The sequence below is a fragment of the Hyperolius riggenbachi genome, chromosome 11 (assembly GCF_040937935.1).
Source record: "Hyperolius riggenbachi isolate aHypRig1 chromosome 11, aHypRig1.pri, whole genome shotgun sequence".
In the NCBI taxonomy this organism is placed as follows: domain Eukaryota; kingdom Metazoa; phylum Chordata; class Amphibia; order Anura; family Hyperoliidae; genus Hyperolius; species Hyperolius riggenbachi.
Window position 1 is genome coordinate 193,155,376 of NC_090656.1, and position 144,179 is coordinate 193,299,554.

At 47.1% G+C, this 144,179-nt stretch overlaps 1 protein-coding gene across 1 annotated transcript in view; it reads left to right on the forward strand.

Moving 5' to 3' along the window:
- Positions 1–143,492: 143,492 nt before the first annotated feature.
- Positions 143,493–144,179, forward strand: part of SLC29A2 (solute carrier family 29 member 2) — a 107,915-nt gene continuing 107,228 nt past the window's right edge. The window contains exon 1 of the mRNA XM_068261237.1: positions 143,493–143,510. The gene's annotated coding sequence lies outside the window, so the exon portion shown is untranslated. The remainder of the gene's footprint in view (positions 143,511–144,179) is intronic.

Genomic DNA, 144,179 nt, shown 5'->3' on the forward strand with positions numbered 1-144,179 from the left:
CTAGAGGCTCTTCTGATCCTCATCCGCTGCTCACTGGGACCCTCTTCTTAGGAGCTGTGCTCCAGTCTGTGTACAAATGCAGTCATACTGCGCAGGGGCAAGGATGGCCAACCCCAGTGCAGTAGTACGGAGCATGGAGGTAAGAGCATTAGAGGCTTTGTGCCAAGTGTGGCCTCGGTCTTACATGTACGAGAGCATGACCGCGAGAACCTATATGTAAAGGCTTGTTGAATATGTTGAAAGGGTCCCAGTGATGGAACAATGAGGTCAAGGAGAAAGGGGGAAGCCTTTGGACTATCCAGAGGCTTCCTACTACTGGGGTAAGTATTCCATTCAATCAATTTTTTTCCCTTCAGGCACTCTTTAAAGAGGATCATTAAACCAAGATTGAACTTCATCACAATTAGTAGCTGATACCCCCTTTCCCATGAGAAATCTTTACCTTTTCTCAAATAGATCCTCAGGGAGGTCTGTATGGCTGATATTGTGGTGAAACCCCTCCCACAGTGTGATGTCATGACCATGGTCCTGGCAGTTTGCTGTCTGTGAACCTGGTTGCATTGTGTGAAATAATGTTTTTTTTTCAACTGCCCAGCAAGCAGTATCTCCCTATTTGCATAGAACTCTCAGTAATGAACATTCCATACAGATCACCTGGCAGAACTAAAGATGTCACCATCTACAACAGCCAATCAAATTTCACTAATTGATTTTCAAGGGAAATATTTAAATTTCTGCCATTCTTAAGCTGGCCACTAACGATACAATCTTTTTCATCCAATCTTACCATTTCTATGTAAAATAAGGTAACTGCCTAGATTATCCATTCAATATGTTCACGGTTTACCCTTATGCTACATAGATTTGGTAACATTGGATGAAAAAGATTGTATCGTTAGTGGCCACCTTTACACTGTTAATGTTAATAGAAAAAGTGAACAGAGCCAACAACCAAATACATACCCTGGCAATGCCGGGTCTTCAGCTAGTTGTAAAAAAAGCTATTTTATTAATTATGTTATTCTCACTACAGTTCCTCTTTAACCACTTAAGTACCAGCGGTCTCTGCCCCTTTAAGGTCCAGAGACCACTGGTACCCGCCGCAACAACCGTCAACGCCGCACGTCAGCAACTTGGGCCACCCACTCGGGAACCTGGGCCACCCACCCTGTGAGCCGGTCAGGAGCCGCTTTCATTGGCTCCTGACCCTGTCTTTCAATGTAAGCCAATGGGAGCTGGTTGCATTAAAAGACAGGGCCAGGAGCCAATGAAATCGCCTCCTGACCCGCTCACAGGGCTCTGTCGTCATAGAGACAGGCAGAGCAAGTGAGCTGCGGCAGGAGACGGCGGGTATTCAGCTGCAAGATCGGCAGGAGCGACGTATGGGATTGTTATCACTACAAATGTATCAATGACCTTTGAACAAGATGATCATTTGGGCCCTTTTAGCTGAATCTAGCATGTGTGTAGCTGAAATTAAAGTTAAAAAATTGTTCTGGCTGCTCAATATCTCATACAAAATCTTTATTGGAAAATTGGGAAAACCTCCACATTGGTTGATATCCCAGTCTTCCATGGTAACAAAGGGGTGGAAGATAGTGATCAGCTATGCATGCACATGGCAACCATCTCAAGCACATGAGTACCCTAATAAGCTAGTACGGTATTTAAATATCTGCCAAACATCCTCAACAACGCATATATATTCCCCCAGATATCAACGTGACCACTTCTTGGGTGACAAAATCCTATCCAATGACAATGGGCTGCAAAGATAGTCTTAAACAATAGGGGGGGGGGGGGGTAAATGCCAGGTATAGTCCTTCACAAGCCTCACTGGGATCAAACCACAATCTATACTGTAAGTGCACTTGTGTACTAAGTGCCCCAGTTGAAGGGGGTGGTGACAAGGCCTCAATTTAAAAGAAGATTGACCAATGTGAAGTGAGGCATGGCTTCCTTCTCCCTATGACAGACGACCCCCCTCCTTCCAAAGAGTAACAGACTCCCCATCACAGACTCCTGTAACACACAGCACACCATGAAAGAACCCAGCAACAGACACCATGCACAGTAACAGACACACCATGACAGAACCCAGTAATAGACTTAAGCTGGCCACTAACGGTCCGATTTCTAGCGAAAAATCGTTTGAGCGATCAGAAATTCTGATCGGATTGGTTGTAAATAATCTCAGTTGATGGGCACAATCGATAATGAACGATTATAAAAACAATCGTCCGATTGAATTTTCGTCGAACCAAAATTTGGATTTTCTTGTTGGTCGTGATAGATAGGAAGCAATGATTGGTTAGTTGATGGTGTAGTGAACGATTTTTCGCTACAAATTGGACCGTTAGTGGCCACCTTTACACCTTCAAAAAGAAATCCATGACTACAAAACTGAAGCTGCACACTGGTAACCAGTAAAAATCTATAACTTATTAAGGAGTTAAAGATTAAAATGAAAAACAATCACACTTCCAGAAAGCGCTGGATAAATAATCAACACATATATAATCTAATGCCAAATATACAACAGTGGGAGATAGTGAGAGTAACTGCAGCAAAAATAACAGAACCCGCCTGTATCATAAGACCAATCTCCAGTAATGCATTGTCCTTGGTCCAACCCAGAGCAATATGAGATGCAGCGGTGATGATGTGAACAATACTAGACATCACACCATGAAAGATTACAGGAAGCAAAGCCACTATGACAAATCCCAGCAACAGAGAGAACTCCACGACAGGTCCTAGTAACAATTCCCCCCCCCCCCCAGTAACCAGTAACCAACAGCACTCTATGAAAGATTACAGAAGCAGGAAGCAAAGCCACTATTACAAATCCTAGTAACAGGCAGCACTACATGACAGGTCCTAGTAACAACCTCCCAGTAACAGACACTCCATGACAGACTCCAGTAACAAACAACCCCCCAGACAGATACTCCATGACAGAACCCAGAAACAGACAGCATTCCCTGAAGGATTCCATAAGCATAAAGCAAAGCCACCATGACAAATCCCAGCAACAGATAGCACTCCATGACATAACACCCTAGTAACAGACAAGCTCTCAGACAGACACCAATAAAATATCCCAGGCCCCAGCAACATTCACTTTGCAGAATATGCAGGGTCTTGAACTGACTACACTGCACTGCTATGGGGTTACTCCTCACAAAAGTATTTGCTTCTCAACAGGGGTGTCACAAGTAGGCACCCCATGCCCCCGTGAAGGAGAGCAGCGCCCCAAGCGCTATTGCTGTCGAGAAGTGCCACAGCTGCACCCCAGGGGCTGGGGGAACAGAGGAGCAGTGATGCTCGGATACCCCTTTTTATTATTCGAGTTAGGTCGAATTCGAATAGTAAATTATTCGAGTTCGGTCGAATATTCGAGTCGAATATTTTTTACTATTCGATTCGACCTCGGAATTCGAGCTCACTATTCGAGTCGGTATTCGAGCTCATTATTCGAGCTGACTATTCGAATTGGCCTTAAATAGCTTCCAACACTTGTTTTGGGGGTGAATGATGCAAGAAACATCTTTTTTTCCAAGTAACAACAGCAAGTGATTATGTGCGGATGTTCCTTTAAAAAAAAAAAAGGTGGAAAAAGAAGTTGTGTCCAAAATTCTGTTCAGTACTGTATATACTTCTTCTTCTTCTTCTTCTTCATCATCATCTTCTTCTTCATCATCTTCTTCTTCTTCATCTTCATCTTCTTCTTCATCTTCTTTTTCTATATCTTCTTTTTCTATATCTTCTTCTTATTATTATTTTTCTATTTCTTCTTCTTCTTTTTCTATATCTTCTTCTTCTTATTATTTTTCTATTTCTTCTTCTTCTTTTTCTATATCTTCTTCTTATTATTATTTTTCTATTTCTTCTTCTTCTTCTTTTTCTTCTTCTTCTTCTTCTTCTTCTTCTTTTTCTATATCTTCTTCTTCTATATCATCTTCTTCTTCTTCACTTATTTCTCTTCTATATTTTTTTTTAAAGAAATGCAGCTATTTTTGAGCGTAATAAATAGCTGGTGGCGCATGATGGAAGCGCCATTGTATGTGCTCCCTGGCAGTGGAAACACACAGACAGCAGGAGGTAAATTCAGCAGCAGCAGCAGGAGGAGGATGATTGTGTGTCAGCAGGCAGTCAATGAGGCAGGCAGCGAGACATAATAGGCTGTGGTACCTAGCGGTGGTACCAGGCCGTAAATACACAGCATGATGTTCCAGACAGCGGTCGTGAAGCCCACATCATGTCCAATACACAACTGGGACAACACAGTTTTCAACCCGGACACCTCTAAAAATAATATCACAAAGTATTAAAAAGTATATATATTTTTTTTCGTTTTTTTAAAGAAATGCAGCTATTTTTGAGCGTAATAAATAGCTGGTGGCGCATGGTGGAAGCGCCATTGTATGTGCTCCCTGGCAGTGGAAACACACAGACAGCAGGAGGTAAATTCAGCAGCAGCAGCAGGAGGAGGATGATTGTGTGGCAGCAGGCAGTCAATGAGGCAGGCAGCGAGACATAATAGGCTGTGGTACCTAGCGGTGGTACCAGGCCGTAAATACACAGCATGAGGTTCCAGACAGCGGTTGTGAAGCCCACATCGTGTCCAATACACAACTGGGACAACACAGGTTTCAACCCGGACACCTCTAAAAATAATATCACAAAGTATTAAAAAGTATATATATTTTTTTTCTTTTTTTAACCACTTGCCGACCAGGGCTGTATTGGCTGATCTGTGCTGCGTGGGCTCTCCAGCCCGCAGCACAGATCAGTATTATGCCAGGGCGATCAGACTTCCCCCCTTTTTTCCCCACTAGGGGGATGTCCTGCCGGGGGGGTCTGATCGCCGCCGGCCATCTGCGTTTTGCGGGGGGGGGGCTCCTCAAAGCCCCCCTCCGCAGCCATTTCCGCCCTCTGCCTCCTTACCTCCCTTCCCTCCCTCTCTCCGTAATGCGCAGGACGGAGTTCCGTCCTGCGCATTGAAGGATAGGCTTCCGCCTATCAGATGCCGGCGATCCCCGGCCAATCAGAGGCCGGGGATCGCCGATCTGCCTTACGGCGTTGCTGCGCAGCAGCGCCGTATGATGTAAACAGCGGGGATTTCTTCCCTGCGTGTTTACATTTTGCTGGAGAGCCGCAAATGGCGGCTCTCCGGCTGTTCACGGAGACACCCTCCGTGAACTGACATGGAAAGGCCGCTCGATCGAGCGGCCGTTTCCATGGTAACCCGCAGACGACCAGTTTACGCCGATCGGCGTTAGCTGGTCATCAAGAGGTTAAAGAAATGCAGCTATTTTTGAGCGTAATAAATAGCTGATGGCGCATGGTGGAAGCGCCATTGTGTGTGCTCCCTGGCAGTGGAAACACACAGACAGCAGGAGGTAAATTCAGCAGCAGCAGCAGGAGGAGGATGGTTGTGTGGCAGCAGGCAGTCAGTGAGGCAGGCAGCGAGACATAATAGGCTGTGGTACCTAGCGGTGGTACCAGGCCGTAAGTACACAGCATGAGGTTCCAGACAGCGGTCGTGAAGCCCACATCGTGTCCAATACACAACTGGGACAACACAGTTTTCAACCCGGACACCTCTAAAAATAATATCACAAAGTATTAAAAAGTATATATATTTTTATCGTTTTTTTAAAGAAATGCAGCTATTTTTGAGCGTAATAAATAGCTGGTGGCGCATGGTGGAAGCGCCATTGTATGTGCTCCCGGGCAGTGGAAACACACAGACAGCAGGAGGTAAATTCAGCAGCAGCAGCAGGAGGAGGATGATTGTGTGGCAGCAGGCAGTCAATGAGGCAGGCAGCGAGACATAATAGGCTGTGGTACCTAGCGGTGGTACCAGGCCGTAAATACACAGCATGAGGTTCCAGACAGCGGTTGTGAAGCCCACATCGTGTCCAATACACAACTGGGACAACACAGGTTTCAACCCGGACACCTCTAAAAATAATATCACAAAGTATTAAAAAGTATATATATTTTTTTTCTTTTTTTAACCACTTGCCGACCAGGGCTGTATTGGCTGATCTGTGCTGCGTGGGCTCTCCAGCCCGCAGCACAGATCAGTATTATGCCAGGGCGATCAGACTTCCCCCCTTTTTTCCCCACTAGGGGGATGTCCTGCCGGGGGGGTCTGATCGCCGCCGGCCATCTGCGTTTTGCGGGGGGGGGGGGCTCCTCAAAGCCCCCCTCCGCAGCCATTTCCGCCCTCTGCCTCCTTACCTCCCTTCCCTCCCTCTCTCCGTAATGCGCAGGACGGAGTTCCGTCCTGCGCATTGAAGGATAGGCTTCCGCCTATCAGATGCCGGCGATCCCCGGCCAATCAGAGGCCGGGGATCGCCGATCTGCCTTACGGCGTTGCTGCGCAGCAGCGCCGTATGATGTAAACAGCGGGGATTTCTTCCCTGCGTGTTTACATTTTGCTGGAGAGCCGCAAATGGCGGCTCTCCGGCTGTTCACGGAGACACCCTCCGTGAACTGACATGGAAAGGCCGCTCGATCGAGCGGCCGTTTCCATGGTAACCCGCAGACGACCAGTTTACGCCGATCGGCGTTAGCTGGTCATCAAGAGGTTAAAGAAATGCAGCTATTTTTGAGCGTAATAAATAGCTGATGGCGCATGGTGGAAGCGCCATTGTGTGTGCTCCCTGGCAGTGGAAACACACAGACAGCAGGAGGTAAATTCAGCAGCAGCAGCAGGAGGAGGATGGTTGTGTGGCAGCAGGCAGTCAGTGAGGCAGGCAGCGAGACATAATAGGCTGTGGTACCTAGCGGTGGTACCAGGCCGTAAGTACACAGCATGAGGTTCCAGACAGCGGTCGTGAAGCCCACATCGTGTCCAATACACAACTGGGACAACACAGTTTTCAACCCGGACACCTCTAAAAATAATATCACAAAGTATTAAAAAGTATATATATTTTTATCGTTTTTTTAAAGAAATGCAGCTATTTTTGAGCGTAATAAATAGCTGGTGGCGCATGGTGGAAGCGCCATTGTATGTGCTCCCGGGCAGTGGAAACACACAGACAGCAGGAGGTAAATTCAGCAGCAGCAGCAGGAGGAGGATGATTGTGTGGCAGCAGGCAGTCAATGAGGCAGGCAGCGAGACATAATAGGCTGTGGTACCTAGCGGTGGTATCCAGGCCGTAAATACACAGCATGAGGTTCCAGACAGCGGTCGTGAAGCCCACATCGTGTCCAATACACAACTGGGACAACACAGTTTTCAACCCGGACACCTCTAAAAATAATATCACAAAGTATTAAAAAGTATATACCGTATTTGGCGCCGTATAAGACGCACTTTTTCTCCCCACAAAGTGGGGAGAAAAAGTCCCTGCGTCTTATACGGCAAAGGCAGGGAATCCCCGACTTACGAACGCCCGCCGATACGAACCGCCGACCCGCCGCCATCGGGGATTCCCTGCCTTTGTCCCCGCTGTGCCTGGCTTCCCCCCTGATGCGTCTCCCCCTTGTGTCTCTGTGGCCCCCCCAGTGCAGCGGCAGCAGCAGCAGCTTACCTCCTCCATCTTGCCCGCGCCGATTGAAGACATCCGGCTTCTCCGTGCGGCTTCCTCTAGTGTCGGGCATCTAATGACGCGTCATTGATGACGCGTCATTAGATGCCCGACACTAGAGGAAGCCGCACGGAGAAGCCGGATATCTTCATTCGCCGCGGGCAAGATGGAGGAGGTAAGCTGCTGCTGCCGCTGCACTGGGGGGCCACAGAGACACAAGGGGGAGGGAGGAGACGCGCAGGCAGGGACACGAGCCAGGCACAGCGGGGACACAGGGGGCTGCCAGGAGGACACAGGGGGCTGCCAGGAGGACACTGGGGGCTGCCAGGAGGACACTGGGGGCTGCCAGGAGGACACTGGGGGCTGCCAGGAGGACACTGGGGGCTGCTAGGAGGACACTGGGGACTGCTAGGAGGACACTGGGGGCTGCTAGGAGGACACTGGGGGCTGCTAGGAGGACACTGGGGGCTGCCAGGAGGACACTGGGGGCTGCCAGGAGGACACTGGGGGCTCCCACTGGGGGCTGCCAGGAGGACACAGGGGGCTGCCAGGACAGGGGGCTGCCAGGAGGACACAGGGGGCTGCCAGGAGGACACCAGGGGCTGCCAGGGGGACACAGGGGGCTGACAGGGGGACACAGGGGGCTGACAGGAACACACAGGGGTCTAACAGGAGGACACAGGGGGGAGTCCAGGACATGGAAGGACAAGGGGGTCACACCAGAGGACACAGGGAGGAGACATGGGGCATACAGGGGGAGACATGGGGCATACAGGAGGACGCATGGGGACACATGAGGAACATAGGAGGACACCATTTGGGGGAGGACATGTACAAGATGCTCCTGATATATAGACGCTCCAGACCAGGTTTCGATTATTTTTTTCCCTGATTTTTGCCCTCTAAACCTGGGTGCGTCTTATATGCCGGAGCGTCTTATACGGCGCGAAATACGGTATATTTTTTTCGTTTTTTTAAAGAAATGCAGCTATTTTTGAGCGTAATAAATAGCTGGTGGCGCATGGTGGAAGCGCCATTGTATGTGCTCCCTGGCAGTGAAAACACACAGACAGCAGGAGGTAAATTCAGCAGCAGCAGCAGGAGGAGGATGATTGTGTGGCAGCAGGCAGTCAATGAGGCAGGCAGCGTGACATAATAGGCTGTGGTACCTAGCGGTGGTACCAGGCCGTAAATACACAGCATGAGGTTCCAGACAGCGGTCGTGAAGCCCACATCATGTCCAATACACAACTGGGACAACACAGTTTTCAACCCGGACACCTCAGAAAAATTAAACCTTTTTTTTAATGTTTTTTTTTTTTTTTACAGCAAATTACACAGATATAGCTATTGTTGGACGTAATAGCTGGTGGCAGAGTGGCAGCAGAAGGTAAATCTGTGTACCCTGGCAGTGGGAAACACAGACCGACAGCAGCAGCAGCAATGGAAGAGTAGTGTGAGTGTGGCAGCAGGCAGGCAGCGTGACATAATAGCCCTGGTACCTAGCGGTGATACCAGGGCTGTAAATAAACACTACAGGAGGTCCCAGACAGCGGTCGTGCAGCCCACATCGTGTCCAATACACAACTGGGACAACACAGTTTTCAACCCAGGCACCTCAGAAAAATTAAACCTTTTTTTTTTTATTTTTTACAGCAAATTATACAGATATAGCTATTGTTGGACGTAATAGCTGGTGGCAGAGTGGCAGCAGAAGGTAAATCTGTGTACCCTGGCAGTGGGAAACACAGACTGACAGCAGCAGCAGCAGGAGGAATGGAGGAGTAGTGTGAGTGTGGCAGCAGGCAGGCAGCGTGACATAATAGCCCTGGTACCTAGCGGTGATACCAGGGCTGTAAATAAACACAACAGGAGGTCCCAGACAGCGGTCGTGCAGCCCACATCGTGTCCAATACACAACTGGGACAACACAGTTTTCAACCCGGGCACCTCAGAAAAATTAAACCTTTTTTTTTTTAATGTTTTTTTTTTTTTATTTTTTACAGCAAATTACACAGATATAGCTATTGTTGGACGTAATAGCTGGTGGCAGAGTGGCAGCAGAAGGTAAATCTGTGTACCTTGGCAGTGGGAAACACAGACTGACAGCAGCAGCAGCAGGAGGAATGGAGGAGTAGTGTGAGTGTGGCAGCAGGCAGGCAGCGTGACATAATAGCCCTGGTACCTAGCGGTGATACCAGGGCTGTAAATAAACACAACAGGAGGTCCCAGACAGCGGTCGTGCAGCCCACATCGTGTCCAATACACAACTGGGACAACACAGTTTTCAACCCGGGCACCTCAGAAAAATTAAACCTTTTTTTTTTTTTTTTTTTTTTTTTTTTTTAAGGCAAATTTAGCAGATAGCTATTGTTGGACGTAATAGCTGGTGGCAGAGTGGCAGCAGAAGGTAAATCTGTGTACCCTGGCAGTGGGAAACACAGACAGACAGCAGAAGGGCAGTACACAGCAGCCCACTGTAGGTGTAAAATGTGTGGCTACAGGCGACGTAATAGTCAAACTGAACCAGGCTGGCTTAGTAGTGAGCAGGAGCCAGGAGGTGGTAAAGGGTGGTAAGGCATATTAACAATGGTTCCGGCAGCCAGTTCATGTCCCCCTCTCGCCGACAACAGGGGTCAGGAACTCGCCTTCCACCCACGCCAGGTTCATCTTGAGAAACGTCAGTCTGTCCACAGACTTGTGAGACAGACGTGAGCGTTTCTCGGTGACCACGCCACCAGCTGCACTGAAGCAGCGCTCGGACAGCACGCTGGAAGGGGGACAGGACAGCACTTCCAGGGCGTACTGCGCCAGCTCGCTCCAGATCTCCAGGCGCTTGACCCAATACTCAATGGGATCAACAGGGGCATCGCAGTCAAGCCCGCTGTAGGACCCCATGTAGTCAGCCACCATGCGGGTCAGGCGCTGGCTGTGACCGGAGGAGGATGCTGCTGCATGCACCTCCTCTCTAGTCACTGCTGGAGCCTCTACAGTCCTGTAGAGCTCGTTGCTGAGAGACAGCAGGTCTGTGGGGCGCTTGCTGCTGGATGCAGGCACCTGCTGCTGCCTCTGTGCTGGCTGGACAGTGGGGGTGGAAGGCTGGGGGAAGGCTTCCTCCAAGCGCTCAACAAGGGCCTGCTGCAAGCTCCTTATTTGTTGCGCTGGGTCTCCTCCTGCAGGAGGCAGGAACTGGCTCAACTTCCACTTGAGGCGCGGGTCCAACATCATGCTGATCCAGATGTCCTCCCTCTGCTTCATCTGGATCACCCTGGGGTCCCTGCGCAGGCACGTCAGCATGTGCGCTGCCATTGGGAAGAGGCGGGCCACGTGTGCTGGCACATCGACGGCAGTGCTGTCCTCATCCTCCTCCTCTGCCGCCTCATCCTCTCTCCACCCCCGCACCAACTCAGCTGCACTGTGCAGATCCCCCTCATCAGCAGCAAGGTCAGGGACCTCCACCAAGTCCTCCTCCTCCTCCCCCTCAGAGGTGGACTGTGCAGCTGCATGCCGCTCCTGCTGGGCCAAGGCTGCCGCTCCCTGTTCCAGCAAAGCATCGAGGGCCCTGTTCAGCAGACAAACCAGGGGCACCCACTCGCACACCATAGCATGGTCCCTGCTCACCATGTTGGTGGCCTGCAGAAAGGGAGCCAGCACTAAGCACACCTGCTGCATGTGCCCCCAGTCATCATCGGGGATGATGGACGGGATGTTGCTGGTCTTGTCCCTTTTCTGAGCGGCGGACACAGTGGCCAGGGCAAGGTACTGGTTGACAGCGTGCTTCTGTTCAACCAGACGCTCCAACATTGCCAGGGTGGAGTTCCAGCGAGTTGGAACGTCAAGGATCAGCCGATGGCGTGGCAGCTCCAGCTCCTTTTGCACGTCTTCCAGGCTCGCAGAGGCTGCAGGCGAGCGCCGGAAGTGACGCACAACATTCCTTGCCGTTTCCAGCAGTTCGCCCATCCCCTGGTAGGTGCGCAAGAACTTCTGCACCACCAGGTTCAGCACGTGGGCAAGACAGGGGATGTGGGTCAGGTTTCCCCTGTCGATTGCGGCAACCAGATTGGCCCCATTTTCGGCCACCACCTCTCCGACTCTGAGGCCTCTGGGGGTCAGCCAAATCCTCTCCTGCTCCTGGAGTTTGGCCAACACATGGGTTGCCGTCAGTTTGGTCTTCTCAAGGCTGACCAACTGCAGCAGCGCTTGGCAGTGGCGTGGCTTCACGCTGCTGCTGAGGCGGGGGGTTTGGCCAGGTGTGCCGGAGGATGGCAGAGGATCGGAGGAACCTGCTGCAGTTCCCCTGACCCTGCGGGGTGGCACCACCCACTGTGTTGCTGCTGCTGCTGTGCCCTCTGCTGCTCTCCCATCCTCACCCCCTTCCACCAAGCTGACCCAGTGGACAGTGAAGGACAGGTAGCGGCCTGTCCCGAAGCGGCTGCTCCAGGAGTCCATGGTGACGTGGACCCTTTCACCAACCACGTGCTCCAGCCCTCGCTCCACATTGGCCATCACAAAGCGGTGCAGTGCAGGCATGACCTGGCGGGCAAAGAGGTGTCTGCTGGGGAGCTGCCAGTCTGGGGCTGCACAAGCAAGCAGCGCACGCATGTCGCTCCCCTCCTGCACGAGCGTGTATGGCAGGAGTTGGGAGCACATGGCCCATGCCAGCAAGCCGTTCAGCTGCCGCACGCGACGGCTGCTGGGAGGCAGAGCCCTAACCACCCCCTGGAAGGACTCGCTCAAAAGGCTCTGGCGTCGCCTTTTGCTAGCACGGGAATCAGCGGAGACAGCAGAGGAGGCCACTGAGGACTGGCTGCCAGAACAGGCCTCAGTGACGGTGGCAGGAGTTGCAGAGGGGGGAGGAGCAGTGCGTTTCCGCACTCCTGCTGGTGGTGCTGGAGGAGCAGGAGGGTGGGTGGCTGCTGTTGCTGCTGCTGCTGCAGGCTGTGCAGTGATGGGTGTGGTGCCACTGCCAGCACCAGATGCCTTCAGCCTCTGGAACTCCTCATGCTGGTGGTAATGTTTAGCAGCAAGATGGTTGATAAGAGAGCTGGTGCTGAACTTTAAGGGGTCTGCACCTCTGCTCAACTTCCGCTGACAGTGGTTGCAAGTGGCGTACTTGCTGTAAACTGTGGGCATGGTGAAAAATTGCCAGATTGGTGACATGAAAAACCCCCTATGGCCTGGAGCCACTGCTGCCTGTCTCCCTGTGGTGGTTGGGGGGGCTTGGGTGCGGCTGGTGGTGGTACTGGCAGATGCTGCTGCTGCTGCTGCTGGGCCTGAGACACCAGCAGGCTGTGGGACCTGCCTACTGCTGCCAATGCTTGCAATGATGCGCCTCCTTGCAAGGCCCACAAGCGCATCCTCCTCCTCCTCCTCAGAGCTGCTGATGATGACATCCCCAGGAGCTGGTGGCACCCAGTCTTTGTCTGTCACCCTGTCATCATCATCATCATCCTCCCCCTCCTGAAACATGTCCTGCTGGGATGATGACCCCCCAAACTCCTCTCCTGATGCATGGATGGGCTGCATGACTGTCGCCACAGTCTTGCTGTCCAATCCCTCCTCCCCCAAAGTGCCCATAAGCATCTCCTCCTCAAAATCGCCAACAACAGCAGACAATTGACTCATGATGCCTGGGGTCAAAAGACTGCTGAATGACAGGTCGCCAACTGACGGTGAACTGGCCTCCTCCCCAGGCCCTGCTGGGCGGCTGCTGCGAACAGGGGTGGTGGTGGTGGTGAGGGTGGAGGCCTCGGATGCAGAGCTGATGGCGGGCTGCTCATCCTCCGTCATCAGTTGCATCACAGTGGCTGCATCCTTTTCCTCAATGGGACGTTTCCGACCCGGCTGGAGGAAAATAGGAGCAGGTACTACAGGCTGCTGCTGCTGTGTCTCTGCAGCGTGAGTTGCAGATGCTCCTGCTGGGCGCCTAAGGCGTCCACGGCCAGTGGCTATAGGCGGAATGTTAGCCACTGACGCAGCTGCTGCTGCTGTGGAACTGTGCATGGTGGCGCGGCTTGCCACAATGCTGCTCCCTCTCCTCCTGATTCCCTTGCTGCCCTTCCCCTTGCCCAAACCACGCTGGCTGCCACTTCCAGACATCTTAGATGTTTTTGGCGTAAACAAAAAAGTTTTTTAAAAGGGCGGGTGAAAAAGTGGGGTACTTTAATGGAGTGGGTTGGTGGGTGAGGTGACACTAATCACTAAGTGATTAGATCGCTAAGTGATTACTAGTACAGTACAAATACAAAATACAATAATCAGTAATCAGTAAGTGTGAACAGTGAACAGTGAGTGTGTCCCCTAGTACACTAGTACAACTAGAAAATACAATAATCAGTAGTAATCAGATTCAGTAGAAGGAAATAGAGTGTGTGTACACTACAGACAGTGCACGCACACACACACGCAGGAGCTAGCCTATGAACAGTGACTGAGTGTCCCTAGTACAGTAAGTACAACTAGAAAATACAATAATCAGATTCAGTAGTAATCAGATGATTCAGTAGAAGGGAATACTGTGTAGTGTACTGTGTACACTACAGACAGTGCACGCACACACACACGCAGGAACTATGAACAGTAACAGTGAGTGTCCCTAGTACAGTAGTATAACTACAAAATACAATAATCACTCAGTAGTAAAGGACAAGACAGGGTAGAATACACAGCAGAAACACTGGTATAGATGAGAAATAAACTAACAGAGGACAGGAGGACAGCTTCCCACACAGGCAAGGCCCTGAGGCCTAAAGCTGTGTAAGCTTGCCTGCAGCAGCAGCTGTCTCTATGTAACACACAAGCTACTAACTAAAATACAATCTCTATCTAGCTAACAACAATATAGGTGTGTATAGCAGGTGTATGTGAGCAAAAACGCTAGGTGATTGACCACAATAGAGCACTTGCTAAGCCAAAGCACAAAGGAGCAGATCTCTCTCTGTACAAGTCAAGCAAGGACAGAAAAATTGAAACATGGCGGCCGCTATTTATAGGGTAGGGGCTGGCCAGGGTCCCCCTCTGTGATTGGCTGCTGTCAGAGGGCCTGGGAGCCCTCTGATCGGATCTAAGGACATCAATCTGGGCTATGACGCTATTCGAGCTCGGTATTCGAGCTCGAATAGCGCTGTTTGCTCGAATAGTGCGAATAGTGAGTGGGCTATTCGAGTTCACTTGAATAGCCCATTCGAATAGCTGCAGCTATTCGAGCTCGAATACCGAGCTCAAATAGCTGAAAAAGAGCTCGAATATTCGAGCTACTCGAATATTCGAGCTACTCGAATATTCGAGCTCTGCTGAGCATCCCTGCAGAGGAGTGCAGACAGTCCCCCTGAGCATGGCCATCACTTGGGAGAGCCACTCCTCCTTACCCCCCCCCCCCCCCCCAGTGAAAGTGTAAATCTATCATGGCGTCTTTTACATTGAGATTTACAGACCGGCTGACTGCTCAGAAACCCAGGCACAGCATAATAGAGATGTATCATACAGTAGCAGCAAACCACCCATAATACTACCTACAGTATATCAGAGTCAAAACTTGGTGCAGTACCTTGTGCCACAGGAATTTGCACGGAACTGTGGGACAGTTTTAGCTAAAATGGGGCCCTCTGCAAAAATGGATGTGGGGCCCCTTACATTTTACACTACCTGACTTGTGGAAGCCCTAAGCAGCTTGACACTCAAGGCAGTTGTCCAGTTTGACCCTAAGCTAGCAACCGACCCTGGTGGTACTTGGGCTTAGGTTTGTCCATACTGCCATGATCCAGTCATCTCCCTAATTATAATGAGCCATAATATTGCATTGCACACGCTAAACCCTGTCTTAGTAACTTTATTACTACCATGCGACTTATGACTTTGGACTAACCATAAGTTAAACCCTTGCAACCAGCTAACTACAGTGGAAAAAAATGTAATGCCAATATTAATTTGTATCAGAAAATAGAAGTCATCACAAGTGCATGTTTTAATGTGTTTTGTTGCTATGGCCTTCATCTATTCAATTTTCGTCATGCGTTCTCTTGCTTTATTTTGTCTCTGACCTTGTTCTTTCAGTTCCTAGGTAACAACAAGTGCTCAAAATAAAACGGCAACAATAACTTTATAGTAAATCAATTTATTCTGAGGACTGTCTGTGCTTGTCAAGTGCAGAAAAAGTATTCTTGTGCAGTGCCTTGGTCTTTGTCCCCAAGAGTTAGGCACTGCGTTTTTGGGCATAGAGGCTTTGAGCACATTTAGGCACTGTGTTTTTGGGCAGAGACTTTGGCACAGTTAGGTACTGTTTTGGGTCACAGAGGCTTTGGCACAGCTAGGTACTGCGTTTGTGGACACAGAGGCCTTGGTACAGTGAGACACTGTTTTTCTGGCCACAGCCAGACAAAGCACCATGTTTTTGGACACAGTTAGGCACTATATTTTTTGGGCATAGAGGCTTTGGCACAGTTAGGCCCTGTATTTTTTGGGCACAGAGGCTTTGGCTCAGTCAGGCACTGTTTTTTGGGCACAGAGGTTTTGGCATAATTAGGTACTGTGTTTTTTGGGCACGGAGGTTTTGGCACAGTTAGGCACTGTGTTTTTGGGCACAGAGGTTTTGGCACAGACAGGTACTGTGCTTTTGGACACTGAGGTTTTGGCACAGTTAGGCAATGTGTTTTGGGAAACAGAGGCTTTGGCACAGTTAGGCACTGCGTTTTTGGGCACAGAGGCTTTGGCACAGTTAAGCAATATGTATTGGGAAACAGAGGCTTTGGCACAGTTAGGCAATGTGTTTTGGGAAACAGAGGCTTTGGCACAGTGGGCACATATAGCCATGACTATATATACTGGGGACATATACCCCTACCTACATATACTGGGCACATATACCCCTGCCTACATATACTGGGCACATATACCCCTGGCTACATATACTGGGCACATATACCCTGCCTACATATATGGGGACATATACCCCTGGCTACATATACTGGGCACATATACCCCTGGCTACATATACTGGGCACATATACCCCTGGCTGCATATACTGGGCACATATACCCCTGGCTGCATATACTGGGCACATATAACCCTGCCTACATATACTGGGCACATATACCCCTGCCTAAATATACTGGGCACATATACCCCTGACTACATATACTGGGGACATATACCCCTGGCTACATATACTGGGCACATATACCCCTGACTACATATACTGGGGACATATACCCCTGGCTACATATACTGGGCACATATACCTCTGGCTACATATACTGGGCACATATACCACTGGCTACATATACTGGGCACATATACCCTGCCTACATATACAGGGACATATACCCCTGGCTACATATACTGGGCACATATACCCCTAGCTATATATACTGGGCACATATACCCCTGGCTGCATATACTGGGCACATATACCCCTGGCTGCATATACTGGGCACATATAACCCTGCCTACATATACTGGGCACATATACCCCTGCCTACATATACTGGGCACATATACCCCTGACTACATATACTGGGGACATATACCCCTGGCTACATATACTGGGGACATATACCCCTGACTACATATACTGGGGACATATACCCCTGACTACATATACTGGGCACATATACCTCTGGCTACATATACTGGGCACATATACCACTGGCTACATATACTGGGGACATATACCCCTGGCTACATTACCCCCTGGCTACACATATGTGCCCCGTATATGTAGCCAGAGGTATATGTCCCCAACATATACCTCTGGCTACATATACTGGGCACATATACACCTGGCTACATATACTGGGCACATATACCCCTGGCTACATATACTGGGAACATATACCCCTGGCTACATATACTGGGCACCTATACCCCTGGCTACATATACTGGGGACATATACCCCTGGCTACATATACTGGGGACATATACCCCTGGCTGCATATACTGGGGACATATACCCCTGGCTGCATATACTGGGCACATATACCCCTGGCTGCATATACTGGGCACATATACCCCTGGCTACATATATTGGGCACATATACCTCTGGCTACATATACTGGGCACATATACCCCTGCCTACATATACTAGGCACATATACCCCTGACTACATATACTGGGCACATATACCCCTGGCTACATATACTGGGCACATATACCTGTGGCTACATATACTGGGGACATATACCCCTGACTACATATACTGGACACATATACCCCTGGCTACCTGTTCTCGGGACATCTTTACCCTGGCTTCCTGTTCTGGGGACATCTATACCGCTGGCCACCTATTCTGGGGACACCTATAGACCTGGGGCTACCTATTTTTGGGGAACCACTGCTGTCAGATTGAGTGTATTTTGGGGAACTGCTGCCAGGTGAGAGGTGTCTACCATATTAAGGGGGCATTCTGCCTATTTATGTGAAATGCTGTCTATTTATGTGCCTCATGACTGCTGAATTTGTCTTGTTGGGGGCCTCATGGTTACTGAATTTGTCTTGTTGGGGGTCTCATGATTTGTTGGGGGCCTCAAGATCGCTGAATTTTTCTTGTTGGGGGCCTCATGATTGCTGAATTTGTCTTGTTGGGGGCCTCATGATTGCTGAGTTCGTCATGTTGGGGGCCTCATGATTGCTGAATTTGTCTTGTTGGGGGCCTCATGATTGCTGAATTTGTCTTGTTGGGGGCCTCATGATTGCTGAATTTGTCTTGTTGGGGGCCTCATGATTGCTGAATTGGCTGAATTTTGCAAGACAAACGTTACTACAACAATGTGAATTTTGTGAAACGTGAGCCTTAGAATTTCTAAATTAATTGAAGCATGAGCTCCCCCACCCCGCACTTAAAACCACCATGCAAATGTTTGTTTTTATATTGGTTGGCTTAGTGGCCTTTACCTGACATAATTGTTTTCAAACAATAATAAGGAATACTGCATTAAAGCCCATGAACGTGGTGATAAGGTATATGGCCTACACTTATGGCTCTAGGCCCCGCATGTGACACTCGCCCCAGGCCCCGCATACTCTAAGGCCGCCTCTGCAGTTAGGCACTGCGTTTTTGGGCACAGAGGCTTTGGCACAGTTAAAGGAGAACTGTAGTGAGAGGGATTCGGAGGCTGCCATATTTATTTCCTTTTAAGCAATACCAGTTGCCTGGCAGCCCTGATGGTCTATTTGCCTAAAGAAGTGTCTGAATCACACCAGAAACAAGCATGCAGCTAATCTTGTCATATCTGTCTAAATTTGTCAGAAACACCTGATCTGCTGCATGCTTGTTCAGGGCCTATGGCTGAAAGTATTAGAGGCAGAGGATTAGCTGAATAGCCAGGCAACTGGTATTGCTTAAAAGGAAATAAATATGGCAGCCTCCATATACCTCTCACTACAGTTCTCCTTTAAAGAGACACTGAAGCGAAAAAAAATGATGATATTATGATTTGTATGTGTAGCACAGCTAAGAAATAAAACATTAAGATCAGATACATCAGTGTAATTGTTTCCAGTACAGGAAGAGTTGAGAAACTCCAGTTGTTATCTCTATGCAAACAAGCCATTAAGCTCTCCGACTAAGTTAGTCGTGGAGAGGGCTGTTATCTGACTTTTATTATCTCAACTGTTGCTGGACTATTTACTTTTTCTCTGCTAGAGGAGAGGTCATTACTTCACAGACTGCTCTGAAAGACTCATTTTGAATGCTGAGTGTTGTGTAATGTGCACATATTATAGAATGATGCAATGTTAGAAAAAAACACTATATACCTGAAAATAAAAGTATGAGAATATTTTCTTTGCTGCTAATCTTCTAGTAATTATTCATAGTACACAACCAATTCACTATATCATATTTTTTTTTCCGCTTCAGTGTCACTTTAAGCAATATGTATTGGGAAACAGAGGCTTTGGCACAGTTAAGCACTGTGTTATAGGGACCAGTGGCTTTTGTACAGATAAGTACTGTGTTTTTGGGCACAGAGGCTTTGGTACAGATAGGCACTGTGTTTTGGGGTACAGAGGCTTTGGCATATTTAGGCAATGTTTTACGGGGCTTAGAGGCTTTGGCACAGTCAGGTTTTAGCACATATTAATTAGGTGTTGTGTTTTTTGCCGCAGATTGATTTGGCCACTTTTCATTTCAGTACTGTATTACTAAACAATACAATGAATACAATACAAATAGTACAGTACTAAACAATATAATTATCTGCTAACCCAATAAAATTGTAGATTCAAATAGTAGTTACATGGATAATTTTATGAATATTGTTCCTGCTCCTTTCTAGTGCTGTCCCTAACCTTCCAACCTACCCTAACATCAACTTTACTCATGGCCTAATCCTAGCCCTGCCTCTCTCTGCCCTCTCTAGAACTTGACACTAGCCCAACCACTGACTTTCCCCTAACCCTAGCCTTATCCTTCTCTCCTCTCTTGTTCTCAACAACTATCCTCTCTTGTTCTCAATAACTGTCCTACCCTTAGGCCTCGTTCACATCATTTAGCGCAGATGGCTGTGCGATTGGAACGCAACGCGTCCGATCGCACGCCATCTGCGCTCCTATGCGCTGCGCTGCAGATCCCATTCATTACAATGAATGGGATCTGCGCTGCGATTTCCAAAAATGCGTGCAGCACGCGATAGCGCAATCGCGCTGCCACGCAGCGCATATGATGGGAACGGTAGAAGGGCTGTCTATGCCCTTCTACCGTTCTTGCGTGTCGCACACTATATGCGCTGCCAAAATGCGGACGGCAGCGCGTATAGTCTGAACGAGGCCTTAACCTTCCTTCCTCTCATGCCCAAAACTAAACTAGTTAAAAAAATACACTAAACTAGTTGCTTGTTTACTAGTTACTTTTTCCAGGTTCTAACCTTACCCTTACTTCCCTTCCTCTGCTGATCACTAAACTATTTAGCCCTGTCCTAGTCCTATACTCTCCTTTGCTAACACAAAATGGGCACACTTGCCCTCCGATGTTGCAGGTCACAACTTAAGCCCTCTGCTATTGTTGTGAAATTACAGTCCCCAATAGCAGAATCCCCTATTTCTACACAGGACAGAACGAGTAGCCAAGCAGCATGTGTGTACAGAGATCACTCATGAACTGTCACCTTAAAGAGAATCTGTACTCTAAAATTCTTACAATAAAAAGCATACCATTCTATTCATTATGTTCTCCTGGGCCCCTCTGTGCTGTTTCCGCCTCTCCCTGCTGCAATCCTGGCTTGTAATTGCCATTTTTATCCAGTGTTTACAAACAAAAGACATAGCTGAGAGTAAATCAGTGTGCGAGTCATACAGAGCTTGGAGGGGGCATGGAGAGGGTGTGTATAGCTTCTAGTAAATCACAAGCAGCACAGCACATTCCAGCCTGACTGCCTCAGCCCGACAGAGGAGAGAAGATTAGATCATATAACAGAGATAATACAGCCACTGTGCAAATAGGAAAGGCTGCAGTTAGAGTACATTAGAACAGGTATAGGAACTTATAGGATAGAAGAAATAAGGATGAAAATTTTGTTACAGAGTCTCTTTAAACTATCACTAATGATCATTTTGGGTGACTGTCACTTCGAGTGTGCATGTAATTTTAGGCTCTCAAGTGGTGGCTGGATGGTGTAATGGTTATGGGCTCTGCCTCTGACACAGGAGACCAGGGTTCGAATCTTGGCTCTGCCTGTTCAGTAAGCCAGCACCTATTCAGTAGGAGACCTTAGGCAAGTCTCCCTAACACTGCTACTGCCTATAGAGCGCGCTCTAATGGCTGCTGCTCTGGCGCTTTGAGTCCGCCAGGATAAAAGCGCGATATAAATGTTATTTGTCTTGTCATGCCATTAATCCCAGTGTCTATCCCTTGCTCTGCGTTTGGCCAATCTCTTGCTCTTCCTGCTCTCTCAAGTCTCTCATTATCATTTCTTAAACATCAGCCACAGGTTACACTTGTGAAACAGCTTAGCGGGGTAACCTAAATATGTCCCAATTAAAGAGGATAGCTTTTTAGGACATGTAGCACTTGGCCTGTGAAGCAAGGACAAAAAAGCTTATTAATAATAATCATAATTGCCCCCCAAAAAGCGTTGACACAATCTTACATCTGATTTAAACAAGGCTTTGTGTTTTTGTGTGAAAACAAAAAAATGGTTCTGGTGAAAATATATCAGAATATATATATAATCTGTCTTTCATTCTTTCTTTTCTTTTACTTTCTTTCCTCTTTTAACATGGTTCTACTCCCACGCAGCCCTAGCAACAGGAACCTGTCTCCCAGCAACAGCATCTTACGTGAAAGCAGCGTAGTGAGGGAGGGAGGGAGAGGGGAGGGGGAGAGATGCGCCAGACGACAGCCATATAAGGACTTTTTCTCGCTCCAAAAATAAAACAATCAGGTTTTTTTTTTCCTCTCCTTCACCTCACCAGGGAAGGCAAAGTTTTCAGAACAGGGAAATCCCTTTAAACTTTTTTTTTAATGCTTGCAAGGAGCACGGTACTGAATCAGGCAGGCTTCCTGGTCTGTGGCAGAATTTGGAGCCATTTTTTCCCCATCTGCAGGATGATCTCCTGGTCACATTTTAGATGGATTTCCTTAGACCAAAACAATGATTAGGTACACAATCACCACTGTCTATAGGTCTATACAATATACAAAATATAATCTATGGGGTCTCCTGCATACAGTTTAATTTACCAGCTGGTGCAGTCTGTGCTCCATACATTAATAAAATAACAATTCATCATCTCTCCCTGGCTGTGCATTGTAAGTAGTGCACGGCAAATAGATGTTACCAAGAGAACGGCTATTGTGAAGGCGCGTTCATCTAATTCAGGGTTATTCTGCTGATGTGGACACCCAACAGTTAATAGTGCATTACTGAACACCAGTACTTAAACGAGGTAAAACAGTACATAAATAGAGAAGGTCAGGGATAGGAGAGAAGCAATCGCAGCTATTTTTATCACTGGAGAGCTTGGGCATGTATAAGAAATGCCGCATTATGGGTCAAATAATAATAATATTTTAATAATAGTTATAGCAATAGTAGCTATGTTATATTCTTTTTGCTCTATAGTTTTTACAGTCTCCATTCTTCAGCACTCTCGGCATGGAAGCTCCATTCCCTGTGTGACGTTTTATTTAGTAAAAAAAAAAAAAAAAACAGTTAAGAATAAGCAGTGGGTGCAAAGATCACAGCAGACAAAAGTTATTTGTGACACCAAAACCGAAAAAGGAGATTTGGAGAGATTCTGTCACAAATAGACATTTGGTAAGAAATGAAATCTCTAAATTTGTATATTTTTTTTAAAGCCAGGCTCCTATCACACTATGGGCTTGATTCACTAACCGGCACTAAGCTGGTTAGTGTGCCCTAAGTGTTAGTGTGCGCAAACCACTGCGTTAGGTGGTTTGCGCCCACACATTTGAAACAATCCCTCTCACTGCGCGTGCAGTGTGGGTAATAGTGCGCGCTGCTGGCCCTTAAAAGTCACACCCGGTGCGACGAAAATGACGCATCGGGTGCCCGTTAAGCTGCGCTATGATGCGCCATTTTCGTTGCACCGGGTGTGACTTTTAAGGGCCAGCGGGTGCAACGTTATCATCGCACCGCGCACTAATATCGGCGCACCCACGCTGCGCGCGCAGTGCACGGGGCTGCGCGCAAAGTAGATTTGCGCACACTAGCGGCCAAAAAGGGCTCAGCCGGTTAGTGAATCAAGACCCATATGCATTTATCATTGTTTTTTTGTGTGTGTTTCAAAAAACTTTTAGTGTTTTGTTTTACAACAATATAACATGACAAATGTCATAATTAAGTATCGTCATATACATTAATCACAGGTAATAACAATGTAACACGTATGAATATAAACAGTATTTGGAACAGTTCTGCCAATGTGAGCTTAAAGAGGAACTCCAGGGAAAATATGTAATGAACAAAAGTGCTTAATTTTTACAATAATTACGGTATGTAAAAATTATTTAGTCAGTGTTTGCTCACTGTAAAATCTTTCCTCTCCCTGATTTACATTCTGACATTTATCACATGGTGACATTTTTACTGCTGGTAGGAGATGTCAGAGGAAGAAGATGCTGCTTGCTTTTTTGGCAGTTGGAAACAGCTGTTATTTCCCACAATGCAACAAGGCTCCCACAGTGTGATGTCAGCACCATGGTCCTCACATCACACTGTGGGAGGGGTTTCACCACAATATCAGCCATACAGAGCCCCCTGATGATCCGTTTGCAAAAAGGAATATATTTCTCATGGGAAAGAGGGTATCAGCTACTGATTGGGATGAAGTTCAATCCTTGGTCACCGTTTTTCTTTAATTTGCGCTCCAGAGGATTACAGCCTACTTTCTGTTACAGAGTACCCAGCAAGCTCACGGTGAACCAGAACTCCTAGGAGTGTGTATGGACCAAAAATACTTTCTGTTTTACCAAAGCAAACTTTTGTTTTCCATAGCCTACTTTCTAGAGCATGAATAAGATTAGGTAGGGGAACTGCTCAAGCAGGAAAAGGGTTGCAAGACTTAGTTTTTTTTGTTTTCAACACATGCTTTTACTTGTGGCATATGCACGCATTTTTGTAATTTGACACTAAAGTATACCTGACCCGAGGCTAAGCTACCCAAGGGCCGGTTCAGATGGACAGCTGCCAGCGTCTGATCATGTCGTTTAGCGCCAGGATGCACCATGTCCCACATTGAGATGAATGGAAGCGTTCCTCTCAATGCCTTTACTGTTGATTGCGTGAGCGTCGCAGTCTGTCAAATTCCCTGAGATGCTACATGTAGCTTCTAGTGTCATTTGTTTGAGTGGTTCCGTATCCCTCTAGGGGCCCAAAACACGTTGTGATGGCGGAACGGCGGGACGGGAGCCAACCACAGAGGTATGTTCATGCGGGATCCACATACCACTGTGTGTTGTCCATTGTCTGTACCTCTCATTGTTACCCGTAATTAGGGATGGTCAATGAGATGGAAATACTTTTGTGTTGATGCAGGTTTATGCAAATTTATGCAGCTTGAAAATGGACCAATGGCATTTTACCTCATCATTTGATTGGTTAATTTTCAAGTTGCATAGATTTGCATACAAAATGTGCATAATGCTGCATAAACTCAAACTGATTTTCATCTCATTGACCATCCCTTCCTGTAACCACTCCTTGAAAATGTTGAATTTTCTGGAAGATGCAAGCTTGAGGCCGGCTTCAGACTGTGCATTGGCGGCAGAGGTGCGGGCGGCCCAGGGGCTGCACCGCCAAAAACAAGCCTTCGGGGATTACTGCGTTAGTACGTGGTAATCCCCATCTGGCTCAGATCCAAACAGGAAGTGCCACTCCCTTGTGGTCACTTCCTGTGTGGGAAATACAGAAATGCATGGAAGCGTATTATAAAAAATATGCTTCCACGCATGCACACCGAACCGCCATCCTTCTTAACCATTTTATCCACAAGTCAGTAGATATACATCCTCTGTGACTTCATCTAAGCCACAAGTCAGTAGATATACGTCTTGTAGCGGAAGCAGTGCTGTGCAGGTTTGGGCTTGCTCCTGTGCACATTTCTGGTACTATCTGATGCAGCACTAATTGGTGAATGGGAATATATGTTTCCTGAGCTAATGAGACTGATTTTTACTAGTTAAAATACTTTTATTTTCTTATTTCATAGTGAAAAATACACTCTGTAGCATTATTTCAGAATCAAATATCTTCACCATAAATTGTGACCGGAACATAATCTAAGTTTGTAATAAGCAGTAAGAATAAAATAACCTCAGAATTAAGTAGCACCGCATGTGTGCTGGCTGTCCCAGCTGTCACTTGTCCCATACTTTCCCTGCCTGTCATACAGTAAGTAGCTACATTTTCCCCTTAGTATTAGGTAGCCAGAGCTATCCTCAGTATCAAGTAGCTAGAGTACAGGTGCCCCTAAATATTTAGAACCTAAATTAAGTAGCTAGAGGTGCTCCGACTGAAGGGAGATTTAGTCAGTGGCATGCCGAGAGTTGGGTGAGGAGGGAGGGAGCTGCTTCATCATCAGGCGCCTGTAGGCTCGTGCCTACAGTGCCTTATGGTAAATCCGGCCCTGTTTGGTATAGTGTGATACAAAATTTATGTTTTTTATCTACAGTAGCACTTTTTATTTTTAAACTGGAATTGGTAAAACTGAGAAATAAATGTTTTTTTCTATTTATTTCTTTGTTTTCCCATTAAAATTCATAGAAAACAAAATGGTTCGAGAGAAAAAAATGGCAAACAATGAAAGCCTAGTTTGTCTTGAAAAAAAAAACCAATATATATTTCATTTCTGTGTCGTAAGTAGGGATAAAGTTATTTCTGATTAAATAAGGACATAGCTAAACTGCCAAAACTGCTCTGGTCCATAAGTGGGAAAAAAGGTTTGGATGCAAAGGGGTTAAAATCCCTGCATCGTCCATAGACGGCAAGCAATGTTCCTTCCTATCACCCTCCCATTCACTTGTCCTGTCTGAAAATTTGACTTACAAGGACCAGGAGGAATGAGAAGAAGAACAGACAACGCATGGAGGTACTTTAGGTGGATCCAACATGAACATACCTCTGTGCTTACCTTGGGTAGCTTCTCACTGTAGCATTAGCAGCATGTATTGCATTGTGCTTGTGCAGCGGTGCATTTCCAAACATATAAAATAAAACCCACTGCATACTGATGCATACAATTAGATACACTGCAAAGCTGTTTAAGTTGTGCACCATTGTAAACCATACTCAGTGCTGTGTTGGAATAAAAGCAGGCTTGTCAGCTGCCTGGGGTCATTAAAGCAGACCTCCCATCCCTTCTACCATTCCCTTAGTGTAAACGTACAAAAAAACAGAAAAAGATGGCCAAGAATATCGCACTATACCAAACAGTGCCGGATTTACCATAAGGCACTGTAGGCACGAGCCTACAGGCGCCTGATGATGGAGAAGCAGCTGCCACCCTCCTCACCCGACTATCGGCATTCCACTGACTAAATCTGCCTTCAGTCGGGGCACCTCTAGCTACTTAATTCTGAGGTTCTTCTAACCATTTAATACTGTACTCTAGCTACTTGATACTGAGGATAGCTCTGGCTACCTAATACTAAGGGGAAAATGTAGCTACCTATTGTATGACAGGCAGGGGGAAGTATGGGACAAGTGACAGCTGGGACAGCCAGCACACATGTGGCGCAGTTCGGTGGAGTTTGTAGGTTCATGCAGGGTGAAGTATAGGGTGCCAGGACATCTGTGCCTATAGGCTCCTGTCAGGTAAATACAAGCCTGATACCAAATAACGTATAATATGTCAATCAAAAAAGTTCCCTGGCTTTCTTTTTTTCTGTTTTTTGTTGGCCTTTCCAGGCCTTTTGTACACATTCCAAGTTGATCACATTAGCTGCTGATTTACTAATATATTTGATGGTGCTAGTCCAACAGTCCGTTGTTGCTTTACATAGTGTAAATGTACACTAAAGAAAAGATATCTTACTTCCTTGAAGGGCCGGTTCATACTGCACAGATCAAAATCTGATCCGTGTAAAAACTGATCAATTTTATTGAGCATCAGTTTTTGATCCTTGACCCTCTGTTCTGTGAATGTGACGCATCTGTTGATCCAAAAAGATTGCTCCCTGCCCAAACTTGCGGACCGTTCAGCGGAACAGGCCAAGCAGATCCATTCCAATGAAGCAATGTAAATTGATTAACATGGGATCCATTCCCATCTGCCACTATCCAATCCGTTACGGTCCGCTAAACGGACTATTTTTATGGCTAGTGTGAACCAGTTCTAATTAACCTTTATCTGTGGTTATGTGATGAATATTCAAACTGGGCTGTCCATAGTTCTCCACAAACCTAGCAGTCTGGGCCATACAGCCTCCCTTAACAATCTAGCAGTTTAGGACATTCCCCCTCACATAGAGCTCTTTGCTTAGAAAATGAGTGTTAATCTGAGCCATGCCCTCTTCCATAAGGCACTGCTGAGTGCTGCACCATTGACCTCGGACACAGGAACTCACATCCAAAAAGGGCCTATGTGCTCATATGAAAAAAAAATTCTACCATGAAGTAAGTACTTTTTTGTTTTCTCTCAGTAGTATTTCCTGCCCAGTAACACTCCAGTAATTACCATATCCCTGAATTTCTAGTTAGTTGCACAAAGCAGGAAGCATTGCAACTCTGAAGTAGTAACTCTGAAGTAATTAGGTGGGGGGATCGGAAACAGTATGCTTGCCATAACGTGACCAATGTGTAAATATTAAGTCGATTAAAATGAAAAGGGATATTTTTTAGCGGGTAGAACTATGTGAGGGGGAGAGACAGGATATTGATTGTGTATGACAGTTATCAGCAAGGGTATAAAGATGAGCACAAACATTAGGCAGTACTGTATAAATCCTATGTGGAGGCCCTTTCAGCCTCAAAGAACCCTGAAATCTACAGAGCTTTGGAAAGACCATGTAAATAAAATAGTGCAAAAACATCTGTTCCAGGAAGAACTTAACTCCTGCAGAATGGAACTATCCTACAGTGCAGACTATTTAAAAAAACGATATTTTCCCTATCCTTTAAATAAAAACATAAAAGAATAAGAGCAACAATATTAATAATGGTAATACCCATAGTGAAGAACATATCAAAAGGCTGGATGCCGTAGGTAACTAAATATAAATCTACTCAGTAAAAAGCTAAAAGTTTTGGCACTAATCTAATTGAGGGAACCCACAGCCACTTCCTGCTTACGGCAATTTAGTCACAACCACTAATTTGTAAGATATAGGGGACTTAGCAGGAAGCACTATCCACACCACCAATCAAAGGCCACGGGCGAGGGTTGTGGTATTCAATTTTAGCATTAGAGTTTCCCGCTGAGTCCCCTATTTCTTTGCACATTGCCGTAAGAAGGGAGAGGCTGTTGGTCTATGAGGTTTCCCGCTGGGTTCCCTTAACCAGACTAGCGCCAAATCATTAACCCTTTACGCATTCATACACATAGTGACTCAGTGCATAAATACAACCCATTCAGTATGCAGGGTCTGTCCCCACAGCTAGTCAAAGGTCAGAGGTATTACATTACAAAAATAGGCAATGTTTTGTGGAGGAACACATACATTCAAAGGCATCCTCTGAATCTGTTTGTGGTACTACCACTAGCCCTGTAACATGCAAAATACAGCAAACAAGCATCTCTCTATTGAAATCTCTTGGTAGTACGTCATGATAAAGATCTTATCCATGGGAATAGACAATGGGGGGAGATGAGCCTACAGAGTATAAACTGCCCTTAATAACAACTAGTTATAAATAGGCAGTTTTCTGACTTTGAACATTCTAATCAACAACAAGATTTGTGAACCCAGAAACAGATGGAAAGCATTTTATGTAGTACTGATTAACATAAATGTGTTAAAGTCACATTGCCAGGTACCATGCAAGAATTTGCAGGATTAGAAATGGTCGTTTCAAAGGCCGCTAATTTGCTGATCCCTTAGAGGACAACTGAACTGAGAGGTATGTGGAGGCTGCCACATTTATTTCCTTTTAAACAATGCCAGTTGCCTGGCTATTCTGCTGATCCTCTGCATCTAATAGTTTTAGCCATAGGCCCTGAACAAGCATGCAGCATATTAGGTGTTTCTGACATTATTGTCAGGACTCGCTGAAATGGCATGATAACAGGCAGGAGCAACAAACAGGGGACTGTCGCCACTAGGCCAGCAGAGCATATTTACATCTATGCTGATTAAATAAAAGATTGTATGACTACTACTGATGGTGCCAGCCTTCACTTTCCATTATTATCAGATCTGACAAGATTAGCGGCATGCTTTTTTCTGGTGTTATTCAGACACCATTGCAGCCAAATAGATCAGCAGGGCTGCCAGGCAACTGGTATTGTTTAAAAGGAAATAAATATGGCAGCCTCGATATTCTTCTCACTTCAGCTGTCCTTTAAATAAGGTTGTGCAGATATAGTTTCCACTAAGTTGTTGCTAAAGAGGTCAACTTTTTATTTTTTATTAAGTTTTATTGAGTTCCAGCACAAAGTCAATGGCAAATTCAACACAAATAGCCAATCATGGCAGAATATAGTGTATAGGGTTAACTTACCAGATGTTTAGTTAGACCATTGTCATGTGCAGGTACATCAAAGTCCTAGATGGAACCATTTTTCCATAACTAATCAGGAGTAAAGGTGGAAAAGATAAAAAGAGAAGATTGATAAAAAGGAAGATGCATTGCGCACATAGCGCAACTCGCGTTATGTGCACAACATGTGTGTTGCTTCTTTAATGCACATTTTCCTCAACATGCATTATAGTGGAAAGGCGCATGTTGTGTACATAATACATAATATTGGCATGCAATGCTTGCTATGTTACTTGAATGCCAGTAAAATTGCCATATGCTATCTGTGGACAATTTTATCCGGGTTTAGCAAATCAACTCCCTAGAGTCTTATAGGGAGTGAAATATCTCCCATAATGCAAGTCCTTGGTTGACACAAATATTGCTGTCTCTTCTTCTTCCCAATAGTCCTAGTCTATGCTTGTATACTGCCGACTCCCAGTGCAGGTCACGTGATCGGGAGGCGGGCAAGCAGCATAGAGTGAGTGGCTGCTGGGAAGAAGAGGAAGCCGGCGCAGCATTGGAGCAGGTAAATATTACACTGCTCGGCTTGTTCTGCAAGGTGGGGAGATGGTGCAAGGGGAAGGGGGTTGAAAAGTGTTTGTTACTGGCTACCTGTGAGGGGGGGGGGGGGGGGCAGTTGGCCCCATAACAAACTTGCTTCAGGTGTGGAGGACTGTTGTTACGCCCCGGCATCCATATATATTTATTAAGGGCCCACAGTTGTTCGAGTTGAGTTCATAATTATGATATTTGATGAAGTCTAATGCATGTTTACAGGATCTGTGGGGCCCCACTCCGGAATTATATTACAATTATGTGTTGCATTCATCCATGCAGCAGGAAAATTTAATCCTTAAAGCAGACCTGAAGTTAAAGGGATAGGGAGGCTGCCATGTTTATTTCCTTTTAAACATTACCAGTTACCTGGCAGTCCTGCCGATCTCCTTGTCTGTAGTAGTATCTGAATTAGACACCTGAAAGAAGCATGCAGCTAATCAAGTCAGACTTCAGTCAGAAACATCTAATCTGCATGCTTGTTCAGGGTCTGTGTCTATAAGTATTATAAACAGAGGATCAGCAGGTATCTTGCATTGTTTAAATGAAAAAAATATGGAAGCCTACATATCTCTCACACTTCAGGTGTGCTTTAAGATAACCATATATTATACAAAAAATTACACACACCTGAATTAAAAAAAAAACAATAACCTTGCATGCAAGGAATACGATGAAGGCTAAAACATAACTTTAAATTAATACTGTAGATTTAAATTCGAGAGGACGCTGACAAGTAGTGCTACTAACATACAAAAATGTAAATAGTGAAGCAGTATGGAGGAGAGAGCAGTTTGGACTAATCCACTATATTGTCAACTGGGATTAGGCTAACCTCTCACACTGCATAGTAAATACAAAACACCCCCCATATACAACCCAAAGACAAATTATGTGAAGTTATGTAAAATTATCAATTATAGCAGTGGTCCTCAAACTAAGGTCCACGGGCCGAATGTGGCCCCCTGAGGCTTTTTTACCGGCCCCCCCCACTCACAAAATGCATTACTTTTAGATGCAGTCAGCTACATTTAAATATTGGTGGTGTTATGTCAGGCTTGGCCAGTTATCAGTTCACAGCTCAGCTCCTATGCCCCAATCTATCCCCACCTTCTTCACCCTATGTGGCGCGTCCCCGCTTGAACGGGAGGTGAGGAAACAACACCTGCCCGACTTCGGTTACACCCAGGCCTTGTAGGTGCAAGGTATAGGAGCTGAACGTAGAGTGAACTATGTAACTCACCAGAACCTAACAGGAGATAAGCAGAGTCCAGTAACAATCCGAGGTCATACACGTACAATCAGAAGTATCGAGGTACACAAGGAGCAGGCGAAATCAAGGTCAGGTAATCCTAGGTCGGTCCAGGCAGAGATCAGAGAATAGTCAGGGATCAGGCAGAAGGTCGGTTCAGGCAGCAGGCAAAGCGTAGTCAGATTCCAGGCAGAGGTCGGTTCACACAGGTTATCAATAAGCAGAAAATCACACCCAGCAAAAGCACACAGCCAAAGCTATCACGGGCAATCACAGGAAGCACTCAGCAGGTTTAAATACTTCATGCAACCAATCAGTGGTCGACCACATGCACACAGCAGCCAATCACACGCAGGCAATAATCCTGTTTAAGTGTCAGCTGAAGAGATCAGCTGACACAGGTAGCAATACATGTCAGTTGGGTAACTACTCAGTTGACTAACAAAACCTCCTGGCTGTATATTAGCTATAGCATACTGGTCAAAGTCATCGCCTCTGGCGTGAGAGGCCAGGGTTCAAATCCAGCCAGGGACAGTATTCATATTTTATATATTATTTAAAACCCATGTCAGTTGACTAAACTGTCAGCTGACACTACCTCTGTCGCCGCCTCAGACCATACTGTCGCCGAGAGGAGCGAGAAAACCGCCCACCAGTATGCGCAGAGCGATCCCCAGTGCACGCATCACCAGCGGAGGATGGCCGTTGACATGCGGAAGTGGAGGTTCCGACGCAACTCTCATCATGAGCGGTCGCATTGCGGGAACCTCCAGGTGAATTCCTAACAGTACCCCCCCTCTGAGGAGTGGGCTCCGAACACTCAACACCTGGTTTATCTGGATTCTTAGAATGAAAATCTTTAACCAAATCATCAGCATGAACTTGACGAGCAGGTATCCAGCATCTCTCCTCTGGTCCATACCCTTTCCAGTCAATAAGGTATTGAAGGGAATTCCTAACTTTACGAGAATCCAGAATACGTTCTACTTCATATTCAGGACTACCATCTACCTCAATGGGTGGAGGTGGGGAAGAGGAGGAAATGGCATCACCGGCAGATTTCAACAACGACACATGAAAAGAGTTGACTATTCTCAGAGACTGCGGTAAACACACTTTGTAAGTCACTCTATTAATTTTTTCAAGGATAGGATATGGACCAATAAATCTGGGACCCAGCTTGGAAGAATGTTGACGTAAAGGAATATTCTTAGTGGAAATCCAAACTAGATCTCCCGGAATAAATTCAGGTTCAGGTGATCTATGCCGGTCAGCAAAATCTTTTTGTTTTTTACTAGCGATTTCCAAATTTTCTTTAACTTTATTCCATATGGATGACATATAATTCAACCATTCTTCCAAAACAGGGAAATTAGATGATGACCCAGACAATGATGCAAATTTAGGGTGACAACCAGTAACCACTTGAAATGGTGACAAACCGGTGGAGGAGCTAACCAGATTATTGAATGCAAATTCCGCAAATGAAATGTAATCAGCCCATTCCTCCTGGTTCTCAGAAACATAACAACGTAAATATTGCTCAAGGGTCTGGTTAGTCCTTTCAGTTTGGCCATTAGATTCTGGATGAAACCCAGAAGAGAAAGACAGAGAAATGCCCATCCTGGCACAGAAACAACGCCAGAACTGAGCCACAAATTGTACCCCCCTGTCAGAGACAATGGTTTCAGGTATACCATGTAAACGAAAGACATGTTTAATGAACAACTCAGCTAATTCTTTGGCCGAAGGCAATTTGACTAAGGGTACAAAGTGAGCCATCTTACTAAACCGGTCTATCACTACCCAGATTACCGTAAAACCTTGGGACGGAGGTAAATCTACTATGAAATCCAAAGATAAATCCGTCCAAGGTTTACTGGGGATGGGAAGCGGGAGTAAAGATCCACTAGGAGCCGATCTGGGAGCTTTACTGCGGGCACATACAGTACAAGCTTTTACAAATGCCTTAGCATCATTTATCATTGAGGGCCACCAGACAAGACGTGATAACAACTCCAGGGTCTTCTTTTGACCAGGATGACCAACACTTTTAGACTCATGGAATTGTTGTAAAACCTGCAGTCTAAATTGTGGTGGAACAAATAAGGTATGGGCTGGCTGCCCCGGTGGTGGGTCATCTTGAAAAGTTTTCAAGAGACTGGATAAATCCTCTGACAAGGTGGACCTAGACAAGGCTGCAACAATATATTGGGAAGGGAGGATTGGTTCAGGAGCTTCTACCTTGGAAGAATAGACTTCAAAATTACGAGATAAAGCATCAGCTTTGGTGTTCTTTGAGCCTGGCTTGTAAGTTATAATGAAATTAAACCGTGAGAAAAATAAAGCCCAACGTGCTTGACGAGGATTCAGTCTTTTGGCATTTTCTATATACTCCAAATTTTTATGGTCGGTGTATACAGTGACTGGGTGAGAAGCTCCTTCCAACCAATGTCTCCATTCTTCGAATGCCCATTTGACTGCCAGTAATTCTCTGTTGCCAATATCATAATTCTGTTCAGCAGAAGAGAATTTCTTGGAAAAGAAAGCACAAGGATGCAATCTTTCCGGTTTGCCTGCATACTGGGAAAGCACTGCCCCCACCCCTCGCTCAGAAGCATCAACTTCAACAACAAATGGGTATTGAATGTCAGGATGGATCAAAACAGGCGCAGTGCAGAAGGCCTGTTTTAAATCCTTAAAGGCTTTGATTGCTTGTAAAGACCACTGAGAAGGGTCAGCATCTTTTTTTGTAAGGTCAGTCAATGGTGCTACTTTAATAGAAAAATCTTTAATGAATTTTCTATAAAAATTAGCGAACCCCAGAAACCTTTGAAGTGCTTTGAGATCCTGAGGTTGTGGCCACTCTAGAACTGCAGATAACTTGGAGGGATCCATGGACAATCCAGAGTCAGAGATAACATAACCTAAAAAGGAAACCTGTCGAGTCTCAAAGATACACTTTTGCAATTTAGCATATAGACGATTTTCACGTAATTTTTGTAAAATTATTTTGACATGAGTACGATGTTCAGAAACAGAGGCTGAAAATATTAAAATGTCATCCAAATAAACAACAACAAATTTCCCTAGGAAATCTCGAAAGATGTCATTAACAAAATCTTGGAAGACCGCTGGGGCATTACAAAGACCGAATGGCATGACTAGGTATTCATAATGACCCTCGTGAGTGTTAAATGCAGTCTTCCATTCATCTCCCTGCCGGATGCGGATGAGGTTATAAGCTCCGCGCAAATCTAATTTAGTGAAAACTCGAGCTCCAGACACCTGAGTAAAGAGATCGTCAATGAGTGGGAGAGGGTAACGATTCTTCACTGTGATCTTGTTTAACCCCCTATAATCAATGCATGGTCTGAGTCCCCCATCTTTTTTCTCCACAAAGAAAAACCCCGCCCCGGCAGGAGAGGAAGAAGGTCTAATAAAACCCTTCTCAAGATTCTCTTTTATGTAATCCCTCATAGCCTCTTTCTCAGGACCTGAAAGGTGAAACAACCTACCCCGAGGAGGTATGGTACCAGGTAATAACTCAATAGGGCAATCATATGGTCTATGAGGGGGAAGTTTGTCAGCCTCCTGTGGAGAAAATACATCTGAAAATTCTTGGTAACATACAGGCAATTGATTGGCTTTAACCTCAGTACCACGTAAAGGAAGCAAACTAATACAGTTTTTAAAACAAGTATTAGACCATGATGTGAGTTGAGCCGACTGCCAATCAAATGTTGGATTATGCAAGCGTAACCAAGGAAGACCTAATACGACTGGGGTGGAAGGTAAATCAAGCAAGAAAAACTTAATCTTTTCACGGTGACAAACACCAATTTTTAACAGGACTTCAGGTGTGACAGTTATAGGTTGGCTCAACACCAAAGGAGAGTCATCAATAGCTGTGACACAAATTTCTTCAGACAATGGTAAAGCAGGAATACCTAGGCTTTGTGCGGTAGTGAGGTCCATGAAATTACCTGCTGCCCCACTATCCACAAAAGCCTGACCATCAAAAGAATTGTCACTCCAGATAATATTGCAAGGTAATAATAAACGATTCTTATGAGGAGATACCTGACCGCCTAGGTGAGTTTCCTCGATCTCACCTAGGCGCTGGAGTTTTCCGGCTGCTTTACAGGGCAGGAGCGAACCATTTGACCTGAAGCTCCACAGTACAGACAAAGACCCATAGAGCGTCTTCTAGTTTTTTCAGCAACAGATAACTTAGAAGCCCCCAACTGTATGGGTTCTGGATCATCTAACTCAGATGGTTTTGGAGGAGAACCAGGAGGTGGCAGTACTGGAACTGAAGTGGACCAGTTAGGACGGAAGGAAGAAGACTTCTCCTGACGTCTCTCCCTGAGGCGTCGATCTATCTGAATAGATAATTTGATGAGATCTTTAAGTGTGTCTGGAATCCCGACCCTGGCAAGCTCATCTTTCAGTTGTTCAGAAAGTCCACGTCTGAATTGGTGCTTCAGAGCTGCATCACACCATGCTGTATCCCCTGACCATTGTCGGAATTCCGTAACGTACTCCTCCACAGGGCGTCTACCCTGACGGAGTGACTGCAGGGCCATCTCTGCTGCGGTCCCTTTACTAGTATCCTCATACAGTTCAGCCAGTGCTTCAAAAAGACTCGCAGTACTAGAGAGGGCTGGATGCTGCTGATCCACCAATCGTAGTGCCCAAGCCTGTTATATCCTTGTAACAAGGATATAACAGCTCCAAAACGAATATTTTCACTAGCGTAAGTTCTGGGTAGAAGTGAGAAATGCAAATAACAAGCACTGCGAAACAGTCTAAACTTGGTTCTATCTCCCGCAAATCTTTCTGGCAAAGGAAGTTTAGGCTCAGGAGCAAGAGACACAGCTTGGTTCACTGGAACAGGAGCAGGAACTGAGTTTTCGATAGGAATAGATACTGGAGCAGCAGGCGGAGCAGAAGTTGAGGGAGCTGCTGGATTGCGTAACTGCTCCTGGATTTGTGAATAGCTCCTTTGAACGTCCTCGACTGAAATCCGAAGTTGAGAGACAAGTTCACATAGGATCTCAATCTGGGAACGTTCCCCGTTACCATCCATCTTGGTAAAATATTGGGGTAAGTGGGCCCGTGATAATGTTATGTCAGGCTTGGCCAGTTATCAGTTCACAGCTCAGCTCCTATGCCCCAATCTATCCCCACCTTCTTCACCCTATGTGGCGCGTCCCCGCTTGAACGGGAGGTGAGGAAACAACACCTGCCCGACTTCGGTTACACCCAGGCCTTGTAGGTGCAAGGTATAGGAGCTGAACGTAGAGTGAACTATGTAACTCACCAGAACCTAACAGGAGATAAGCAGAGTCCAGTAACAATCCGAGGTCATACACGTACAATCAGAAGTATCGAGGTACACAAGGAGCAGGCGAAATCAAGGTCAGGTAATCCTAGGTCGGTCCAGGCAGAGATCAGAGAATAGTCAGGGATCAGGCAGAAGGTCGGTTCAGGCAGCAGGCAAAGCGTAGTCAGATTCCAGGCAGAGGTCGGTTCACAGGTTATCAATAAGCAGAAAATCACACCCAGCAAAAGCACACAGCCAAAGCTATCACGGGCAATCACAGGAAGCACTCAGCAGGTTTAAATACTTCATGCAACCAGGGAGAAAAGAGAAGAACAATCGAGAGCCCCCGATAGTGTAATATTGTAAAAACAGTTAACTGTCAAATAAAAACAGTAGAAATATACTCACAAGTGTGGGTTGCCGCGTTCAGGCAACCACTTATAGCACAGACGGGGAGATTAGGCCTGTCCCCGCTCAGGCTAAAAAGTCGCTCTCTGTATAGAAGAAAAAAGGTGTCCACACCTATCCACCAGGTGGATGATCACGTAATGAAAGAAACAGAGGCGCCAACAGAATAAAAATGATGCCAATTAAGACCAAATAAAATGTAGGCGGCACTGGTGGATCTGCCTCCCCTACAAAAACAGTCAACCACTGTATATGGTAAAAATATAAATTTTTAATCAATTTCAAGCTCCCACAAAACAAATAATCTGCGCAACGCGTTTCTCGGGACACAAGCCCGCTTCATCAGGCAAAACACATAGACAACAGGAGCAACTGGAAACAAAAGAAATATAATACAAAACAAATATTAAAATAAAAACATAAGAATACAAAAAGATAAATAAAAAAATATACAGGGGGGGGGAGGGGGGGGGGGACAAGTACAAATGACAATGTGTAAAGGACAATGACTCATGATCAAACATAAAAACATACTCCAACCGTATCATATTGGCTTCATGATAACCAAAACTACATATATAAAACAAGTACAACTGGTTAGTCCTTTTAAAATTATAATATTAATAAATTAGTTAACGACAATCGCTGGTATGTTATCAAGGGAGTATTACTTTGCATTCTTGGAGAATCAAAAAAGAGAAAAAGTTGTTTTGGCTAGGTCAATTGTATATCCATACATGCATATACATAGAGATATATACACATATACATATGTATACACCCCCACACACAAAGATTAAAATCATAATGGTGACCACATAATATTCGTTAGACTGTATGCCATTTCACAACTAAATGGTAAATGTCAATTGGCTTATGAGGGAAATGTACATAAAATCAGAAAGCAAGGAGACCAAGAGGAGAAGGAAGGGGAGGGGGGGGAAGGATTAGCTCCTGGGAGAAAAGGAAGCAGCAAGAGATTGCACCAGAGAGGAGAGAGAGGTGTCCTGCACTGTAGGAAGGGCAAATTACTCGTGGCTGGGGAGTTGCCCTAAGTGTGGTAGATGTGAGCCATATTGTGAGCAGCAAGTAGGGAACAATAGTAGTAACAGTAGTTGGCTTACCCAGATAGTTGTCAGCACTAGCGTGGCGCCTCTGTTACGAACGGGCGGCATGCTAGCTTCTAAATACTCTCCATTACGGACAACAGCGGCAGCGGTAAGCCAACTACTTTTACTACTATTGTTCCCTACTTGCTGCTCACAATATGGCTCACATCTACCACACTTAGGGCAACTCCCCAGCCACGAGTAATTTGCCCTTCCTACAGTGCAGGACACCTCTCTCTCCTCTCTGGTGCAATCTCTTGCTGCTTCCTTTTCTCCCAGGAGCTAATCCTTCCCCCCCCTCCCCTTCCTTCTCCTCTTGGTCTCCTTGCTTTCTGATTTTATGTACATTTCCCTCATAAGCCAATTGACATTTACCATTTAGTTGTGAAATGGCATACAGTCTAACGAATATTATGTGGTCACCATTATGATTTTAATCTTTGTGTGTGGGGGTGTATACATATGTATATGTGTATATATCTCTATGTATATGCATGTATGGATATACAATTGACCTAGCCAAAACAACTTTTTCTCTTTTTTGATTCTCCAAGAATGCAAAGTAATACTCCCTTGATAACATACCAGCGATTGTCGTTAACTAATTTATTAATATTATAATTTTAAAAGGACTAACCAGTTGTACTTGTTTTATATATGTAGTTTTGGTTATCATGAAGCCAATATGATACGGTTGGAGTATGTTTTTATGTTTGATCATGAGTCATTGTCCTTTACACATTGTCATTTGTACTTGTCCCCCCCCCCCCTCCCCCCCTTTATATTTTTTTATTTATCTTTTTGTATTCTTATGTTTTTATTTTAATATTTGTTTTGTATTATATTTCTTTTGTTTCCAGTTGCTCCTGTTGTCTATGTGTTTTGCCTGATGAAGCGGGCTTGTGTCCCGAGAAACGCGTTGCGCAGATTATTTGTTTTGTGGGAGCTTGAAATTGATTAAAAATTTATATTTTTACCATATACAGTGGTTGACTGTTTTTGTAGGGGAGGCAGATCCACCAGTGCCGCCTACATTTTATTTGGTCTTAATTGGCATCATTTTTATTCTGTTGGCGCCTCTGTTTCTTTCATTACTTCATGCAACCAATCAGTGGTCGACCACATGCACACAGCAGCCAATCACACGCAGGCAATAATCCTGTTTAAGTGTCAGCTGAAGAGATCAGCTGACACAGGTAGCAATACATGTCAGCTGGGTAACTACTAAGTTGACTAACAAAACCTCCTGGCTGTATATTAGCTATAGCATACTGGTCAAAGTCATCGCCTCTGGCGTGAGAGGCCAGGGTTCAAATCCAGCCAGGGACAGTATTCATATTTTATATATTATTTAAAACCCATGTCAGTTGACTAAACTGTCAGCTGACACTACCTCTGTCGCCGCCTCAGACCATACTGTCGCCGAGAGGAGCGAGAAAACCGCCCACCAGTATGCGCAGAGCGATCCCCAGTGCACGCATCACCAGCGGAGGATGGCCGTTGACATGCGGAAGTGGAGGTTCCGACGCAACTCTCATCATGAGCGGTCGCATTGCGGTACCCTCCAGGTGAATTCCTAACAGGTGACCTGCATATTGAATAGCAGTGCTGGCACCACCCATCCACATGGAAGCCAGAAAGCAGTAATTCGCTGGTTTCCAAATTCCACATTAGGTGACACTGTTGTCCAATTGGACTGCAGGTTGTCACCTGGGTATGCTTCACTGTCTGGCCCACAAGACTTCTACATCATTTTATGTATACTATGCCCCCCCCCCCCCCCCAGCAATCTGAAGTTTGTTGGCCCGGCCCTTGACCCAAAACGTTTGGGGACTCCTGGATTAGAGAGATGCTTTGCATGAAACTTCTCCTTCGATCAATGATTGACAATTAATTTTGAGGAAAATTAAATTAAAGGAGTTCTGTGGACTGTTTAAATAAACCAAAACCGCCACTTACCTGGGGCTTCTATTGGCCCCCTGCAGCTGAAATGTCCCGCGCCGTCCTCCTCCGTGATTAAATTTTTTTTTATCCCACCCACCTACAAAAAATAGATGAATTTAAAGATGATTAAAAGAAAAATCAAGACCACATGAACCTTTTATACTAGAGGGTGGAGTTGTGAAGCTGTTTGATTGGCTCAAGCAGTGGGTGTGAACAGGGGAGTAACTAGATATCACTGGGCCCGCCTGCGAAACCTTGGATGAGGCCCCCCACCCCCCTTCTGCACAGGAAAACTGAGGACCAATGTGTTTTCCGCATGCAGATAAAAACACTTAGACTTAAAGGAAACATCAGGCGATCTATGCTACCCCCAGATCTACTTACCCGGGGCTTCCTGCAGCCCCTTGCAGCCGACAAGTCCCTCATCGCAGCTCTGCTCCCTATACATACACACAGTCATATTATTTTACTACATGAGAGCACATGCTATGTGGAGGAAGAATAATGTCGTGCTGAACATAAGATCTAGTATTCACTGTGACTTTGGGAAAATATTCAGAATGTCACTGATTGATACTGTTATTACAGGATCTTGGACTCAGTATGAGACAATAAGCTCTCAATGAGACAGCGACAGTCAGACATCAATCTTACCCACTCCACTGTGACCGTAATCAGACACCATGGCCTCGATTCATCATTCTCTTTGAGATAACTTTTTCCAGTTTGTTAAATTACCGAATTCGAAGTTTAGCGATTTCTAGTTGTATTCATCAAGGTTTTTCCTCATTCGGTGTGAATTCGATAACAATTCGGTAACCATTCGGTAACGTGTCGATATTTCCATTTTACAGTGATACTTTAACACAAGGCCATAAGATTCCCATGGAATTGTGGGTAAAAGGCAGTCCTTTGAGCACTACGTAGCAACATTCTGAATAGGGCTTTACACCTAGACCAGGATTCTGAAAGTGGTTGGGACAATCCCACAATTTGATAGGAGCCTTTTCTAAAAACTTATAGTGCAGCTAGCAAATTAGTTAACCCTTTACATTGCCTGTGTTTTCTTCCAAGATGATTCAAGAGAAATGCAGATGTCGTGTTATAGCAAATAAATCTATTCTCTTACAAATTTATATGGTTGCAGACCTTATTCTTGCCCTTCTGCGCCTTTGAATCACTCTCAGCCAGGGCCGTGCAGAGGATTCTCAAGGGGGGGTGCTCAAATTTGAAAAAGGGGCTCTTATCGATAAATCGTGCTAAATTGTGTATGTAATACCCCTTCTCCAGAAAGCACTAGGCAGTCTTAACCCCCCCCACACACACACACACCACCACACACACACACACACACACACACACACACACACACACACACACACACACACACACACACACACACACACACACACACACACACACACACACACACACACACACACACACACCTTTATAGAAGTATCAAGCAGACTTTGGCCTCGATTCATCATTCTCTTTGAGATAACTTTTTCCAGTTTGTTAAATTACCGAATTCGAAGTTTAGCGATTTCTAGCTGTATTCATCAAGGTTTTTCCTCATTCGGTGTGAATTCGATAACAATTCGGTAACCATTCGGTAACGTGTCGATATTTCCATTTTACAGCGGTAATTTAACACAAGGCCATAAGATTCCCATGGAATTGTGGGTAAAAGGCAGTCCTTTGAGCACTACGTAGCAACATTCTGAATAGGGCTTTACACCTGGACCACGATTCTGGAAGTGGTTGGGACAATCCCACAATTTGATAGGAGCCTTTTCTAAAAAATTATAGTGCAGCTAGCAAATTAGTTAACCCTGACACTGCCTGTGTTCTCTTACAAGATGATTCAAGAGAAATGCAGATGTCATGTTATAGCAAATAAATCTATTCTCTTACAAATTTATATGGTTGCAGACCTTATTCTTGCCCTTCTGCGCCTTTGAATCACTCTCAGCTGATACATAACCACTTCAAATGGCTCCATCTTCTCTGTCAGCAATGATCTGACAGGAATAACGACAGAGCAGTGAAGGAGATAACTAATCCTAAATGTAACGCTAAACCACGCCCACTTTCTTTTTCATGAATTGCACTTTCTTCCGTTTTAGCGAATCGTTACCGAATCGTTACCGAATGTTCGCTAACAGCTGTAGATAACTTTGATGAATCCTGAAATGAAGTTAACAAATTCGGTATTTTACCAAACTGTTGTTAACAAATTTGCTAAGTGTTGATGAATCGAGGCCTTTGTGTCTTCTTCCAACCAACTTCTTTGGTGCCACCACCCTCAAATCAGCAGTCATAGGTGCGCACTATTAGAGTGGGCACAGTGGAGCCTGATGTAGGCATGGACTCACCTTTCATTACTGGGACCTCTGTCCCTCTAGATCAGCACCCAAGCTTCTTTTCAGGCAAAGAAGCAGTGGTTGCCAATATGCAGTGGTTGCTAAGCATTAGTAGATGCAAAACTGCAGTAAGTGCCAAGGTGCAGTGGGTGCCCAGATGCAGTGGGTGGTAAGACGCAAAGGTCCAGTTTGTGCTAAGTTGCAGTGGGTGCCGATGAGCCAAAGTACAGTCCGTGTCAAGCTGCTGTGGGTACCAAGGTCCAGTGTTTGGGTGTTTATTTGCAGTGGGTGCTATGCAGTATTGAGTGCTGAATGAGTAGCAGATGGTGATAAACAATAGTGGGTGCCATGTGAGTGCTAATTGGTACAGGGAGCCATGTGAGTGTTGGACATGAGTGAGTAGGGAGTGCCATGTGTGGTCTGGATGTGTGCCATGGGAGAGTACTGAGTCTCATATGGGTTCGGACCAAGGATGGGTACTGGGTGCTATATGGGTGCTGGCCATGGATGGGTACTAGGTGCATATAATGGCTTTGGAACTTTGTGCTGTGTGAGTACTATGCCATGTGGGTGTTGATTATGGGGGTTATAGGGTGTCATGTGGGTCTTAGGTGCTAATACTGAGTGCCAAGTGGGTACTGGGAGCGAGTACATGGTAACATATGGGTGATGGGTGCTGGCTAGTGGGGTATTTGTTGTCATGTGAGTGCTAAAGGCAGATGCTGGGTGCCATGTGGGTTCTGGATGCTGGCACAGGGTGTCATGTGCATTCTGGCTGTATGGGTTGGTGTCAAGCATCATGTGTACTCAAGCCCTTGTGAGTTCTGGGTGCAAGTACTAGATGTCATATGTGAGTGTTTGGTGTTTGTGCTGGGCACCAAGTGGAGGCTTAGTGCAACTGGAAGTACTGCAGATGAAACATGTGGGTGTTGGGTGCAGGTACATTGGTGCGAATACTTGGTGCATTGCCTGCACTAGGTGCTAACTATGGGTGGGCATTGTGTGTCATGTGGATTCTGAGTGCAGGTACTTTTGGTGCTAGTACTGGTTTATGTGAGTTCAGATAATGTGCAAGAACTGTGCCAAGTGGGTGTGAGTACTGGGAGCCAGCTATAGGGTGAATGATGCAAGTACTAAGTGCCATATGGAGGTTGGATATAAGTATTAGGTGCAGGGTGCTTGGTGCAAGTACTGGGTGCTTGCTATAGTGGGGGTTACTGGTTGAGTGTAATGTGGGTGCTGAATATTGGTGGCATTGCGGTGGGTGCAGGGAGTGGGAGGTCACTGTGGGTACTGCTATGAGTGGCATAATTGCTGCTAGGGGAGGTAGAGGTCAGTGTGGTTGCTGGGGGAAGGGTAGGTTACTGTGGGTTCTGGGAGAGGTCATTGTAGTTATTGGAGGAGGGAGTAGTTGTGGATGCTGTGTGTTGGGAGAGATCAGTGTGGGCGCTGCTTTTGGGATGGGAGGTCCCTGTAAGTGCTGCAGGGGACAGGAGTGTAGCCTCTGGGGGAGGGAAAGATCACTGTAGGTGCTGGGGGAAGGATAGGTCAGTGTGGGTGCTGGAGTAGGCAGGATCACTGCTAGATTTGGGGAAGGAGAGGTGATTGTGGGTGGTAGGTGAAGGGAGAGGTCACTGTGGGAGGGAGAGGTCACTGTGGGTGCTGGGGAAGGAGATGTCACTGTGGGTGCTAGGTGGAGGGAGAGGTCACTGTGGGTGCTGGTGGAGGGAGAGGTCACTGTGGGTGGTAGGTGGAGGGAGAGGTCACTGTGGGAGGGAGAGGTCACTGTGGATGCTGGGGGAGGGAGAGGTCACTGTGGGTGCTAGGTGGAGGGAGAGGTCACTGTGGGTGCTAGGTGGAGGGAGAGGTCACTGTGGGTGCTAGGTGGAGGGAGAGGTCACTGTGGGTGCTAGGTGCAGGGAGAAGTCACTGTGGGTGCTAGGTGGAGGGAGAGGTCACTGTGGGAGGGAGAGGTCACTGTGGGTGCTGGGGGAGGGAGAGGTCACTGTGGGTGCTAGGTGCAGGGAGAGGTCACTGTGGGTGCTAGGTGGAGGGAGAGGTCACTGTGGGTGCTGGGTAAGGGAGAGGTCACTGTGGGTGCTAGGTGGAGGGAGAGGTCACTGTGGGTGCTGGGGGAGGGAGAGGTCACTGTGGGTGCTGGGGGAGGGAGAGGTCACTGTGGGTGCTAGGTGGAGGGAGAGGTCACTGTGGGTGCTAGGTGGAGGGAGAGGTCAATGTGGGAGGGAGAGGTCACTGTGGGTGCTGGGGGAGGGAGAGGTCACTGTGGGTGCTGGGGGAGGGAGAGGTTACTGTGGGTGCTAGGTGGAGGGAGAGGTCACTGTGGGTGCTGGGTGGAGGGAGAGGTCACTGTGGGTGCTGGGGGAGGGAGAGGTCACTGTGGGTGCTAGATGGAGGGAGAGGTCACTGCGGGTGCTAGGTGGAGAGAGAGGTCACTGTGGGTGCTAGGTGGAGGGAGAGGTCACTGTGGAAGGGAGAGGTCACTGTGGGTGCTGGGGGAGGGAGGGGTCACTGTGGGTGCTAGGTGGAGGGAGAATGTCACTGTGGGTGCTAGGTGGAGAGAGGTCACTGCGGGAGGGAGAGGTCACTGTGGGTGCTGGGGGAGGGAGAGGTCACTGTGGGTGCTAGGTGGAGGGAGAGGTCACTGTGGGTGCTAGGTGGAGGGAGAGGTCACTGTGGGTGCTGGGGGAGGGAGAGGTCACTGTGGGTGCTTGGTGGAGGGAGAGGTCACTGTGGGTGCTGGGAGGAGGGAGAGGTCACTGTGGGTGCTAGGTGGAGGGGAGAGGTCACTGTGGGTGCTAGGTGGATGGAGAGGTCACTGTGGGTGCTGGGGAGGGAGAAGTCACTGTGGGTGCTAGGTGGATGGAGAGGTCCCTGTGTGTGAGGGAGAAGTCACTATGGGTGCTTGGGGAGGTAGAGGTCAGTATGGGTCCTAGGTGGAGGGTGAGGTCAGTATGCCACACTAGGATTCCTATCCAGGCCTCTTCACCTGAAAGTTTCCCAGGCGGAGGCGGAGCTTCTCGCGGGTGGGCGGGGCTTACCGCGGTAGGGGGCGGTGCTTATTTTGCGCGATCAGAGGGGCCTTTTTTGCTGTTTTTAAAAAGGGGGGGGTGCCTGGGCACCCAGAGCACCCCCCTCTGCACGTGCCTGCTCTCAGCTGATACATAACCACTTCAAATGGCTCCATCTTCTCTGTCAGCAATGATCTGACAGGAATAACGACAGAGCAGTGAAGGAGATAACTAATCCTAAATGTAACGCTAAACCACGCCCACTTTCTTTTTCATGAATTGCACTTTATTCCGTTTTAGCGAATCGTTACCGAATCGTTACCGAATGTTCGCTAACAGCTATAGATAACTTTGATGAATCCTGAAATGAAGTTAACAAATTCGGTATTTTACCAAACTGTTGTTAACAAATTTGCTAAGTGTTGATGAATCGAGGCCCATAAGGTCACTAGCCTGTGTGTGATAAGAATCTAGAAATCTCTTCTGAGGGAAGGTCCACAACTTTGTTTCAACCTGTGACTCCTTTGTGTGTAACTGAAGTCATCAGAACTTTGCTGCAGTGTGAGACAGATGTTTTTTTACGAACCCTAGGGAGCAGGGACAGTGTACAAATTCCAAAGTGTGTATGATTCCTTATCTGTGTGGTGGGCACATGCAGTCAATATAACAATGGTACGAGAGCAAAATACATTTTCTCTCCATGCCCTTAGTTGTCAGTCTCTCAAACTTTTCCCCCTGCGGCTTCTGGGCCCCCCTGTGGAGGCATCACTTGCAGGGTCTATTGTTACGCCCCTGGGTGTGAATTTGCCCACTGGCAAAAACTCCAGTAGGTCAAAAATTGAATTTATAACAGTAAAATCTGATTTCACAGAAGGTAATTCTAGTCAAAATTGTACATCAATTTTCAAAGCTCATAACTTCTATCCATTCAGAGGATTCAGCAGCTTTTGACACAGTCGATCATTAAATCTTGCTCAACAGGCTACAAGAGTACTGTGGCATAGATGGCATTGTTCTCCGGTGGTTCAACTCCTTCCTGGCTGGCAGAACACAAAGGGTAGCCTTAGGGCCCTTCCTCTCCAACCCTGTATCACTAAAATACGGTGTACCTCAGGGCGCAATATTATCCCCTTTACTTTTCACCATATACATGCTGCCACTTGGAGAAATCATACAAAAACATGGCCTGACATATCATTGCTATGCTGATGACACCCAGCTATATTTGTCATTCAAACCTGACGTCACAGACCCTACTCCACAAATAAACGCATGCTTAGCTGAGCTTCAGGAGTGGATGAATAATAATTGGCTAAAACTTAATGCTGACAAAACTGAGGTTCTTGTTATCGAGGGCCAGGGCTCAACAGCAAAGCAGCCCCAGTCTCAACCAACACCGCTAGGGATAGGGAGCTCAGACCTGAACAACTCAGACTGTGTGCGTAGCCTGGGAGTACTGATTGATGGGAAATTAAGCTTCAGGAATCAAATCTCAGCTGTTGTGAAACATTCCTTCTTTCACCTAAGGAATATTGCAAGGATTAAACACCTAATTCCTTAAGAGGATCTTCCAACCCTAGTTCATGCCTTCGTCACATCAAGGTTAGACTACTGCAACGTCCTCTACACAGGCCTGCATAAGAAAGACTAACGCCGCCTGCAATTAGTACAGAATGCTGCCGCAAGGCTGTTAACGAGCCAACCCCGCCATTGCCACATAACACCAACCCTGTGCTCACTCCACTGGCTTCCGATAAAATGGAGAATTCTGTTTAAGATTGGCTTACTGACATTCAAATCCTTGCACAATCTGGGCCCTGGATACCTGAAGGACTTGTTGAAACTGCATCACACCCCCCACAATCTTAGATCAAAAGGACGTAACACCTTGGTCACCCCCAGAGTCCACCTCAAAACCTTTGGAGACAGAGCCTTTTGTCATGCTGCCCCTACACTTTGGAACTCCCTGCCACACCCAATCAGGAAAGCTCCAATACTGGAAGCATTTAAGTCTAAACTGAAAACCTACCTCTTCAGTTTGGCATTCATGAACATCTGACTATCTCCTCTGTAACACAACCCAGCCTGCAACCCTGTATTAATCTGAGACACAGCTATGCGCTTTGAGTCCTATGGGAGAAAAGCACTTTACAAATTTTATTGTATTATTGTATTGTATTAACATATAGAAAAATTGGAGACACTGACATATCTATGCTGTAACAAGCCACCCAGAAACTTCTATAGGAGCTTATTGCTGTTCCTCTTCTCCACTGTTCTTCTAGGTATGCGGCAGCACCCTCTGTTGTCCAATATAGGGCACTGCATGAAGTAATTATCCCTGCAAAGTTTTAACTGTACTCCACACAGTATATGGTGAATGTAGCAATACCTTACTATAGTCCAACCAACATCTAGCAGCATTCAAATGTGATGCAATGTTTTGTGAACACACAAGAAATCTGGTTGCCCTATAAGAGTATAGGTAAGCACGAGCAGGGCCGGCCCGCTCATGAGGCGGGGTGAAACTTTTGCCTCAGGCGGCAAAATTCCAGGGGCGGCACCCGCCCGTCCGTGGGTGCGGGGAGCCGGCCGCCGAGCTGGAGGGGTAGCTGGCAGGACGGGGGTATTGGGCCTAGCGGCGGGGAGGGGGGTCGGACCCCCCCCTCCCTCGCCTGGGTCCCCCGTGCTCCGCTCCCCTCCAGCCTTAAATACAAGCAGCCGCTATGTGTAAGAGGCACGGGCGGGTAGGACTCACCTCTTCCTCGTTCCAAGCGTGCGCTCCACTGACGTCACTTCCTGCAGCGTTGCAGGAAGTGACGTCAGTGGAACGCACGCTTGGAACGAGGAAGAGGTGAGTCCTACCCGCCCGTGCCTCTTACACATAGCGGCTGCTTGTATTTAAGGCTGGAGGGGAGCGAAGCACGGGGGACCCAGGCGAGGGAGGGGGGGGTACGACCCCCTCCCCGCCGCTAGGCCCAATACCCCCGTCCTGCCAGCTACCCCTCCAGCTCGGCGGCCCCCCAGAGCGCGCCCCCCAGGGGGGGGGGGGTGTAGGCGGAAATTTTTTTTTTGCCTCAGGCGGCAAATAGTCTAGGGCCGGCCCTGAGCACGAGCGTCCGCACGTCGGGCAAATTGGGGCATCTGCCCTGCCCTAGACGCCCGCTGCCCCCCCTCCCCCCCAGCTGCCACTGCCCTAGACGCCCGCTGCCCCCCCTCCCCCCAGCTGCCACTGCCGCTCCCGTCCCTGCTGCCAGCGTCAGACCTCGATCAGCCGGCGACCAATAGTGCGGGAGCTAGGACCTACCACACCGCACCGAGATGCGGAAGTGACATCACTTCCGCATATAGAGCGTGGTGCGTCCGTGCGTCCGCTCTAACTGGTTGGGTCGCCGGCTGATACTCAGGTCTGACGCTGGGCTGCTGGGAGGTGAGTGAGGGGCACCTGTCACTACCTAAACTGGGGTTCCCTGTCACTTCCTAACGTGGGGGTCACTTCCTAACCTGTAACCTGGGGGTCCCTGTCACTACGTAACTGGGGGTCCCTGCCACTGCCTAAACTGAGAGTCCCTGTCACTTCCTAACCTGGGGGTTCTTGTCACTGCCTAAACTGGGGGTCCCTGTCACTTCCTAACCTGGGGGTCCCTGTCACTACCTAACTGGACTTGGGTCCTTGTCACCACCTAACCTGGGGGGCGCCTGTCACTACCTAACTGGGGGTCCCTGTCATTTTCTAACCTGGGGGTCCCTGTCACTACCTAACCTGGGGGGCACCTGTCACTTCCTAACCTGGGGGGCGCCTGTCACTACCTAACCTGGGGGTCCCTGTCACTTCCTAAACTGGGGGTCCCTGTCACTACCTAAACTGGGGGTCCCTGTCACTTCCTAACCTGGGGGTCCCTGTCACTACCTGTAACTGGGGGTCCCTGTCACTTCCTAACCTGGAGGCGCCTGTCACTTCCTAACCTGGGGGTCCATGTCACTACCTAACTGGGGTCCCTGTCACTACCTAACTGGACTTGGGGTCCCTGTCACTACCTAACCTGGGGGGCGCCTGTCACTACCTAACTGGGGGTCCCTGTCACTTCCTAACCTGGGGGTCCCTGTCACTACCTAACCTGGGGGGCACCTGTCACTTCCTAACCTGGGGGAGAGCCTGTCACTACCTAACCTGGGGATCCCTGTCACTTCCTAACCGGGGGGGGGGGGCACCTGTCACTAAGTAACCTGGGGGTCCCTGTCACTACCTAAACTAGCGGTCCCTGCCACTACCTATGCTGGGGGTCCCTGTCACTACCTAACCTGGGGGGCTCCTGTCACTACCTACACTGGGGGTCCCTGTCACTACCTAACCTGGGGGGCTCCTTTCACTACCTAAACTGGGGGTCCCTGTCACTACCTAACCTGGGGGGCTCATGTCACTACCTAAACTGGGAGTCCCTGTCACTACCTAACCTGGGGGCACCTGTCACTACCTAACCTTGGGGGGGGGGGGCTGTCACTACCTAAACTGGGGGGCTCCTGTCTCTACCTAAACTGGAGGCTCCTGTCACTACATACACTGGGGGGCACCAGTCACTTCCTGAGCTGGGGGGCTGGTGTCACTAACCTGAGCTGGGGGGCTCCTGTCACTACCTGAGCTGGGGGTCTCCTGTCACTACCTAACTGGGGGGCTCCTGGCGCTACCTAAACTGGGGGGCTCCTGGCGCTACCTAAACTAGGGGGCACCTGTCACTACCTAAACTATCCAAGCCAGCCAGCCCAGCATCACCACCAGCCAACCAGCCCAGAATCACTGTCAAAAAGGCCACAGCATCACCCCCATTTAGGCCAGCATTTACTTCAACCAGCCAAGCACAGCCCAGCATCACCGCCAGCCAGGTCACAGCATCACCGCCAGCCAACCCAGCCACAGCATCACCGCCAGCCAACCTAGCCACAGCATCACCACCAGCCCGGCCACAGAATCACCGCAAGGCCTTTCAGCCCATGCATCATCCCCAATCCAGACAAAAACAGTATTGCCAGGCCAGCCAGGCAGAGCAGCGAGTAGAGGAGAATTCAGAAGCCAGGTGAGAGGTGTCTACCATATTAAGGGGGCATTCTGCCTATTTATGTGCCTCATGACTGCTGAATTTGTCTTGTTGGGGGCCTCATGATTGCTGAATTTGTCTTGTTGGGGCCTCATGATTTGTGGGGGGCCTCATGATTGCTGAATGTGTCTTGTTGGGGCCTCTTGATTTGTTGGGGGCTCATGATTGCTGAATTTATCTTGTTGGGGGCCTCATGATTGCTGAATTTGTCTTGTTGGGGGCCTCATGATTGCTGAATTTGTCTTGTTGGGGGTCACATGATTGCTGAATATGTCTTGTTGGGGGTCACGATTGCTAACTGCAAGACTATGGGAAAAGCTGAATCATCATCATATGAGACAATAGAATTAAACTTACTTTTTTAGCTTTTTAAAACAGAAAATAAAACTGGGAGGTTCTAAAAAAATGAATACATTTTTCAGGAGTAGGATGGATGAAATTGTTTATCTTCACAGTTTATTTTCAACTTGGATTTTCCATAATGTTCATGTATAAATTAAAACGTTTGTATTTAGTTTAAATTGTTGTTGCCACTTTGCGATAGATAAGGCCCGGTTCACATTAGCGGTGGCCGTCCGGAATCGCCGTGCCGGAGCCGGACCGCTTGCAGAACGGACGGAACGGACGCACGGCAATAGCAATGAAAGCCTATGCGTCCGTTCACATGCGTCCGTTCTGCCGGACCGGAGCCGGACCGGATCCGGACCGGATCCGGACTCCGGCGTCCGTTCCAACATGCGCTATTTTTTGGTCCGGCTCCTCCGGCAGCCGTATCCGGAGCGGAGCCGGGCTGCACCATCCGGCCAATACAAAGCAATGAGAGCCGGAGAGCGCACAACACACTGGCTACAAAAACCGGACGTTCTACCCCACTTCCTATGCATTTTGGATGGGGACCACATGGGCCAAGCGTTCAAAGAGTGGGGCAGCAGCGATTTCATGCTGGAGCTCGTTTTGGCAGCAACATGTCTGATGTCTGATAACGAGGAGGCGAACAACAGGAAGGAGAGAATTCCCAGGTTTACGAGTAAAAAATGCCTGGATCCATGGTCCCAACTGCAGTCTCTGTATCCACGGATGGTCTCCACACGTCCACCTGTCTCCAACAATGACCCCAGACCCTTCTGCTGACCTCCCAGACCCCAGGTATTAACAGGATGGTATCTCCTTAAGAAACCGGATCCGGACCGCAACCGTGTTCACACCGCACGGAAACCGGATGCAAACGGACCGGATCCGGACCGGATCCGGATAGGAACCGTACGGATCAGGTCCGGTCCGGCTCCGGTGCGGTCCGGACATCCGGTGCGGTTTTGACAAAACCGCAAGTGTGAACGGGGCCTAAGTGACTTTTGGGTTGCAGTTTGGGCACTCAGCCTCCAAAAGGTTCGCCACCACTGTCCTAATCTAATGCCCCACATTGCTAAGCTCATGCAAATTTGTCTCCACCCGTGACCACACCCACATTCTGGTTCATAGCTACACCCATTTTTTGGCGCGGCACACCACACAACTTAACCCTCATATTTTTCGGCACAACTTCACCGGTATCTTCGGTGCGCAAATTCTTCCCCGCCTTTTTGCCGACCCCCCCTACTGGATAATCTTCTGCGGACACCTATGTAGGTAAGGTGTAAAGTGGAGAACTTTATCTGCCCTGTTCACCGTGCCAAGATTACACTCTTGCTGTGCAGTATCAGCTTTGATCTTCTCGGCACAGATCTTTTTGGTAATGTTCTTGGATGCATTGTTGGAGTTTTAGTACTTTGCTGCATTTTTGGAGTTTTAGTACTTGGCTGCATTGTTGGTGTTTTAGTACTTGGCTGCATTGTTGGTGTTTTAGTACTTGGCTGCATTGTTGGTGTTTTAGCACTTGGCTGCATTGTTGGAATTTTAGAAGTGAGGCAGTATCTGTGGGGGAAGTTAGTGGTACATGGAGGCTTTCTTGAGAGGCAGTATTGTTTGGCACTGGAGAGATATGCTAAGTTTAAAAGGTAGGGGGTGCTAGTGTTTAGCACTGGTGCGTTAAGCACTCCTCGGGCCTACCGTTTGTACACTGGACCCTCTCCTTCTTGTGGCCATGCTCCCAGCTGTGTACAAGTCCATCTGGATTGGGCTTGCATGAGTAATGTCTCTGCATGTCTAGTAGAGCAAAGCAGCTTGTCTGCATGCCTAGTCTGGATGTGCTACTACATGGTGGGAATAACTCACTGCAGGGGAGAAGCCAATGCCACTGGGCGGGGGGGGGGCAAAGCTGTAATGGGAGCTCAACTGCTACTTCACTCTCTCCGATAAAGGGGTCCATCTTTTAGATCAGGTGTTTGTGTGGTTACACTTAATAATAATAATCCGAACATTTAAATAGCTCTTTTCTCCTGTTGGACTCAAAGCGTTCAAGAGCTGCAGCCACTGGGACGCGCTCAAGAGGCGACCCTGCAGTGTTAGTCAAGTCTTGCCTTGAACTCCATACTGAATAGGGATTGACACTAACCAGGATTCGAACCCTGGTCTCCCATGTCAAAGGCGGTGCCCTTAATCAGTACACTATCCAGCCACTTCTTATGGGTGTGAAGATTGTCCACACTTGTTTTGTGACCTTTACAAGATGGGCACCCAGGCTGCAAAAGGTCACTAGGGGTAGGCGAGGGAAAGGGTGTGGACATTGGCAGACCCCATCAAAGTTCTCCTGGGTGGCCCCATGATTTGTAGTTATGCGCCTGGTCACAAGTAGTAACCTATTCAATAAGCGCTTGGATTTAGAGGGACCCAGTGCTGCAATGGTTAGCTGTCAGGGGCTATCAGAGGGTTCCAGCTATCTCATTTATTGATTTTTCTGCTTCAGGTACACTTTAACGGTATATTTTTATCATTCATAAGTTTCAACATCACAGCATTTCAAATCAGATTTTTACATCGTAGGGAAATGAGAAAAAGTAGTAGATTAGTTGTGAAATAGAATAAAGCATGGCAAAAGAAATGCATTTACACTACACTGCCAAAAGTATTAAGACTCCCTCTACTCACACCTAATTTTAAGATGACCATTGCCTTGATAAAGAAACTGAGGGTAAAGGTGCTGGACTGACCAATCACATCTTCAGGCCTAAATTTTACTGAGCATCTGTGGGGCGTCCTCAAACAGAAGGTGGAGGAGATCATGGAGAAGAAGAGGAGAAATCCAGTGGCAGCCTGCGAAGCTCTGGTGAACTCCATGCCCAAGAGAGTTAAGGCCGCACTGGAAAACAATGGTGGACACACAAAATATTGACACTTTAGGCACAATTTTGACATTCTTCATTTAGGGGTATATTTCACTTTGGTTGCCAACGGTTTAGACGTTAATGGCTGTCTGTTGAGTTAAATACAGTGTGCCAAATAGGCATATCTTTAGTGTTGTACCGAGTAGAGAGGAATGGCAGTGCATCTAAACCGAGCTGCACCTGACTGACGGTACCTGCATAGGTAAGTGTTGCCCATGAAAAGATATAATAAAATATTTGTAAAATTGTGAGATATTGTAGAACAGCTTCACCTCAAGTTGGAAGGCTTTCCACAAGGTTTAGGAGTGTGTTCATGGGAATTTTTGACCATCCTTCCATAAGAATGTTTGTGCGCTCAGGCACTGATTTTGGACAAGAAGACCTGGTTCACGCTCTCCCCTCTAATCCACCCCAAAGGTGTTCCATCAGGTTAAGGTCAGGGCTCTATTTGGGCTAGTCAAGTTCCTACATACCAAAGTTGCTCCTAATTGTCTTTATGGATCTTGCTTTGTGTACTGGTGGACAGTTATGTTAAAACATGAAGGGGGTCACCCTCAATTTGTTCCCACAAACTTAAGAGCATAACATTGTCCAAAATGTCTTGATATCCAGAAGTTTTCAGAGTTCCTTTCACTGGAACTAAGAGGCCAAGCCCAAACCCTGAACACCATCCACCTTCCAACAAACTTTACACGTGGCAGAATGCAGTCAAGCAAATACTACTGACCTGACATCCACAGACTTGTCCATCAGAATGCCAGAGAAGCAGGGCCGGAGCTTCCATAGAGGCAAAAGTCCCCAGAGTCTGTGCCCCCCCCCCCCCCAAGTACCCCTCCTACCCTCAAGCTATGGTGACCCATGAGAGTGGGGGTGCTGTGTGTTTACTCTGTATAAGAAAAAAGAGGAAGTGAACCCCCCAAATGCATTTTAGGGGATATATGATTGACACCTAGTGTGATGGGGAGGGGAGGTAAATTTTTCAGGACTGGCAGCTGGCTCAGGGGTCCTGGGGGTGATTTGGCTTGAACGTCGGTGTCAGGGGACCCCAAGTTACTTTTGCCCCAGGGCCCCATTGTAGCTAGGACCTGCCGTGTGAAGTGTGATTCATCACTCCAAAGAACACATTTCCTATGCTCTTATGCTCTAGAGTCCAGTGGTATTGCATTGCACTTAGTTATGTAAAGGTTGGATGCAGCTACTCAGCCATGAAAACCCATTGCATGAAGGTCTGTACGAATTGTCCTTGAGGTAATCTGAAGACCATACGAAGTCTGGAGGTCTGCATCTATTTACTCTGCAGAAAGTTAGTGGCTTCTGCGCAGTGTGTATCTCAGTATTCACTGGCCTCCCTCTGTGATTGTACATAGCTTACCACTTCGAGGCTGAACTTCTTTTTGTTCTCAACTGCTTCTGCTTTGTTATAATACCATTATCAGTTAAGCATGAGATATTTAGTAGTGAGGAAACTTCACAAATGGATTTATTGCAGAGGTAGAATCCTAGGACGGTACCATGCTGGAACTTGCTGAGCTCCTTAGAGCGAGCTATTATTTTGCAAAGATTTGTAGTAGCCTGCATGCCTAGGTGCTTGATTTTATATGTCTGTGGCCATGTGGTCAATTATTTGTGGGAGCATCCCAATGCTTTTGGCAATATAGTTTACTTTTTTCAGTGAATTCTTTCATATGTACACTGTAGCAAAAAGTAAAGCATTCTTGTTCATAATTATCATTTGCGATAATAATTTTACCATCTGCTACCACCAAGTGGTCATCTGCTGTATGTACTCGCACTCCCATGCACCACTGCAGGACTTCACTAGAGCTGCCCCCATCCTGTGGAACTCTCTCCCACTGCCCATCAGGCTCGTTCCCACCTTCAACACCTTCAAAAAAGCACTAAAAACTCACTTCAAGGAGGCCTACATCAACTCAACACTGCCCTAATCCTTTCTGCCAATAACTTCTTGTTGCACCCTCTCCTTTCGTGTCACCAGCCCCTCCCTCTAGATTGTAAGCCTTTGGCAGGGCCCTCTCCCCTTGTGTATCATACTTGACTGTGTGCACTTTAACCAGAATTTGGAACTGGTAATTTTTACCACTACCACTCCAGTTTATGATCTGGCATTGTACTACTATCTGCATTGTGATGTGTATCTTATTGCTATTACCTGTATTGTTGTATCTATTGTTTATATTCTGTATTGTTCTGTCACCCCTGTTATCATTGTCTGTAATCCTATTTATTGTACAGCGCTGCGTAATATGTTGGCGCTATATAAATTAATAAATAATAATAATAATGTACCATGTGATTAAAATATTTTGGAACAAGAAAGAACTAATGAAACTTTGGGACTGATCAGCCTTAAGGGGGCTGGAGGAAGCGCCAGGTATGTAGAAAACCTTTACTTTTTACTCCTCTTTTTAAAGCCTGGTACACACTTTCAATAATGATTTTGATTGTCCAATTTTGCAGGCCTCTAGTGTGGCTGCAAGAACAATGTTTTAGTGAGATAATTGCCCAATTTTGCAGGCCTCTAGTGTGGCTGCAAGAGCAATGTTTTAGTGAGATAATTGCACAATTTTTCAGGCCTCTAGTGTGGCTGCAAGAACAATATTTTATTCAGGTAATTGCCCAATTTTTCAGGACTCACATACTGTGGCTGAAACGTAAAATGTTTAGGCAGGTAACTTCTCAATTTTTCAGGCATCTCAGACACTGGCTGCACATAACAATTTTTAGACAGACACACAGAGTCCATTGAAAAGACTTTTATTTGAAAAACCTTGAAACTACACGTGATTTTTGACATTTACACATGAAAAAAAAGCCTCTGCGTAAAATATGTATTTTGGGAGAAACATTTTGCCCTTGATCCTCTGCCATGCCACTGTCCAGGTTTTTGTACACTTTGTACGCCTTTTTAAAAGTAATTCTGTCTGCAGAGATGCCCTGAAGGTTTTTAATGTTAGCCTGCAATAAAGTCAGTGGGGTTTGCCATAAGTTTCTAGTTTGCAAATTTTCATGGTAAAATTCATGAACATAAATTTGCGATATTTAGCCACGCCTAAGGACATCTGAGGTGCAAAAAAAAATTATGAGATAAACAATTGTATCTATCCTCCTTCTCCTAAAAATAACTTTTTTTTAAGATATCCCACAGTTTTATTTTGTATTTAAATCTAATTTTTAAGTTTTTCCTGTTTCATGGCCTCTTCTCTATGACACATTCATTGAAGTATGACAGAGCTAAAATCTATGAGCTATTGCCCCTTTTTTTATTTCTTTTTGCTCTCAGAAGACATTTTCTGCCAGGAAAGTGTTTTTTAGCTGTAATTCCTTATCAGTGAGTGTTACACTATAGTCTGACCCAGACAGAAACGGTCACTTGCATACCTGATTTTTTACTCTTTCAGGCAGAGAAAGTAAAAAAGGAACATAGCCTAGCTATTTGTGTGCTTGGCACTCTACATACACATGTCTAACTCATCATGTCACATGTCCGGTGTCCTTTAAGGAATGGGGAAAGGGTATAAGTACTTCATTTGGGGTTTTACATCTGTCTGTGCCTTCATTGTGGCAGCTTTCAAGGAAACCTGAAATGAACATAAGGATTTCTACTTACCCTGAGCTTCCTCCAGCCCCCCTCCCTCCTTGTACTTTGTCTGCTCCCTTGTAGTCCTCCTGGGCCACTTTGTACTCCCACTGTAAGACTCAGGATTCGGGGACTACTACTCATGCCTCCTTCCTCATGCTCCCATCACCAGGAACATTCTGTGCTTGCGCAGTTAGTGAAGGCCTGCAACTGCGCAGGCACAGAACACTTCCAGCTATTGGAGTGCAACCAAGGAGGCGCAAGGCCAGGGTCGCATATGCACAACATTCTCCAAATAGCACAGTCAAAGAATTTACTGGGACTTCTTTGGAAACGATGGGACCAGACAGACACTGAGAGTGCCCACAGCCTACAGGGGGCTGGAGGAAGCACCACGTAAGTATAAATGCTTTTGTTTGAATTGTCTCAGGTACACTTTCAGTCCCTGCCCTCTCCATGACCAGGTGGATTTACAAGAGCAGTGTTTTCAGAGAGTTTTTCAACATCCTATACAAAACCTAACTGTCGCTGTGTCATCCACTTTCCCTGTCTGTCTGTCCATGGCTTTTTTGTACTGCGCATGTGCGCAGTACAGACAGCCGTTGGGACGGTAGGTCAGGCCGGGGAGCAGTGCGGGGGGATGCGGGTGCACGCGCTCGCGGCGGGAACGCAAGCGCGCACTGACTGGCGGTGGTGGCGCGGTAATATTACCTAGAGTCCATTTTTAAACGGGCTTAGGTAGACTATTCCTATAATAAACCCTAACTGTCCCTGTGTCATCCTCCTCCTGTCCGTGTGTCCGTGTTTTCGGCTACTGCGCATGTGTAGCCGACAGGTGGAGGACAGGGACAGGAGGTGGATGGGCGTTGGTGTGCACAGCGGGTAGAGCGGCCGGGCACGTGTACGGCCGGTAGCACGGCTGGGTGTGCATGGAGCGCAGCCGTGTGCGCGCGTGATGTAGGGCGTGGCCGTGCACACGTACCGTGGGGAGTGCGGCCGTGCACCCTGACGTCACAGCTCTAGCGCCCGTTATCTAAATAACTAGTATTAATGTAATACCCCTTGCCCGCCTTCTGACATTGTATAAGTAACCAGAAGCCAGATGTTCCCTCATATAGGTAACCAGAGCCCCCCTCCCTTCTGTATAGGTAGCCAGATGCCCCGCCTTTAGTATACTGTAGGTAGCCAGATGCCCCAACCTCCCTCCCCCCCCATTTTAGTATAGGGCGCCAGATGCCTCCCTGCACTTTCAGAATAGGTAGTCAGATGCCCCCCCCCCCCCTTCAGTATAGGTAGCCAGTTGCCTCCCTTTAGTATAGGTAGCCAGATGCCTCCCTGTGCTTTCAGTATAGGTAGTCAGATGCCCCCCTTCAGTATAGGTAGCCAGATGCCTCCCTTGAGTATAGATAGCTAGATGCCTCCCTTCAGTATAGGTAGCCAGAGCCCCCCCTCCCCCTTCAGTATAGGTAGTCAGATGCCTCCCTGCACTTTCAGTATAGGTAGTAAGATGCCCTCCCCCCCCCCCTTCAGTATAGGTAGCCAGATGCCTCCATTTAGTATAGGTAGCCAGATGCCTCCCTGTGCTTTTGGTATAGGTAGTCAGATGCTCCCCTTCAGTATAGGTAGCCAGATGCCCCCCCCCCTTCAGTATAGGTAGCCAGATGCCTCCCTTCAGTATAGGTAGCCAGATGCCTCCCTGCACTTTCAGTATAGGTAGTTAGTTCATAGCTCCCAACTGTCCCTCTTTCGGAGGGACAGTCCCTTTTTGGGAGCCCTGTCCCTCTTTCCCCCTCATTTGTCCCTTTTTCAGGACTTTGTCCCTCTTACTATATAAATATATATATTTCTATACTAAAAATGTGTTTGAGTGACTTTAAACTTTATTCACATCTTTTAAATTGATATATTACTAATTTAAAAATGTTACTATGAAGTAAAATTAACCAGGACAGAAAGGACCAGTGTGTTTAGAATTATAAAACAACATATTTCTCTTATGAAATCTTTATGGTATGTGTGACTAGGGGCGTGGTGGGGGTGTGACCAGGGGTGTGGCATGGGCGTGGCTTAAGTGTCCCTTTTTCTCATCTCAAAAAGTTGGGAGGTATGTTAGTTGCCCCCCCCCCCCCTTTCAGTATAGGTAGTCAGATGCCCCCCCCCCCCCTTCATTATAAGTAGCCAGATGCCTCCCTTCATATAGGTTGCCAGATGCCTCCCTTCAGTATAGGTAGTCAGATGCCCCCCCCCCCCCCCTTCATTGTAGGTAGTCAGATGCCCCCCCTTCAGTATAGGTAGTCAGATGCCCCCCCAGTATAGAGTGAATAACTTTTCTGCTCCACTCGCATCTGCTTCAGGGAGCTCATTGAAGCCAGCAGCTGGCCCCCGTTTGCGTGTGTATACGGATGCCCCATGACATAATTTATTGATCGGCCGTGGTGTATTACTAAATGACAAGCAACGGATGAGCCCATTCATCTGTCCCTCTTTGTTCCTCATTTGCCCCTCCTTTAGGACACGTACAGATCTATGTAAAATATGAATTTTCTACTGAAAATTGTGTTCAATTGACTCTAAACGTTATTCCCATGCTTTAAGTAATTGTGCCATTGGTGCTGCCATAGTGTTCGGTCTATGGCAGCGCCCAAATTACCGATCGAGCTATGCACCCAAATTCACATCTTTGCCTGGCAACACCACTGGAGAAGTTTGTTTTTCTAAAGAGACAGATTGACATCTCAATAGACTAAAGTTGAATTATAATTTTTTTTTATGATTCTTTGCTGCCATCTACTGGCAGAAAGCTGGTATACATAATACTTCTTTGGACAATGCTATGAATGAACTGGGATCTGCCAGTAAAGAAGTACAGTATATTGGATATCTGCAGACAGAACTGAGTATGCACACCAAAAAGCGCAAGCATAATTGCAAACGCTAGCATTTTTTGGAGCGATTTTTTAGAGCGATTTCAGGCATGTGCCTCAGGGGAGGACTGGGACCTTTTGGCCTGGAGGGAAAACACAAACTAGTGGCCCGTTTTCACGGCAGCCCCAGCCCAAATGACATCACACATGCGCCCCACGTGCTATATGCCGGTAGTCACGTGGGGCGCCAATGCAGAAATACAGCCAGGACACTTGAGGGACAGCGTGACAGGTTAATAATAAATGCACAGGCACTGGGGGGCACATAATACATTTTGAGGGGCAATGGCTGGGGTTACCCTCGCATTCATCATTCGTGATTATCGCACTTGATCAACCACATTGGCCCGAGATTTCCCAACATCTCAGATCAATACATTCAACAAATTTCCACCGGAAATCAGTTAAATCGTTGATTGGGCATGCTTGTGGCGGTACAGATTTTCATCCAATTCAATAATATTTATCAAAACGGTTGGTGGATCGGCCAGCCCAAAATCATTAAATGAGAGGCAGCCTGGGGGGAAACGTCCCCCCTTCCCCCCTGGCCAGTCCTCCCCTGATGTGCCTGGTGTAGCAATTTAAATTTTTTTTTAACAACTTAAAAAAAAAATAAACTCTTGGAAAATCGCTCTGTTCTAGCATTTTTTTAGAGCAATTTTCCACTTTACCTATACTTAACATTGAGGCTAAATCACCTCCAAAATGCTGCAGGACCCACGTTTGCGATTGGGAAAAAAAAAAATCGCATCGCTCTGGTATAATCCATCCCATACAAAGACATTAGCCAAGCGCTTTTAGTAGCATCAGAAGCGCTCTTGGTGTGCACCAGCCCTTACAGCGGGGTGGAAGGTTCTGCTTATATTTCTGCCAATGAGAGAGAGAGAGTCAGTGGTTCTTGTGAATAGAGAAATCTCCTTATGGGAGACACGTTCAGATTTCTCCTCAATGTTTCTTAAGATCACATTACTGAATTATTATTTTTTTCTGAGCTAGCCCTATTGGATATTTTGTCTTAAATCTTAAGAAGGAATAGTCACAGTGGTTGGTGACCACAAGATATATGCAATAAGCCGGAAGGCAACCTATTATTAAAGTACACAGGTAGGGTTTTATTGAAATGCTCTGTCTAGCAGTGGAGTGGTGAACGTCATGACATGAGAGCGCGCTCCTATGTCCCTTCTGCATAGATCGGGTTAGTCTGACTGGTGGTACCCAGAAGGCTGTTGGCAGAAGGCGTTGCTGCAGAGTACAGGCTGGCCTATACCGCCTGCTGCATAGATAAACCTGCAGGAGGTCTGTGTGAGAGACAGCAGGAAAATGTATGTGTGCTTTGCTAGTGCTACTATTGAATGACACTCAGAATCTATATTACACCAGCATTGCCCTACGAATTTGCAGCTCTGGTCAAGTGACTGATACTGCCTTCATGTGATTCACTTTGCTTCATGGTAGGGCCCCCCCGGTCGGGTCCCAGAATCCCTCGGGCCCCCTACACGTCTATTCCCTGTGATGCTCTAACGGAGACCCTGCTGCGCTGCCACAGTGTACGAGTGTATCTGGACTGGGCATGTGCAAGTAAGGTCCAAGCATTGGTCCAGTTAGTCCAGTCCACTCACTCCTATCCAGTCAGACCGGTCCAATCGATCCAGTCAGTCTGCCTGGTCCAGTCAGTCTGGTCTAATCAGTCCAGTACAGTCAGTCCAGTCCAGTCAGACCAGTCAGTCAGTCAGTCCTGTCATTCAGTCCGTCCTTCCCTTACTGCAGGGTCCCCCCCCCTTCTGTTCTCCTCATCAGCCTAGTGCCCTCAGGGTCGTGACCTGGTGGGCACTAGGCTGCAAAGTAGTCTGTCACATTCTTGGAGTGACGGCCCATCATCCCTTTCGGGGTGCGCTAGTGAAGACCTGTGCCCACTTAGACACCACGCACTAGGGGTGCCTGCACTAATGCTGGGATCAGTAAAACTCTGACACTTTTCCAAGGTAAGTATGAAAATTCTTAATTTGGAGACCTCACAGGTTTGCTTTAAACTCTAGTGAAGATCATTGTCTGACATATTGTCTTTACTTTGCTATGCAATGGATACATATGTAAAAATAGTTCGCTCAATCACAAGCCTGCCATTGTTGATTAATCTATTTTTACTGAATGCAGAAGAAATGTCCCAGTTCCTAATCAAGGACAATTACATGCTATTCATAAACCATAGCACAACTCGGGCAGAATTTACAATAATATTTATAAGATCTCAACGAAGAACCGTTCTGCAAGATGCAGACAATAAACAATTATTTATAGCAAGACTTTTATTACTGAAATAAAGGAATCTGTTGGGCCCATTAATAGATGTTTGTCCTACATCTACTCACGTCTTAAAAAGGAACTCCAAGCAACAACTATAATCCTTCAGCTGACAATACTTCTGTATATAAAGTAAAGTATACATGTGCTAGAGTTTGAACTTCAGCAGCAAAAGAGTTAGGGCTGGCGCTTTGAAAATCGGTTGGCTAATGTATTTGAATGGGATGGATCACACCAGAGTGATGTGATTTTCTCCCAAACGCAAACACGGGTCCTGGAGCATTTCAGCTGATTTCAGCCTCAATGTTAAATATAGGAAAGTGAAAAATCACTCTGAAAAGAGCTAGATCAGAGTGATTTTCCAAGTGTTTTTGTTACAGAAGCTGTTCGCGCGAACTTCAGTGGTTCGCTGTGAACCTCGAACTATACGCGAGTTCAACCCGCTTCCTATACTACATCATTAGGGTCAACTCTGACCCTCTACATCACAGTCAGCAGACACAGGGTACCCAATCAAGCTACACTCCCTCCTGGAGCCCCCCCTCCCCCTTATAAAACGCAGGCAGCGTCAGCCTTTTCACTCACTAGTGTGGCTGCAGTAATTAGAGAAGGGAGAGAACATGCTGACATAGGGAAACTTAGTTAGGCTCTTGTGTTAAGCTTGTCAGGTTGCTCCTTCTTGCTGATACTTATTGCTAAAAAGCACTCTTCATTCTCAACAGCTCTTTTGAGAGCTAATTTTGTTGTGATCATTTTTTTGTGTGTGTGTCACAGACACTTGTGTTGCATACACAGCCCTGTCAGTCAGTCGCAGCTGCTGGACCTTGGCCCCTTGGTAATTCCTACTGTGCCACTGCCAGGCCCAGCACATTCAGTGACTACCTGTGTGTGACAACTGCACATTTGTAATACTAATCACTGCATACCCACCTGTTCAGTGCACCTACCTACCTACGTGAGCGCACGCAGAGTTATATACCAGTCAGTCGCTGCACCTGTTCACGGTACCTGTGTGTGTGACAGCTGCACATCTGTAATACCAATCACTGCAAACCTACCTGTTCAGTGCACCTACCTACCTACGTGAGCGCACGCAGTGTTCTATACCAGTCAGTCGCTGCACCTGTTCATGGTACCTGTGTGTGTGACAGCTGCACATCTGTAATACCAATCACTGCATACCTACTTGTTCAGTGCACCTACTTACCTACGCGAGCGCACGCAGTGTTATATTCCAGAAGTCACTGCACCTGTTCACAGTACCTGTGTGTAAAAGCTGCACATTTGTTATACCAATCACTGCATACCTACCTGTTCAGTGCACCTACCTACGTGAGCGCAGGCAGTGTTATATACCAGTCACTGCACCTGTTCACGGTACCTGTGTATTTAACACAGAACACCTCATCTTCCTCAGCTTCTGCATGGAAGCGTGACATATCTTCCTCTTCCTGCTCTGATTCTGGCACCCCACTTAACACTCAGTCGGCCGCCACCACCAAAGTGCCATCACCACAGGGCTCAGCGGTGTGGACATTTTTTTGTGTGTCTGCCTCAGATGAGAGCAATGCCATCTGTACTCTCTGCCACCAAAAACTGAGCCGTGGAAAGACCAAGACCCACGTAGGGACAACTTCCTTACGAAGCCACATGTTGACAAAGCACAAACTGCAATGGGAGGACCACCTGAGGAAAAGCAGCACAAAAGCAAAGCCACACACCGTAGTGGAAGATACCAAGCCGCAATTATTTCTCATAAAAGGTGATACCCAAACTGTACCGTGATGTTGAAGGGCAAGTGATGTCATCTCTAGCACACAGCGTTGGGTCAAGGGTCCATCTGACCACGTGGTCTGCAAAGCACGGTCAGGCCTGCCCGAAGACTAAGTCAGTTCCCACACACAGCATCTCTGCCTGCACGCCGTGTGACTGCCTGCCCCAAGACTAAGTCGCTCCCCACACAACATCACTGCCTGCAGGCCGCTAGACTGCCTTCTCCGCCACCACCAACAGGGTCCAGGACTCCAGGCGGATTCCTGAATTTTTAAGGCCGCTGCAAGCAGCGGCCGCTATAATAATTTTTCTGGTGCGTGTAAATGCCTGCCTAATTTTTCTGGCTGCAGTGCAGCTGCAACAACAAAACAAAAGGCATGTACATGTGTCAATTCCCCTTCGGGATCGTTGTCTTGCCGCAGTGAAGGGGCTTGCGTATCACAATGAAGCAATGACCGATGGCTATGAGTGTCTCGGGGGCAAACCCAAGATAATAAGGTCGTTGCTTCATTGTGGACAGACCAAATTCGATCAGTTGGACAGTCACTGTTCTGTCATTGAGCTACCTCAGCCCAGGGACCATATGGGCTGCACTCTCGTCATGGTGCGCACCAGTCCAGCACGGCCGTCACTACACAAACAGCTGTGTATGGTGCGTTACACAGTGCGTTTGGTCTGTCAGTGTGAACCAGTACACTAATTACACTCCCTGATAGATATATACACATGCAAGATGTTTTAAAGCACTTTAGGCCTCCAATTTAGCATGCAATTTGATTTCTGCCCTTAAAACTCTGCTGTGCGTCAAATCCAGATTTTTCCCCGGGACTTTTGGAGTCTATCCCACTCTGCCATGCAAAAACTCAGATGTTAGATCCCTTGAAACATCTTTTCCATCACTTTTGTGGCCAGCATAAATGTTTCTAGTTTTAAAAGTTCGCCTCCCCTTTGAAGTCTATTGCGGTTCGAAAAGTTCGTGCAAACCGAACTTTTTGCGGAGGTTTGCGAACCTAAAATCGGAGGTTCGAGCCATCTCTACTGTTCAGTTACAGCTCTACTGTAACAAAAACGCTCCAAAAATCGAAAGGCATGATTAGAAAATTTCTAGGCATATGCCTAGAACCGCCTAGAAAAATCACTTCAAAAAGCGCTGTTTGCAATTTTGCTAGCGCTTTTTGGTGTGCACTGGCCCTTATATCCCGGCCTATTGTATCTAAGGGTTGGTCCACACTAGACCCAGTTGCAGAACGCAATCCGCAGTCCGGGCTGATCCGTTTGCGTTATTTTTTTTTCTCTCCCAAAAAACAGATGGCTGTGGGGGTAGCAGCCAGGACCCCAACAGGTGTCCCCCAGGTAGCCTGAGGGAGTAGCAGCCAGGATGGGGGGGTAGCGTGAACAGCAGCGTTGAGGGGGGTCACCACCCTCCCTCACCTGGATCCCCCCACCCCCGTTCCCCCTCCAGCTATGTTCGGCAAAAGTAAGAGTGAGTGAGCGGGGAAGCACCTTACTTCCTCTGCTTGCCGTGACTTCCTGCAATGCCGCCCTCTAGTGCGAGCAGAAGAAGACAGATAATTACTTACCCTCTCGCTCACTCTTACTTTTGCCTCACATAGCTGGAGGGGAAGTGGGGATAGGGTACCCAGGTGAGGGAGGGAGGGTGACCCCCTCCACGCTGCTGTGCCTGCCCCCCGTCCTGGCTGCTACCCCCTCAGGCTACCTGAGGGACACCATATCTATAGGAAATTTATCATTAGTGTAAGGCTTGGAGTTGTATTCTCCACAGTCAGCATGCAACGCATGGGCTGACGTGAAGGAGGTACACACACTAGCACGAGGAAACAGGCTATCCCTAGTATAGTGGAGGGGAGGACCAGGGCCGGCCTTTGACCTGAGCGACCGGTGCGATCGCTCAGGGCGCCGGCTTCCAGGGGGCGCTCCTGCCGCATGGAAGCTCCGCCCCCTGGTGCCGTGATAAGGGGCAAATGATGCCCGTGCAGCCACCGTGATGGAGGGGGAGCCGCGGGGAGGGCAGCCCGACCTCTCCCTCCCTTCCTCTCCGGGCCACCCTCCGTGCTCCCCCCTCCGATGCACACTGCAGCAGAGCCAGAGAGAACAACTCACCTCCCTGGTTCCGATCGCCGGCGCCTCTCACTTCCCGCTGGTCGCCTCTTCTACATTAGTTACTGATACACACTAAACTTCCTGTTAAGCAGGAAGTTTAGTGTGCATCAGTAACTAATGTAGAAGAGGCGACCAGCGGGAAGTGAGAGGCGCCGGCGATCGGAACCAGCGAGGGAGGTGAGTTGTTCTCTCTGGCTCTGCTGCAGTGTGCATCGGAGGGGGGAGCAGGGAGAGTGCCCGGAGAGGAAGGGAGGGAGAGGTCGGGCTGCCCTCCCCGCGGCTCCCCCTCCAGTATGAGGGGGCACCTACCTACCTATCTAATCTATACTGGGGGGCACATACCTATCTAACCAATACTGGGGGGGCAGCTACCTATCTAATCTATACTGGGGGCACCTACCTATCTAACCTATACTGGGGGGGCAGCTACCTATCTAATCTATACTGGGGGGCAGCTACCTATCTAATCTATACTGGGGGACAGCTACCTATTTAATCTATACTGGGGGACAGCTACCTATCTAATCTATACTGGGGGCAGCTACCTATCTAATCTATACTGGGGGGGCAGCTACCTATCTAATCTATACTGGGGGGCAGCTACCTATTTAACCTATACTGGGGGACAGCTACCTATCTAATCTATACTGGGGGCAGCTACCTATCTAATCTTTACTGGGGGGCAGCTACCTATCTAATCTATACTGGGGGCAGCTACCTATCTAATCAATACTGGGGGCAGCTACCTATCTAACCTATACTGGGGGCAGCTACCTATCTAACCTTTACTGGGGGCAGCTACCTATCTAATCTATACTGCGGGCCACCTACCTATCTAATCTATACTGAGGGCCACCTACCTATCTAATCTATACTGCGGGCCACCTACCTATCTAATCTATACTGCGGGCCACCTACCTATCTAATCTATACTGCGGGCCACCTACCTATCTAATCTATACTGGGGGCAGTTACCTATCTAATCTATACTGGTGGCAGCTACCTATCTAACCTATATTGCAGGTACCTACCTATCTAACCTATACACTGGGGGCAGCTACCTATCTAACCTATAGCTGGGACAAATGCCTATCTAACCTATACTGGGGAAAGTATACTGGCTATCTATACTGGGGACACCTACCTGGCTAACCTATACTGGGAAGCACCTACAGCTGGCTACTTTTACTGGATCACCTATGCCTGGCTACCTATACTGGGGTGGACTTATAGCTATATGTCAGGAATCAGGATGGACGGAGGCACGCCCCCCCCCCCCCCATTAGTGCATGTGTGTGGTGCGCTGAAACGTGAAGAGGATGAATTTGGGGGGGCACCAAAATCTGGTTATGCTCAGGGCGCTGTGAAACCTAAGGCCGGCCCTGGGGAGGACTGACTCCAATAGGAGATTGTGGCGCACAGAGCCAGTGCAGATCCGACAGCCACAAACAATACTTTCGCTATAACGTCTCGGCGCAAAGTAGCGCTGAGCGCATAAACCAGAACTGAGGAAATCAGGACAGGTAGTCAGAATGAACGCTTGCTTAATTAGCCACTACTTAGTGACAGCAAGCGTCCACAATAAAACAGACTGCAATGAGGCAGCCAATGCGTTGCGGCGATGGCGTGCCTCACAAAGACAGGACAGGATAGTCAGGAAATAGCAGGATCAAGATAGATGAACGTAACACAGATAAATATACAATAAGTATGTTTTCCTAGCGTATTACAATTACAGCTATCAATGAAACTATTTGTAACGTCTGACTAACATATGTATATATCGGCAATGAACCGATATGTGACATAAGCAGGAACACTGACTTAGACTGGAACAATACAGGGAACAGGACTCAAAAGGATTCGCTATCTCTTCGCAGAGATGAACGCAATCCACAAATGGTAACAGAACAGGATTCAGAAGGATTCGCTATCTCTTCGCAGAGATGAACGCAATCCACAAATGGTAACAGAACAGGATTCAGAAGGATTCGTTATCTCTTTGCAGAGATGAACGCAATCCACAAATGGTAACAGAACAGGATTCAGAAGGATTCGCTATCTCTTCGCAGAGATGAACGCAATCCACAAATGGTAACAGAACAGGATTCAGAAGGATTCGTTATCTCTTTGCAGAGATGAACGCAATCCACAAACGGTAACAGAACAGGATTCAGAAGGATTCGTTATCTCTTCGCAGAGATGAACGCAATCCACAAACAGAACCAGGAGCAGGGTAACTACCTCAGCACGGGTGATCACGGTACGCGCAACCTACCAAAACGTGCTGGAAAGCTGACTAACTGCACACAGGATATAAACAGTTCGTGTACGTATACATCAGCGACACTGATGTATCAACGTAACACGAATACAAGGAAAATAATAAACGTGCTGGTATGCATATATATGGGCAATGAACCAATATATGATGCAAAACCAGCAAAGTATCTTTTAGAACAAGAAACACGATCGGGGCTGAAGCGACAGTAAGACTAGCTTACACTGAAGCTATGAAAACCCAGCAGGAAGCAGATCTTTATACTGAGGTCATCCAATGGGAGCAGACATGCAGATTCCCACACAGGTGAATGATAATCAGTCACAAGCTGACAGCAGGGAAAGGCCGACAAAGCTATGCAGCTTGCATGAAAAGAGATCAGAACTACCTGAGCTGCAGCACTACTACTTCCAGCAATGCCTGCTGCAGCAGCGATCATTACAATTAGTTTCTCTACTAAAGTTGCTCCACTTACAGATCTTACAAAAAAGGGGCTGACCCGGTAAACTGGAGTCCTAAGGCTGTTGCGGCTTTTAATGACCTAAAAAAGGCCTTGTGTTCTGCTCCTATTTGGATTCATCCAGATGTAAAGAAATCTTTCATCGTGGAGGTTGATGGATCTGAGGTGAGAGTTGAAGCTGTATTGTCTCAGTTTTCTGGTAGTCCCGAGCGACTGCATCCATGTGCATTTTTTCTCGAAAGTTCTCTCCTGCAGAGGGAAATTATGACATTGGGAACAGAGAGTTGTTGGCTATAAAATTGGCTTTGGGAGAATGGAGTCATTGGTTGGAAGATGCAGAGAATCCTGTGACAATTTACACTGATCATAAGAATCTTGAGTATATTGAAAACGGCAAGCGATTGAATTCACAGCAAGCCTGTTGGGCATTGTTTTTCTCTCGATTTAATATCCGCATTACCTATAAACCTGGATCAAAAAACAACAAGGCCGATGCCTTGTCCAGATGTTTTTTGAAAGAAAGTAACAATATGGAGCCTGAGTCCATAATTCCCAAGAAGTGTATTATTTCTGCGTGTAAATTGTCTCCTGATCTTTCCAACCAGTTGCTCAGAGTTCAAGAACAGGCACCCAAGAATAAACTGAGAAACTGTTTATTCCTGATAATTTGCGTGAGAAGGTATTTAAACAGTTTCATGCAAACAAGTCAGTGGGTCATCCTGGGGTAAAGAAAACCATTGAGCTCATCAAGAGAGAATTTTGGTGGCCTTCTCTTAGTAAGGATGTAGAAATGTTTGTAAAGTCATGTTCTGTCTGTGCCCGAAGTAAAGTGGCATGTACAGCACCCCAGGATACACAACTAACTTTGTCTGTTCCAGAAAAGCCTTGGTCTCATATTTTCATGGATTTTGTGGTTGATCTCTCTGTTTCTCAGGGTAAAACTGTTATTTAGGTTGTAGTGGACAGATTTAGTAAAATGTCACTTTTTCTGCCTCTTCCTAAACTTAGAGATGGCATGAACAGTTCGCCGGCGAATGGTTCCCGGCGAACTTCCGGAGTTCGCAATCGCGGAGAACTGCAAACTTTTCAGGAAGTTCGGTTCGTCCGCATAGTGCATCATGAGGGTCAACTTTGACCCTCTACCTCACAGTCAGCAGGCACATTGTAGCCAATCAGGCTACACTCCCTCCTGGAGCCACTCCCCCTCCCCTTATAAAAGGTAGGCAGCGTCAGGCTTTTCACTCACTCATGTGCCTGCATTAATTAGAGAAGGGAGAGCTGTTGTGCAGAGACCTATAGGGAAAGCTTAGTTATGCTCTTGTAGGCTTGTTAGCTTGCTCCTTGCTGATTCCTATTGCTAAAAAGCACCCCTCAAAAGCTCTTTTGAGAGCTAATCTTAGTCTTGTGATCTATATTTGTGTGTGTGTGTGTGTGTGTGTGTGTGTGTGTGTGTGTGTGTGTGTGTGTGTGTGTGTGTGTGTGTGTGTGTGTGTGTGTGGCCCACTTGCATTACATACAGCCCTGTCAGTCAGTCACAGCTGGCCTTTGGCCCCTTGGTGGTATAATTACTGCTGTGCCAGGTGCACATTATAATACCCATCACTGCATATACCTACTACCTGTTGTTCACTTCAGTGCACCCACCTACCTACGTGAGCGCACGCAGTGTCACTGTGCCTGGCCGGTACCTGTGTGTGTTGACAGGTGCACATTGTAATACCCATCACTGCATATACCTGCCTGTTGTGTTCAGTGCACCCACCTACCTACATGAGTGCCTGCAGTGTGATATACCACCCTGTGCATACCTGTTAACTGCACCTGTGTGACTGCACATTGTATTAGTCAAGTCAGTGCATACCTTTCACTTCATCCCCCCCCCCGATATGGACAAAACGGATAAAACAGGTAGAGGCAGAGGCAGAGTCAGAGGAAGGCCACTCGGCAGGTCTGTGCGAGGTCGTGCTGATGTGATTTTGTGCGGCCCTGGACTAAAGTACAGTGCTCAGAAGAAGGCACGTCCCATAAACTCCCAAGATTGTCAGGACGTGGTTGACTATTTAACACAGAACACCTCATCTTCCGCAGCCACCAGCACTACCCAAGTATCACATCCACTACATTTGACAGTTCGCATGAGTGATTTGGTGGGGACAAGAAGGTTGAGGGTGAGTATGTGCACCCTATGGAAATAAACACTTACTCATGTGCTTGCATTAATTAGAGAAGGGAGAGCTGTTGTGCAGAGACCTATAGGGAAAGCTTAGTTAGGCTCTTGTAGGCTTGTTAGCTTGCTCCTTGCTGATTCCTATTGCTAAAAAAGCACACATCAAAAGCTCTTTTGAGAGCTAATCTTAGTCTTGTGATCTATATTTTTTTTGTGTGTGTGGCCCACTTGCATTATATACAGCCCTGTCAGTCAGTCACAGCTGGCCTTTGGCCCCTTGGTGGTATAATTACTGCTGTGCCAGGTGCACATTGTAATACCCATCACTGCATATACCTACTACCTGTTGTTCACTTCAGTGCACCCACCTATCTGCGTGAGCGCACGCAGTGTCACTGTGCCTGTCCGGTACCTGTCTGTGTGTGACAGGTGCACATTGCAATACCCATAACTGCATATACCTACCTGTTGTGTTCCTTGCACCCACCTACCTACGTGCGCGCACGCAGTGTCACTGTGCCTGTCCGGTACCTGTGTGTGCGTGACAGGTGCACATTTGTAATACCCATCACTGCATATACCTACTACCTGTTGTTCACTTCATTGCACCCACCTACCTACGTGAGCGCACACAGTGTCACTGTACCTGCTCAGTACCTGTGTGTGCGTTACAGGTGCACATTTGTAATACCCATCACTGCATATACCTACCTGTTGTGTTCAGTGCACCCACCTACCTACATGAGTGCCTGCAGTGTGATATACCACCCTGTGCATACCTGTTAACTGCACCTGTGTGACTGCACATTGTATTAGTCAAGTCAGTGCATACCTTTCACTTCATCCCCCCCCCCCGATATGGACAAAACGGATAAAACAGGTAGAGGCAGAGGCAGAGTCAGAGGAAGGCCACTCGGCAGGTCTGTGCGAGGTCGTGCTGATGTGATTTCATGCGGCCCTGGACCAAAGTACAGTGCTCAGAAGAAGGCACGTCCCATCAACTCCCAAGATTGTCAGGACGTGGTTGACTATTTAACACAGGACACCTCATCTTCCACAGCCACCAGCGCTACCCAAGTATCACATCCACTACATTTGACAGTTTGCATGAGTTATTTGGTGGGGACAAGAAGGTTGAGGGTGAGTATGTGCACCCTATGGAAAGAAACATAGAGACAACGGGAGCCCAGATGGTGCAGTACGTCACTGAGATTGATGAATACATTAAATGGTTTTGAAATGATACTCACAATGGCAGGTTGCAGAAGGGCAACCGACCACTGCAGGCAGGTGGAGATGCACAAACCCAACTCCATTCGGGGTACCAGGAGACCTGGCTAAGGCCGCTCTCTTGAAAAAAACTCTTACACACTGGCAAACTAGGTAGTGTCAGAGACCACCAGTGGTCAGGTGTAGGAGCACCCCACGGATGGGGTGAGACACAGTAAAAAAGGGGTAAAGAGGCGTCCAAGGTGAATAAAATACATTAAAAGCAACTAAAATATAAATAAATGAGGTGGCTTACCTCATGATGACACACCCATATAGGAATGGATACTTATTAGTAGAAAAAGCACAGGCAACGCATTTCGTGGGAACTCGCCCACTTCCTCAGGCCAAATAAAGTGCCACTAAATGCCGGTAGCCGGATTCGAGGCGCCTGGAAATTACTGATGCACAGCCATTATTGTTACAACCAGATGAAGGCGCTAAGCAAGTTACACCACCTCATATGTGTGAGTTAGGGGACACTATGGACGTAACGTGTGAGGAGGAGGATGATGAAGTACCTGCTGTTGGTGCAGTTTTGGAGGTGTCTGAGGCAAGCGAAGCTGGGCAGCATAATTATGATGATGACGATGATACGGATGCCACGTATGTTCCCAATAGAGGAGATAAACAGGGGGACAGTTCAGAGGGGGAGTCAGAGAGGAGTAGGAGGAGACGAGTTCCTGAAAGAAGCAGGGGGAGCCAACCCCAGCCAACATGTCCTTCAACGTCAGCTGCTGAGGCCACTAGTTGTTAACTTTTCCTGGTGGTCAGTTTGTTGTGCTGAGATACCAATGCAGGTATTCACAGGTGGTGGGCATAGTGTACCTGATATTCCTCCATAGACAAAAGAGCTGGATAGTGTACTGGTTAAGGGCTCTAACTCTGACACAGGAGACTGGGGTTTGAATCTTGGCTCTACCAGTTCAGTAAGCCAGCACCTATTCAGTACGGAGACATTGGGCAAGATACCCTAACACTGCTACTGCTTACTGAGTGCACCTTAGTGGCTGCAGCTCTGGTGCTTTGCGTTCACCAGGAGAAAAGCAGTATATAAATGTTCTGTGTCTTTTTCGACCATTAGTGCACAATACCGTGTAAACCATTAGTGCACAGGGATCTTCAATATATTTGTGAACATGATGTACTCTTTTTTTCTTAATGTCTATATAGATATCATGGAATGTATTACTACAGGTGTAATACTCATACTGGATGGCATTCATTTATAAAACCCAACCATCGCAACCATTTAAACCAAAACCCCTTAACTTAATTTAAATGAATGCAGGTTTCTTCTCTAGTACCTCTTAAATGTATTTAGTATTTTTAGAGATATTCTATAGATTAATAGCTCTGCAATGGGGTCATATTGATAAGTAGTTATGCATATACAACAGAAGTATCACAAGGTAATATAGGATTAATCTGTATAAATATAGGATTTGGCGTAGGCTTATAGTTCCACATTGTATCATCTCGATTCTCGAAGGCTGTAAATAAATTTGAAATGGAATTACGTTAATGCCTATTATTTTTATTAGATAACCACTGATTTAGAAGGAGTGAATACATTCTGCAGAAGCTCAGTGGGGAAAATATTATATAATGCAGATTGAACTCCCAGTAATCTGTCTTTTTTGAAATATTTCTTAATGATTAATATAGGTTACTGCACGCCAAGGCTCTTTGCACTGTTACAAACATGTCTGTGCTGTGTTTTATTTCATCCCCGGCAGGGGTGAGCCTGGGGTGCCTGGCACCTGGGTGCAAGATTTTCTCTGGCGCCTATGGGAGTGGTTAAATTAACCGCTCCCAACCACATAACCACACCCGTGTCCTGCCTAATCACACCCACACCTTACACCTCTTTACGCATGCATGTGATACCCCATTCCTACCCCTCTTCCATGGGCTTGCTCCTGGCTCGCTTTGGCTGCCTGCGAGTCTGCTAGTCTCTGGACTGACTCAGATTGAGAGGCTCTGCAAGTGCGACGCAGTCACACACTGCGTATTTATGGCTGCCTGCGGCCACCCTACTCTCGCTCGCTGTCGTCGGCTCCTCCCCCCCGCCAAGCCCAAGAGTGAGGTGGGCTGCCTATATCTTTCCCATTGCGCCGCGCAGCCTGCCAGTGTTGCCAACCTTTCACGTTATTTTTTACTGACAAATACCTAAAAATTTACTGACAAAAGTTTTTACTGACAAAATTTCCCCACTAAATGCACATAAGGGACAGCGTTTCCCTAGTAAATGCACGTAATGAGAGACAGCCTTTCACCAGTAAATGCACATAATAAGAGACAGCTTTTCACCAGTAAATGCACATAATAAGAGACCGCTTTTCACCAGTAAATGCACATGAGAAACCGCTTTTCACCAGTAAATGCACATAATAAGAGACAGCTTTTCACCAGTAAATGCACATAATAAGAAACCGCTTTTCACCAGTAAATGCACATAATAAGAAACCGCTTTTCACCAGTAAATGCACATAATAAGAAACCGCTTTTCACCAGTAAATGCACATAATAAGAGACAGCTTTTCACCAGTAAATGCACATAATGACAAACAGCCAGTGTCCCCAGTATATGTAGCCAGCTTGGACCCCCTTTAGGTAGTGAGCGACAGGGAGCCCCGTTTAGGTAGTGAGCGACAGGGATCCCCGTTTAAGTAGTGAGCGACAGGGACCCCTTTAGGTAGTGAGTGACAGGGACCCCTTTAGGCAGTGAGTGACAGGGACCCCCATTTAGGCAGTGAGTGACAGGGACCCCTTTAGGTAGTGAGTGACAGGGAGCCCTTTAGGTAGTGAGTGACAGGGACCCCCATTTAGGCAGTGACAGACAGGGACCCCCATATAGCTTGTGAGTGACAGGGACCCCCGTACAGCTAGTGAGTGACAGGGACCCCCGTACAGCTAGTGAGTGACAGGGACCCCCGTACAGCTAGTGAGTGACAGGGACCCCCGTACAGCTAGTGAGTGACAGGGACCCCCGTACAGATAGTGAGTGACAGGGACCCCCGTACAGATAGTGAGTGACAGGGACCCCCATACAGATAGTGAGTGACAGGGACCCCCGTACAGATAGTGAGTGACAGGGACCCCCGTACAGCTAGTGAGTGACAGGGACCCCCGTACAGCTAGTGAGTGACAGGGACCCCTGTACAGCTAGTGAGTGACAGGGACCCCCGTACAGCTAGTGAGTGACAGGGACCCCCGTATAGATAGTGAGTGACAGGGACCCCCGTACACATAGTGAGTGACAGGGACCCCCGTACAGCTAGTGAGTGACAGGGACCCCCGTACAGCTAGTGAGTGACAGGGACCCCTGTACAGCTAGTGAGTGACAGGGAGCCCCGTATAGCTAGTGAGTGACAGGGACCCCCGTATAGATAGTGAGTGACAGGGACCCCCGTATAGCTAGTGAGTGACAGGGACCCCCGTACAGCTAGTGAGTGACAGGGACCCCCGTACAGCTAGTGAGTGACAGGGACCCCCGTATAGCTAGTGAGTGACAGGGACCCCCGTATAGATAGTGAGTGACAGGGACCCCCATACAGCTAGTGAGTGACAGGGACCCCCGTACAGCTAGTGAGTGACAGGGACCCCCGTATAGATAGTGAGTGACAGGGACCCCCGTATAGCTAGTGAGTGACAGGGACCACCGTATAACTAGTAAGTGAGTGAGTGAAAAGGAGCCCCCCCCTCTAGCCACCGCTGCTGCTCCCTCCTTACCTTGCAGCCAGCAGCAGCCCAGCGTCAGACCTCAGGATCAGCAGCGACCCGACCAGTAAGAGCGGGTGCCGGACGCACCCGCTCTATATGCGGAAGTGATGTCACTTCCGCATATCAGTGCAGGCGCTGGGTCCTAGCGCCCGCACTATTAGTCGCTGCCTGATCGAGGTCTGACGTGGGGGCGGCGGTTGGAGGGAGAGAGAGGCGGCGGGTGAGCGATGGCCGGATGGCGCCTGTCGGAGACAGGCGCCTGGGTGCAATGCACCCGCAGCACCCGCCCAGGCTCGGCCCTGCCCAGAACTCCCCCCCTGTGTACTGTATACATCTATTTTCCCCTGTAATCACCTGTCAATCACCCATCAATCACCCCCTGTCACTGCCACCCATCTGATCAGACCCTAACCTGCTTCTTACGGCATCTGATCACCCACACCATCAGATCGCGCGCAAACCCACCCTCAGATCACCTCCAAAGTGCAATGTCTACATCTGTTCTGCCATCTAATCACCCACTGATCATCCATTAATCACCCAATCACCCATCAATCACCCTGTCACCACCTGTCACTGCTACCTATCAGATTAGACCCTAATCTGCCCCTTGCGGGCACCCAATCACCCGCCCACACCCTCAGAACGCCCTCAGACCCCAGCCCTGATCACCTCACCAGTGCATTGCTTACATCTATTCCCCCCTCTAATCACACCTTGAGACACCCATTAATCATCTCCTGTCACCACCTGTCACCCCCTAGCACACCTACCCATCAGATCAGGCCCTAATTTACCTCGTGTGGGCTCCTGATCACTCGGCCAAACCCTCACCCGCCCCACCGCAGTGACAGAATTTTTTTTTCTGAACAATGCTGGTCTCTACAACTTAATTGTGGCTGAGACCAACCGTTATGCCACACAATACGCAAACGCCAATCCAAGAAGCTACCATGCCCAGCCTTTTCGGTGGAAACCACTCCAAGTTTCCGAACGTAACATTTTTTTGGGGCCTTCTCCTTAACATGGGTCTACTCAAAAAGAATGTATTGCGGTCTTATTGGTCTACGCACCCAATACATCACATGCCCATGTTCTCTGCTGCCATGTCCAGGTCACGATTTGAGAACATCCTGCGCTTCCTGCACTTCAGTGACAATACAACCTGTCATCTAAGAGGCCACCCTGCTTATGACCGGTTCCACAAAATTCTGCTCCTCATAGACCACCTGTCATCAAAATTTGCAGATGCTTATACCCCTGAACAGTCATTTTGAGGCATTTGGTTTCCAGACTACTCCTCACAGTTTTGGGCCCCTAAAATGCCAAGGCAGTATAGGAACCCCACAAGTGACCCCATTTTAGAAAGAAGACACCCCAAGGTATTCCATTAGTAGTATGGTGAGTTTATAGAATATTTTAATTTTTTGTCACAAGTTAGCAGAAATTGATTTGTTTTTTTTTCACAAAGTGTCATTTTCCACTAACTTGTGACCAAAAAATAAAATCTTCTATGAACTCACCATACACCTAACAGAATACCTTGGGGTTTCTTCTTTATAAAATGGGGTCACTTGTGGGGTTCCTATACTGCCCTGGCATTTTAGGGGACCTAAAGCGTGAGGAGTAGTCTAGAAACCAAATGCCTCAAAATGACCTGTAAATAGGACGTTGTACCCCTTAGCGCACCTAGGCTGCAAAAAAGTGTCACACATGTGGTATCACCGTACTCAGGAAAAGTAGTATAATGTGTTTTGGGGTGTATTTTTACACATACCCATGCTGGGTGGGAGAAATATCTCTGTAAATGGACTAGTGTGTAAAAAAATAAATAAAAAAATTGTCATATACAGAGATATTTCTTCCACCCAGCATGGGTATATGTAAAAATACACCACAAAACACATTATACTACTTCTCCTGAGTGCGGCAGTACCACATGTGTGGCAGTTTTTTGCACCCTAACTGCGCTAAGGGGCCCAAAGTCCAATGAGTACCCCACAAGTGACCCCATTTTAGAAAGAAGGCATCCCAAGGTATTCCGTTAGGTGTATGACGAGTTCATAGAAGATTTTATTTTTTGTCACAAGTTAGCGGAAATTGATTTTTTTTTCACAAAGTGTCAATGTCTGCTAACTTGTGACAAAAAAATTCTTCTATGAACTCACCATACTCCTAACAGAATACCTTGGGGTGTCTTTTTTCTAAAATGGGGTCACTTGTGGGGTTCCAATACTGCCCTGGCATTTTAGGGGCCCTAAACCGTGAGGCGTAGTCTTGAAACCAAATGTCTCAAAATGAAGTGTGAAATCCTAAAGGTACTCATTGGACTTTGGACCCCTTAGCGCAGTTAGGGTGCAAAAAAAGTGCCACACATGTGGTATCGCTGTACTCAGGAGAAGTAGTATAATGTGTTGTGGGGTGTATTTTTACACATACCCCTGCTGGGTGGGAGAAATCTCTTTGTAAATGGACAATTGTGTGTAAAAAAAATCAAAACATTGTCATTTACAGAGATATTTCTCCCACCCAGCATGGGTATGTGTAAAAATACACCACAAAACACATTATACTACTTTTCCTGAGTACGGCAATACCACATGTGTGGCACTTTTTTGCACCCTAACTGCGCTAAAGGGCCCAAAGTCCAATGAGCACCTTTAGGCTTTACAGGGGTGCTTACAATTTAGCACCCCTCAAAATGCCAGGACAGTAAACACACCCCACAAATTACCCCATTTTGGAAAGTAGACACTTCAAGGTATTCAGAGAGGAGCATAGTGACTCCGTGGCAGATTTTTTATTTGTTTTTGTCAGAAGTTAGCAGAAATGGAAACCTTTTTTTTGTCTCAAAGTGTCATTTTCCGCTAACTCGTGACAAAAAATAAAATCTTCTATGAACTCACCATGCCTCTCAGTGAATACTTTGGGATGTCTTCTTTCCAAAATTGGGTCATTTGGGGGGTATTTATACTATTCTGGAATTTTAGCACCTCATGAAACCTGACAGGTGCTCAGAAAAGTCAGAAATGCTTAAAAATGGGAAAATTCACTTGTTGCACCATAAACCGTAAACGCTATAACTTTTACCCAAACCAATAAATATACACTGAATGGTTTTTTTTTATCAGACGTGTAGCACAATAAATCTGGACAAAAATGTATACAGAAATGTTACTTTATTTGAAAAATGTCAAGACATCGCAAGACAAGCCATCGAGAAACAAGACATCGCAAGAAAAGACATTGCAAGACCAAGCATAACAAGATATCGCAAGACAAGACATCGCAAGTCAAGACATCGCAAGACAAGATATTGCAAGACATGAGAAGACAACGCAAGACAAGACATCGAGAGACAAGAAATCGCAAGAAAAGACATCGCAAGACAAGACATCAAGAGACAAGACATCACAAGACATGACATCGCAAGATATGGCAAAACAAGACATCGCAGGACAAAATATCGCAAAACAAGACCCCAAAAGACAAGACATCGCAAGACAAGACATCGAGAGACAAGACATCGCAAGAAAAGACATCGCAAGACATGAGAAGACATCACAAAAAAAGACATCGCAAGACAAGACATCGCAAGATATCGCAAGACAAGACATCGCAAGACAAGCCATCGCAAGAAAAGACATTGTAAGACATGAGAAGACATCGCAAGACAAGACCTCTCAAGAAAAGACATCACAAGAAAAGAGATTGCAAGACAAGACATCAAATGAGAAGCCATCGCAAGACAAGACATCAAAAGACAAGACAAGACATCACAAGATATCACAAGACAAGACATTGAGAGACAAGACATCGCAAGACAAGACATCGCAAGACATGAGAGGACATCGCAAGACAAGACATCACAAGAAAAGACATCGCAAGAGAAGACATCGCAAGACATGAGAAGACATCGCAAGACAAGACATCGCAGGACAAGACATTGCAAGACTAGACATTGCAAGACTAGACATTGCAAGACAAGACATCGAGAGACAAGACATCGAGAAACAAGACATCGCAAGAAAAGCAAGACATGAGAAGACATCGAGAGACAAGATATCGCAAGAAAAGACATCACAAGACATGAGAAGACATCGCAAGGCAAGACATCGCAAGATATCGCAAGACAATTCATCGCAAGACAAGTCATCGAGAGACAAGACATGAGAAGACATCGTAAGACAAGACATCGCAAAACATCACAAGACAAGACAGCGCAAGACAAGATAGCTCAAGACATCGCAAGACAAGACATCACAAGACAAGACATCGAGAGACAAGACATCGAGAGACAAGACATCGCAAGACAAGACATCGCAAGATATCGCAAGACAAGTCCTAGCAAGACAAGACATCGAGAAACAAGACATCACAAGACATGACATCGCGAGAGAAGCCATCGCGAGACAAGCCATTGCAAGAAAAGACATCGCAAGACATGAGAAGACATCACAAGACAAGACATCGCAACACAAGACATCGAGAGACAAGACATCGAGAGACAAGACACCAAAAGACAAGACATCGAGACACAATACATAGAGAGACAAGACATCGCAAGACAAGCCATCGAGAGACAAGACATCGCAAGACATCGCAAGACAAGCCATTGCGAGACAAGAAATCGAGAGACAAGACATCACGAGAAAAGACATCGCAAGACATGAGAAAACATCACTGGACAAGACATCGCAACACAAGACATCGAGTGACAAGACAAAAAACAACAAGAGAGCCAAATATTATGCATAAATGCCATGGATATGTAGTATCAAACTAAATCTAAAGAGAAAGGCATCCATATAGCAATAAAGTAATATTCAATCAATCATACACAAAGCACCGTAAGGTATGAATGTTTTATTAGGGACTTGTCCCTTTAAAAGCAAATAAAACCATGTAGCTGGGGATACAGGTCAGGTGTCTTGGTAAGATGACACATGAAATAATGGTCAACAGCCAAATAAATATAATACACACCAATACATGTCTAATATGTCCACTGGAAACGGTGAGCAAGCTAAATAATTATAAACAAATAACAACACCAATCCTTCAAGATAACTACAACGTCCTGTAGAACATGAACTGCTAGAGAGATGTATAAATAACCCAAGTGGGTAAGCAGTATGAAATAGACAAGGAAGGAAAAACTTACCACCAAAACCAGTGCTAACACCTCGCCTGTGCCCCCGCTAGATCTAGCGGGGGCACAGGCGAGGTGTTAGCACTGGTTTTGGTGGTAAGTTTTTCCTTCCTTGTCTATTTCATACTGCTTACCCACTTGGGTTATTTATACATCTCTCTAGCAGTTCATGTTCTACAGGACGTTGTAGTTATCTTGAAGGATTGGTGTTGTTATTTGTTTATAATTATTTAGCTTGCTCACCGTTTCCAGTGGACATATTAGACATGTATTGGTGTGTATTATATTTATTTGGCTGTTGACCATTATTTCATGTGTCATCTTACCAAGACACCTGACCTGTATCCCCAGCTACATGGTTTTATTTGCTTTTAAAGGGACAAGTCCCTAATAAAACATTTATACCTTACGGTGCTTTGTGTATGATTGATTGAATATTACTTTATTGCTATATGGATGCCTTTCTCTTTAGATTTAGATCGAGTGACAAGACATCACAAGATATCGCAAGACAAGTCATCGCGAGACAACACATCGAGAGACAAAACATTGCAAGACAATTCATCGAGAGACAAGACATCGCAAGATATCGCAAGACAAGCCATCGTGAGACAAGACATCGAGAGACAAGACATCGAAAGACAAGTCATCGAGAGAAAAGACATCACAAGACATGAGAAAACATCGCAAGACAAGACATCGCAAGACAAGACACCAAAAGACAAGACATCGAGAGACAAGACATCGAGAGACAAGACATTGCAACACAAGACATCGAGAGACAAGACATCACAAGATATAGCAAGACAAGACACCACAAGACAAGCCATCACTAGACAAGACATGGAGAGACAAGACATGGAGAGACAAGACACCAAAAGACAAGACATCGAGAGACAAGACATCGAGGGAAAAGACATCGCAAGACATGAGAAGACATTGTAAGACAAGACATCGCAAGAAAAGACATCGCAAGACAAGACATCACAAGATATCGCAAGACAAGACACTGCAAAAAAAAAACATCGCAAGACAAGACATGGAGAGACAAGACATGGAGAGACAAGACACCAAAAGACAAGACATCGAGAGACAAGACACGAGAGAAAAGACATCGCAAGACACGAGAAGACATCAAAAGACAAGACATCGCAAGAAAAGACATCGCAAGACAAGACATCACAAGATATCGCAAGACAAGACACTGCAAGAAAAGACATCGCAAGACAAGACATCGAGAGACAAGACATCGAGAGACAAGACATTGCAAGAAATCGCAAGACAAGACATCGAGAGACAAGACATTGCAAGAAAAGACATCGCTAGACAAGACATCACAAGACATCGCAAGACAAGACACTGCAAGAAAAGACATCGCAAGACAAGACATCGAGAGACAAGATATCGCAAGAAAAGACATAGCAAGGCATGAGAAGACATCGCAAGACAAGACAGTGCAAGACCTCGCAAGACAAGACATCGCAAGGCAAGACATCGCAAGGCAAGACATCGCAAGACAAGACATCGCAAGGCAAGACATTGTAGGAAAAGACATCGCAAGATAAGACATTCCAAAATATCGCATGACAAGACATCGCAAGACAAGACATCGCGAGACAAGACATCGCAAGACAAGACATCGCAAGACAAGACATCGCAAGATATCACAAGACAAGATTTCGCAAGAAAAGACATCACAAGACAAGACATCGTGAGTCAAGACATCGCGAGAAAAGACATCACGAGACAAGACATCGCGAGACAAGACATCGAGAGACAAGACATCGCAAGACATGAGAAGACATCGCAAGACAAGACATCACAAGAAAAGACATCGCAAGCCATCGCAAGACAAGCCATTGAGAGACAAGACATCACAAGAAAAGACATCGCAAGAAAAGACATCGCAAGAAAAGACATCGCAAAACATCGCAAGGCAAGACATCGCAAGACAAGACACTGCAAGACAAGACATCGCAAGACAACACATTGCAAGACAAGACATCGCAAGATATCGCAAGACAAGACACAAAAAGACAAGACATCACAAGACAAGACATTCGTGAGACAAGACATCGCAAGAAAAGACATCGCAAGACATGAGAAGACATCACAAGACAAGACATCGCAAGACATGACATTGCAAGATATTGCAAGACAAGCCATCGCAAGACAAGACATCGAAAGACAAGACATCGCAAGACGACATCATAAGACATTGCAAGACAAGACATCGCAAGACATGAGAAGACATCACACGACAAGACATCGCAACACAAGATATCGAGAGACAAGACATTGCAAGACACAGCAAGACAAGACACCAAAAGACAAGACCTCACAAGACATCGAGAGACAAGATATCGCAAGACGAGACATCATAAGACATTGCAAGACAAAACATTGCAAGACAAGACATCACAAGACATGAGAAGACATCACACGACAAGACATCGCAACACAAGATATCGAGAGACAAGACATTGCAAGACACTGCAAGACAAGACACCGCAAGACAAGCCATCGCAAGACAAGACATTGAGAGACACAAGCCATCGAGAGACAAGACATCGCAAAAAAAGACATCGCAAGACAAGACACCAAAAGACAAGACACCGCAAGACAAGGCATCGCAAGACAAGACATCGAGAGACAAGACATCGCAAGACAAGCCATCGAGAGACAAGACATCGCAAGAAAAGACATCGCAAGACAAGACATCACAAGATATCGCAAGACAAGACACTGCAAGAAAAGACATCGCAAGACAAGACATCGAGAGACAAGATATTGCAAGACATGAGAAGACATCGCAAGACAAGATCACAACACAAGACAAGATATCGCAAGACAAGACAGTGCAAGACATCACAAGACAAAACATCGCAAGGCAAGACATTGTAGGAAAACACATCGCAAGACAAGACATCCCAAAATATCACAAGACAAGACACTGCAAGACAAGTCATCGCGAGACAACACATCGCAAGGCAAGACATCGCAAGACAAGAGATCGCAAAGTATCGCAATACAAGACACCAAAAGACAAGACATCGCGAGACAAGACATCGCGAGACAAGACATCGCGAGACAAGACATCGCGAGACAAGACATCCAGACAAGACATTGAGAGACAATACACCAAAAGACAAGACATCGCAAGACAAGACATCGCAAGATATCGCAAGACAAGACACCAAAAGACAAGACATCACAAGACAAGACACTGCAAGACAAGTCATCGCGAGACAACACATCGCAAGGCAAGACATCGCAAGACAAGACATCGCAAAGTATCGCAATACAAGACACCAAAAGACAAGACATCGCGAGACAAGACATCGCGAGACAAGACATCGCGAGACAAGACATCGCGAGACAAGACATCCAGACAAGACATTGAGAGACAATACACCAAAAGACAAGACATCGCAAGACAAGACATCGCAAGATATCGCAAGACAAGACACCAAAAGACAAGACATCACAAGACAAGACATTCGAGAGACAAGACATTGCAAGAAAAGACATCGCAAGACATGAGAAGACATCACAAGAAGAGACATCGCAAGACATGACATCGCAATATATCGCAAGACAAGCCATCGCAAGACAAGACATCGAGAGACAAGACATCGAAAGACATCGAGAGACAAGGTATCGCAAGACGAGACATCATAAGACATTGCAAGACAAAACATTGCAAAACAAGACATCGCAAGACATGAGAAGACATCACACGACAAGACATCGCAACACAAGATATCGAGAGACAAGACATTGCAAGACACCGCAGGACAAGACACCACAAGACAAGACACCGCAAGACAAGCCATCGCAAGACAAGACTTTGAGAGACACAAGCCATCGAGAGACAAGACATCGCAAGAAAAGACATCGCAAGACAAGACACCAAAAGACAAGACATCGAGAGACAAGGCATCGCAAGACAAGACATCGAGAGACAAGACATCGCAAGACAAGACATCGAGAGACAAGACATCGCAAGAAAAGGCATCGCAAAACAAGACATCACAAGATATCGCAAGACTAGACACTGCAAGAAAAGACATCGCAAGACAAGACATCGAGAGACAAGATATTGCAAGACATGAGAAGACATCGCAAGACAAGATCACAACACAAGACAAGATATCGCAAGACAAGACATCGAGAGACAAGACATCACAAGACAAGACATCGTAAGGCAAGACATTGTAGGAAAACACATCGCAAGACAAAACATCCCAAAATATCACAAGACAAGACACTGCAAGACAAGTCATCGCGAGACAGCACATCGCAAGGCAAGACATCGCAAGACAAGACATTGCAAGATATCGCAAGACAAGACACCAAAAGACAAGACATCGCGAGACAAGACATCGCGAGACAAGACATCCAGACAAGACATCGAGAGACAATACACCAAAAGACAAGACATCGCAAGACATGAGAAGACATCGCAAGACAAGACATTCAAGAGACAAGACATTGCAAGAAAAGACATCGCAAGACATGAGAAGACATCACAAGACAAGACATCGCAAGAAGAGACATCGAGAGACAAGACATTGAAAGACGACATTGCAAGATATCGCAAGACAAGACACCAAAAGACAAGACATCACAAGACATCGAGAGACAAGATATCGCAAGACGAGACATCATAAGACATTGCAAGACAAAACATTGCAAAACAAGACATCGCAAGACATGACATCACACACAAGACATCGCAACACAAGATATCGAGAGACAAGACACCGCAAGACAAGCCATCACAAACAAGACACCGCAAGACAAGCCATCGCAAGACAAGACATCGAGAGACAAGCCAAAGCAAGAAAAGACATGACATCGCAATATGTCGCAAGACAAGCCATCGCAAGACAAGCCATTGCAAGACAAGACATCGAGAGACAATACATCGAAAGACGACATCGCAAGATATCGCAAGACAAGACACCAAAAGACAAGACATCACAAGACATCGAGAGACAAGATATTGCAAGACGAGACATCATAAGACATTGCAAGACAACACATTGCAAGACAAGACATCGCAAGACATGACATCACAGACAAGACATCGCAGCACAAGATATCGAGAGACAAGACATCGCAAGATATCGCAAGACAAGACACCGCAAGACAAGCCATCACAAGACAAGACACCGCAAGACAAGCTATCGCAAGACAAGACATCGAGAGACAAGACATTGAGAGACAAACCATCGAGAGACAAGCCAAAGCAAGAAAAGACATCCTAAGACATGAGAAGACATCACAAGACAAGACATCGAGAGACAAGACATCGCAAGACAAGACACCGCGAGACAAGACATCGAGAGACAAGACACCAAAAGACAAGACATCGCGAGCCAAGACATCGAGAGACAAGACATCGAGAGACAAGACATCGCAAGATATCGCAGGACAAGCTATCGCAAGACAAGCCGTCGCGAGACAAGACATCGAGAGACAAGACATCGCAAGAAAAGACATCGCAAGACATGAGAAGACATCACAAGACAAGACATCGCAACACATGTCATCGAGAAACAAGACATCGCATGATATCGCAAGACAAGACACCGCAAGACAAGCCATCGCAAGACATGGGCGAGGCCTCAGGCGCGGCAGCAGCAGAGACACGATAGACTGTGGAGAGCCAGGACGTCCTTTCTTTTAAATGTGCATATATGCTGAAACTATTGTGAGTGTAAATCTATGTTACTTTTTATTGAATAAATACGGAGTTACGCTATGGAAGCTGTGTTTTAAGTTTAAAGATAACCTTAAGTCAAAAAAAAAAAATGAGATGCAGAGGGCCAAGCTGACCCAGGATAGACCAGCTAGAGCATTTGATTGCAATATGCACTCCTCTCTGTTGCACAAGTCACGGCACCTTTAAAGTGAACCTAAAGGCATAAAAAAAAATGAGATGAACTCACTTGGGGCTTCTCTCAGGCCCCTGCAGCCGATTGGTGCCCTCGCAGCTCCGCTCCGATGCCTCTGGACCCGCCGGCGACGACTTCCTGTTTCGCCGTCACCGGCCGACAGGCATGGGAACGCGAGTGATTGTTCGCGTTCCCAGCCTGTATATCGCCCCCTATGCTTTAGGCTGGGAACGCGATCAATCACTCGCGTTCCCATGCCTGTCGGCCGGTGACGGCGAAACCGGAAGTCGTCGCCGGCTGGTCCAGAGGCATCGGAGCGGAGCTGCGAGGGCACCAGTCGGCTGCAGGGGGCTGAGGGAAGCCCCAGGTGAGTTCATCTCATTTTTTTTGGGCCTTTAGGTTCACTTTAAAGGTGCCGTGACTTGTGCAACAGAGAGGAGTGCATATTGCAATCAAATGCTCTAGCTGGTCTATCCTGGGTCAGCTTGGCCCTCTGCTGGATGTAGGAAGAAGCACAGGCCTTGGGACATACCGCTGTTGCTGAACGCTGTTGCTGATATTTACACTATCAGCCATTCAACATTGGTGAGAGTATAACTTACTGCCATAACCTAGGAGCTATTACCTGTTAAATGCTTGACTGAGTCGATGTTGTAAATGTTGTAGCTAGTCTCTGTGGACTTTTTCTGCTTTATAAGCCTAAAGAATTGCATTCGGTCTGTCAAAAGTGTTTGGTTCACCGGTGAAGGTGTGAGCGCTGTACACATTTTTGTATATTAGAGTTAGGGAGGTGATACCCCCCAAGGTGTATAGCGATCCATCAGTTTGCCATATTAAAACCCTAATAGTCAGTGGGGAGCGCCTACACCACTCTTTGCAATATGGTATTAAAAACTAAGTCAATCAGAGCCACCCTGACCCACAATCATCCCCCTCCCTTCAAATGTAGCATTAGGTGACCCCTTTGTGTCATCGTCGCCCCCCCCAAAGATAGTATGGAGCCACAGAGCCAATTGACAGCCCCCTAGTCTCCCCGTAGGCCGGGTTGCTGCAGGGTACTTGGTGTGGAGTGCATTCATCTGTCTGGCCAGCACAATGCTTCCTGTGTCTTTCCATCCCACAGGCATGTAACTACTCACCTGACATGCCGCCAGGTCACAGAGAACAGGTGCCGGTGTTCGGGGATGTAGACAAGACACAGGAGGTAGCGCTATTAGCATGCATGAGTAGGGCCGTCATCCGGCTCTGGGGCAACTGTCCAGTTTTGTCTCTAGACAAGCACTGGCTCTGCAGTTGGTATTTTTATAGGCAGTGTTAGAGAGATCAGGCAGATGTACTCAGTCTATCAGGTACTCGATGCATGTAGAATAGTCACCTTGTGATTGGCCTGGAGAAAGGAGTGAGTACAGGAAGTCCTGTATAGTGGCCTTCTGCTTCTGGAACTGCTCCAGCGTCATCTTCACACTGATGTCTATGGGAATTGTCACCTGCAATATAGAAAGGCACCTCTCAGTGGCTTGTGCTGCTGCAGTTCCCTGCGAGTGGCAGAGGCTACAGCTTGTGCAGACAAACACCATACCTCCCAACTTTTTGAGATGAGAAAGAGGGACACTTAAGCCACGCCCCTGCCACACCCCTGATCACACCCCCATCACACCCCTAGTCACGCATACCATAAAGATTTCATAAGAAAAATATGTTGTTTTATCATTCAAATCACACTTGTCCTTTCTATCCCGGTTCATTTTCCTTCATATTAACATTTTCAAGTTAGTAATACCGGTATATCAAATTAAAGTATGGGAATAAAGTTTAGAGTCAATCAAACAAATTTTTTTGTAGATAAATATATATTTACATAGAAAGAGGGACAAAGTCCTGAAAGAGGGACAAATGAGAAGGAAAGAGGGACAGGCCTCACAAAGAGGGACTGTCCCTCCGAAAGAGGGACAGTTGGGAGGCTATGAAACATACATTTCATCATTGTGATCATTGTAGGTGACAGTGTGACAAGCCTTTTCTGTATAGGCAAGCACTCCCAGCTGAGCAGCATCTTGTGTGCAATAATGCTCTATGGAGAGGTCCTGGCTTTAGGCCTGGAACCCACTAAGAATTGCTGCAGCGCTGTGCGCAGCGATTCCTAGTGCGATTGGGATCATGCTTAGAAGCGAAGTACAGTAAAGAGTACAGCGCTTCTGATTAGCAAGTCACGTTTTTTTTAAAGTAAAACTTTATTATACTTACCAGGTATCTGACTTCTGTCCATTGCCCCGCCCCCAATGGTTATTGGAGTTTCTCTAGGACCAATCAGAGAAGCACCTGTGACCTCTCCATTTAGGGGGTGGGGCTACGGACAGAAGACACCTGGTGAGTATAATAACGTTTTTATTTTCAATCGTTGTCGGTCCCACAAAGCACTGCAAAATCACTTTGCAAAAGCGATTTTGCAGTACTTATATACTTAGCATTGAGTGCTAATGTGCTCAAAATGCTACAAGTCTTGCAATTGCCATACCTCCCAACTTTTTGAGATGAAAAAAAGGAACACTTAAGCCATGCCCCTGCCACACCCCTGGCCACACCCTCACCATGCCTCTAGTCAAGCATACCATAAAGATTTCATAAGAAACATATGTTGTTTTATAACACTTCCGGAAGTGATGTCAGACGCTAGAGCGAGGAGTATGCAGTGGAACGCACGGAAGGTATGTATCTGCCAGCCGCTGCCCGCTGCCCACACTGTAACTTAAGCTTGAGGGGAGCGCAGAGGGGAGAGCCCCGAGGTGAGGGAGAGGGGGGGAACTTCCCCTCTCCCCGCCGACTGTGGCCAAGGCTTTCCCCTCATGCTGCCACCCCTCCAGCCCCCACAAAACGGCCCCGAGCGGGCCCCAGGGCTGCAGGGCCTATTGTTACGCCAGTGGGAATAACGTTTAAAGTCAATCAAAAACATTTTTAGTATAGAAATATATATACAGTGGGTTGCAAAAGTATTCGGCCCCCTTGAGGTTTTCCACATTTTGTCATATTACTGCCACAAACATAAATCAATTTTATTGGAATTCCACATGAAAGACCAACACAAAGTGGTGTACACATGAGAAGTGGAACGGAAATCATACATGATTTCAAACATCTTTTACAAATAAATAACTGCAAAGTGGTGTGTGCATAATTATTCGGCCCCCTTTGATCTGAGTGCAGTCAGTTGCCTATAGACATTGCCTGATGAGTGCTAATGACTAAATAGAGTGCACCTGTGTGTAATCTAATGTCAGTACAAATACAGCTGCTCTGTGAGGGCCTCAGAGGTTGTCTAAGAGAATATTGGGAGCAACAACACCGTGAAGTCCAAAGAACACACAAGACAGGTCAGGGATCAAGTTATTGAGAAATTTAAAGCAGGCTTAGGCTACAAAAAGATTAGCCTTGAACATCCCAAGGAGCACTGTTCAAGCGATCATTCAGAAATGGAAGGAGTATGGCACAACTGTAAACCTACCAAGACAAGGCCATCCACCTAAACCAGGGGTCTGCAACCCGCGGCTCCGGAGCCGCATGCGGCTCTTTTTCACCTTCGTCGCGGCTCCTAGGCGGCTCCAGTGTCAGTGGCTGCGGCGCGCGTGTGACGTGTGCTGTCGCTGACCGGCAGCCTATCAGAGAGGCCGCCGGACCAGTGCAGTGCAGGGCTTCGGGCGGCCATTTTCCCGTAGCCCTGCAGTGTAATGCAGGCAGGACGTGACGTAGGAAGAGGATTGTGGGAGTTGCGCGCCACAAGGACGGGACAGGAGGAGATCGTGACAGGAGGTCTTCTGACTAGGTGAGTAAATGGGTTTTTCTTTTCAGATCTGCTGAAGGATTGTGCATATGGGGGTCAGATCTGCTGAAGGATTGTGCATATGGGGGTCATATCTGCTGAAGGATTGTGCATATGGGGGTCAGATCTGCTGAAGGATTGTGCATATGGGGGTCATATCTGCTAACGATTTGTGCATATGGGGGTCATTTCTGCTAACGATTTGTGCATATGGGGGTCATATCTGCTAACGATTTGTGCATATGGGGGTCATATCTGCTGAAGGATTGTGCATATGGGGGTCATATCTGCTAACGATTTGTGCATATGGGGGTCATATCTGCTAACGATTTGTGCATATGGGGGTCATATTTGCTGAAGGATTGTGCATATGGGGGTCATATCTGCTAACAATTTGTGCATATGGGGGTCATATCTGATAACGATTTGTGCATATGGGGGTCATATCTGATAACGATTTGTGCATATGGGGGTCATATCTAATAACGATTTGTGCATATGGGGGTCATATCTAATAACGATTTGTGCATATGGGGGTCATATCTAATAACGATTTGTGCATATGGGGGTCATATCTGATAATGATTTGTTTTATAATGGTTTTGCGGCTCCCAGTTTTTTTTCTCTTTTCGGAAACGGGTCCAAGTGGCTCTTTATGTCTTAAAGGTTGCAGACCCCTGACCTAAACTCACAGGCCGAACAAGGAGAGCGCTGATCAGAAATGCAGTCAAGAGGCCCATGGTGACTCTGGACGAGCTGCATAGATCTACAGCTCAGGTGGGAGACTCTGTCCATAGGACAACTATTAGTTATGCACTGTACAAAGTTGGCCTTTATGGAAGAGTGGCAAGAAGAAAGGCATTGTTAACAGAAAGCATAAGAAGTCCCGTTTGCAGTTTACCACAAGCCATGTGGGGGACATAGCAACCCTGTGGAAGAAGGTGCTCTGGTCAGATGAGACCAAAATGGAACTTTTTGGCCAAAATGCAAAACGCTATGTGTAGCGGAAAACACTGCACATCACTCTGAACACACCATCCCCACTGTCAAATATGGTGGTGGCAGCATCATGCTTGGGGGGTGCATCTCTTCAGCAGGGACAGGGAAGCTGGTCAGAGTTGATGGGAAGATGGATGGGGCCAAATACAGGGCAAACTTGGAAGAAAACCTCTTGGAGACTGCAAAAGACTTGAGACTGGGGCGGAGGTTCACCTTCCAGCAGGACAATGACCCTAAACATAAAGCCAGGGGAACAATGGAATGGTTTAAAACAAAACATATCTATGTGTTAGAATGGCCCAGTCAAAGTCCAGATCTAAATTCAATCGAGAATCTGTGGCAAGATCTGAAAACTGCTGTTCACAAACGCTGTCCATCTAATCTGACTGAGCTGGAGCTGTTTTGCAAAGAAGAATGGGCAAGGATTTCAGTCTCTAGATGTGCAAAGCTGGTAGAGACATACCCTAGGTCGGATCAGGAATCGCAGCTGAATGGACAATGGTCTATTGATGAAGTTGCACTTGGTGCTCTTCTTGACCTGCTGAAGATAAAGGTATCAGACGAGTTGTAGTATTATTAGGCCTAGAGGAATTGGACAATCAAATGCAGTATCACAGTTTCCACATAAGTTCAGTTCAAAGAGATTGGCCGATCTGGATTGTATGAATGTGGTTTAACTGTTGATGGGTGTGTGGTCAGGAGCGCTCCTGTTTAGATAGCCTACGCAGTTTTTATGGGGGGGAGGCTTTGGGTTGGGGGGATCCAGTTGGTGTTTGGAATTGTTAATTGATCCAATAAAGTTTTGTATTTTTATAGTTCATTGAGTGGCGGCCACTCATTTTTTGCGCTACTTACTCTGTTTTGGTGACCTGCCTTCCCCTTAATTGTGTGAACTAATCATAAAAGGACCTGTGCACCGGATTATGCAACTTTTTGCAGGGCTTGCAGAAGCCCCAGGTAAGTGAAACAATGGCCTCAATTCACTAACCTTAACTCCTGTCTTTAATAACTCTTCTGAGCTGTTTTACAGTTATCACCATGGTGATATAATTGTGATAACTGTCAAACAGCTCAGAAGAGTTATTAAAGACAGGAGTTAAGGTTAGTGAATTGAGGCCATTAATGTGTTTAATTTGAATCTACAGTTCCTAAGTGGAATCACACAAATAGCATTACATTAGCAAGACCTTTCAAATCACAAGCACTTATAAAAGGCTTAGAAAATCACTGCTACTGGGTTCCAGGCCTGATAAGGAATTACAGACAAGAAACTCTTGCCTGTTAAGGTGCGTACACACGCACTACAAAAGGCAGCGACGGGTCGGCCAGACCCTCCCGCTGGGCGGTCTTTTAGCCGACAGTAGCGCGTGTGTTTCAGAAACAGCCTTGTCAGTACGCGCTGTCCGCCGACAGCGCGTACACACGCGCTACTGTCGACTACAGGACCACCCAGCGGGAGGGTCCGGCGGACCCGTCGTTGCCTTTTGTAGTGCGTGTGTACACACCTTTAGAGAACAACTTCTGAGTGCAGAAGATAGATAAAAAAGGTCAACAGTTCATATATATTAGCTTTAAAAACCTAAAAGACTGGGGATCAGTGAATAATGGCGCACAGCGCCTATGCATAGAAATGGCGCCGCATTAAAAAGATACGCTTATCGCTATTTATCGTTAGTACTGCATAATAATGGCGCACAAGGAAAAAAGAAGAAAAACGGCACACACTAACGTTATTTATCAATAGTGGCACACACTAATGTTATTTATCAATAGTGGCACACACTAACGTTATTTATCAATAGTGGCACACACTAATGTTATTTATCAATAGTGGCACACACTAACGTTATTTATCAATAGTGGCCCACACTAACGTTATTTATCAATAGTGGCCCACACTAACGTTATTTATCAAAAGCGCCCTACATAAGCCAAACTGCAGAAGTTATTTAACTGCAAAACGATGAATGGATTTAATGTAACACTGTCAGGGTTAGGGTTAGGCACCACCAGGGGGGTGGTTAGGGTTAGGCACCACCAGGGAGGTGGTTAGGGTTAGGCACCACCAGGGGGGTGGTTAGGGTTAGGCACCACCAGGGGGGTGGTTAGGGTTAGGCACCACCAGGGGGGGTGGTTAGGGTTAGGCACCACCAGGGGGGTGGTTAGGGTTAGGCACCACCAGGGGGTGCTTAGGGTTAGGCACCTCCAGGGGTATGGTTAGGGTTAGGCACCACCAGGGGGGTGGTTAGGGTTAGGCACCACCAGGGGGTTGGTTAGGGTTAGGCACCACCGGGGGGGTGGTTAGGGTTAGGCACCACCAGGGGGGTGCTTAGGGTTAGGCACCTCCAGGGGTATGGTTAGGGTTAGGCACCACCAGGGGGGTGGTTAGGGTTAGGCACCACCAGGGGGGTGGTTAGGGTTAGGCACCACCAGGGGGGTGGTTAGGGTTAGGCACCACCAGGGGGGTGGTTAGGGTTAGGCACCACCAGGGGGGTGGTTAGGGTTAGGCACCACCAGGGGGTGGTTAGGGTTAGGCACCACCAGGGGGGTGGTTAGGGTTAGGCACCATCAGGGGGTGCTTAGGGTTAGGCACCTCCAGGGGTATGGTTAGGGTTAGGCACCACCAGGGGGGTGGTTAGGGTTAGGCACCACCAGGGGTATGGTTAGGGTTAGGCACCACCGGGGGGGTGGTTAGGGTTAGGCACCACCAGGGGGGTGCTTAGGGTTAGGCACCTCCAGAGGTATGGTTAGGGTTAGGCACCACCAGGGGGGTGGTTAGGGTTAGGCACCACCAGGGGGGTGGTTAGGGTTAGGCACCACCAGGGGGGTGGTTAGGGTTAGGCACCACCAGGGGGGTGGTTAGGGTTAGGCACCACCAGGGGGTGCTTAGGGTTAGGCACCTCCAGGGGTATGGTTAGGGTTAGGCACCACCAGGGGGGTGGTTAGGGTTAGGCACTACCAGGGGGGTGGTTAGGGTTAGGCACCACCGGGGGGGTTTAGGGTTTAGGGATAGGTACAGAGAGGGTTCTATGTGTTAACGCTAAATAACAATAAGGCTTTAACGCTAAATAACAATAAAGCTTTAACGCTAAATAACAATAAGGCTTTAACGTTAAATAGCGATAAGCGGCAAACGGATTAGCGGCAACACCGTGCGCCATTATTCACAGGCGCCATTTTCAGATAGATGCAAAAGACTGTGTCATGGAGCAGAGACAATATGTACTTTTTAAGTAGATTGAGGGCCCCCAAATTATTGACTGAGCGCCCCTTTAAACGTAATTCAGATTACGGCCTATGGCGGGCGGCGCCTGGTGTGCCCAAATTCCCGGAGCCGTTGTTGCCTGAACCATCCAGAGGCTTCCTGCTACTGAAGTAAGTATGCATTTTTTCTTTCCTTCAGGCACACAAACAATTTCCATGAAAAAATGACCATGGTGATAAAGGAGCACTGCCTGTGATTTGTTGGCAGTCGCTGCAGCCATTGCCTGGGGTGTGTGAACACACAGCAATTGGTTTATTTGTTGTCAGGTGAAGCCTGCAATGTCACGTGGGGGGGGGGGGGGGGGGGGGGGGCAGAGCATGTTCAGCCCCAGGCGTAGGTGTGCTGAAGACAGGCTTTGCAGCCAATGACGGGATCAGTCACCTGTCCTGTACACGTAAATCTCTGTGTGTGCACTTATCTCCAGACAGCAGCTACATATACCTGTCAGGTAACAAGAGAATGCTTTTTTTATGCCTCCATTATTCATTCAGGAAAAACTGAGTTTACTCCTGCAGCTGTCAGCTAGAACTACCAACCTCCCATGTGTTACATCTAGAGAGGGTAAAGGGAACAAAGCTAGTAATGACCCTGAAAAATGTCAAATTAGATGTCTAGCTGCATGTATTTAAAAAGCATTAAACTTTGTCCTAATCAGTAGCTGATACCCCTGTCCCACGAGAAATCTTTACTTTTTCTCTAATAGAGCACCGGAGACATCTATATGGCTGATATAGTAGTAAAACCCCTCCTACAGTGTGATGTCAGGACCATGGTCCTGACAGATTACTATGTTACCTACTGAAGAAAAAGGGGACCCTCCGTGGCCCTGAAACAATTGTCAAGCTTGTGCTGACTTACTGTATGCAATAAAACAAACACTGCATTGATAATACAGTGTGCTAACCTCACATAACTTCGCTTGCTACAGCCTTCCAGTATAGGTTGCCCCCCAAGTATAAGTAGCCAGATCAGCACCCCCCCCCCCCCCCCAAGTATAGGTGGCTTAATTAGCTCCCCAAGTATAAGTAGCTCCCCAACTATAGGTAGCTAGATTAGACCCAAGTTTGGATGGCCAGATCCCCCCCCCCCCCAAGTACCGGTAGTACCTCAACCCCCCCCCCCCCCAGCACTGGTGGCCAGATTAGTCCCCCGAAGTAAAAGGTAGCCAGATTAGCCCTTCTCAAGTATAGGTAACCAGATTAGCCCCCAGGTATGGGTAGGCCTACCAGTATAGGTAGCCAGATAATTAGACCCCACAAGTATCAGTACCCAGATTAACCCCCCCAGGTATATGTACGTCCCCCAGTATAGGTGGACAGATTATCCTCCCTAAAGTATTTGTAGCCAGATTAGGCCCCCATGTACAGAGTGGTATGAGAAGTGACATACATCTTCTACCTTCCCCATGCATCCGAGTCTCAATGATTACAACACCCTCTCTCGTCACAAGGGTGGGTTAATCATAGATATGAGAATGCTACAAGGAAAGTAGGTCATCGTTGAGCCTGGAGAGGTATGTTACTTCCCTCCAGTGATCGGCACACTACTCTGCAATTCAGGGGGTCTGCCATGGGCCCTCTTATTGCTGGCCAAGAGCGCCAGACCGTCCTTAGCTACAGGCCCCATAACAACCGCTAAAGTGTTCTGGCACCACTGACTGCCTATGCAGCGCAGATTGGTGGCAAAACTCCAGGAACAAGCCTTATATACGTTTTATACAGGAGGTCTAATAGCTTTTCATAAATGAAACCTGGTATTTGAAAGACTATCAGCATTTTCATGAAATAAAAGTTACATAATAACATACTGTAGGCTTTGTTGATGAATTCCTTGTGTGGGAATCTCACGTCTGAGATCAGCAGTTTCAGTACAGCAAGGTGAGCTGAATGAGTTCTGCTATGTGAGAATGTCCACTCACTCAAATAACCACTCTCATTCAGGAAGTAGTAGTGAGGCATCATGTGACTGAGATTTCCAATAATAATTTAGGTCCCATATGTCAGGATCTCTCCCGTAGCATGTTCTGTCGGTTGCAGTGGAACTGCAACCAGGCAGTTCTGACTTATCTGCTTGCATTCAGTTGCGCATTCGCAATAAGTCTCATTGTCATTTGCAATCACTCTGCAGTTTAGAGCAGCTCAGGATGCTGTCATAATTCCTCCTATTGCTTGCTGCAGTTGAACTGCAGCCAGATAGCTCTGGATTTCCTACATGCATGTTGTTGCATAATATTGCATGTATTTGTTATGAGAGTCCTTCAGCTAGCAGCTTGTAATCAAGCTGGCTCAGGATTGAGTAATTACCATTCAGCTGTGTGGGAATTTGCATGCCTGAATTCATTGGCTGATGTCGACATAAAAGTCTGCCTCCCATTTCAGACTCTGCTCCACAGTACAGCTCCCTGAGTTGTTGCTGGGTCATTCATGTGAATTGTATATTGCATTGTTTAACCTTGTTTCTTGCTTGGACGTTTGCTGTATCTGCGGGGATACAGTGAAGTCCTTCTAATCCTGATAGCTTGGATTCTGCCACGTTGGTGACTGGTAGTATTCCTTCTTGCCTTGTTCCTGAGGACGTAACTAAAGCAGCGGTTGCCATTAGTTATGCTCCTACCTGTTAGTCTTGTCTATGTCAGTGTGAATGTTTGCCGTCACTGGGGCAGCGACTAGATTGGCAAAGCATTCCGTCTGTCTGTCTGTTGTTTGTCTTGTTACTTAGTCTGAGGATTAGAGATGGCCCAAATGGTTCGCACGCAAATTTATTCGCGTGAACTTCGGTGGTTCACTACATGCGAGTTCGACCCGCCCCCTATACTACATCATTAGGGTCAACTTTGACCCTCTACATCACAGTCAGCAGACACAGGGTACTCAATCAGGCTACACTCCCTCCTGGAGCCCCTCCCCCCCCCCCCCCCCCCTATAAAAGGCAGCATCAGCCTTTTCACTCACTCGTGTGGCTGCAGTTATTAGAGAAGGGAGAGGAACCTGCTGTAGACATAGGGAAAGCTTAGTTAGGCTCTTGTTGGGCTTGTTAGCTTGCTCCTTGCTGATACATATTGCTAAAAAGCACCCCTCAACAGCTCTTTTGAGAGCTAATGTTGTTCTTGTGATCTATTTTTGTGTGTGTGTGTGTGTGTACTACAGACACTTGTGTTGCATATACAGCCCTGTCAGTCAGTCGCAGCTGGCCCTTGGTAATTCCTACTGTGCCACTGCCAGGCCCAGCACATTCAGTGACTACCTGTGTGTGTGTGACAGCTGCACATTTGTAATACCAATCACTGCATACCTACCTGTTCAGTGCACCTACCTGCGTGAGCGCACACAGTGTTATATACCAGTCACTGCACCTGTTCACGGTACCTGTGTGTGTGACAGCTGCACATTTGTAATATCACTGCATACCTACCTGTTCAGTGCACCTACCTACGTGAGCGCACGCAGTGTTATATAAGTCACTGTACCTGTTCACGGTACCTGTGTGTGTGACAGCTGCACATTTGTAATACCAATCACTGCATACCTACCTGTGACTATTGGGGAGGTTCTCGTCCCTTGGAGTCTCTTTGGAGCTTCGAGGTGTTCTGGGAGATCTCTGAGGATTCTTGCCTTAGTGCTTGGAACTGGTTCAACAATAAGTGTTGTTTCAGAAAGGACCGTTGTGGAGGGCATAGCTTTGAAAGCTTCTGGTTCTGTGGATATGACCTGAGGGACTGTGGGCATCATGCCAAGGGTTTCTGTGGCTTCTGTTATGATGGTTGCGATACTGATGGGTATCACTCTGGGGCTTGTAGTGCTGATGGGCATGATTTTTGGGGTTCTGAATTTTTCTCTGTTTCCCCTACTCCAGTCTCCATGAAACATCGATCTGATCATTCTACTGAAGGGATTAGTTCTGGTAGGCGTCTAGAATCCGCCTTTAAAGGGGGGGGGGGGGGTACTGTAATAATCTCCTCTGTGAGGTCTGTTTTGTCTTCAGACACTACTGCAGCCAGACTATGCTGGCTGCTGTCTGCAGAGATTTTCAGACATTTACAATGAATGAATTGTCCATTTGCATCTCATTCACATTCCATTATGGTGTGGTCTGCTATTCTGAATTCAAGTGCTATGCTGTTTGCATGGGGATGCATGAACTTATGAGATGCAGACTAAGTGAATGCAGATGGCTGCCTTGTCCTTTTGCATGCTTATCTTTGATTGGTTTGTTCATCCATAAAAGTCACTTCCTGAGTTTGCCTCCCCGCCCGACATATTGCTAGTCTATAGGACTGCAGTCCTGGGTCTTTGTTCATGCGAATACTTCGTGTTAGCACTCATACCTTTGATAGCTGTAATAAGAACTTTCATTATTGTATTGATATTCTGTGTCAGACCTTAGTCAGATCCTGGTGAGTTTGAACCGGCAGGACCCCGGGGATTCACACATAGCTTAGGTTCATTATTGTAATTATTATTGATATTCTGTGTATGACCTTTTGCTTGTACCTGTGACTCCTCTCTTTGCCTCCTGATTCTGTACTGTGCTTATCTGATATGTTGCCGATTCTCTGCCTGATTACTGACCCTGATTTCTGCCTAACGATTCTGTGCTGTATCTCCTAATCTGTTGCCGACTCCTGATTGTTTGACTACTCTGCTACCAGTGGGTTCCTCTCACTGGGGCTTACCGCCTTGGTGGCGTTCGCCACTTTACTGTGCACCAAACACGTGTACTTCTCATAACAATAAAGTATACTAATTTGTTATGTTCTGTACTTTTTGTATTGCTCATTGCTGCTCTGCATTGTGCAATCTCTGTCTGGCATGTATGGCTGCTCTGTGAATAATTGTCTGTTTCCTCAAAGCCTACTATCAGTTTGACAGACAATCATGTGATCTGTTTCAGATCTGTTCCTGTTCCTGTCTTGTTTTTCTATTGCTCATTGCTGCTTCCGCATTGTGCAATTTCTGTCTAGCATCTGTGGATGCTCTGTGAATGAAAGCCTGTTTCCTCAAAGTCTGTTATCAGTTTGACAGACATTCATCTGATCTATTGCAGATCTATTCCTGTTTCTGTCCAGTTAATATATTGCTCATTGCCACATTCGCTTTGTGCAATTTCTGTCTGTCGTCTGTGAACTGTTCAGAGGATCTGCCTCTCTGAGCCCCACCTGCTGGCTGGGTTTGTTCCTCCACAGGTGTGTTTCACCATTACTGGGCTCCTCTGTCTGAACGCTTGTGGAGATCTCCTCAGAGTCAGCGTACACGCTGTGCGCTGACCGTGGAGATCGTTCCCGCAATCGTTACAGTTATATTATATACCAGTCACTGCACCTGTTCACGGTACCTGTGTGTGTGACAGCTACACATTGTATTGATACCAGTCACTGCATACCTGTTCACTGCACCTGTGTGACTGCACATTGTATTAGTCAAGTCAGTGCATACCTTTCACTTCACCTCCCCCCTCCCCCCCTACCCCCAAATATGGGTAAAACAGGCAGGGGCAGGCCACCCGGCAGGTCTGTTCGAGGTCGTGCTGTCATGATTTCATGCGGCCCTGGACCAAAGTACAGTGTTCAGATGGCGCGTGCCATCGACCCCCTAGATTGTCATGTGTCCAGTATATATAGCCAGCGGTATATGCACCCAGTATATGTAGGCAGGGGTATATGTGCCCAGTATATGTAGCCATGGTGTATATTTCCCAGTATATGTAGTCAGGGGTATATGTCCCAGTATATGTAAGCAGGTATATATGTCCCCAGAATAGGTAGCCAGGTCCCCCCCGCCCCCAGGAGGGGAGTAGCGCAGTGAAGGAAGAGCGGTGGGCACAGCAGTAGAGAAGGGGGGCCATCTCCCCCCCTCCCCTCACCTTAGGGTGCTCTCCCTCCCTCGCTGTCCCCTCCGGAAGTAAGTGCGGTGGCTGGCAGAGGGGCGGATCTTACCTTCCGTGTCTCCGTCTGGTCTCGTCGCAGGCGCGGGATGATTTGCCACTACTATGGTCTGATCCAGAGCAGCGGCTGCGGCACCAGAACTTCTGGCGCTTGGAGCGACACAGAAGGTAAGTCCCGCCTGCTGCCAAACGCTGCCACACTTACTTTCGGAGGAGAGAGCGAGAGCACCCTAAGGTGAGGGAAGGGGGGGAGATGGCCCCCGCAGCTCACAGCTTACCCTCCACTGCGCTGCAGTCCTCCTGCTATGGGCGGCTGTCAACACTGACAGCCGCCCGGGACCTGGGTGGCTCATACCGGGAGAGCCCCCAAAAATCGGGGGAGAATCACGACGAAAATGGGACGGTTGGGGACTATGGCAGTGGAAGATACCAGGCCGCAATTATTTCTCAAAAAAGGTGATACCCAAACTGTACCGTGATGTTGAAAGGCAAGTGGTGTCATCTCTGGCACACAGCATTGGGTCAAGGGTCCATCTGACCACGTGGTCTGCAAAGCACGGTCAGGCCTGCCAGAAGACTAAGTCAGTCCCCACACACAGCATCTCTGCCTGCACGCCGTGTGGCTGCCTGCCCCAAGACTACCTCGCTCCCCACACAGCATTTCTGCCTGCAGGCCGCTTGCCTTCTCCACCACCACCAACACGGTCCAGGACTCCAGGCGGATTCCTGAATTTTTTTTAGGCCGCTGCTAGCAGCGGCCGCTATAATAATTTTTCTGGTGCGTGTACATGCCTGCCTAATTTTTCTGGCTGCACTGCAGCTGCAACAACAAAACAAAAGGCATGTACATGTGTCAATTCCCCTTCGTGATCGTTACCTTGCCGCCGGCTATATGAGTGTCTCAGGGGGGAGGGGGCACACCCAAGATAATAAGGTCGTTGCTTCATTGTGGACAGACCAAATCGATCAGCTGGACAGTTAGGGCCCGTTCTCACCTGAGCGGGAATCGCACGATTCCCGCTCACGGCAAACCGCTAGCGGTTCTGCAAAAACCACTACACAATGTAGCGAGTGGCAGTGTTCTCTCTGCCGCGGTTGCGGTTAGCGATAACCGCAACCGCGCTGCATGCAGCGGTTTGCCGGCGACGAGCGTTCCGCGATTAGCGATCGTGATTAGCGTGCACAGCACGCTAATCGCGATCACTCCAAAACCGCCGCAGTGTCCAGTGATTTTTCCGCACTAATCGCGGGAAAATCACTCCCGCAAAACGCCGGTGGTAATCGCCGGCGTTCTGCGATTGCAAGTGTGAACGGGCCCTTACTGTTGTTCTGTCATTGAGCTACCTAAGCCCGGCGACCATATGGGCTTGAAAACCGCTATTGCCTGCACTCTGACCATGGTGCGCACCAGTCCAGCACGGTCGTCACTACACAAACAGCTGTTTGTGGTGTGTTACACAGTGAGTTTGGTCTGTCAGTGTGAAGCAGTACACTAATTACACTACCTGATTGATGTATACACATGCAAGATGTTTTAGAGCACTTTAGGCCTCCAATTTCGCATGCAAGGTGATTTCTGCCCTTAAAACGCTGCTGTGCATCAAATCCAGATTTTTCCCCGGTACTTTTGTATCCCACTCCGCCATGCAAAAACTCAGGTGTTAGACCCCTTGAAACATCTTTTCCATCACTTTTGTGGCCAGTATAAATGTTTGTAGTTTTCAAAGTTCGCCTCCCCATTGAAGTCTATTGCGGTTTGCGAAAGTTTGCGCGGACCAAACTTTTGCGGAAGTTCGCGCTTGAGGTTCGCAAACCAAAAATCAGAGGTTCGAGCCATCTCTACTGAGGATTAGTGCGGCGTCGCACTAAGCAGCCATTGTATATTAATGCGACTTTCATTACTCAATTAATGTATTTCAATGCAACTGCCAGACTGACTTAGAAACGTGTATGACCATAGCATATTACTGACTCTGATTCTGTCTAGTCCGCTGTACCACTGCCATCTGATCTAACGTGTATGACCCTAGCCTGTTACTGATTACGTCTGTTGTGTATTGTATCCAGTGGCGTAGCTACAAACCTCTGGGCCCGATGCGGATCTGGATGTGGGCCCCCCCCCCCCCCTCGGCAACAACACCCTCCCAGCAACACCCGAGGTAAAAGCCAACTCAGTACTCACTAAAAAACAGACTGTCCACTCCACCAGACAGTCCACAGATCTGGAGGTGACAGGCGAGCCAAAGACCACCTAGCAGCCAGGCACATGGCAGTACTAGTATGACGGATCTGGAGGTGACAGGTGAGCCAGAGACCCCTTAGCAGCCAGGAAAATGGGTTGCAGTACGTATATTCTCCAGTTGACAAGCACGTGGACGGCATGCACCCTGGCTGACTGGTTCTATCTCTGCAGCTCACTCCAGGAAGATTGTGAGGAGCCAGGCCAGACAGATATCAGTGAAGAGCCAACTGCCGCAGAGGAGATGGGTTGGAAAGAAAGACGGCACCAGAGGGAAAAAGGGAGAGTGACGTGAACTGAAGTGGCTGCTGCGGTCTGCGGAGCAGCAGACATGTGCAGAGGCGTATCTGGGTAGTACGGCGCCTATGGCAAACACTGAAATTGTGCTCCTCCCCCCAACACACACACACATCACAGTCACATGCCGTCAGATAATTCATCAAGTAATCACATGCCGCCAGATAATTCATCAAGTAGTCACATGCTGCCCAAATAAAGTTGTAACAGTCAACCACGCCAGATAAAATAATTAAGTAGCCAGGTGCCTCACAATAAACAAATTACATAGACAGATGCCTCAAGATAAAACAATTTAGAAGCCAAGTTCATCCTGGATACATATATTAAACAGCCATGTTTACCAAATAAAAGAATTAGGTAGCTATGTGCCCATAGATATCAGTATTAGGTAACAACGTGCCCCTAGATATTTGGTAGCCATAGCGGTCCCGCAATTGCTGCCTGGGTGCTTGCTGGGGCAGGGTGCAGATTGGGGCAGATTGCTGCAGGGTGAAGCAAGGTACAGGTTAGAGCAGGCTGCAGCAGAGTGCAGGGTGCTGGTTGGGGCAGGGTGAAGGTTAGGGCAGGCTGCAGATTGCTGGTTGGGGTATATTGCATTGGGGAAGATTGCAGCAGGGTGCAGGATGTGGCAGATTGCAACAAGGTGCTGTTTGGAGCAGGGTGCTGGCTAGGGCAGTGTGCAGGCTGATGGCTGGGGCAGGGTGCTGGTTTTATGGCAGTGTGCAGGCTGGTAGATGGGTGCAGGGACAGGGTGCAGGCTAGTGGCTGGTTGTAGGGACAGGGTGCAGGCTGGTGGCTGGGTGCAGGGACAGGGTGCATGCTAGTGGCTGGGTGCTGGCTGGTAGCTGGGTGCAGGCTGGTGGCTGGGTGCAGGTTGGGGGCTGGGTGTAGGCTGGGTGCAGGCTGGTAGCTGGGTGCAGGCTGGTGGCTGGGTGCTGGGTGCAGGCTGGTGGCTGGGTGCAGGCTGGTGGCTGGATGCAGGCTGGTGGCTGGATGCAGGCTAGGGGCTGGGTGCAGGCTGGTGGCTGGGTGCAGGCTGGGTGCTTAGTGCAGGCTGGTGGCTGGGTGCAGGCTGGGTGCTGGGTGCAGGCTGGGTGCTGGCTGGCGGCTGGGTGCAGGCTGGTGGCTGGGTGCAGGCTGGTGGCTGGGTGGTGGCTGGGTGCTTAGTGCAGGCTGGGTGCTGGGTGCAGGCTGGTGGCTGGGTGCAGGCTGGTGGTTGGGTGCAGGCTGGGTGCTTGGTGCAGGCTGGGTGTTGGGTGCAGGCTGTTGGCTGGGTGCAGGCTGGTGGCTGGGTGCAGGCTGATGGCTGGATGCAGGCTGGTGGCTGGGTGTAGGGTGCAGGCTGGTGGCTGGGTGCAGGCTGGGGCTGGGTGCAGGCTGGTGGCTGGGTGCAGGCTGGGGCTGGGTGCAGGCTGGTGGCTGGGTGCAGGCTAAGGCTGGGTGCAGGCTGGGGGCTGGGTGCAGGCTGGGTGCTGGTTGCAGGCTGGTGGCTGGGTGCAGGCTGGTGGCTTGGTGCAGGCTGGTGGCTGGGTGCAGGCTGGGTGCTGGGTGCAGGCTGGTGGCTGGGTGCAGGCTGGGTGTAGGCTGGTGGCTGGGTGCACTTACAGACCTCAGATCGCGGCGACCTGTCCATGTCAGATCGTGCTGCTAGGTCTCCTCCTGGTGCCGTCCCCGCCACCTGTCCCGGCGATCATCTTGTCATAGTGTCATTATACTTCAAATCACGGCAACTGCAGAATCACAGCCCGCGCACGCTGCCTGCGCTCACTGTATTCAAAATGCGGAAGTGACGTCATAGGTCAATGACGTTACTTCCGCATTTTTTAATAAGTTCAGTGCGGGTAGCGTGCACGGGCTGTGATTCTGCAGTTGCCGTGATTTGAAGTATAATGACACTATGACAAGATAATCGGACCGGGGACAGGCGGTATTAGTAAGTGCCTCTCGGCCGCCGCGTCCTCCATCACACAGCCCCCGGGGCCCCCATTGGCCTCTTCAGGAGCCGGGCCCAGTCGCGATGGCGACCCCTGCGACCGCGGGCCCTACGCTCATGATTGTATCACATAGCATCTAGCGTGATAGGCGGTATCGGAAGCCCAGAGCTGCAGTTGCTCTGGGCAATCTTGCTCCCTTGTTCATTACTCCTGTGGCCACCTGAGTAGCCTCTTCCATTACCCAGCTACATAGTCTTGAGCACACACGCTGACTCAGAAAGTATGCTCCCAAAGCATTACACCAGATCTCCCACCCCCCAAAAATGGCTATGTCCTGTTGAAGATTATTTTACTTGTAAAATACTGTATTTCATAGTTGTTGTTAAACAGGAAACCTATCTTAATAATTTCCTAGTCTAATAGACCCGTCAGTAGAAGCCTCATTTTCATCCAAAACCGCCATACCCTGAATACAGGATATCCCAAATCCATACCCTGAATACAGGATATCCCAAGAGGAAACCAACTCGGATGTGTTTCTGTGTACCAAGCATGATAGTAACTTCCTGGACTGTTAATTTTAGAGCATTTAGCTATCTGTACGTGTTTTTCCGCTTGTTTCCCAAAGTTGTACTTTAGCTCCTGTTCCAGCACAGTCACCCAGTGCTTAAAAGGAAACCTGATATAAAGAATATATATTAAAAAAAAGAGTTTCAGTTACCTGGAGCTTCTGTCAGCCCCCTGTAGTTGCCCTGTGCCCACGCCGTTACCAAACGATCCTCCGATCCCCCGCCACGGCTCACTTTCACTTTCTTTAGTCGCTGTTCACTGCGCCTTCAGGGTCCTCTTTAGCGCTCCCGTAGCCAAAAGCGTACTGCGCAGTAGAGGGCTGGCAGAGGTCTCAGGTAAGTGAAAGCGTGAGGAGTGCGTCAGCCCCAGGACCGCTCCACGCCCTGCTCTATGGGGCTAGTAGGAGATTGCTTCTGCTTGGGGGCGGAGCTCCGCCCCGCCTTTCCAAGCGGAAATCACCGCTCGGGAGACTGTTAGACGGCGTAACCGCCATCTAATTACTTTGTACAGCGCTGCGATCTGCAGCAGCGCTGTACTGGGGACAGCTATCCCCCTGGGACACAGGGAAGTGATCCGCTGAAGCCTATCACAGCCGATCGCAGTGATTGGCTGGCCAGGGGAGGGATAGAGGAGAAATAAAAAAAAGAGTACATTTTATTACAAATTCCATTAAATAAATATTTACAAATAAAAAAACAAACACCTGGGGGGCGATCAGACCCCACCAACAGAGAGCTCTGTTGTTGGGGAAAAAAATGGGGGGGGGGAATCGCTCATGTGCTGAGTTGTTTGGCCCTGCAGCTTGGCCTTAAAGCTGCAGTGGCCATTTTAGCAATAAATGTCCTTGTCACTAGGGGGTTAACACCGCAGTCCTCAAGTGGTTAAAGAGGAACTTCACTGGAAGATAGTACTGTAGCAGAGGGAAAAACTCAATCTATACATTGCAAAGCAAGAAGTTCAAAAATAGAAGATATTTAAAAAAAAATTTCAGACACCTATTAATCCCACACATAACGCAATAGCAGACCCAGAAACCCTGATGTGTTCCCTGCACAGTCCCTCGGATCCCACATCTCAGTTATTCATAAATCCAGTGGCCTGCTCCAGCTTTCCACCCATCTCACTGCTAAATCTGGATCTCAAGATATTTTCAAAGATATTAGCCAATAGACTGGCGCACTGGATGGGACACCTTTAGCTTTATACGCACCGCAACGACCCAAGAAGATGGATCCAGCTACATCCCCCAACAACGAGCGTTCCCCGATCCATCTTCCTGCGGCTGACGTAATGTGACGTTACACGAGATTACACGACGGGCACAAATGAGAAGTCAATCGATCTTAAAGTTCCGATCCACTGTGACGGTCGTTATTGTCGCACAACGCTAAACGATGTTTGCATGATCACGCACCTGTACACATGTCACGAGTCGGCCGTCGGAAATAACATCTGGAGAATCATGTGGTGGGTACGGGCCTTTATACCATGGGATCAGGTTGGCTTTTTACTAGATAGAGAAGCCAGGGGTAACACCATCAGGACCTTGAATATAGTCCAGACTGTATGCTCCTCTCTACAGATGTCTACAGATGTCTCTACAGATGTCTTTGACCAGGTAGACTGGACTTGGATAATGGAAGTACAGGCAAATGTGGGACTGTGACAAAGAATTATGGTATCCGGCAGAGTATTCTTTTCACGATCCATACGCAGTGGATCTCTTATCTTTCATCACTAACCCACTAAGGGCTTGTTCACACTATCAGCGTTTGCTGATTTTTTTTAAGCGCTGGTGATTTTGCAAATCGCTCTCAAAGCGCTTGCATAATGATTTCCTATGACAGTGTTCACATTTAAGCGTAGCAGTTTTTTAAAAAAACGCAAATGCGCTACCTGTACCATTTTCTGAGCGTTTAATTAATTAATTTGTTTTTTTAAACAGAGCTTTTTTTATATGTCCTATAGTTCCCCCCCCCCCCTACCAAATTGGCCCTAGGCTGCGATCCATAGTTTTTCCCTCCTCTCATAGGCATCAGCCTATGAGAGGGATTTGATGAGCCGCTTGGAGGGACAGCTAAATGTCCCTGTATAGCGATGCGCTAGATCGCAGCGCTGAACAGATGTAAACAAACGTTTTTTTGTTGTTGTTGTTTTTTTTGTTTCAAAACCTACCAGTCTTCATACCTAATGCCTAACTAAAACGGGCACAAATGATTTTCAACAGATACTGTATATTTGTAAAGGTAAACCACCGAGACTAAACAAAATAATACTATTTAGGCCCAAACAATCGAGGGGACTCGCCCTCCCGGATGTCCAAAAGTACAATTATGCAGCAGTGCTCACCAGAATGTTAGATTGGCATAGACATTTGAAAACAAAACAATGGGTGGGAGTTAAACAACCCCTTACCCCGTTCCCTCTACCCAACCTACCATTAGCTTCTCAGACCCCACACTCATCCAGGTCCACTTCTTAAAACCTTTAACATTTTTACTAAAATTCTGTGCTTTAAAATTGTCCCGCCCTGGCTCTCCCCTCTCTTCTCGGTCTTAGACAACTCAGAGTTCCCACAAAGCAGTAACCCTAGAGCTATGAGAGTGGAGAACTGCACGTCTTTAGGGTCATTTATCCGGGACAATACCCAAAACCTATTGCTGGGGTGCCCCGGATGTTGCTTGTCACAGTGCCCGAGTGAGTCTGTTGCAGCCGCGCTTCACAGCTTCCTCCCCCGCCCTCCTCGCAGTGTTATGGAGGATGAGGATCTTCCCATCTGAAGTACTGTGCTGTAGAAATAGTCAAATCAAATCAAAGATAGCTTTATTGGGCTCCCGTGCCGCTGCTCGTTAGCCCGGTGATCAATGAATGGGAACACGGTTCCGAAGCAGCTGATGAGACGCTGGAGGGCTCTTTGAAATTGATTTTATATGCGCATTTTTATCTGCTTTAATGTAAGTGCACTACTTTTTTATGGAACATATTAATAAACGGAATTACGCTATGGTCAACTATGTTTGAGTCCTAGGAGTATTTATCTGCCAAAGAACTGGATTTCAGGTGTCATAACACGCTATATCGCTGGTCTGTTGCGGGTCGGCCCGTGCATCTGGTGAGCGCCCTGTGTGGTGGAGGCACGCTGGGCGACCTAGCTGGCTTATGGGTGCACTGGGTGGCAATATAAGCTAATTAACCAGATGGTATCACACTATTGCGACTGTATTTTTATATCCTTTATATATGTCGGAATCCTGAGGAATTGGGAGGAGCGGAGGAAGGAAGTCTGCTGGCAAGGCCAAAAGAGCTGTTTGCTGATTAGCCTATCTATTTGGTATAGTGTTACCACTTCATTATCTGATGTAAGCCTATGGAGATCATGTACTGAGACGGGTTGGAAGTGGAGAAGTTATTCTGATATATTTTCTCATGGACTTCTGGCTATAAACTATTATCTAAAAGGACTTTATTAATGATGCATGGTTTGGTTGTTTCATGCCATTTTATAATATGAGGAAAACCTGTTGAGCGCTCTGCTTCCCTGTAATATTTATATTTTTGGGGTGTAGCACACACTCTTATGCAAATAGCGACCCAGATTTAATGATTTACAGAGGTGTTAGTTGAGGGTTGGTTAGTGAGGAGCGCACGGTCTTTTAATTTTAATTTGAAATATAAAACGTCTCATTTTCGGGGGATGTTTTATCTTAGGAGAAAGACAGTAGTAAAACTACATCTACATACATTTTTTTTTATACAAATACAATTTATTACATTTAAAATTAACTGCCCCCCCCCCCCACACACACACACATTCACAAAAATACCCAAATAAATGTTTTAATTAAAAAAAAATACAATAAAAAACAAAACATAATTAGTTACCTTAGGGTCTGAACTTTTTAAACATGCATGTGAAGAGGGAATATTACAGTACTATTATTTTTTAAATTATAACATTGTAAATAGTGATGGATACAAAACTATAAAAATGCACCTTTATTTCCAAATAAAATAATGGCGCCATACATTGTGATAGGGACATAATTTAAATTTTGGAATAACCGGGACAAATAAAATACGTGGGTTTTAATTATGGTAGCATGTATTATTTTAAAGCTATAATGGCCGAAAACTGAGAAATAATGATTTTTTTCCATTTTTTTTTTATATTCCTGTTAAAATGCATTTACAAAAAAAATAATTCTTAGCAAAATGTACCACCCAAAGAAAGCCTAATTAGTGGCAGAAAAAACAAGACATATTCATTGTAATAAGTAGTGATAAAGTTATTGGTGAATGAATGGGAGGTGAAAATTTCTTGGATGCATAAGGTGAAAAACGACTGAAGGCTGAAGTGGTTAAAGAAGGTTTCCCTGGTTGCGGTATATTTGGAGCAGTGTAGCAGGAAGTTACTCGACTGAAGTGACCGGCAAGTGACCAGCTATTAATCACTTCTGCCTGGCATCTTCAGTAGCTGCAGAAGAGGAGATATCGTAGCTGTGGGAAGACACACACACGGCGTACACAGACAGGAGCACTAAAAGAATGCAGCCACCTTCACAAGACGCTTCTCAATCCATAAAAGCCGCCCATGACCTCAGGTCTTTTTGCAGAAAGAAGCTCTGCTCTTACAGTTATCATCCTCCTTCTCCCTGCTTTTTTATCCCCTGCTATGGATACACAAGCCTCTGGAAGAACAGGGGCCAACATCTCCGCTCAGCATGACCTGAAAAATAGGACATGCTGAGCCTTCTGGTTCCACAGAGGCTGCATCTATTATAGATTTTAGGGAATTAATTACAATTATCTCAAATACCACACTGATGCTTAAAGAGACTCTGAAGTGAGTGAGATAGGATTTGATTAGTGTAAAGCACCTTACATAGTGCAAAAACGCAGCTATCCCACGGCAAAATGAGGGGTTTTTACCCCCCAAATCCACCCTGCAAAATCCATGACTTTCTTGGTCGTGGATTTTGCTGCTCATGGAGGCAGAGCTATGAGCTGCAGCTCTTCCTCCATGCGCGTCAATCTGCTGGTGGATCTCCGCCTCTCCCCGCCCCTCTCTGTGAAGGAAGAGTGAGGGGGCCGGGGAGAGGCGGCGATGAGCTGGGATTGACGCGCTAAAAGGCAGAGCTATTAGCTCTGTCTCAAGCAGCAAACGCTCCTCGGACCTAGAACAAGGGATTTGGGGGGTAAAGACCACTCGTTTTGTCGTGGGATAGCGGCGTTTTGTCCCGCAAAGCAGTCCTGAAGACCACGTAGAAAAATGCCAAGCTATTTACTGCAGTAAATGGCTTGGCATTTTTCTCCGTGGAGAGGGGAGGCAGGGCCAGGCGCCGGAAGTCGAGTGAGGTGTGGTCTTCAGGATGGCTCCGTTGGACGAGACAATGCAACTATAACTTTTTCTTACAGAACGGCTGCAGGATTTACTAAATTAGTCTGGAGGTCTAACCCTTAACTGAACCACTATGTACTGGTCTGAGACATGCTTATATACTTTAGGTCCTATGGAAGAAAAATACTTTACAAATGTTATTTGTTGTTGTTGGGGAACTGGGGAAGAAACTATTAAATGAAGGCCATGGTGGGCTAAAGTACCTTCTTATGAATGTCCTGACGCTGCTTGTTGTCATCGGGGTCCCTTCTGGTCCTAGACATATACGATGGGATCCCCCAAATGACGATGCAGGAGTCAGAACTGCACAGGCACAGTTTTGAACTGCTTAGCAAAAGCAAGCTCTTGTCCACCACGAATGGTTTCGCTGCACACAAGCAGTACAAAACTTGCATTTGCAAAGTTTAGAATTGATCGGCACCACTTGAAGGAACTTTTGGAAGGCTCTGGATTAAAGAGGACTGGGTATAGGACAGTGAGCAGCTTCAGGGCACTCTTGAAAAGGCAATCTAGCTCACCATGGGCTTCATTCCATAGGGTTTATTCCAAGTTCAAGGTTTTTTCCAAGTTCATCTACATTTGGCCTCACCCATGACCACGCCCACTTCCCCACAAGGTGACGCCCATTTTTGCTGTGGCATGCGGTGCCCAAAAGTGCCCCGAATCTCCCAGGACCCTAGCAATGTCCCTGGCTGAAAGCTTCTGTATTCTTCAGCTAAAATAGATGGCTTTATTTACCTGAACTCAAAACATTCACTTAGAAACCAGAATTTAGACTGGTGGAATTATACACAAATACGCTACTTGCTGTGGAGACTTGAGGTCAAACCAGACGGTAGAAAATCACTTACCGAATTTGAGAACCTATGCCAAGCCACTGGCCCCTACGTAAAACACTGTCCATTATCTATACAGTCCTCATAGAACAATCAGTAGGCGAACTCTCATATTTTAAAGCATGGGAAAGAGAATTGGGATCTACCTTTTCCACAGCAAAAAAGCCAAAAATGTGTATCTTTGTACACAAATCGTCTATTGCAGTGCGTATCCAGGAGATCAATTTAAAAATTCTCTCTTGATGGTACTTCACACCACTAAGACTAAATCAGATATTCCCTGACAAGACACTAAGGTTGAAACAGGATCCCTCTCCAATATTCTATGGAGCTGTAGATTGTTGGTCCTCTTCTGGCAGAGTATAGATGGATTCTTCAAAGAAATGACAGGTAGGGAGGTCTCACTCAATGTACAGTTCTTCCTATTACATATAAATACATGGTGCGTGAAATCCTACAAAAACTCAGCGGTAAAACACATCCTCATTAATTTGCAGCCAAAACAGTTATTGTAAGACACTGGGGTACCGTACATCTGATGTGCCAACTTGGAGGGAGGTGATATAAAAGCTAGATGTAGTACAATTACAAAAATTGTAAACAAGCGCTCAGAGACCTTATTTAAAAATCTATTACAATTAATGTATGTTTGAGCTTAAACAAGCACCAGTTCATGCCGACGGAGCGCTTCCTTACTATTTGTGATTAGCGTAGACAACAGTTCAGGAGAAAAGGATTCAGCGGTCAGGGTCAAGCTCTCATAAGACAGGCTGGTGACTCAAACTTCAGCATAGGAAGGTTGTGTCCACCAAGCAGAGCCCCCCCCCCCTCTCTCCTCCCCAATATGAAAAAACTCACCGGATAGTACGGCCAACCGGGCCCATCAGCACCTCAGTCAGTATAGGCCACTCCGGCAACCTCAGCTGGGCTCTTGTGTTTTCGGTTGAAGATGTCACCTCAAAAAAAAAGAACGCTACACATCGTGTAAAAATATAAGGAATAGTGACCCGCGTTTATTTGGTAAAAAATAGTAACACTTTATAAACAAGATGCCCACCTGATTGATTTACAGGGGTAAGGTGCGGCAGTTTATGGTGGGATAGCATGCAATTAAGTGTAAGTGCTTAAGCAATGTGTAGCGTTCTTTTTTCTTGAGGTGACATCTTTAACCGGAAACACAAGAGCCCAGCTGAGGTTGCTGGTGTGGCAGTCTTTTTATATTGGGGAAGGGGGGGGGGCTCTGCTGATTGAAGAAACCCTCCTATGCTGAAGTGTGAGTCACCAGCCTGTTTTATGAGAGCTTGATTAGATGTAGTACAAGACATGGAACATTAATGCCTATTGGCACTAGGTAAGTCAGAGCAATTTTAAAAAATGTGAACACTATGGATGGAACATAGAGAACTTGAGGAATTCCATACCAAGGTAACCCAAAACTAGAAAATAACCACAGACCATGTCGCAGGCATTGAGGTTACATCTTAGCTACTATACTGACGATGACAACAGAGCAACCTGCATAGGGATCTTGGAGGACCCAGTTTGTTTGTTTAAAGTGCTCCTTTTAAGTTGTTATATTATTTATGTTTGTAAAAACGATCCTTAATGTATAGCCTATTCAGTTATGACTTCAAGCTGCTACATGAATCTGATTTCTTGAATGATGTTCCTAATATTACGCTGATAAAGAATCTCCTAAGAGCAGCATCATATCTCTGTAACTTGTATTCTACAAACACACTTGTCCCTCTAGCCTTGATCTAGAAATGATTGATACTCACCATGTAATTTGTCCATGTTGTTTGATCCACAGTGAGCTTGCAGGTCATCATCTTTACTACTGACAGACATGAAAAAAACAGACCATCTGCCATAATCTATAAACACACCTATTAACAATGTGGTAGGCTAAAATGTTGTTTCATATACCGTATATACTCGCAAGCAATCCGACCCGCATATTAGCCGACCCCCCAACTTTTAGCCGAAAAAAAAAAGAAAAAGGAAAAAATGATTGACCCTCATATAAGCCGGGGGTAGGAAATGCTGGCCGCGTGACCCCCCCCCTAGTGTGTCCCAGTATAGCTAGTATAGTGCCCAGTATAGCTAGTATAGTGCCCAGTATGGGTAGGTAGTGCCCTAGTATAGCTAGTAAAGTGCCCAGTATAGCTAGTATAGTGCCCAGTATGGGAAGGTAGTGCCCTAGAATGGCTAGTAAAGTGCCCAGTATAGCTAGTATAGTGTCCAGTATGGGTAGGTAGTGCCCCAGTATAGCTAGTATAGTGCTCAGTATAGCTAGTATAGTGCCCAGAATAGCTAGTAAAGTGCCCAGTATAGCTAGTATGGTGCCCCAGTATAGCTAGTATAGTGCCCAGTATAGCTAGTATAGTGCCCCAGTATAGCTAGTATAGTGCCCAGTATAGGTAGGTAGTGCCCCAGTATAGCTAGTATAGTGCCCAGTATGGGTAGGTAGTGCCCCAGTTTAGCTAGTATAGTGCCCAGTATGGGTAGGTAGGGCCCCAGTTTAGCTAGTATAGTGCCCTGTATAGCTAGTATAGTGCCCAGTATAGGTAGGTAGTGCCCATTATAGTGCCACAGTATAGGTAGTATAGTGCTGTAAGGCTTGGTGGTGTAATCTCCACAGTCAGCATGTGCTGACGTGGAGGAGGTACACACACTAGCACAAGGAAACAGGCTATCCCTAGTATAGTGGAGGGGAGGACTGACTCCAATAGGAGATTGTGGCGCACAGAGCCGGTGCAGATCCGACAGCCACAAACAATACTTTCGCTATAACGTCTCAGCGCAAAGTAGCGCTGAGCGCATAAACCAGAACTGAGGAGATCAGGACAGGTAGACAGAATAAACGCTTGCTTAACTAGCCACTACTTAGTGACAGCAAGCGTCCACAATAACACAGACTGGAATGAGGCAGCCAATGCGTTGCGGCGATGGCGTGCCTCACAAAGACAGGACAGAATAGTCAGGAAATAGCAGGATCAAGATAGATGAACGTAACACAGATAAATATACAATAAGTATGTTTTCCTAGCGTATTACAATTACAGCTATCAATGAAACTATTTGTAACGTCTGACTAACATATGTATATATCGGCAATGAACCGATATATGACATAAGCAGGAACGCTGACTAGGACTGGAGTAATACAGGGAACAGGACTCAGAAGGATTCGCTATCTCTTCGCAGAGATGAACGCAATCCACAAACGGTAACAGAACAGATTTCAGAAGGATTCGTTATCTCTTCGCAGAGATGAACGCAATCCACAAATGGTAACAGGACAGGATTCAGAAGGATTCGTTATCTCTTCGCAGAGATGAACGCAATCCACAAACGGAACCAGGAGCAGGGTAACTACCTCAGCACGGGTGGTCACGGTACGCGCAACCTACCAAAACGTGCTGGAAAGCTGACTAACTGCACACAGGATATAAACAGTTCGTGTACGTATACATCAGCGACACTGATGTATCAACGTAACACGAATACAAGGAAAATAATAAACGTGCTGGTATGCATATATATGGGCAATGAACCAATATATGATGCAAAGACCAGCAAAGTATCTTTAGAACAAGAAACACGATCGGGGGCTGAAGCGACAGCAAGGCAGGCTTAAACTGAAGCTATGAAAACCCAAGGAAACCCTGCAGGAAGCAGATCTTTATACTGAGGTCATCCAATGGGAGCAGACATGCAGATTCCCACACAGGTGAATGATAATCAGTCACAAGCTGACAGCAGGGAAAGACAGACAAAGCTATGCAGCTTGCATGGAAAGACATCAGAACTGCCTGAGCTGCAGCACTACTACTTCCAGCAACACCTGCTGCAGCAGCGATCATTACAGTACCCCCGCCCTTAAAAGCGGATTCCAGACGCTTTTCAAAACTGAAATTCCCATCAAAACAGTCTGACTGATAATTCATGATGACCGGGACAGCCCGGCAAGACCGAATTCCAGAATCAGTCCCCACAAGACTGGACCCATCAGAACCAGAACCTACAGAACCATGCCCATCAGTACTACAAGCCCCAGTGTGACACCCATCAGAACCATGATTTCCAGAAGAAAGCCCTCCGAAACTCCCTGAGCGATACCCACCGCCTTCCAGGAACCGTTCAGAAACGCCAAAGCCTTTGCAATGCCCACCGGGACTGTCTTTACCAACACAAAACCCACTGTTGAACCAGTCCAAGGCACCAGGACAAGTTTTCTCAGAGACCTCCCAGAACACCTTGAAGCTCCAAAGAGATCCCCATAGGTCAGAACGCCCCTTAGGCTCACATGGAGAACTATCAAGAACCCCTATGGAACCTAGGGCAATTCCCGAGTCAGGGCCACAAGGACAAACATCAAGATCAGGGCTTTCAGGGACCAGAACCATCTCTGGGCATGCAGGCAGACTGGCAACATCAGAACATGTTCCCATTAAGGAAGCATCAGAGCACGCTAACACCTTAGACACACTTGGGCATTCTGGCACACAAAGAACATCTGGGCACACTGGCACAAGAGAAACCTCTGGGCATGTCAAGGAACTGTGAGCCTCAGGGTCAGCCAAGACAGGACCAAAACCAGGACTGGCCAAAAAAAAATCATCATGACTAGACTTCGCAACTACTGGACTTTTACACGAGAATGCAGGATCAGACTTAGATGTCGCTGACTCCAGCAAAGTCAGTAACAAATCAGATTCAGGGGCACTAACAAGACAGGACAAATCTTCTGATGTATGCACTGAACCAGATAGGGACTCCACAACTACCTCTGGACTGGACAGAGACTCATCTATTACACTGGATTGGAGCTCATGAGGCGCTGCAGAACAAGTCAGTATTGCAGCAGCCCCCACTGGACTAGGCAAAACTGAGGAATTCCCTGGACAGGAAGGGGACTCTGGAACCTCTGCCACAGCGGCCAGAGAACCAGAATCTTTCAGGATACAGGGCTGGGTTTCAGGAACACTCATCAGACCGGACTGAAATTCTGAGATTTCTATTATTTTGACCAGAGAATCAGAATTATCCATGTTACAGGGCAAGACTTCTGAAACATTCAGAGGACAGGGCTGGAGTTCCTCGGCTGTTACAACACTGGAGAGGGACTCAACAACATTGGTTAAATCAGACTGTATACAGGGCAAGGTATCTAACACACTTGCTGACGAGGACAGTATTTCAATGGCTTCTGCTTTGCTGGGCAGAAATTCATCAAGTTTTATTAGAGCAGACTGTAATTCCAAAACAGCCGCTAGACAAGTGAATATTACTGCAACACCAACTGAGGTAAGCAGTGCCTCAGACTCCTCTGCTAGAGGGTTTGAAGTATCCAAAGTACTGGGTGAAGCATAAGACTCTGCGACCACAGCTTCACTGGACAGGATCACTATAAACAGTCCATATTGCAGGGCAAAACCATGGAAGCACCTGCTGGACAGCATAATGATTCTGTGACCTGAGTTTCATTGGAGAGATCTACTGCACAATTCATGGTACAGGGCAAATTTATTGGAACATTTTCTGAACAAGGTAATAATTCTGCAATTTCAGGTTCACATAGCAGATGCTCTGAGCTATTCACGAAACTAGAGCGAGGTGTAGAAACAGGAAGATCAAGACACAATGTTTGCGCATCTGAATCACCATTCAATTGTAAAATTGGAAAATTCAGATGCTGGGGTTCTGATTTTCTGGACAGGATTGCTGGGACTCGGAAACTGATGTAGTGCATCTATTGGCATCTGCTGGATCAGACAGGAGTTGAACTTTATTAACACAGGTAATTTCTGCAGAAGTGTTTGCAGAGACAGGCAAGATTTTTCTGGTGTCTGTTTCACTGAACAAAGACTCATGAGTACTGGCTAGGCTGGACTCGGAAGTCAGCAGGACCTCTGGATTCTCTGCTGAGAAATTTGCGCAGGGCAAGGTTAAGAATGTATCAGTGGCTTCTGTTTTACTGGTAAGTAACACTGAGTTATCCATGGTACAGGGTGGAATTGCAGGAACTTCAATTTCACACAAAAAGAGCTCCGAATCACCTGCTGAATCAGCCAAAGGTGCTGAAGCAGGCGGGTCAGAACGCCAAATTTGCGAATTCGGAGTCACAAAGTCATACCCACACACACCAGTTTTTATTAGGTTATAGGCAGACTTAATGCATGCATTCAATACTAATTCACTTTTTGCACTGTAAAATTGACAAAATGAACTTGAATCATTCTTCCATTCATTGACCAGAGCTTCCATCTCTCCTTTCTCAAATGGAGGATTCCAAGCATACTTAACAGGCAGATCATGGTTTGCAGATATGATTGTAGCAGGGACATATATTGGGTTAATTAGCAGGTGATTGGCAGATTCCTTATTCCTAAGAATCTCCAATACCTGTAGCAAGTGCTGAACTGTAGTGTATGCAAACTTTCCTTGCTTCACAAATAAGTTGATTTGTTCAATACTCTGTAATATCTCCTCATAATCATACTCAGATAATTCTTTTAAACAAAAATCTTTATTTTCCCTAGCCAGGGAGGAAAGTTCATTAGTAGTTTCATAAGTCCATTTAACTCCCCTGAAAGACAATTGCATTTCATTATCTGTTAATGGCAGAATCTCATTATAGGTCTCAGTCGCTAAGGATAACGACTCTGCAGATCGGACACATTTCTTAGAACGTTTGCGTTTTGCCTTAGACCCTGCTGTTTTTGGTGATTTATTCAAGGCTGCAGGAAAATTATCAGTAACACTTTCTGCTTGCTGAACATTTTTGCAAGCAATTGAAGGAGTAGCTGATTGGCCTGCTGCCAGGAGTTCATTAAGAGGAAAAGGCAATGGATCTATGCGCAACCAGTTATGGATCACAAACGCTAGAAATTCCAGCGGTCTCTCTTTCAAATCGGAATGATTGAGAACATCAAATGCCCACTGGAATAATTCCCCTTTAAACAAAATATAACTTACCGTATATACTCGCATACAAGCCGAATTTTTGACCCCCAAAAAGGGGGTCAAAAGTTGGGGGGTCGGCTTGTATGCGAGTCTTCCCTGGTGGTCTAGTGGTGGGTGGTCGGGTAGTCCGCGCCCCGCTCCCCCCCCTCCCCGCTCCCCCCGCGGCCGCCGCTGCTATTTTACCTTCTTAGACAGCGGCCGCTTCCTAATCCGCGTTCCTCTTCTTTCTCACCGAGTGTCAGTGTATCACAGCAGCGCGCCGGGCGCTGCTGCTGTGACGATGCAGGGGGCAGGAAAGAGCGGTTCCCTTGGTAACGGCGATACAGATCGCCGTTATAGGGAGCCGCGCTATTTCCTGCCCCCTGCATCGTCACAGCAGCAGCGCCCGGCGCGCTGCTGTGATACACTGACACTCGGTGAGAAAGAAGAGGAACGCGGATTAGGAAGCGGCCGCTGTCTAAGAAGGTAAAATAGCAGCAGCGGCCGCGGGGGGAGCGGGGGGGGGAGCACTACCCACCTATGCTGGGCACTATACTAGCTAAACTGGGCACTATACTAGCTAAACTGTGCACGATACTGGCTAAACTGGGCACTATACTAGCTAAACTGGGCACTATACTAGCTAAACTGGGCACTATACTGGCTAAACTGGGCACTATACTGGCTAAACTGGGCACTTTACTAGCCATACTGGGGCACTATACTGGCTAAACTGGGCACTATACTGGCTAAACTGGGCACTATACTGGCTAAACTGGGCACTTTACTAGCCATACTGGGGCACTATACTAGCTAAACTGGGCACTATACTGGCTAAACTGGGCACTATACTGGCTAAACTGGGCACTAAACTGGGCACTTTACTAGCTAAACTGGGGCACTATACTAGCTAAACTGGGCACTATACTGGCTAAACTGGGCACTATACTGGCTAAACTGGGCACTATACTAGCTAAACTGGGCACTATACTGGCTAAACTGGGCACTATACTAACTAAACTGGGCACTTTACTAGCCATACTGGGGCACTATACTAGCTAAACTGGGCACTATACTAGCTAAACTGAGGCACTACCTACCTATACTGGGCACTATACTGGCTATACTGGGCACTTTACTAGCTATACTGGGCACTTTACTAGCTATACTGGGCACTATACTAGCTATACTGGACACTACCTACCTATACTGGGCACTATACTAGCTATATTGGGACACACTGGGGGGCTGCACCAATCCAGCATTTCCTACCCCCGGCTTATATGGGGGTCAATCATTTTTCCCTGTTTTTTCAGGGAAAAGTTGGGGGGTCGGCTTATATGCGGGTCGGCTTATATGCGAGTATATACGGTAGTTGGAGTGCCCAGGTTGAAACAGGAGTCGCTTGGAGATCAGGATTGGCCAGAAACCTGGCACATTCAGAGAAAAACTAATTTTCTGTTTCAGAGCTAAGTTCTTCAAATTTCTTAAAGGAACAGGAACCATAATTAACAGTGTCATACTTTCTGGGAATCCCCCCCACAATGGGGATTGGTAATGGGGTTTTTCATAATGTAAGGCTTGGTGGTGTAATCTCCACAGTCAGCATGCAACGCATGAGCTGACGTGGAGGAGGTACACACACTAGCACAAGGAAACAGGCTATCCCTAGTATAGTGGAGGGGAGGACTGACTCCAATAGGAGATTGTGGCGCACAGAGCCGGTGCAGATCCGACAGCCACAAACAATACTTTTGCTATAACGTCTCAGCGCAAAGTAGCGCTCAGCGCATAAACCAGAACTGAGGAGATCAGGACAGGTAGACAGAATGAACGCTTGCTTAACTAGCCACTACTTAGTGACAGCAAGCGTCCACAATAACACAGACTGGAATGAGGCAGCCAATGCGTTGCGGCGATGGCGTGCCTAACAAAGACAGGACAGGATAGTCAGGAAATAGAAGGATCAAGATAGATGAATGTAACACAGATAAATATACAATAAGTATGTTTTCCTAGCGTATTACAATTACAGCTATCAATGAAACTATTTGTAACGTCTGACTAACATATGTATATATCGGCAATGAACCGATATATGACATAAGCAGGAACGCTGACTAGGACTGGAGTAATACAGGGAACAGGACTCAGAAGGATTCGCTATCTCTTCGCAGAGATGAACGCAATCCACAAACGGTAACAGAACAGATTTCAGAAGGATTCGTTATCTCTTCGCAGAGATGAACGCAATCCACAAATGGTAACAGGACAGGATTCAGAAGGATTCGTTATCTCTTCGCAGAGATGAACGCAATCCACAAACGGAACCAGGAGCAGGGTAACTACCTCAGCACGGGTGGTCACGGTACGCGCAACCTACCAAAACGTGCTGGAAAGCTGACTAACTGCACACAGGATATAAACAGTTCGTGTACGTATACATCAGCGACACTGATGTATCAACGTAACACGAATACAAGGAAAATAATAAACGTGCTGGTATGCATATATATGGGCAATGAACCAATATATGATGCAAAGACCAGCAAAGTATCTTTAGAACAAGAAACACGATCGGGGGCTGAAGCGACAGCAAGGCAGGCTTAAACTGAAGCTATGAAAACCCAAGGAAACCCTGCAGGAAGCAGATCTTTATACTGAGGTCATCCAATGGGAGCAGACATGCAGATTCCCACACAGGTGAATGATAATCAGTCACAAGCTGACAGCAGGGAAAGACAGACAAAGCTATGCAGCTTGCATGGAAAGACATCAGAACTGCCTGAGCTGCAGCACTACTACTTCCAGCAACACCTGCTGCAGCAGCGATCATTACAAGTGCCCAGTATAGTTAGTATAGTGCCCAGTATACGTAGGTAGTGCCCAGTATAGCGCCCAGTATAGGTAGGTAGCGCCCAGTATAGTGCCCAGTATAGGTAGGTACTGCCCAGTATAGCGCCCAGTATAGGTAGGTAGTGCCCAGTATAGTGCCCCAGTATAGCTAGTACAGTGCCCAGTATAGGTAGGTAGTGCCCCCTCCTCTCCCGACCTCCCCCCCCTCGGCCACCGCTATCACCTGAGCTAGCGCCGCATCTTCTATTATTCCCCTCTCCGCTCGTAAAGTAATTCCCAGCAGCGCGCCCCACAGCGGCTGCTTTGATGACAAGGCAGGAAGCCATAGAGAGAGAGTGGTTCCCATAGTTACAGGAAGCCGCTCTCTCTCTACGGCTCCTGCTTCATCATCACAGCAGCAGCCGTGGGGCACGCTGCTGGGAATTACTTTACGAGCGAAGAGGGGAATAATAGAAGATGCGGCGCCAGCTCAGGTGATAGCGGTGGCCGCGGGGCGGGGGAGCGGGGGGCGCGGACCACAGGGGACTCGCAAGCAAGCCGACCCCCCAACTTTTGACGCCCTTTTTGGGGGTCAAAAATTTGGCTTGCTTGTGAGTATATACGGTATATACATTAGCCATTAGGCCTGACAAGTGCTTAGTTATGCCTTCCTGCCACCCACTCCCTTTCTACCAAAGTGCCCATGTGCGCATGCATGGCCATGGCCCTGCACATTTTTCATGTGTTGCTCTCCATTGTCAGCCTCCTCTTTCATATGTAGCATCCCTTCTTTTATTTCTTGGTACCCCCTTGGGCTGTTGTATGCAGTGCATTTTTTTTTTCTGCAGAGAAAAGTTCAAAAGTTCACTAGCCGGCTCTGTAAAATCATTTAGAATGCTGAGTAGTGTGTAAATTGCAAATATTAGAGAATGATGTAATGTAATAAAAAAAAAACTATATAACGAAAAATAAAAATATGAGAATATTTTCTTTGCTACTAATGTTCTAGTAATTATCCGTACTACACAACCAATTCATTATATCATAATTTTTTTCCGCTTCAGTGTCACTTTAAAGGACCACTATCACAAAAAAATAAATACATTGTAAAATACATGTCAACAGATAGATCAAAAACATACATTTCTCCCAGAGTAGACTGCGCTATAAATTACTGTTTTCCTATGTTGCTGTCACTTCCAGTTGGTACTAAAAAAAAAAAATCTGACACAACTGACAGGTCTCAGACTAGTCCATATCTGCATGGGGGATTCTTAGTACTTCCTTAACTACTTAACGACCAATCCACGCCAAAGCTCTGTTGGTGGGCAGAACAGGGAAGGGGGGGGGAGGGGGGGGAATCACTTGTGTACTGAGTTGTACGGCCCTGCAGCGAGCCCTTAAAGCTGCAGTGGCCTAAATTGTAAAAAATAGCCTGGTCACTGTGTGTGTGTGTGGGGGGGGGGGGGGGGGGGGGGAGGGGTAAGCCTACTGTTCTCAAGTGGTTAAAGGGTAACCGAGATCACGACAAAGAAAAATAAAATACATACCTGGGGCCTCTTCCAGCCCCTTTCAGGCTAATTGGTCCCTCGCCGTGTCCATTGACTCGATCCTCTGCTAGGCGACCCAGTAAGTCCACCAGTCGGTGCAGGCGCAGTCCGGCCACACATGCTCCCCTGGCTGGAATCTTTCTGCACCTGTGCAGTAGTACTGCACAGGCACATAACGCTCCCAGTAACGGGAGCGCGACGGGGCGCAATCTCCGCTCTACTAACAATATCCTCTTGTCTTCTTTTCTGGTCACCTCTTCTCACTCCATCTTACAAGACTTCTCTCGATCCTCTCTCCTCCTCTGGAAGTTGAACACTTTCCCTCAACACATCCGACACTCACCCACACTTACTCTTTTTAGGCGCAATCTGAAAACTCACCTCTTCAGACAAGCATACTCTCCTTCCTAGGACACTTTGCCCACTGACCACCATTTCTACCACCCCACACACAGCTTCCCTTTACCTACTGTCCTATCCCTTAAACCTTTATACTGTAAGACCTTTTGGCCAGGGCAAGCGCTGTTGCCCTCTGCGATCTGTGTACGCCTGTTTATGACACTATGAATGAAAGCCACGAGAATAATGGAACGCGAATGCTTTGTGTTACATAAGTGTGTAAGTGCATCAGGCTGGGCATAGTTTATACTAAACGTTTACACCGCAGGGCAACAGAAGGGAGGGGGATTGTTCCTGTGATTCCATCTGCTTTTTAATCAAATTAATTCCACCCAGAAATATGCTCCTTATCCTTTACTGGAATGTCAGATGTGTAACTTTTCCATGTTTTAAGTATATTTCAGGTCATAAAATGAATATTTATATATCCATTTCACTAAATACCTTTCTTCTTATCGGACTTTCCTTAGAGCCAGTTCCTCAGTTAAACAGCCTAATCCCTTAGCTGTCAGCTTTGCTTCTTGGCAAGCATAGCATGTACACAGTAGTGGGATTTGGGGCGAGTTGATTTGAGGTGCATTTGGGTGAAGGAAAGAATTATTATGGACCTTGCCAATTTTGCAGTTTTTAAATCCACAAACGCAGGAGACAGTGAGGGGCCTTTCACACTGGCACAGTGCGGTGAAGCATTTTGCCGCAGCCCAACGCTAGGGCAACGAAAAATAAGGCAGTGATGGCTAACCTTGGCACTCCAGCTGTGACAGGTCTGCAAATTCCATCATGCCTCTGCCTCCCTGACTTATGCTTAGACCTGTCAGAGTATTGCAATGCCTCATGGGAATTGTAATTCCACCACAACTGGAGTGCCAAGGTTAGCCATCACTGGTCTAAGGGGTAGTTCACATTGCATGTGGTGTGGTGTCCCGGAAGTACCCTAGCTAATGCGAACGCATACCTATGTTACTGTATGACTCCTGTGGCGACCTGCGGTGACGGCCGACGGACTGGAAGTCATGAAAGTCTATGGCGACTTGCGTGTTTTTAAATGACTGCTGCAAGTTTGAGGCCTCTTTCCCACTAAGATGTTGCGTTAGATGCGATGTTAAGGTCGCATAACGTGCCCCTAACGCAACGCATGGTGGTGATAGAGGAGGACGTCAGAATGAGCCGCGTTATGCAGCTCAAAAGACTGCGGAGACCACGCTATTCGGAGCACTCCGCATCACGTGGTCCCGCCAGCCAATCAGCGCACAAAGCGGCCGCTCCAGGAAGAAATCCGTTACGTCAGCAGTGCAGTGAATATTAATTAGCCATGTGGCTAATCACTGTGCATGTGCACACAGTCTAACGCGGCTAAAACCGCGTACAACGCACAGCACGCTGCACTTTCACAGAACATGCAGCGTTATGCTGTAACGCGACGTGGGCACTGTGAACAGCCCATTGATTTTTCATTACTGTGAGTTGTGCTGCGTTACAGGCTGCTCTAGCGTGCGCCTGTAACGTCCCACTCTGAAAGCAGCCTATATGTCGCGGAAGCGTATTTTGTCAATACACATCTGTGCACATCACCGATTCAGCCACAGGATTTGGCCCTCTGCTGGTGACATAATCTAATCTATGATTATGTCCAACCGAAGCTTCTCACCTGAATGTTGCTGGACTTATGCAGTTCCTGCTAAATTTGGTACTTTGCACTTGATTGGCTGACAAGCTGTTTGTGGACCATATAAAATAGCGGATTGGTGGCTGAGAGTGAGCACTTCTTGTGTGTTTTGCATTCGGCCACAGGAAGTAAGAACTAGAGAGCCTCAGTTCCTGTATGGCCTGCTGCCAGAAGCCCTGTTTTTGGTGGCACACCGCTACCGCCAATATGCAGTGTGAAACGGGCCTAAAGGTTTGGAACACTGGTGTGAACTGTCCAGTGATTGTTAGGGTGAGGTTAGGGTTAGGCTAGGTTTTTGATTAGGAGAAAGTTTTGGGTTAGGTTAGGATTCATGATATTTTGGCAGATAGGTTTGGGTTAGGCATTGCCGAAAGATTGGAAATTGGGGTGAAGCATACGTGAAGCTTAATGAGACACAAGGCAAAATGTAGGTGTGTGAGACTCGTGGTAACAAAAGGGTTGAGAATGAGATTAGTAATAGAAAGGGTCAGGCGGTAAATAGATTAGACACAACCTGAGGGTTAGGTCCACCATGCTCCGCAATCACCCGAAATCATCAATTCCGCCCCAAAATCAATTAATCAGGAATTGTTTACGGCACTGATTTCTAGCACAATCAACCAAATCGGCCAGACATTGATAAAAAAATCGACCAGTGTATGGCCAACCTAAGTAGGCCTTGTGGAAGGAGAGGTGTAGAGAGAAATATTTCAAGTGTCAGGAATGGGGACCCATGCTTTGAAGTTACTCCCCGTTTAAACGTGTGATTTAGGCTTTAACAACACCTGCTAGCAGCCTTAATCTTTCATTGTTACCGACTAGCTGAACACGTGTTTCCTGGAGATCATTCTGGGGAAAACCCAAACATTGCTTGAGGCTTCTGCAAACATACAATGGTTCCAGTGTTGCTTTAGCTTCTTCAAGACAAACACCCTGAAAGCAGATATGGCTCATGTGAGGATGTTGGAAAATGAATATGTGTTATACATTCTTTCATTCTCTCTCTACCACATGCAGGTTTATGAAGAATTTTGCGGTATGGATCTAATTAATCTATCATTCTACCAGCGTGGACTCCACATTAGTCCTTTGTGGAATTCTCTGTATGCGGAAATCAGTCAGTAATCCATTTAATGGGAGGTTGGAGCACGCAAAGGATTTTATGTTATTCTTATTTAAGGACAACTTAGTAGCTCAGCTTCAGAAGTAAGTAATTTGGGGGTCAAGTCTTATCTTCAATAACCTATGCCAGAAAGAAAAATGTTTTCAAGATTTGCGTTAGAAGATCTCCCGTAAGAGATCTAATGTTTCCAAGCAATGGGATTATTAGATGTTTATCCTAGATGTTTTGGTTTCATTATATCAGGATTACTGACAATGTGTTTCCTATTAGCGGCATGACATGTAAGCAATTAAATACCTTCTGTTCTAAGAGGTCCAGAATAAATGTAGGTGTACCCAGGATACTATGTAAGAAACAAGTTGACTTCTAAAATACATATTCTTCAGAGAGCAGAACAAAGCTAATAAATGTGTCTGGAGAGGGATATCAGATCAGTCCTCTGCTGAGATCTGATCTAATATCAGGTGGGGCACACAAGATGTTATAGTGACAGATTATTCACCAAATTTCAAAGTCTACCTCAGACGAACTTCGGGTACGAAAACACACACTTGCCTGAAAAGGGGGAAGCTTCTGGATCCTGTGGAGGCTTTCCACGCCATCCTCCAGTTCCCCATTGTTGAGCGCAGACTCCCTGAACAGTGCCGTACCTAAGGCTGCAGGGGGTTACAGACCCGGGTGTAGCCATAGCTAGGAGTGCCGCTGTGGTGCTCAGCCACTGTGTTCTTCCACCTGGGACCTTTTTCATAGTTTGGGAAACATTTGCGATAATAGCAGCAGGCAATGTATGGGACTGTACTTCTTCCTGCACTAGATGTAGCACCTCTCCCCCTTCCTGTCTCATGGGCAATGTGTCTCCTCACTCGCTACACACAGCCTGCAGTGAGTGAATGTGCAGAGCAGCAGGGTGAGTAGAGAGAATGATTGCTGTGCTGCAGCTGGGCATTAGCAGGGAGAGGTGGCAGGATGTTTAGTGCTTCAGAAGTTGTCTGTCATTAGTAGCCATGTGCACTGGCTGCTGTAATACCAGAGTGCCCTAGACTATTGATTACTTATCCTGATCAGGAAAATTAATCAATATTGCAGGGCAGTCTGCTGTTGCAGAAGCCAGTGATACAGGTGCTGATAGCCGACTTCTGTAGTTAGCAGAGAAGCAAGCTCCAGGCAATTTAGATTAGCTTGATTGCAGATAATCTCTTTTCTCAGCTCTCCCTCCCACCCTGTTGTCTTCCCCCATTACCCTTCCCCCTTTTCATATTTTAGTGGCTTCTTTTAACAGCATGTCTGTAACGATCAGTGTCAGCACACAGAGAGAATCTGATCATTGGTGATCTGCAGTATCACCAAGAATACAGATATATACCCGATTATTGATGATCTGCAGAATCACCAATAATACAAGTATAACTAACCTCTGGACACCTATATAGTGTGAGTGTTTGGTGCAACAGTAATAACTTTGAGTGGGACCACCCGAGGAGCAGGTGGTCCTTGGCAGTATGAGAAACACCTCCCTCTGGGAAGTGCGAAGACCTTCCAACAGCCTGAGACTTCCAAAAAGGGTGGAGCCCCAGGCTGAATAGCAGGAAGGCCCTGTGGCTAAGTGACACCTAGAAGGTGGGCGTCACAAGCAGGACTGGAGACTAATCTCTCAATGGAGAGGGATTGCTCGCAAAATCGGGCAGGCTAGGTCGACAACACACGGGCAGAGAAGGTACAGAAACAGAAGGCTGATTCGGTAACCAGGGACAGGCAGGGTCGGCAACAGGTAATCAGATATGTGTAGGTACCGAATCAGAAAGCACAAGGATAGTCAGGAATGCAATAGGTCATAACAGATATCAAACAATGCCTAGTCTGGGGTGTGAGGTCCGTGGTCTCAACACCCTAGAACTAGTCTGAAGTATAACACAATGGTGACACAATATCCCTAGTCTTGGGTGTGAGGTCCGTGGTCTCAACACCCTGGAACTAGTCTGAAGTATAATACGATGGTCACACAGTATCCCTAGTCTTGGGTGTGAGGACCGTGGTCTCAACACCCTGGAACTAGTCTGAAGTACAATACAATGGTAACACAGTATCCCTAGTCTTGGGTGTGAGGTCCGTGGTCTCAACACCCTGGAACTAGTCTGAAGTATAACACAATAGTAATACAGAAGTAATCTGGCTCAGTGTGAATTCCCAGGTCCTCCTGGTTCTAACACACTGTGAGATCTGACTATGGTCTGAGTGCTTTCACGTAAGTGTTCGCAACGGCAGACAACTTGAGACTGACCAGCAATAACTATATATAGAGCAGCGCTCCCCGGCGCCACCCATCGCTGATCAACCAATGGCCACTTGCTCTGAGATCAGCTGACCAACCTGGTCAGCTGAACCCTCCTCGTTTGTCATATAGGTTCTGCCTCTCAGCGCGCGCGCGCGTATTCCTCAATCTGTGTGCACTAACAGGCCCAGCCACATCAGACGCACGCTGCTGCGTGCAAAGCGTCGAGCTGGACGCGGAATCAGCCGCCTCACTGCCAGTCCGCATGGCGGCCTTTCCGCGATCTATTACAATGTCTCTGCCAAACAGCACTGGTGATGTCTGTAGTCCTAGTGAGAGATTTTTCTGTCATTTCTCCTCTCCCACTAGGCTCTCTGTCTTGTGCCTCTACCTCTTTATCCCCCCTCTTTCGTATGTCCCCCTTTTCTGACTGTCCTCAGAGGAGCTCACAATCTAATCCTACCATAGTCATAGTCTAATGTCCTACCATATTATTATTGTGTATTTATATAGCACTGACATCTTCTGCAGTACTGTATAGAGAACAGAGTTTCATAATGGTTAGCTCCGTTCACATCCTGACAACTCCTTTTCCCCCCAAAAACCCCCAGAATTTGCAGCTCCCCAACCCGTTAACCCTCCCATCAAAAAAAGTGGTTGTTTTTTTTTGGGGGGGGGGGGGGGGGGGGGGAATGTTGAATGTAAATAATCAGCACCGGGTGTCAAATTCCATAGGTACACAACTGTCCCTGAAGAATTCCGACAAGGGCTTGTCGGAAAGGAACATCGGCCATGCTTGCCCTGGTGCAGAGCAAGTTCATCCACCAGGCAATCTAGGCAGGTGCCTGGAGCCTAGTGGGTGTCAAGGGGCCCATCTGCAACCTTCTTTGGTCTCTCTCCACTTCAGCTTACCAAAAGGACCACAATACCTTGCCTAGGTCCTCGTTATATCTTAATCCATCTCTGCAAAGGCGCAGCACGACTGTGCTCATGCCAGAAGAGGTCCAGAGGCTTCCCTCTTCTTAGGCAAGTATGTGTTTTTTAGGTATTTGTTCTCATCGGGTTGCCTTAGGGGATTATTTCCACTAGGAGCCGTTTCTGATTTGGACGTGCCTCCCATTCTGATGGGTAGTTGCAGCTCAGAATCACTAAGCAGTGCCATGCACGGCTATTTGGCTGCGTCCTGCATAAATCTGCAGCATACCGTCCAGATTTGCACTGCAGTGCGATCTGGACGACAAACCTCTGGATAGATAGGCAGTGTTTTCCCGTCCAACTCGCATGCGGGGAAACTTGCAGATACAGCCTAGATTCAGATGTAGTGGAAAGAGACCCTTAAAGGATACCAGAGCAAACTCAGTTGGAAAATTGGGGGAGCAGGCATGAATGTGATGCTGTCCCCGCATTCTTCTCCGTCCACCTCCTTTGTTACCTAAATGCCCCCCAGCAGCCTCTTCTGGGTCGGGCATTAGCGCGCAGGTGCTAGCCCAGCTGCGTGCATCCTAGATTGCCCCCCCGGGGAGCGCACTGTACATGACATCATGAGTATGTCTTGCATATGCACAGAGAGCTCCCAGCCGTGGGTGCGCAATACAGGACATCCGCAGGCGGGCCAGCACATGGGCACTAATTCCTGACCCGGCCAACTGGGAAGAAGTTGCCGGGAGGCATTTAGGTACAAAAGGAGGGGGATGGAGGAGAGTGGGGACAGCAATGGGCATGAGGACAGCTTCCCCCACATGCCTGCCCCCCCCCTTCTTTTTTCCAACTGAGTTCAGCTCTGGTATCCTGAATATGCACAGCTTTAGGGATTAGTCCAAGAACTAAACACAGCAGGTGTTTGCAAAAAACACATAGGGGACTTGTTATTTTGTCTCTTAATAAGACTTCGGGCCCGTTTTCACTAGTGCGGTGCGATTCCATTGCAGAAAACGCAAAAACGAATTTGCATGCAGATGCGAATTCGTATACGCTTGTATTCAAATTTTAACGCGAAAACGCATTAAAATTCGCATCTGTTTGTATAGGTATGCAAATTTAACCAGTACAAAAAACCCACAGACACAAGGCCAGGGAGAGGAAGGATGACGCAGGGACAGTTAGGGATTATTATAGAGGATATTTTACTATATGAATTTAATTGAATATCAGTATATTTACCGATATTATACTACCGCTATCCTGTGCCCATTTAAACAGGCATCTTTTTCAAAAGTAGTCCCTGCAACAAATATGGATTAAGAATCAATGGGGTCCTAGGCAAGGTAGTAGCTATGACTCATCTTTAAAGGAAACTAGAGATCACAAAGTATAAGGAATCGATACTTACCCGTGGTTTCCTACCACCCCATAAACATGTGCTAGTCCCTTACCGCCCATCCGCCGTTCATCAGTGATCAGCCCCGGTAACTTGCGTAGAGATGGCCCAGCTTTGGAGAACTCATGGAGAAGCACATGATCAGTTTGATCAGCTGACAGATTTGTAAGCCTCTGATTTGCTGAGATGACTTCCTGGTTTAACACATGATCATGACCAGCAAATCAGAGGCTTACAAATCTATAAGCTGATCAAACTGATCATGTGCTTCTCCATGAGTTCTCCAAGGCTGGGCCATCTCTATGCTCAGTGACGTCAGACCGGGACTACTGCACATGCGCAGTAATTCCACGCATGCGCAGAAGACACAGACTGGACACAACTGAGCCTATTACCGAGGCTGATCGCGGCTGAATGGCAGACCGTGGGAGGACGGCGAGGGACTCACACGTGTTTATGGGGTGGTAGGAAGCCCTGGGTAAGTATCGATTCCTTATACTTTGTGATCTCTGGTACACTTTATGGTCCTTTTGGTAATCTTGAGTGGGAGAGTGGTCAAAGAAAGTGGCTTTTGGGCCCCTGACACCCACTAGGCCCTAAGCATCTGCCTAGGTTGCCTTATGGATGATCCTGTTTTGCACTGGAAGTGCATTTGACTGGCCCAGGTCTAAGCTGCATGTGATTTGCATTATATTTGCAAGCAAACTTGAATTATCTCCATCTCTGAACACCTCAAGTGAAGTATAAAATGGACTAACACATCTTCTTGCTAACAGCAGTATGGGGGGAATTTCAGAATGCTTTTGATCAGAACAAATGATGCTGGAATACTGTGTCTGTATTTCTTCCAAGTAGAGTACAAAATCAGTACATTGTGTCTTGAAAGCCTGGAAGAAGGTATTTGTGTTTTTCTACCCACAATTCCAGAGTGCAGGTTAAATCCTGTATTCTCTGGTTCTTTACAGAAATCCAGTGGTCATTTACATGCAAATAAAGCTCATTTCTATACAGCGCAAGGACACAGGAGTCTGTCACACCTCAGTCACGAGTTATTTTACTTTAAAGCAGAGTCCATCACCTTAACTGCTTTTGTCATATAAAACTAACGGGACATATGTTATTTCAAAACCTTTGGCACGCATTACACGCTGAGCCTGCTGGAGAAACAGAAATGTAAAGAATGTATGTGAACAGATTTGATAGCTGCACAGCTTGTGGCTTAGAAGGAACGGCGATATTATTACAGGCTATATTCTATAGCGTGAGAGAGGGAAAGTTTTGGGCAGGTTGCCCAAGTGTGTTGGGTAACCATGGGGACAGCCAGATGTGTAGCGATCGGGGATGCAGAGGTTACAACCGCACCGGGACCCCTGGTCCAGAGGGGCACATTAGGGGCCTTCCTTCATCCATCTTATTACCTTTTTTATTGGTGCTATACTGGTAATGAACACCCCTACCCTTACGCAATGAGGTTCAGAGTCAGGAAACTGTCATGGCCATGGTAATGATGTGACACTGTTTCACCTCAGTATCAGCCATACAGATGTCCCTGATGGTCTATTTGAAAAAAGGGAAAGAATTCTTGTGGGAAGGGGGGGTATCGGTTACTGATTGGGATGAAGTTCAATTTTGCATTAAAGTTCCTCTTTAGGCCTCGTTCACACTAGGGACGTTTCTGTGCGCTTTTCAGAGCCCATTGCACTGTGCGCAAAGCAAGGTCCATTGTATTCTCATTAATTTGAATGTATCTTGTTCACATCAATGCGCTGCACAGAGCAGCGTTACAAAACGTAGTGTTGCATATATTTCTGTGCGTTGAGCTGTAAAACGCACATCAATGCAAGTGAATGGGTGTGCTTTTTTTAGCGCATAGAAGCGCATGCGTTTTTTACCCCTAATTGAAAAAAAACCATTTTCATATGAAAATAAATCTTTATTGACAACTGCTACAATAAACAGCAACACACTGAAATACACACTAAAACACACACTGATGCATGCATTTTTTATCACACGCTTTTACACGTTTTTGAACGCACCAGATGTGAATGAGGCCTTAGGGCTGGTTTACACTGGGCGCTTTTTCAGCGCTTTGCTGATCACCGGCGGAGGACGGCGGAGTGGGAGCGATCCAGGCGGATGGGGCTGGAGGAAGCCCTCTTTTCCCTTATTCACCTCTGCTTCCCTTTAAAGATAATTGTCAAGATGGAGTTGATTTTGGAGAGGTGGATAGGGCTTGGGTTCAGGAAGCGATTAAGGTCAGGTGGAGGAGACTAGAGTTAAGCGTGGAAAAAAATATCATTTTTCCTATCAATTTAATTATTGTGAAAATGTATACTATGTTTGCCTGGTCTGCTCATCCAACAGAAAATATACCTGAGGAGGCACTTAGAGGATCACCAAAAACCTTCATAATGTTAGCGGGATGGTAGGCAGATGACAGAGAGAATGAGCGTCCCAAGTCTGGAGAAGGAGACAGGGCGACACAGACAGACATGGAAGCCCCGGGAGACACTGTGCAGGCAGTGTGACCAGGACCCTTGGAGGATGAGGCCCACTTCCTGCTGCATTGCAGCAAATATGCACCTGTGAGGACCGCCCACTTCCAGAGACTCTCCGCCCAAATCCCGTATTTCATCTCCACAGATGAGAAGAGGAAACTCTACATTCTACTGGGGGAAGAAGAAACAACGGTGCAAAACGCTACCAAATATGTTGCTGCCTACCACCGAGAGGAACATGATACCCCATGCACTGTATACGCCTTATAATGCCCCCTATACCTTCCTCACCCCTATGGACTATATGCCCCAGTCCCATATACTGTCCCTTATGTCCTCCACACTAAGGATGTTCAATGAGATGCAAATAATTTCAAGTTGATGCAGCAATATGCAAATTTTGTATGCAAATGTACGCAGCTTAAAATGAACCAATCAAATCCTGCTGAGGTAAAATCTTATAGGTCCATTTTCTTTGCATACAAAATGTGTATATTCCTGCATCAACTCGAAATTATTTACATCTCATTGACCATCCCTACTCCACACCCTTATGGACTGTATACCCAAACCCCCTATACCCTTCCCTATAATCAGGCGTAGCTAGAAATTATGAGGCCCTATTGCAACATTTTCATGGGGCCCTCAGAACTAGGTACTCTTGAGAAATGCCACCGGCCCCATATGAGTTGGATATGAGTGGCCAATTTACATTCCCATGTAATGCACTGTACACTGAGTATAGTCCTTGGGCTAAGAGACAAAGTCAAAGGGTGGAGAAACAAAGGAGAGTTAATAGTTAACACATTAAGTCCAGCCAGGGTCCCCTCTGCTCCAGGACCCCATAGCAGTTGCTATGGTTGCTATAGCTATTGCTACGCCCCTGCCTATAATCCCACAACCACCCCCTCCCATGCTAATGCTATTGTTTTGCTTTGGCAATGCTAAATGTATTTGCGCCTTCCAAAGCTTTTTTTGGATTTGGATGATTAAAGTAGTAAAGACACATTTTTCTCTCTCTAAACTGCCCATGTAGACAAGTATGTTGGAGCTCTGGTCCTGCATTAATCACCTACCAAACCTGACAAACAAGTGACATCAGGAGAAACGTCAGTAAGCCAGGCCGGCTTTTGTCATGTGAGAGGGAACATAATGTAGGGTTAGCATTGCTTGTCTAAGATAACGCTACCTGGCACTGAATTCACCACACATTCACCAGCACAAGCATCTGCTGTAGCAGCACCACCGGGGACTGCAGTCAGTAAAGCCCATAGCTCATCTGCTCATGGCAGGCTGGCTAGGGCTTTGTTCGCATCTAAAATTGATGCCCCCGCCCCTGGCAATTACCTGCGTACTACTATTTTGTGTAAAGCACTTTTTCTAAGCGCTTTGTTTTTTCACTTCCTGACGCAAGTCAGGAAGTGAACTCTTTGACCCAGAAAATAATAAATACAATGTATATATTCTTAAAAGCGCGAACACAATCGCCACATACAGGCATTTTGCCCAAAAAAAATTCACAACGCAACTTAATGCCCTGTTATGGTTGCATACAGTAGCGCAAACAGGCAATGAAAAGTATGTTTCCAAGTCATTACTGAGCAAGTGCAAACAGTCCAACGCAGCTAATAACGTGTATAATGCACAGCATGCAGCACTTTCACTTAACGTGCAGCGTTAGTCACCAGCGCAACGTGTGCACTGTGAACAGGGCATTGATTTTTCATTGCAGTGAGTTATTCTGCGATAAATGTTGTGTTAACGTGCGACTTTAACGTCGCACTGTGAAAGAGGCCTTACATAAAAGATTTTTCATTTAGGGCTACGGAACACTAAGGGCGCGAGAACACTTGGGCTAGTCGAGGGCGTTTTGCCGATAGCCTCAAACGCAGAGCAATGCACTTACAAAGACTCTTTATGGAACACAGAAGATTCCACAGTTCTCCACAGTTCGTTTGCATGTTTGAATCCGCACTTCACGCTACAAAAACAAACAAAAACAAAAGTCAGCAAGCATTTACGTTACTTTCCACATTCGTTTCTAATATACAGGTTTTTTTGCTGCAATTTTTAAAATCACACAAAACATGCATTTCCAAAATGAAAAATTGTGGGCTGAAACACGGAACGAAAATGCGATCGCAGTGAGGAGGAAAAACGAATTTCACACACTCAAGTATGCATCCAGCCTAAAGGCATACCTCCCAACTTTATGAGATCAGAAAGAGGGACACTTAAAGGGACTCCGAGCAGTGCAGAAACTATGAAAAGATGCATATCATTTTAAAACTCTCTTTCTCCTCTTTCCAATGATATATAAACTGCTGCCCTACGCCTTTTAGTTCTCGCTATTTTCGCGATTGAAATTGCCGCGGCCATGATTTCAATCGCGAAAATAAAGAAAACTAAAAGGCGTAGGGCAACGATTTAGGTGTTGCCAGAAAGAGGAGAAAGAGAGCTTTAAAATGATATCCATCTTTCCATAGTTACATTGTATTACACAGGGCGACTTTTTCTGCTGAATGGAGCTGCTGACACTGGGGAAAGTGTCGTCCTATGTAATACAAGTAACTATGGAAAGATTGGTATCATTTTAAAGCTCTCTTTCTCCTCTTTCTGGCGACACCTAAATCGTCGCTCTACGCCTTTTAGTTTTCTTTATTTTTGCGATTGAAATCGCGGCCGCGGCAATTTCAATCACGAAAATAGCGAAAACTAAAAGGTGTAGGGCGGCGGTTTATATAGCATTGAAAAGAGGAGAAAGAGAGCTTTAAAATGATATGCATCTTTCCATAGTTTCTGCACTGCTCGGAGTCCCTTTAAAGAAAACTTGTAATGAAAAAAACTCCCCTGAGGGGTACTCACCTCGGGTGGGGGAAACCTCCGGATCCTATTGAGGCTCCCCCCGTCCTCCTCGGTCCCACGGCAGCGGCGAAAATCCTCCCGGAGCTGCGGTGATGTAAATATTTATCTCTTGGCTCCAGCGCAGTATTCGCTCTTCCCACGGAGATAGGCGAAAATAGCCGATCTCCGTCGGGCCGCTCTACTGCGCAGGCACAATTCTCCTGCGCCTGCGCAGTAGAGCGGACCCGACGGAGATCGGCTATTTCCACCTATCGCCGTCAGAAGAGCTGCAACAGCGCCCCCGCTGGAGCCAGAAAAGGTAAATATTGCACAGCGCCTGTGCGTTCCGGGGGCTGCAGCGAGACCGCCGTGTGACACAGGAGGACGGGGGAAGCCTCGATAGGGTCCAGAGGCTTCCCCCTACTGAGGTGAGTACCCCCCAGGGGAATTTTTTTTCAGTACAGGTTTTCTTTAAGACACACCTATAACCACGCCCCCTATCCTGGTGCATTTTTCCTCATATTAACATTTGAAAATATGAAATACAGTATATCAATTTAAAGGATGGGAGTAAAGTTTAGAGTCAATTAAACAAATTTTTCTGTAGAAAAATACATACATTTACATAGATCCATCAGTCCTGAAAGAGGGACAAATGAGGAAGAAAGAGGGACAGGGTTCTCAAAGAGGGACTATCCCAGTGTCCCTCCAAAAGAGGGACAGTTGGGAGTTATGCTAAAGGCTGGCACACACGACACAATTTCCTGTCAGATCGACAGGTCGAATCGATAGTTTACGGCATGTCCGTTCTGGCTCCCGATCGAGAACGGAATCCATTTTAACATCAGTACTGCAACAAAAATGGTCCAGTTCTCTATCGGACATGCTGGAAATTATTGATTCCACCTGTCGATCTGACGTCAAATTGCATTGTGTGTACCAGCCTTTAACCACTTGAGGACCACAGTGGTAAACCACCCTAAAGACCAGGCTGTTTTTTTCACAATTGGCCACTGCAGCTTTAAGGCCAAGCTGCAGGGCCGCACAACACAGCACACGAGTGATCCCCCCCCCCTTTTCTCCCCACCAACAAAGAGCTCTGTAGGTGGGGTCTGATCGCCCCCCTTGTGTTTATTTTTTTAAATAAATATTTATGTTATTTTTTTTATATATTTTTTTACTATTTCTCACTTTTTTTCCCCCCAATCCCCTCCCTCCCCACGGCTGTCCCCAGTTCAGCGCTGCTGCTGATCACAGCGTTGTACTACATGTAAAGACGACGGTTTCGCCATCTAACAGTCTCCCGAGCGGCAATCGCCACTCGGAGACTGAAGGCGGGGAGGAGCTCCCCCCCCCCCCCCCCGAGCAGGAAACTGTAGCCCCAGGAGTTGATGCCAATTGGCGTTGGGTGGTCCTGGGGCTGCCGCGGCGGCCATGCCCATTGGCGTGGTGCGTTCTTAGAGTAGTTAAAGAAAACCTGTAATGAGAAAACGTTCCCCTGGGGGGTACTCACCTCGGATTGGGGGAAGCCTCCGAATCCTATTGAGGCTTCCACCGTCCTACTGTGTCCCACGGCGGTCTCACTGTGCTCCTCCGAACAGCGGAGATGTAAATATTTACCTTCCCGGCTCCAGCACAGGCGCAGTATCGGCTCTCCGCTTGGAGATAGGGGGAAATAGCCGATCGCTGTGCAGGCGCAAGTCACCTGCGTAGTAGAGCGGATGCGACAGAGATCGGCTATTTCTGTGCTCAAAGCTGCAACAGCGCCACCCGCTGGAGCCAGGGAAGGTAAATAAATCTTGCTTGTCGAGCCAGGATTGCGGGAGACTTTGGGGGAGCCAGCACTGGATTGCCTGCAGCTACAGGGGAGGGGGAAGACTCATTGAGACCCTAAGGCTTCCCCCTCCCAAGGTAAGTACCCCCAAGGGGATTTTTTTTTTCAATACAGGGTCTCTTTAAAGCAAACCTGTGTTTGTAAAAAGAAAAAAAATCAGATACTTACCTCAGCTCCTCCAGAGGCTTCCCCTGTCCTCGAGACCGCAAATCCAGTGCTGGGACCCTCTGAAAGTTCACAGCCATGGTCCCGTCTCTGAATGAGCCGCCTCCGCAGTAGCATGGCTGCGTGTACCCATTATAAAAATTTTCCTCTCTGTGAATTACATTCTAACATTTATAACAGGCAGCGACATCGTTAGACCTGTCAGGTGATCTCTATTCATAGAACTCTCAGTAAACAAACATTCAGAAGAGGGAGATATAGCTTGCTTGGCAGTCGAAAACCGACGTTATTTCCCACAATGCAACATGTTTACACAGTAAACTGTAAAGGCCGTGGCCCTGAGATCACACTGTGAAAGGGGTTTCACCACAACATCAGCCAAATAGAACCCCCTTGGTGATTATTCAAGAAAAGGTAAAGATTTCTAGTGGGAAAGGGGGTATCACCTACTGATTGTAATGAAGTTTTGGTTAATGGCATATATATTTGTTTTTCCTGAACTGGACCATTAAAGAGCATCGACTTTTTAGAACTATTTTTTTTACCCTTGCCAAAATAATTTCACATGCATCTTATTTCATAAAAGGATGAGTGGGAAGAAAAAGTCCTTTCACTCTTCTAGAGTCGAGTGAACAAATTATAATAGGGTTCATCATGACACCTTTCAAAATTGTTTCTTGAGACTGCTGAATAGAGCCCCCAGGTTTGGGATCCTACTAGCAGAAATGCTGATGAGATCCCCTGGTGTGAAGTGCTGAGGAGATCCCCTGGTGTGAAGTGCTGAGGAGATTCCCTGGTGTGAAGTGCTGTGGAGGTGACCTGGTGTGAAGTGCTGATGAGATCCCTGGTGTGAGGTGCTGAGGAGATCCCCTGGTGTGAAGTGCTGATGAGATCCCCTGGTGTGAGGTGCTGGGGAGATCCCCTGGTGTGAAGTGCTGGGGAGATCCCCTGGTGTGCAGTGCTGAGGAGATCCCCTGGTGTGAGGTGCTGAGATCCCCTGGTGTGAAGTGCTGATGAGATCCCCTGGTGTGAGGTGCTGGGGAGATCCCCTGGTGTGAAGTGCTGATGAGATCCCCTGGTGTGAGGTGCTGGGGAGATCCCCTGGTGTGAAGTGCTGGGGAGATCCCCTGGTGTGAGGTGCTGAGATCCCCTGGTGTTATTTCATGAAAGGATGAGTGGGAAGAAAAAGTCCTTTCACTCTTCTAGAGTCGAGTGAACAAATTATAATAGGGTTCATCATGACACCTTTCAAAATTGTTTCTTGAGACTGCTGAATAGAGCCCCCAGGTTTGGGATCCTACTAGCAGAAATGCTGATGAGATCCCCTGGTGTGAAGTGCTGAGGAGATCCCCTGGTGTGAAGTGCTGAGGAGATTCCCTGGTGTGAAGTGCTGTGGAGGTGACCTGGTGTGAAGTGCTGATGAGATCCCTGGTGTGAGGTGCTGAGGAGATCCCCTGGTGTGAAGTGCTGATGAGATCCCCTGGTGTGAGGTGCTGGGGAGATCCCCTGGTGTGAAGTGCTGGGGAGATCCCCTGGTGTGCAGTGCTGAGGAGATCCCCTGGTGTGAGGTGCTGAGATCCCCTGGTGTGAAGTGCTGATGAGATCCCCTGGTGTGAGGTGCTGGGGAGATCCCCTGGTGTGAAGTGCTGATGAGATCCCCTGGTGTGAGGTGCTGGGGAGATCCCCTAGTGTGAAGTGCTGGGGAGATCCTCTGGTGTGCAGTGCTGGGGAGATCCCCTGGTGTGAGGTGCTGGGGAGATCCCTTGGTGTGAAGTGCTGGGGAGATCCCCTGGTGTGCAGTGCTGGGGAGATCCTCTGGTGTGAGGTGCTGGGGAGATCCCCTGGTGTGAAGTGCTGGGGAGATCCCCTGGTGTGCAGTGCTGGGGAGATCCCCTGGTGTGCAGTGCTGGGGAGATCCCCTGGTGTGCAGTGCTGAGATCCCCTGGTGTGAGGTGCTGAGGAGATCCCCTGGTGTGAAGTGCTGATGAGATCCCCTGGTGTGAGGTGCTGGGGAGATCCCCTGGTGTGAGGTGCTGAGGAGATCCCCTGGTGTGAAGTGCTGAGGAGATCCCCTGGTGTGAAGTGCTGAGGAGATCGCCTGGTGTGAAGTGCTGAGGAGATCCCCTGGTGTGAAGTGCTGAGGAGATGCCCTGGTGTGAAGTGCTGAGGAGATCCCCTGGTGTGAAGTGCTGAGGAGATCCACTGGTGTGAAGTGCTGAGCAGATCCCCTAGTGTGAAGTGCTGAGGAGATCCCCTAGTGTGAAGTGCGGAGGAGATTCCCTGGTGTGAAGTGCTGATGAGATCCCTGGTGTGAGGTGCTGATGAGATCCCTGGTGTGAGGTGCTGAGGAGATCCCCTGGTGTGAAGTGCTGAGGAGATAACCTGGTATGAAGTGCTGAGGAGATCCCCTGCCGTGAAGTGCTGAGGAGATGACCTGGTGTGAAGTGCTGAGGAGATTCCCTGGTGTGAAGTGCTGATGAGATCCCTGGTGTGAGGAGATCCCCTGGTGTGAAGTGCTGCGGAGATCCCCTGGACCTAGTGTGAGGTGCTGAGGAGATCCCCTGGTGTGAAGTGCTGAGGAGATCCCCTGGTGTGAAGTGCTGAGGAGATCCCCTGGTGTGAAGTGCTGAGGAGATCGCCTGGTGTGAAGTGCTGAGGAGATCCCCTGGTGTGAAGTGCTGAGGAAATGCCCTGGTGTGAAGTGCTGAGGAGATTCCCCTGGTGTGAAGTGCTGAGGAGATCCACTGGTGTGAAGTGCTGAGCAGATCCCCTAGTGTGAAGTGCTGAGGAGATCCCCTAGTGTGAAGTGCGGAGGAGATTCCCTGGTGTGAAGTGCTGATGAGATCCCTGGTGTGAGGTGCTGGGGAGATCCCCTGGTGTGAAGTGCTGGGGAGATCCCCTGGTGTGCAGTGCTGAGGAGATCCCCTGGTGTGAGGTGCTGAGATCCCCTGGTGTGAAGTGCTGATGAGATCCCCTGGTGTGAGGTGCTGGGGAGATCCCCTGGTGTGAAGTGCTGATGAGATCCCCTGGTGTGAGGTGCTGGGGAGATCCCCTGGTGTGAAGTGCTGGGGAGATCCTCTGGTGTGCAGTGCTGGGGAGATCCCCTGGTGTGAGGTGCTGGGGAGATCCCCTGGTGTGAAGTGCTGGGGAGATCCCCTGGTGTGCAGTGCTGGGGAGATCCTCTGGTGTGAGGTGCTGGGGAGATCCCCTGGTGTGAAGTGCTGGGGAGATCCCCTGGTGTGCAGTGCTGGGGAGATCCCCTGGTGTGCAGTGCTGGGGGGATCCCCTGGTGTGCAGTGCTGAGATCCCCTGGTGTGAGGTGCTGAGGAGATCCCCTGGTGTGAAGTGCTGATGAGATCCCCTGGTGTGAGGTGCTGGGGAGATCCCCTGGTGTGAGGTGCTGAGGAGATCCCCTGGTGTGAAGTGCTGAGGAGATCCCCTGGTGTGAAGTGCTGAGGAGATCGCCTGGTGTGAAGTGCTGAGGAGATCCCCTGGTGTGAAGTGCTGAGGAGATGCCCTGGTGTGAAGTGCTGAGGAGATCCCCTGGTGTGAAGTGCTGAGGAGATCCACTGGTGTGAAGTGCTGAGCAGATCCCCTAGTGTGAAGTGCTGAGGAGATCCCCTAGTGTGAAGTGCGAAGGAGATTCCCTGGTGTAAAGTGCTGATGAGATCCCTGGTGTGAGGTGCTGATGAGATCCCCTGGTGTGAGGTGCTGAGGAGATCCCCTGGTGTGAAGTGCTGAGGAGATAACCTGGTATGAAGTGCTGAGGAGATCCCCTGCCGTGAAGTGCTGAGGAGATGACCTGGTGTGAAGTGCTGAGGAGATTCCCTGGTGTGAAGTGCTGATGAGATCCCTGGTGTGAGGAGATCCCCTGATGTGAAGTGCTGCGGAGATCCCCTGGACCTAGTGTGAGGTGCTGAGGAAATCCCCTGGTGTATGGTTTCCCTACACCTGCTATTATCTCTCAGCACAGTCTGTCCCCTGCAGCAGCCGCGCTCTGCCCGCGCACGAAATCGCTATTGTCATTGTCACCACTGAGCACCGGTTACGACACGAGAGGCGGGAAAAATAAACGCGCCTTTTTTGATATTGCAGAAGGAAGCGTCCCGTTTAGGTGAGTCTCGTCTTTCTGCTATAAAGAATGTATATAACTATATATTGACCTTTGTCTGTGCTGCGTACTCAGTCATGTGGCGTCCTTGCAGTGCGGTGACCTCAGAGTGAGGTGACACTTGTGTTGTGCCTTTGTAGTGAGACAGGAGGAGGGGAATGGTAGGAAACTGGCACTGGGTAGCAGCATAATTACTAGCAGGGAGCGGGAACTGCTGGGAATCCTGGGATTAGGAGAGGGTATATAGACAAGCACTGAACAGAGGCAGGATAGAATTGGTAGGGGAGTGAGAACCTGGTGAAAGCAGATTAGAATGGCATAGAGGGGGCACTGAGTACAAAAAGGCAGGAATGGCATGGAGTGGGCACTGGGTATAGGCAGGTGGGAATGGCATGGAGAGTGCACTGAGCACAAGAACTTCAAGAAGGCAGGAATGGCATGGAGTGGGCACTGGATAGAGGCAGGTGGGAATATCTGGGAGCAGGTACTGGAGTAGGGGTGAATAGCATGGAGTGGGCACTGGGTAGAGGCAGGTGAAAATGGCATGGAGAGGGTACTGAGAACAAGAACTTCAAGAAGGCAGGAATGAAATGGGCACTGGATAGAGGCCGGTGGGAATATCTGGGAACAGGTACTGGGTAGATGCAGACGGGAATGACATGGAGCAGGCAC